Source organism: Octopus sinensis, linkage group LG1 (genome assembly GCF_006345805.1).
Source record: "Octopus sinensis linkage group LG1, ASM634580v1, whole genome shotgun sequence".
In the NCBI taxonomy this organism is placed as follows: Eukaryota; Metazoa; Mollusca; class Cephalopoda; order Octopoda; family Octopodidae; genus Octopus; species Octopus sinensis.
This window is the reverse complement of record NC_042997.1, coordinates 114,623,797-114,753,378: the sequence shown is the minus strand read 5'-3', so window position 1 is coordinate 114,753,378 and position 129,582 is coordinate 114,623,797. Positions and strand designations below refer to the sequence as shown.

Below are 129,582 nucleotides of genomic sequence, written 5' to 3'. Positions count from 1 at the left end.
TAATCAATCAATGTATTAAACCATCTATGGCTTATCAGCGAGATTTGCTATTGATATATAAATACAAAAACTCAAATACATACCGCATGTATTTATACATAGATATATATATATATATATATATATATAGATGTATAAATACATATAAGGGCTTCAGTATGTTCTCTCCTCTAGCTCCCATGCAGGTGGCATCTAAAAGGCACCGTCCAAACATGATCAATGCCAGTGCCTCCTGACTCAGCTCCCGTGCCAGTGGCAGTCACCCACTACACTCTCGGAGTGGTTGGTGTTAGGAAGGGCATCCAGCTGTAGAAACCGTGCCAGATCAGATTGGAGCCTGGTGTAGCCTCTTGGCTTGCTAGTCCTCAGTCAAACCGTCCAACCTATGCTAGCATGGAAAGTGGATGTTAAACGATGATAATGATATAGATACACATATATATACACACAGACACACACACACATGCATGTATGTATGTATGAATTTATATTCTTTAATCTTTTACTTGTTTCAGTTAAAGGCTGGGTCTCTGCCGGAGCACTGTCTTTCAGTGTTTTGGGGTCTCCTTTCGGTACTGTTTTTGGTTAAGAAATGGACGAAGCTGCTCTTGTGTGCTTCCTGCCGCAATGTGGACTCATCTGCGATTTCAGATAGAAATTTGTCATGATGCTTTTTGAACATTTCTACATCTACACTTTGCAGATCTCTTAGGGTCCTTGGCAGGATGTTAAACAGTTGTGCTCTCCTGAAATCCAAGCTGTTGCAATACTAGTTCCTTATCTGCTATTATGCAGTTTCATTCAGTTTGATGGTTGGTATAGCTTTTAATTCCAAAGTTGGGAGTTAGATTTTCCAGGATCTTCCTTATGTATATCACTGCATACCTTTCTCACCTTCTCTCCATGGTGTAGAGCTTCAGTTCTTGTAACCTCTCTGGTTTACCTCAAGTTCTGCAAACAATTTGACATTCTGCAGTGTTGGGAGCAGTAATCCAGACAACAGGGGACAAATGTTCTCTACAAGAGTAGCAAGGTATCCTTATTTCTGGTTCTGAATGATCTAAGGATCCATCCAGCTACTCACCTGCACAGTGTTGCCATCCTGGCATTATGCACTTGGAATGTTGCATCACTCACTACTCATGTGGATTCCCAGGTCATGCAATGATTCTAACTCTGGGTTTTCACTACTCACTGATCCTGTGTATTCTGATTGTAGTCTGTTTATGGGCTAATGGCAGAGTGCTTGAAATTTATCACCATTGAAGTGCATGTTATTTTCATCAGCCCATTTATATATTGCATGCAGGTCATTTTTCTGTTTTACTATATCATCAGGGTGCTTGACTGCCTGAGGTACTTTTGTATCATCAGCTTGGCTGGTGAGAATGACTGAATTTATTGTCGGTCTCTAAGAGTCTCTCTTCTAGGAAGGATTTCTCTCTCTCAATCTCTGTTTCATAAGGTTTCTCCTGCCATGAGGAATGATGTTTTTGTATGTAGCTGCTCTCTTCTCTGGAACAAATTTAATGCATATGGCTTGCATTATTGACATGAATTCTTTAAGTTTCATATCAACGTCTTGTATAGAGAGACTTTTAGGCCAATTTTGCTGGATAATCCGCTTTTCTATTAACTTCCTTGCATGTGTATATAAATATATATATATATAGAGAGAGAGAGAGAGAGACAGAAAGAGTCAAATGAAGTCATTGTTGTAGCCGGTGACAGTACCGCCTGATTGGCACCCGTGCTGGTGGCATGTAAAATGCACCATTTGAGTGTGGTCGATGCCAGTGCCACCTGACTGGTCCCGTGCCGGTGGCTCATAAAAGGCATGTAGAAAACCATGCCAAATCTGACTGGAGCCTGACGCACCCTTCCAGTGTGCCAGCCTAGTCAAACTGTCCAACGTTAGATGATAATGAGGAAGAGAGAGAGAGAGAAAAGATGGCAAAAATTGTTGGCAGCCACTGAGAAAGCGATTATATCTGGCTCGGAAGAGGGGCATTTGTGCTGCAGCAAGGATGAGATTTGATGATGATAGAAACATCTAGCCCAGAGTCACCGCATCTGACTCAAGAAAGGTTTTGCTGTTGTGTGAGAATTTTGTTGCCTCCATTAGTAGGTGGCACCTGGGCAACTTTGGTGTTGTGGTGGACGGGTCCAAAACACCTACAGAGTTGCTTCACCATCTGATGAGACATTGACTCATGCATTGTGTACAGCACAAAAGTGCATACTCTAAAAATGTCTATGAACGAGGTGCTATCAAAAGTTCCCGGGCTAGTTCTGTAGCACGCCAACAGATGTCAGCACATGGTTGTGTGCACAGTGAAAGTCAGCAGTGATCTTCATGAGGTAGTGTGCTGAGTGACGCTGCTGTGTTTACTTCACAAGTTGTGAAATTTGTGTTTTTGTGTTCACGTGTACAATGTAGTCTGCGATTTTTGTCATTGACATAAACAAAGAGCTAACATGCAATTTTGTGTTAAACTCAGGAAGTCTGCTACAGAGACATCGAAATTGCGTCGGCAAGCTTACGGTGATGAGGCAATGGGTTGTACACAATGTTTCAAGTGGCGTGGGCACTTGAAAAGTGAAAGAATGTTCCTGAAAGGCGATGAGCAATCATCATCATCATCGTTTAATGTCCGCTTTCCATGCTAGCATGGGTTGGGCGATTTTGACTGAGGGCTGGCGAACCAGACAACTGCATAGGCTCCAATCTTGATCTGGCAGAGTTTCTACAGCTTGATGCCCTTCCTAACGCCAACTACTCCAAGAGTGTAGTGAGTGCTTTTTATGTGCCACCAGCACGGGGGCCAGTCAGGCAGTACTGGCAACGACCTCGCTCGAATCTTTACACATGCCACCGGCACAGGTGCCAGTAAGGCAACGTTGGTAACGATCATGCTCGAGTGGTGCCCTTTTATGTGCCACTGGCATGGAAGCCAGTTGGCTGCTCTAGCAACGATCACACTCGGATGGTGCTCCTGGCACCCTACTAGCATGGGCACAAGTGCCAGCATCACTCCTGTAAATGTGGGGAAAATTCATCAGCTTGTGTATGAAGATCGTTGGAGGAAAACCAACTACATTTTGCAGCATTTGAGGGAGAACATTTGGCAAAAGTGACCGGATCTGTGGAGTGCAAAGAATTGGCTCCTCACGACGACAATGCACTCTGTCACCGAGCTCCCGCATTTGTGAGTTTCTTGCCAAAAACATTTTATCACTTTCACACTGCTCCATACACCAGATTTAGCACTTGTGGACTTCCATCTTTTTCCCAAGATGAAAATGCAGCTCAGAGGTTGCTGTTTGAAGACCATTGTCGAGATCCAGAGAGAATTGCAGAAGGTCCTTGACTTGCTTACGGAAAATGACTTCCGGGCTGGATTCTAAAAGTGGCAGGAACACTGGGACCAGTGTATATCTGCACAAGGTGACTATTTCAAAGGAGATGATGATGATGTTAAAGCTTAGGTAAATATGGTATTTTTTATTAAACATAACTAGTCCAGGAACTTTTTGATACCACTTCATATATACATAGATGTGTATGTATATGTAGCTTGACATGGCCTTGGGGCCTGCCAGACCCTGTCAAACTATCAAATGCATGCCAGCATGGAAAACAGTATTAATTGATGTTGATGATAGTATACATATTTTCCCATATATATTTGTGTGCATGTGTGTGTGTGTATATATATATATATATATATCTATATATATATATATATATATATATATACACATACACACACACATACACACACGCCTGTATATATGAATGCATGCATATTCATATATCTACATAATCTACATATATATAAGCATGTATATGGTAAGAAGCTTGCTTCTTAACCATATGATTCTGGGTTCAGTCCCACTGTGTGGCACCTTGGGCAAGTATCTTCTACCATAGCCTAGAGCTGGCCAAAGCCTTGAGTTGATTTGATTGACAGAAACTGAAAGAAGCCTGTTGTATGTGTATATATATATATATATATAAATTTATGTGTGCATGTCTGTTTGTTCCCCATCACTGCTTGACAATCAGTGTTGGTGTGTTTATGTCCCTGTAACTTAGTGGTTCGGCAAAAGAGACTGATAGAATAAGTACTAGACTTAAAAAATAAGTCTTTGGGTTGATTGGTTCGACTAAAACCCCTCTAGGCACTGCTCCAGCGTGGCCACTGTCAAATGATTGAAACAAGTAAAAGGATAAAAGAATACACACATGCATGAGGACTCAAAACTGTTGACAATACAGGGCAACCAGTCTGCAGGCTCTTCATGGCTGACGTAACAGTCATTACACATTGATCCAAGGGACATGATGAGCACTGAACTTGCTGGAAAAGCTGGTCACACAATCTTGCATGAAGTTCAGTCCAGCAAAATCTTGGTACTGTGTAATATCAAAGAAAGGCTGATAAATGACAGCTTCAGTATTTGTTATAACCTTACTTGAAAATATGTTTTCATCCAGCATGACCAAACTGCAGAGGCCATTTTTACTTTATGATTTTGCTATGATTTGGGTGGAGGCAGTGAAAAGGCCATACAGAGAATTTGTGTAAAGGTGGCTGGGCATCCCTCCAATATCCTGTACAGCAAGACATCTTTTAGCTCCACATACCAGTTTCATTAGTGGTTGAGTTATTCAAAGCCACCAAAGTAAGAAGAATCAAGGGTCAGGCATGCAATCAGGACCATGAAGTACAGCAGAAAACGGAAGCTGCAAATGAAGATGGCTAGGGCATCTACAGTGCTAACTACAATGTCAAGAGGTGGAAAAGCATTAATACCAGTATTAAGAGTGAGCTCAACAGGAAGAGGCTCCGTGATTCAACAGAGGAAGATTACCATGTAAGGCAGTAGGGCTTGCCCACCAGGAACAATAGATACAGCAGACACTCAGGACCCCACTGCAGTGGAAGGAACTCAGGAATACTGACTAGGAAAACTTGTCCTTCTTCTTACCTATTACCAACCCCAAATAACTTCAAAATATTGAGCTGAGGGGAAAACCCATCTTGCAAGCAGTGCAAAGCAACTCTTTGCACCCTGGACCACATTTTGATTGGATGCCCTAGGGAACTGGGAGAAGGCCACTGTAAATGGAAACACAAGGTTCTTGCAGAAATTGCCTTGTGGATACACATGTAAAGGGTTAAAGCTAGCAAACAGCAGCCCCTACCACCCAAGGATATCAGATTCTTTAGGGAAAGTGTTATGGCTCCTAATATGAATGCAACAATAGGGCATTCATTTTCTATTTTGCATCCATCCTCCGACTAGGAGATGCAAGCGGCCCTGAAGGACAGATTCATCTTCCCAGAGGCTGTAGTAATAATATCACTCTCCAGGAGTTCAAAAACTATCTTCATAGTTGAATTTCGAGTACCCTGTGAGGGCAGACTTGATAATTCTCACCAACTAAGTGTAAAGACCGCTTTTGGTCATGACTGACCATGGAATTGTACTAGAAAGTTTCCCTCCAAGGTACAAGTCTGAGCAAGGTTGTTTATGGAAGACCAGTAATCGCCCATGCATACCAGACTCCCCTCTCCATGCCACTAATGTTATCCAAGGGAAACGCAAAGGCTGATATAGCTTGGCACCAGTGATGTCACAATTTATTTCTACAGCTGAGTGAATTAGAGCAACATGAAATAAAGTGACTTCACTAGCTAAAGAAAACCAAATATCAGGACTTGATTGACAAGTAATTTGCTAAGGGACGGCATGTGGCCTTGTTCCTTATTGAAGTTGGCTGCTATGACTTTCCAGTTAGATCGGTGTGCTATTTCCTGCAGTAAATATGTCTGGAACCCAGACAACCGAAGAAAGAGATAGCTCAAGGTGTCTTTGGTTGACAAGAGACCACAGATAGAATCCTTCCACAGGAGAAGACTAATCCAGTCCTCACTGCCCAACTTTGGTGAAGCATACAAGTTAAGGGGCAAAATGCTTGTAACCCTCAGATACCTACTGATGATACAGAAGGATTTCTGACATCGTGGTCAATTCAGATCTTGTAATACCTCTGAGTAGTTACTGCAGTTATCACATCCAGACTCTACAGTATGCTTTCTCTATCCACCAATTGCAAATACATGCATGCATATATATATATGTGTGTGTGTGTGTTTGTGTGACTGTTTTCCCTTTGTCTTGCTTTTGTTGGTCTATGGTCAGTGGTTCTGAACCAATTTTTTTCACCTATGGACCCTTTTAATTCTTATTTTACTCGCGTGGACCCTCCTAGCCATTTGGTGTTTAGAAACCTCCTATTAGATGTTTATAATTAAATATTATTAGGAATTATATTTAAAAAAAATTTAAATATGTTGCTTATTGCCAAAGTATAACCAATTCGTCGCATGTAAATTTTATCGACAAAATCTTACATGGAAACCAGTTAAGAACCACTGGTTTATGGTTACGCTTTTAGCATAAGATATGAGGAATATTAATTTTTATATAAAATAGGAAAATTTGCAAGTTACTTGAAATGAATACATGAACATTAACAAACTGTTTGGGCACACTGCTTGTGGTTTTGTTGTTCAAATTTCACTTCATTGGCTGAATATAATTTTCTTTGGAAGAACTGTTCACGATACAAGTTGTTTATTTAGTGCACTGTTTGTATATGCTCTCTCAACACTCATACATGTGTATAGTCTACTCTTTGTTGTTCATATTTCATCTCACTAAGCAAATCAGCTCCCAGTCACTTAGACACATGTGTAGTCTGCTTGCGGTTCATTAATCAATTTTCAGCTCATTATGTAAGTTTAATTTTCTTCAGAAAACCCATTAGTTATTCGGTTTGTTTGTTTAGAAAACCATTCATATATGGGTATTCCACTGTATCCATATATGTATGTGTGTATGTATGCATGCATGTATGTCAGTCAGGTTTCTCTTAGTGCTATTGGTAACATATAGCCCAATATATCCTGTTGGCTGATTGTGCTGTCAATAACTAAACTGGCAGCCATACCAAGCCTCTTTAATAAGGAGAGTGGTTTTCATTGGATCTCTGCAGGATGAAAACCAAAACCTGTTAAAGGCCAGATGATCTCAGTAGAATCAATGGCCATCCAATTGCTGGGAGCAGAAGACCCTAATCTTTGTTTAGGCACATCTTTAGAAGAAAAACTCTGAAGTAACACCTGTGACTTTACATCCAATGATGTAGACTAGTTCTCTTTGGGCAAATGCATACATTAATCAGAGTGGGATTGGTCCTGAGCAAGGCCTTTCTTTGCTTTAAAAGGCTTCAAGTACAGGCATTCTTGATTTTCTTTTTTTTTAACATCTCTTTTGTGTGTTGTATTCTTTGGTTGACTGTAGCCAAAAAAAAAAAAATGTAAAATGTTCAATGAAAAATTGAAGGAATGTGTCAGTGTGGGTGGTTGGCTCTGTGAACACCTACTACAAAAGGTGCCCATTGTTGTCACACCTTTGCAAAAGAGTTGCAATCCTTAGCTGGACTGAAAAGCTACATCTGCTGTTCATGTTTAAGAGAAGAAACTCAATTGATGTTATTGCTTGAAATCAAGTCACAGCTATCATATGTATGTGGCTTAGTGATTAGGGTATTTGGCTCACTATCATAAGGTTGTGAGTTCAAATTCCAGTGATGTGTCATGTCCTTGAGCAAGATACTTTATTTCATGTTGCTCCAGTCCACTCAGCTTACAAAAATGAACTGTACCTGTTATTCAAAAGGCCGGCCTTGTCACAATCTATGTCATGCTGAATCTCTCTGAGGATTATGTTATGTGTATGCGTGTTTGTGGAGTGCTCAGTCACTTGCATATTAATTTTACAAGCAGGCTGTTCCATTGATCAGATAACTGGAACTCTCAATGTTGTAATCAACAGATTGCCAGTGTTATATGTATACATATAATGTATATCTGGGTTGTCAGCAGCCAGAGGCTTGAAATTCATTAACAGAGCATACTTCTAGTAGCAACAATAATGGACTATTTTATTGTTAATAGTCCATTCTTTCTGTTGATGGAACTGCAGGTTGGTGGAGTATGCATAGTCTCCCTTGGAGACAGAGTTGATAATGTGAGTTCCAGGTGAGTTAGGGGTCCTGTCATCAATACTCATTTGATGTGGAGAAAGTTGTTTTGATACTTACAGTGTCTTCGAACGAAGCAGGACAGAAAGGTGGAGTTTTCTTTGTCCCTGTATCTAAAAGAATGCATGTGCTGTTTATACCTTCCCTTAAGGTTGTTGGCTGTTATGCCTGCATAATGTTTTGTGATGTCATTTGCAATGCTCAGTACAGGAAACTGATTGTCGATGTATGTACTATGCTGTATCCTAGTGTATCCTGTCTGAGCACAGACACATAGAAATAAAGAAAATAACTTGTAATTTTAATTGCATTAATATCACATTACCTGAACTGACCATTAGATGCCTAAACACCTAGAAGCCGTTTCAAATTTCCCGCAAAATGCCCACTCTGCCTCCTAGCATCTGATAAGACAGATGTGTCCTACAAACTTATAAAATTAAAAGTTATGTGGAACTAAATCTAACATTTAAAAAACAAATATATGTATATATAACATTAGAGCGAGGTCGTTGCCAGTGCCGCTAGACTGGCTCTTGTGCAGGTGACACGTAAAAACACCATTTGAGCATGGCCACTGCCAGTACCACCTGACTGGTCCTCGTGCTAGTGGCACGTAAAAGCACCCACTACACTCTCAGTCAAACAGTCCAACCCATGCCAGCATGGAAACCGGACGTTAAATGATGATGATGATAATATATATGTATGCATGTAGGTGCAGGTTAAGCTCTGTGGTTAAGAAGTTTTCTCTTTTCAACCATTTAGTTTCAAGTCACTTAGGCTAGTGTCTTTTATTGTTGCTCCAGGCTGATCGGAGCCTTGTGTATGAATTTGATTGACATAAACTGAAAGGCAACTGTCAAGCATGCACGTGTGTATGTATCAATGTATGTCTACATGTGTGGTATGGATGTGTGTCACTCTTTATCTTCACAGCATGTAATATTTGTGAACAAGAATCACTGACATACAAGTGGTGACCTTCATTTTCAATCTTCCATGAAAACCTGTCTGGATATGGGGAAATGTGACCTTGTGTGGAAGTAGGTGATGATGGATGGTTTGCTATAGGGATGGTATCTAGCTGTAGACAATCTATTTCAGTGAATTCTCTTTTGCTCATGTGAGAATGGAGAAGTGGGGGTCAAAACTGATGATCCTAATCTATATTCTTGTATGTGTGTGCACATATAGATTCATGTATACGTGCATATTCGTGTATATACGCACACACATACAAATATATACCTACGCAAACACTTGTATCTTATACATATATAAACATCTGCATAATATATATATATATATATATATATATATAACACACACACACGTGTGTATACATACATTTATATATATATGTATATTTTTACTAGTTTTAGTCATTTGACTGCAGCCATGCGGGAGCACCGCCTTTTAGTTGAACAGATCAACCCCAGGACCCATTCTTTGTAAGCCTAGTACTTATTCTATTGGTCTCTATTTGCTGAACTGTGAAGTTGCGGAGACCTAAACACACCAACGTGGGTTGTTAAGCGATGGTGGGGGGACAGACACAGACACACAAATACATACATATATATGACGGGCTTCTTGCAGTTCCTGTCCACCAAATCCACTCACAGGGCTTTGGACAGCCGGGAGTTATAATAGAAGACACTTGCCCAAGGTGCCACGCAGTGGGACTGAACCCAGAACCATGTAGTTGGGAAGCAAGCTTCTTACCACACAGCTACTCCTGTGCCTATATATATATATATATATATATATATATATATATGTATATATATATATGTATATATATATATGTATATATATATATATATATATATCATTATTTTAACATCCACTTTCCTTGCTTGCGTGGGTCAGATGGAGTTTATTTGATGCAGATTTTCCGTATCTGGATACCCTCCCAGTCACCAAAACTCACCTGTCTCTGGGCAAGGTAATATTTCTCCATGTCCAGATTTGTCTTTGCAGAATATTGGAAAGGAATGACACTGCTTGTATGGCAGTGACATGCGTTTACAACTATCACTTGATGCCCAGACAAGGAGACAGAAAAACACGTGTAATATACATCGGCTATTTTGTTTCTACTTTCCAAATCAACTCAAGTTTTTGGCCAGCCAGGATCTATAATAGAAGACACTTGCCCAAAAGCCAGAATTTCTCACACCTTAAGTGAAAACCATTCCCCTAGAAAATATGTCTTAGTGTATTCCATCTCACTCATGGTAGCTGGGGAAAATTACGTTAAAATATATATATATACATACATACATATATATATATATATATATACATATATATACATATATATATATATAAGTTGTAAGGTACCGCACGTTGAAATATATATGAAAGAAGGTTTGAAAATGCAATTTTAAAGATGTTTATTCACTTGACTGGTTTCACTTTTTTAGAAAAAGATTGTCAAAAGTAAAATGTAAAGCTTTGTATGAGCTCATACAAGGTGCTATGCAGTGGGACAGAACCCAGAACCATGTGGCCACTCCTGCGCTTATATATATATGAATATAAAAAAATTTTTTAGGTTGTTAACTATTTAGAGAACAGAATGTCATAAACTTTAGGGGAAGAAATGTGTTTTGTGTGTAAGTGCTTTTTTCAAGTTTTCAAACATGTTTGGGATTAATGCATATAGAAATTGTTTTCAGTGTGTGAATGAAGTAAAATCAAAAATCAAATCACAATCAAATGGAAATTGTAGTTGTGGCTGATGTCACTGCCACCTGACTGGCTCCCATGCTGGTGGCACATAAAAAGCACCATCCGAACATAGTCAGTGCCAGCCCTGATTGGCTCCTGTGTTGGTAGTATGTAAAAAGCACCATCCAAACTTGGCCAATGCCAGTGCCGCCTGACTGGTTCCCGTGCCAGTGGCACATAAAAAGCACCCACTACACTCTCAGAGTAGTTGGCATTAGGAAGGGCTTTCAGCTGTAGAAACATTGCTAGATCAGATTGGAGCCTGGTGTGACCTCCTGGCTTGCCAGTCCACAGTCAAATCATCCAACCCATGTCAGTATGGAAAACAGACATTAAACGATGATGATATGTATATATGTATCTATCTATATGTATGTATGTATAAAGAATTAGTTAGGGAATAATGAATGTATGATTTCTTAGCTGATACATGCTAATAGAAAAAGTTTTCAAATTGTCCTATGGAAATGAAATGAAATACTGCTTAGATGCTTTGTTTTTTTGTGGTGTTGTCTATTGCTGAAAAAACGAAGACAAATGGATTTAAACAGTACTTTTCATTAGGAAAATTTCAAGACTTTTTATATATGTACATAAATACACAATAGAAGAAACGCCTGACTTTACACAAAGATATTTTATTCAACACGCTTCATACTACTTTATTTAATCCTAGCTTGACCAAGTTTTATACATGCTGTTCTACTAATTTGTTCTTATAAGATTTGGTATTTGAAGTTGATGCAGAATAGCTTGCATCCTATGATCCAGTGATGCTATTTGCTGCCTAATATATGTTTTCACACGTCTTCTTGAAGTATTTTCTCTTGAGACTATTTCTGCAGCAGCAGGTCTACTCGCATTCAATTAACATGTTAATTATGACTTTATGAACGTGTTAATTATGACTTTACACAAATATACTTTATTCAGTACATCTTTGTGCAACCGTATTAAATTTATCTATGATTTTTAAAAATAATTAATATCAGTATACTACTCAGTACATTACCAACAACATATATGTGTGTATATATATATATATGTATGTATATATACACACACACACACACAAACAAACGCATGTGTAGTTGTCTCTGTGCTTAAGAAATTGACTTCCCAATCATGTGCCACATGGTTTCAGGTTCAGTCACACTGGGTCACACCCTGGGTCGTCTTCTGCCTTAACCCCAAAGGCTTACAATTGGATTTGCTAGATAAAAATCAAAATCTCTCTTTGTGTGTAATTCATGTGTATGCATATATATATGTATATGGCAAACCAGATGGCTGCAGGACTGGAGCCTGGTGCAGCCATCTGGTTCACCAGCCCACAGTCAAACCATCAAACCCATGCTAGCATGGAGAGTGGACATTAAACGATGATGATGATGATATACACACACATATACGTTTAGTATATATATGTAGGTGTAGACATTGTGTGGTTTAGAAGACTCCTCCCTAGCCTCATAGTTCCACTTGCATGAGTTGGATGGAATTTGTTGAGGTAGATTTTTCTGTGCCTAGAAAAATATTGCCAATGCTCACCTATTTTCAAGTAAGATTATATTTCCCTGTGGACATGTTTCCACAGATTGGAAACAAGAACACACTCGCATGATAGCGACATGCATTTACCACAAACATGTGTTGAGAAGATGAAACCCAACTCACCTGCATACATATATATATATCTTTAATATACACACTATCACACACATGTATACATGCATACATGATGGGGTTTCTTTCAGTTTCCATTTACCAAATCCACTTAAAAGGTCACATGGTGGAATTGAACCTGGAACCAATTGTAAGCTTTTCAACCGCACAGCAATGCCTGCATCTTTTCTATAGTAAAACACTGCTTTCTGTCTCTGTTTCTCTGTCACTCTCTAACCTTTCATCATCTGACATAAGATCCACTCCTCCAATGCCCCTCCTCTCTCAAAATTCCTTGTTTTGCAAATCACTTTATGACCCTGCCCATGCTGGTGCCACATAAAAAGCATCCAGTCCACACTGTAAAGCAGTTGGCATTTGGACAGGCTTCCAGCTGTTAAAACCATGCCATATCAGACCTCACCTGTGCTGGTGCCAAGCAAAAAACACTCAGTCCATTCTGTGGGGTGGTTAGTGTTAGGAAGGGCATCCAACCATAAAAACCCTGCCAAAACAGACACAGTAGCCTGGGGTAGTCTCCTACCTGGCCAGCTCCTGTCAGCTGTCCTACCCATGCATGCATGGAAGACATACATTAGACGATGATGATATATTGTTTTTGTATCTGGTTTGCAAGATCCTTTATGTGAATCCATGTGTAGAGAGGGTCATTATGCCAATATTATTAACACATGCACTAGTTCAATTCCACTCCTTTATTATTAGTCAACTGGTTAAATATCCAACTACCTAATCGCTTGTTGTTTAATTTGGCCAAAGAGTAAGCCGTTTGTTTTTGTTTTTTGTTAAAGCTCATTCGTTTAAAAAGGTTGCATGTTGCAATGAAAGAACTTTTTTTTAAAAAAAAACCTGACTTACTCTTAAACTAAGTTAAACAAACAATTGATTAGTTAGTTGGATAGTTAACCAAATGACTAATAATTAAGGAGTGGAACTGAACCAGTGTGTGTGTTAATATTGACATAATGACTCTCCATAGACACAACAAAATAAATATTTTATTTGTTTCAGTCATTTGGTTGTGGCCATACTGGAGCACTACACTTATTTATATATATATATATATGAGAGCGATAGTACTTTTGAAAATATCATCGCTGGTGGCTGCATGCACACGTCGTACAGGCAAAATTAATAAGGTGTATACATATAAGAGATATTAGTATATTAAGTTATAGAATGAAGTTCTACAAATCTAATCATATTTGTCAAAAATGGAGGAGATAAGATGTTAAAAAGTTGTAATCCCCTCCATTTTTGACAAATATGATTAGATTTGTAGAACTTCATTCAATAACTTAATCATACACTTAATTTACTAATACAACTTTTTAAATCTACACCAATTTACACCAGTAAATTCTCAGCAAAGTATGAAGAATCAACGTGAGATATATATATATATATGTATTTAGATATCATCATCCTTTAACGTCCATTCTGGCATGGGTTGACTGTTTTCAGAACCTGGCATGCTCCACAGCTATATTGGGCTCCAATGTCTCTTCTGGCTTGGTTTCCGCAGCCGGATGCTCTTCCTAGTGCCAACCATTTTACAGTGTGTACTGGTTATGTGTGTGTTTGCGTGACATTACCAAATAAAACAATCTTGATAATTTTGTATTATATTGTATGTACCATTGTGACACATACTTCAGAAGTGGTCATTAAACACAGGCTCCAGCTATCCAACCCATGCCAGCATAGAAGACAAGCATTACATGACACCTTGAGCAAGTTTCATCAGCCCCAGGCTGATTATAGCCTTTTGAATGGATTTGGTTCACAGAAATTGAAAGAAGCCCATCATGTGGGCATGTATATATGCGTGAGTGTGTATGTCTATGTGCGTGTCTCCTGTTAAAATGAATGCCAATCATTTCCAATATTCTGCATAAGTATGTTTGTCCATGGGTAAATATTGCCTTGCTTGGAAACGAATGAGGGTTGGTGACAGGAAAGGTATTCAGCTGTAGAAAATTTGCCATGAACTTTGTCCAAACCTTGTAAGTATAGGAAAGTAGATGTTCAAACTATGATATATGTGCAAATGTTCTCATATATGCATATACATGTGTGTCATCAAACTAAACCATGTTTGTCATTCCCTCACATGACTGTTTCTTTTGTTTGTTTAAGTTTTTTTTTGTACAATTTTGAACAATATATACTCTCACGCACACAATATACCTTACCCTGAAATATTGAAATACATGATAAAAGTGCAAACCATCGACCTGTATTATTTCTTATAACTTGCATTGTCTTGTCTTGGCTTTGTAAAATATATATATATATATATCACCGTGATCGATCAGGCTATCAGATGTTGCTACACATCGCTGGTCACAATGCGCTTCACATTGTTTTAGCCTTCAAATGATGCCACCCCGCTGGCTAAGCGAGCAGGCCAACAGAAGAAAGAGTGAGAGAAAGGCGTGGTGAAAGAGTACAGCAGGGAGCGCCATCATCCCCTGCCGGAGCCTCGTGGGGCTTTAGGTGTTTTCGCTCAATAAACACAATGCCCGGTCTGGGAATCGAAACCGCGATCCAACAACCGTGAGACCACTGCCCTAACCATTGGGCCTATATATATATCATCATCATTTAGCGTCCGTTTTCCATGCTAGCATGGGTTGGACGGTTTAACTGGGGTCTGTGAAGCCGGGAGGCTTCATCAGGCCCAGTCAGATTTGGCAGTGTTTCTACGGCTGGATGCCCTTCCTAATGCCAAGTGGTTAGGAGTGGGTGTGTGGTAAGTAGCTTGCTTACCAACCACATGGTTCCAGGTTCAGTCCCACAGCATGGTGCCTTGGACAAGCACCTTCTAACATAGCATCAGGCTGACCAAAGTCTTGTGAGTAGATCTGGTAGACAGAAACTATAAGACTGCTTTATGCAAACTATACCATTCTATATATATATCATCATTTAACATCCACTTTCCATGCTGGTATGGGTTAGACAGTTTGACCAGAGCTGGTAAGCTGGAGAGCTGCATCAGGTGCCTGTCATCTGTTTTGGCCTGGTTTCTGTGGCTGGATGCCTTTCCTGATGCCAACCACTTAACAGAATATACTGGGGGAGGGTGACTTTAATGTATCATAGGTTCCTTTTACGGGTCACTGGGCACTGACACCAGCAGGGTTGCCATGTAACTTTCAAAACAAAGTCCTCTTGGTTGAGAGAGAGAGTGGAACCAAGGGGAGTGGCTCTGTGCCAGACAAGAGGCTGAGTGGCTGTGTGCCAATATAGATACAATAAAGTGTAGCTGTGAGGGAAATATAAAAGTGAGAACATTCCACTTCTACTTTTGATGTGCAGAAAAAATGAGCTGCTGACTGGCCATTTTGTAGTTAGTTGATTTCTTACTTCCACCATTCTCTAACACAGAATATTGATATTTATGCAAAGCAGTCATAAATTAAATTTATTCCACCACTATTGTGGATTGCTTAATTTTCCTATTGTTGCTTCTGAACGCCTCTTAATATATTTTTGGTTTAATACTAAACATTATTCAAGCTCATTCATTAGATTGGTCTTAGAGAAAGCATCAAAAAGTTCATCTGTTGATGTGAATGGTATTCTGAATATAATTGTATCTTTCTCATTTGGCACACCAGTAAGAACAGTGGGCTGAATATGATACAGCATGAGCTTTTTAACCAATTAGTCTTGTACCATTCACTGATGTAAATAACACAACAGCATTATTGGATTCTTTTATTTGTTTCAGTAATTTGACTGCAGCCATGCTGGAGCACCGCCTTTAGTTGAACAAATCGACCCCAGGACTTTTTCTTTGTAAGCCTAGTATTTATTCTATCGGCCTCTGTTGCCAAACTGTTAAGTTACGGGGGTGTAAACACACCAACATCGGTTGTCAAGTGATGGTTGGGGGGCAAACAGAATCACAAATATATATATATATATATATATATATATATATATACATGCACGACGGGCTTCTTTCAGTTTCTTTCTACCAGATCTACTCACAAGACTTTGGTCAGCCTGATACTATGTTAGAAGGTGCTTGCCCAAGGCACCATGCTGTGGGACTGAACCTGGAACCATGTGGTTGGTAAGCAAGCTACTTACCACACACCCACTCCTAACCACTTGTCTCTCCTTTTCTCTCTTTTTTTTTTTATTTGAAATTCATTCGGTTGTAGACTTGAATGTTCCAAGAAATTTTAAAATTCAGCAGGATAGTGAATGCTTTCTTCCTCATTGATGTATTACGTTTTGACTATTTCCTGGAAGTGCTTGTAACAGCTGCCCATTGATGTTGATCATTGATCATTACAGGGTACAGATGTAGCTCTTTTGCACAGCTATTTCCATGTCAGATGTTACTGGTTAGGAAAGATCTCTGATATCAATTCATCTACTGGATCATTGGTAGCCCCTTTACTGCCAGAAGGAGATCTTCCCTCACTGTCTTGAAACAAAGGTTTGGTACACCAACCAGAGAAATAATCTCTACGAAGACAGCCCCTCAGGTCTGTAGACAGGTTGAAGAATTTAACTCTGGTTCTAAAGCATTGAGGATTTGAAGCAGCTTCCAGATTTCTTCAGTTTCATTTCTTTTGGGATCAGAAGCAGAATATTTCGTATATTTTCATTTGTCTTGCTTATTTTTACACTTTTTTTGCTGAATTTTTTTCTTGAGAACACATTCTTCGTGGAAAATGGTGATTGTGATGTCTGTATCTAGCATATATATTTCTTGACTGCCCACAAGGTGCTAAACATAGAGGGGACAAACAAGGACAGACAAAGGCATTAAGTCGATTACATTGACCCCAGTGCGTAACTGGTACTTTATTTATCGACCCTGAAAGGATGAAAGGTAAAGTCGACCTCGGCGGAATTTGAACTCAGAACGTAACGGCAGATGAAATACGGCTACGCATTTCGCCCAGCGTGCTAACGTTTCTGCCAGCTCACCGCCTATATCTAGCATATAGGCTGTCTATTTTTTTAGTGGTCAGTCCTCTAAATTTTGTATGTAAAAAATTTTCTAATCTTCGGATTTTTTAAAAATATGCTAGGCCACTGGTTTTAATTGATTAATATCAATTTTTACCCTTATTTAATTATATATATATATATATATATATATATATATATATATATATATATATATATAATCATCATCATCATCATCATCATACGTCTGTTGTCCATGCTGGCATGGGTTGGACAGTTTGGCTGGGGCTGGCACACTGGAAGGCTGCACCAGACTCCAGTCTGATTTGGCATGGTTTTCTACAGCTTGATGCTATTCCTAAAGCCAACCACTCTGAGAGTGTAATAGGTGCTTTTATGTGCCATACCATTATCAATATTTAGCATCTGTAGTCCATCCTGGTATGGTTTAGATGGTTTGACAAGAGCTGGCTAGCCAGAGAACTGCATTGGTATGGTTTTTGTGGCCAGATGCCCTTCCTAACACCATCTGATTTACAGAGTGGACTGGGTGCTTTTCATGTGGCATCAGCAACTGCCAGGTCACCAAGTATTAGTCAAGACAAAGACTCTTCAACTGAAGGAGTAGGTGAGAGAGGTGGCTTTGTACCAGGTGAGGAGGGGTTAAACTATGATAGAAATACCTGGCTACCCCTGTCGAGGGAGAGAGAGGAAGATGGTGAAGATATGCAGGGCGTACCCTCAAGATACAGGGATATATGTATGCATGTTCATATGGGTATATGCATATAGTTTAAAAGAAAAACCAGAAAACAGACAGTATGTTAATTATTTCATAACAATTGTTTCTGTTGTCAGTGATCAATAATTAGTAAATATATTGATAGTCAACTACCTCATCAGATGGCATACATATGTGGTTGTTTGTATGTGTTTATTTATATGCCTAATTAATAATCAATTTTCTAATTTGCCATCCAACAGTACATACTTCAACAGTAATTATTATTAATTTGTCTCTTTCTAATCCTTGCTTTGTTATTTCAATCACAGTTGCTGTTTTTTTTGTTCATGTCCTTCAAGATCTTCTCTACAACCTAGACCCCACGTATCACCTTTTAATCTCTGGCAAACCACACATCCTATTTCTCTCTCAGACACAAATTTCTCACCTCTAATGTACAATCCAGTTTTGTTGTCTCTAATACACTTTCTACTCAAATTTCACACCAAACTTTACTATCTTCATATTCTCCTTGTCTCTTACCTCTCATAACTGGACTTCTGCAAGAACAACTTCCATTTCTGCTTCAAAGTCTCCCTCCTTCATTTTCCTCTATTGCTATCTAAATACCTCAGACCATCAGAAACTCTTTGAACATATCACCTCCACACATTGAAAACATCTATCTTATCTCTGCCAAGTCTTCATCTTCATAGCCCCCATGCTCATCCCACACTGATGCTACCTGTGCAAAAACTAACTCTCTTTGCTATTCTCATCTCTGCCGGTGGCACATGACCTGCTGTGCTTGAGGAGACCTATTGAGTGAAGTACATCAACATCAAAATAAATATCAAATGGAAATTGTAGTTGCGATACCTGTGCCGGTGGCACATAAAAAGCACCATCCGAACGTGGCCAATGCCAGTGCTGCCATGACTGGATTCTGTGCCGGTGGCACATAAAAAGTACCAACCAATCATGGCTGCTGCCAGCCTCCCCTGGCACATAAAAAGCACCCACTACACTCACAGAGTGGTTAGCTTTAGGAAAGGCATCCAGCTGTAGAAACACTGCCAGATCAGAATGGAGCCTGGTACAGCCTCCTGGTTTCCAAGACCCCGGTCGAACCGTCCAACCCGTGCTAGCACGGAAAATGGACGTTAATGATGATGATGATCTCTTTACACCAATGTATTCCATCCTTTACCTGCACTCTAGACCAACACACACAAACACTCTACTCTCTTTCCCACCTCAAAAACTTAACCCCTTCCATACTGTGACTAAAGCTGCACCCCAGTGCTGGCACCACATTGAAAGCATCTGTGCTGGTGCCACATAAAAAGCACTGGTTATGGTATAACATAAGAAGCACCCAGTACACTCTGTAAAGTGGTTGGCATTAGGAAGAGCATCAGCTGTAGAAACCAATCCGAAACTGGTGACTGGCGCCTGGTACAGCACTCCAGCTTGCCAATTCCTGTCAAACTATCCGATCTATGCCAGCATGGAAAGCAGATGTTAAAAGATCATAATGTACTCCAGGGTCCCGTTTTGTACCTTCCTCTTCTATATACAATGACCTACCAACCACTACATCCAGCAATACTCACTCTTATGCAGATGATACAACTTACCATTCTTCTCTAACCTGCCTCAACCATGCATCATCTACACACAAACTAGGCACCGTACACCAGGCTTGCATTGATTCCATAGGCAAAGACTTGAAACCTTCCTCCAGTAGAGTGATGTCAGTCTTTTAACAGCGAAATAACTCAAGCACTCTCCAAACCAAGAAACACCACTGCACTACTCCACCACCCCACTCCCACCCCCTCACCAGTGGCACTTAGCTAGAGCACTCTTATCACTGCAGATACTGGGCCTCTATCATCAAAAATCTCTCTTAACAAAAGCACATCCAGAAAATATTTCAATCCCTACCTGTTACTGACACCCACAATAGAGTATTGCTCCCACACCTAGGACAGTGCTGCTGCACAGAGATACCATGGACTGCATTCTGAGAAGGCCCATTCAACATAGACAAGCTCCAGCCTCTGTTCCATAGGCATGCTGTTCCCCTTTTATGTCTTTTCTAGAGCTACAATAATGGCCTTCTCTTAAAGTAAGCTGATCTTGTACCACTTCTGCAGAAGTACATCTGCCTTGCTCTTGTTGCATCCAACACCCTTCCCCATGCTAACCACAATACTTAAGCCTCTTCCTCAGAACATCATCCCTCTAGAATCTCCTCCTTGCTCATGACTCTCATGTAGATGTTGACGTGCAACACTTTAACCCTTTCAGCCCAGCTGGTACATATTTGTGCCAGTCAAAAATTTTACAACCCAAATCTTTAAAATTGCCATTCTATGTGATGCAATATAGTACCACTCTGGTTTTTCTTATAAATATGTAGCACCAGGCATATGATCAGAGTGTATGACACTGTAATGGCAGCTCAAAAGGCTCACATATGTATAACCCCCCCCCCCTTGCCGCCATTACTGACTTAAGACAAAATTCCATGTTGAAAGGGTTAAACAGAATATTAACAGCATCAACCTCACTAGTCTCAGTGGGCCCAGCTAGTGTCCTTTGGTTCTACTCTTTCCTCTAAACTAAGTAAGTTACGTATACAATAGTTGCAGGCATGGCTGTGTGGTAAGAAGCTTGCTTCCCAACCACATGGTTCCAGGTTCAGTCCCACTGTGTGGCACTTTGGACAAATATCTTCTACTATAGCCTCGGGCCAACCAAATCCTTGTGAGTAGATTTGGTAGACAGAAACTGAAAGAAGCCCATCGGATATATATATATGTATGTATGTATCTGTGTTTGTCCCCCACCACTGCTTGACAACCGATGTTGGTGTGTTTACATCCCTGTAGCTTAGCAGTTTGGCAAAAGTGACTGATAGAATAAGTACTAGGCTTACAAAGAATACGTCCTGGGGTCGATTTCTTTGACTAAAAGTGATGCTCCAGCATGGCCGCAGTCTAATGACAAACCAATAAAAGAATATCACAGTATTGACCAGACTATCAGATGTTGTTATACATTGCTGGTCACAATGCGCTTTTGCATCGTTTTTAGCTTTCGAATGATGCCACCCTGCTGGCGAGGCAAGCAGGCCAACAGTCCCTCTAATTGGACAACTCTTCAATCACAGACTTACTCATTTACAGTTGAGTGGACTGGGCCAACATGAAATGAAACGTTTTGCTCAGAAACACAATGCGCTGCCCGGTCTGGGGATAACCACTAGGCCATGTAGCCTTGTGGTTGGGGTGTTGCCCAACATATGTCTGTCATGGGGAAATTTTTTAGTGCAGCAGGCAAAAATTTGCAAAGAAAAGGTCCTTGGGCAGATCACAAGTTCTGACTCCTGTATCTGTGTAAATCTTGTATATATCTATGTATAATTCAGTATACATTAATAAAGATATGTTTAACAAATTAAATTAACGCATAACATCTCCATTAATGCCGCCACTGAATTTAGGATGTTTATATTACTTATGAAGTATTCTATTTCTTTCAGCTAATGTAGTTGGGTCTCAAGGGGGTGGTACAAACCTGGTAGTATGTGTTTTATAGTGAAAGCAAAATTTCCATTCAAATGGCAATTACCGGATGATTTTCCGTTCGAGTCTTTTATGTCGAAAATAGGCATAGGAATATTGTATAAATTTTATAATTGAAAAATTTATATATTTTGTAGGTACGAGTATACAAGCCTGCGAGTGCAATAAAATGGGGTCGCAGGCGGGGGTTTCCCCACCTCTGATATATGTAATTAATTAACCCTTCAATAATTGTCATCTTTAGTTAGTTCTCTAAAAATCTATATTTTTGTTCCCAAACCATGTTTCTGTTGTCACTAGATAAAATTTGTAACTCAATGAACAGTAAGTTTTCTATTATTTTTAAAGTTTTTTTTTCCACTTTTATCTCTCTCTCTCTCTCTCTCTCTCTCTAATCATGTTTTTATCTCCAGTTCTCTCCCTCTTTGACTCATTTCATTACTCCTCTGCTGTCTTTAGATTTTTTTAGTTTCAAGAGCAGACGTTGCTCTGTCCCTAAATGAAAACATTTTGATTTACTTTCTGCATGTGGGCAATCAAAAACTGAGCAGGTTACTCAGCTTGTCAGCAATATACTGCTCATTGTTAACACGTATACTGATCTAACTTATTGTGTTTAAAGCTACTACTGTAATAAGCTGGTACCCCTTTATGTTACAAATATATTTTATCTTCGTCTCGTTAGATTCAGCAAGACTTGATTATTGTATCAGAGTTGAGTAATTCACCTGAAACAGAATTCACCTTCAGGACAGTAACTACAATACTGGACAATGATATTTTTTGACAATTTCGTCTTGGATTTTCACTTGTCCCTTAATTTGTGCTGTACAATTAACTTTTCTTTAGTTCAAAAGACACTTTTCAGCTGGGTCTCCCCTGCAAGTTTTATGTTTTCATGTCTGGTCACGACTTCAATGTTTCATTGAGATCACTTTCATTCACAATAATGAAGTTGATAGAATTTTTAAGTTGGTCTCATGAATGAAAAGAAAAAAAAAACACAAAAGGTATAAAAGATGAAATTATCCAGAAAAAAAAAAACTTGTATCTCCCTAAGGAAACTAAGAAAAAGAAAAAAAATGGAGGTGGGAATTAAACAGCAGAAGGTAGTGGTGGAGAGGTTGTACACCCCAGACAAATGATGTGTTTAGCTGCACCTTTTGGACATGATTGCAAAAGCATTTCTGCAGAGAATGACCAGCAACGCTCGCTGTAACATCCACCCTCACCTCATGAAATATCAACAAAATAGATGTTCATGAAATGCCTCTTTTTTTTATATCTATATAGATATAGAGATACGAGGGTGAGTCAAAAAGTAATGCCATTTTGTTTAGGAGAGGTATAATTACCAACACAGGAACATGTATCATACATCAAAATGAAGCTGGTTCTCTGTGGGGTCACATCCCTACTTCTCAACATAGTCACCGTTTCTCTTAATATCAATGTTCCACCTTTGAATGAGAGCATGTATCCCTACCTCATAAAATTCTGTTGACTGTTCTTTGAGCCACTTCTTCATTACAGTTTTCACTTCCTTGTTACTGGACTATCATCTCTTTGGCCCCATGAAAGAGGGTTTGAGAGGCAAACATTATTCCAGTAACAAGGAAGTGAAAACTATAGTGAAGACGTGGCTCAAGGAACAGTCAACAGAATTTTACGGGGCAGGGATACATGCTCTCATTCAAAGGTGGAATATTGCTATTGAGAGAAACAGTGACTATGTTGAGAAGTAGGGATGTGATCCAGAGAGGACCAGCTTCATTTTGATGTATGATATATGTTCCTGTGTTGGTAAACGAAATGGCATTACGTTTTGACTCACTCTTGTATATATATATACATTTTACATTTTCATTTTTTTTGTTTGTTTGTTTGTTTAGAAAACCTGATGGATTTTTATAGAAGTAGCTTCAACAACTTGTTTGTTTTCTTTGGTACAGATGGATCTTGGTCTTCCATGTCTTTCTAAATCTTCAACTGAACCAGTCACTTCAAAGCCCTTGATAAGGTTGGCCATTGTGTCTTGTTTTATCGACTGGTATGTTGATAAGATGGCACATTTCTCTCTTATTTTATATTTCATTTTTATGTTTACATTATAAAAATACACTGTACATTCTAGTAATGTTGGCTCATGTTGATATTTGTGGCTCTGACTAGTGAGTAACTCTATAATTAAACAATTATAGGGTAATAGTTGCAAGCAAAAATCATTATTTGTAATTTCACTATATTATTGAGTAACAATAATCAATGAATGAATAATAATTCCTTCAAGTTTTGGTATAAGGCCAGCAATTTTAATGGGAAAGGAAGTTGATTCCATCAACCCCAGTGCTGACAGGTATTTATTTTATTGACATGGATGGATGAAAAGCAAAGTTGACCATGGCAAGATTTGAACTCGGAATATAAAAAGCCAGAAGAAATGCTGCTCTGCTTATTATTTGACACACTAATGATCCTGCCAGCTCACTGCCTTAATAGTGATAATAAAAATGGTGATGAGAATCCTTACTACTATAGGCACAAAGCCTGAAATTTCAGGGCAAAGGGCTTGTCGGATACATCAATCCCAGTGCTCAGCTGGGACTTAGTTTATCAACCTTCAAAGAATAAAAGGCACAGTCAACTTTTAGTGACATTTGAATTCTGAACATAAAGAAGCAGAAGAAATACCACTAAGCATGATGATGTTGATGACGATGAGAGTACTGGTGGCATCATCGTCGTCGTTTAACATCTGCTTTCTATGCTGGCATGGGTTGGACAGTTTTACTGAGGACTGGCAGGCTGCACCAGGCTCCAGTCTGATTTGGCATGGTTTCTACAGCTGGATGCCCTTCCTAACACCAACCACTCCGAGAGTGTAGTGGGTGCTTTTTATGTGCCACCAGCACGGGAGCCAGTCAGGTGGAACTGGTATCAACTCTGCTCAAATGGTGGTTTTTACATGCCACCAGCACAGGTGCCAGTCAGATGGCCCTGGTATTGGTTACGCTTGAATGGTGATTTTTACATGCCATCAGCACAGGTGCCAGTCAGGCGGCACTGGGATTGGTCATACTTGAATGGTACTTGCTTTTTATGTGCCACCAACATGGGTGTACCAATAATAATAATAAGACAAGCTGGCAGCATCATTGGCACACTGGGCAAAAACTTAGCTGCATTTTATCCACCTTTACATTCTGTGTTCAAATTACACCAAGGTCGACTTTGTCTTTCATCCTTTCAGGGTTAATGTAACTAACTTATCCCTTACCCTGAAATTGCTGGCCTTGTGCTGAAATTTGAAATTATTATTATTATTATTATTTTGAACTTGGTGCTGCATTCTCTTTGCAGTTTTAGCTGATTCTTGCACCTCAAACAACTATTTATAAACTGTCATGTATAAATGACAAATTTGAGAACCTGTCTGTTTTATCAGTCAATACATAGGTTCTCTGATCAGTGGTGACCTGCAGCCATGATACATTCTTAACACAAAGGACTTCAAATTCACATAGCAGCAGGTCTAGTGATCTCACACACACACATGTATGTGGTTAATGTGATAGTGTTTACTTCTTCAATACCAGTTGTCAAATCTCTGGCAATGTTGATCTTCAGTCTCACTGCTGTAGAAAACTATTTGGAACACAAGTTTTTTCTGCATGGCTTGTTTGCTCTTCAAGACTATAGAAGAGTCTTTGGTCACTTTAGGAGCTATGTTGCTATGATTAACCAATAGGTATCAAAGATTATTCCAAATAAAGATATATCCATCTTTTATAGCTGGATATTTACACCGTCCTGAAAAAATATTGTCTTTGGTTGTATTGCTTTGAAGGTACCCTTGAGTTCATCAAGCATGATCTTAATTCACTTTGATCTGTTATGAGCCCCAGGACTCGCGGCCAAGCATTAAAGTGATTGAGATTACAACACACCCCACTCAATAGCCCATTGCAGGATTACTAATACAGTGTTTTGCTCAGAAACACAACACCCTACCTGGTCAGGGAATTAAAACCATGATTTTAATGATCATGAGTGCAACATGCTAACCACTGGGCCATACCTGACCCAAATATACCCACCAGCTACATCTGGCCAAAATATTCTACCTGTTTTATGTTCAAAGTGGCCATATTCAGCCTCTCACACCTACCCTACAGTATAATTCCAAAAATAAACTATCACCTCATTAAAATCTCAAAACTACAAGGAAATGCATGGTTAATTAAAAACAATGTGAATACATAATTAATGCTAAAGGTTTAAACTGAAGACAACAATATTGTCAGTGTGGTCAATGCCTGACTGTTGTATCCTGGTCTAGAAGAACTCTGACTCTCAGCTGGAGCTACTAACATCCAGTTGATCACATGGTTGAATTGGGTTGCTTGGAGGGCACAGTTTTATCTCCAACCTCAAAATGCTAGCTATACTATATGCTTGTTAACTGTGGTACAAAATCTGTCCCATGATAGTCCAGTGATAGAAAATACAGTTGGAAGTGGTCAGAATCCACAAATATGATGACCTTGATCTGTTGTTGTTAAGCAACAAGACGGGTAAGGGTGATTAGGTGATGGTCTTGGGGAAAAAAAAATTTTGGTCGTCTTTTAGTCGAGGGCTCTTCGTTGACACGCGACCCCACTGGGTGGTGGCCCTCGAAGTCACTGGAAATGGAGATCTCCAGGTCCAAATTCTTGAACGGCACCTTGATCTGTTGCAGTGACTCTCAGGAATGGGTCCACCAAGTTTTTGGATTGAGATGTGTGCATATACTATGTGCTGCAGATATTTCACAACTGGTGTTCAAGAAAAATGCTTTGTTCGTTTCCACAGAGACACTGTTTATCATCAATAGAACCATTTGACTGGAGGTTCAAAGTTCAGCCCCCCCCCCTCTGTTGAAATGGTTATACATGTATATTGTGTGTATGTGTAGATCACCTTCAACTAGAGCCTGGACTAATTAATGCATTATGTAAAGCATATGTTGGGTGTGTGTGTGTGTATTAATTATAGACCAACGCCCATTTAACTCAAGACACCAGAATGAAACTGTGTGAAGCCTTTAAAGAGTAGATGTAATTTGAAAACTGCTTTCTTTAATTTTTACATCATTGTTTCGTGTCCTGTCCATTGTCCTTGTTGGCATGGGTTGGATGGTTTGACCAGGGCTGGTAAACTGAGGGGTTGCACCAGACTCCAGTCTGATTTGGCGTGGTTCCTACAACTGAATGCCTTTCCTAACACCAACCACTTCGAGTGTCTGTTTTCCATGCTGGCATGGATTTGACAGTTTGATATGGGAGCTGACATACCAAGGTCAGCACCAGGCTCCAATTGTCTATTTTGGCATGGTTTCTACAGCTGGATACCTTTCATGACACCAAACACTCTACAGAGTGTACTGGGTGCTTTATATGTGATACCAGCACAGGGGTTTTTTACGTGACACCAGCCTGCATTATATTATATCCAGTAGTTTGGTATTCACCAACACATACCTATTATAAGGAACATGTTCCCTCTTTATATTAATTCTAAAAGTAACAAAGTCATCTGCTATGGCTTGGTTAGTAGACCAACTGCTGCACCTTAACAAGCTCTGATGTAAATGGAGAGGCTGAGAAATCCACAAAAGTGATTTTCTGTTGGGGCTCTTTAAAAACATTTGCAAATGACACCCAATATTGACTGAGATTGATACAGCTGGGAGATGATAGATGACTAATGAGAAATGGCTAAATTACCAAGGATGAGATACCTAAAACAAAAGAAATGGGCAGGAAAAAATAGAAACCTGACAACTCACTTCAGTTTACACTTAGAGCCAGTTTGAAAAAGTCAGAGATACTAAAATAATGTATAACTTTTTAGCATTTAAACTGGCCATATCTGGCCCAAATATTCTACCTGTTTTATCTTCAGATGGGCCAGATCTGAACTCTTACACTTAACTTCCAGTGCCATTCTAGAAATAACCAATCACATCATTGAAGTCTCAAAGCTTTGAGATAATGCATGAATAATTCAAAACAATGTGAATAAAAAAAGCATTATGTTAGACAAAGTAATCTGAATGCTGAAGGATTAACATCACCATTGACTTCCAAACTGTGAGATGTCAGTGCAATATTTACATATGTGCATACCACATACGTCCACATATATAATGTAATATGTCTGCTGGTGTTCACATTGGTAGGCTTATGATTAAGATAGATTCCACTGTTTCTTCTACTGAAATTGTTAATGTAGTCACTCTTCACTGCCTTAATCAATGAGTTATTTTATTGTAAAACATCATCATTGTCTATTGATATTAGCTTTTTGCCAGCTCAGTTTCAAGTTGGTAGTTTTTTGTATTATGTGCAAGGATTTATGATTTGTTGTTAATAGAAGTTGTTGAAATGATGTTGATGTTTATACAGCTCTAATTCAAACGAATGTCATTTTGAGTATGTTTATTTATTTACTCAGCATGTGTGAGTGTGTGGTTGAAAAGCTTCCAGCCATGGGGCTGTCAAATTTAGTCCCACTGCATGGCACCTTAGGCAAGTGCTTGCTATAGCCCCAGGCTATGTAAATGGATTTGGTTGATGGAAACTGAAAAAATCCCATTGTGTATGTGAACACAAACACACGTATATAAATGTGTGTGTTGTGTCTACCCGTGTCTAGACATTATGCAATGGTTGTAAATGTTTTCAACTGTTTAATATTAGTTTCGTTTCAAGTCAATTCTGATGGGGCAAACCTTTGATTGAAAGTGTTCTAATTGCATTAGTACTGTCTTTTGTTGCTTGTTCTTTTTTGTTTTTCTTTCTTCTTTCAGCCATGGTGTATCTAGGACTACATTGTCTAATAGGCCCCCTTTTTTTTTAAGATTGTAGAAGTTTTGTTTGGGCCTAGCAAAAGGAGGAAGGACCACACCTATGAACCTAAGACTGGTCAAGTAAAAAGTAGAAGCCCCAGTTGATAGATTATCCTGAAACTGGAGACTTGGTCTGAATGCTTGCAACAGAGTGGACTTAAATAGTCAGTCAGTGGTAGGCCAGGTGTTAAATCAAGCAATGGATTTGCTACTTCTAGCAGTCGGGTGACTTTATAGAGGCTCCCTTTTTAGCTCAAACTGTCTGCTTGTTTTTTCTATTTTGGTAATGAGCATAATTTATCTCCTGTCAATTGTTTCTAGCAGTGTAGCATTCTTTGAATATTAACTGCTGCATAAACTAACTCCTGACTATATAGCAAATCTCCTGGGCATTTCTTTTTATTATTTTTTTTTTTTTTTGTGCAATACTCTAGTCTCTTAATTGTAGAATGTCAAACATGAACATTGTACGTTTGTCTCCTAGTATACATTGCTGTGTGTGTGTGATTGGCTTCTTTCAGTTTCCATCTACCTAATCCATTCGAGGCTTTGGTCAGCCCAGAGCTTTTGTAGAAGACGCTTGTCTCAAGGTGCCAGCACAACAGGACTGAACCTAAGACCACGATTAGGAAGCAAACTTCTTAACCATTCAGCAAGGTGCACGCACGCACACACACACACAAGTTATTGAGCTTTAGATAATCTGTGTAAATTAATTGGCATAAAAGAAATGCAAGTGAAGCTCAGAATTTCAATCCTTTTTTTCAACTTCTAGATACAGTTGTATAGTGTAATGACATCTTTTTCCATGTGTGTATTGCTTCTAGATGAGTTCCTGCAAGCCCTAATGTTACAGTCAGTTTTGATACACCCATTAAGTTTCTGTTTGGTTTCTGCGACTGTTAGCAGTCTGAGTTTTTTTTACTCTCCACACCATGCTGGAGTTAGTTTAATGTCTTTCTCTACCCTAACCTCTTCATCAGAGTATGCAATTAATAGTGAAAATAGTCATAGTATTTCAGTGCTAGACAGTTATGACCTTTGATCAAATACATTCCAGTAATGACCATTTCAAGTATTCTCTTCGGGTAGTGAATCCAAGATTATATCATCCAATATGACCTTCAACTTTTTATTATTTCTTTAGGAACAGTTGAGTGTGAATTGAGGGGAATTTGGCTGCTATTTCTTTCCGCTGCCCCATGTCTGTGTAAAGCGACCATGTAGCCTTACTGGATGGCTCAACAGTTAATAGATTTAGTAAAAACTAAGCTCAGTGTTTATCCTTAATTGTTTTAATATTGATTAAAAGAATACCAATTAGGTGTTTTGGCCAATGTGGTTGGTACTAAAATAGTTGCAGTTTGGCAGTTAATAAGTATTTGCTCAGCCTGCTAGAAACAGCAGCAAAATCCCTTTCAGAATATACCTATTGTCTTTAAAAAAGAAAACACTCAAAGGATACTACAGTGCTAGGACTAAAAGAATTTAAAAAAAAACAAAAAAAACTGGATGGCCATGGCTGAAACACCATCTGATCTATCAGGGTTGACTTGGAGCTAAACTACAGCTACTAACTTTTATTATTACTTCATAATATTATATATATATATATATCAATTTGTCTCTTTCTATATTTATGACCTAGTCACTGATCCTCTAAGCTGTTGTAGGATTGTCTTGAATCAACTTTTGCTCCCCCTACCTCTCTCTTCCTCTATTATTATGTTCTTTTTTTCTTTTCTTTACTGTCTCTTTGCCCCCATTCTCTCTTTCTCACTCTCTCTCTCTCTCTCACTTCCTTCCTTTCTTTCGTCTATTTTCAGATATTTTTTTTGTTTTTGTTTGTTTTCGATTTGTTAATTGGTACTATTCATAACTGTCAGTAATTTTTTTTTTTCCATTTATAAATCAAATTATTTTCTGGTTTCAAATTGTTATTGTCTTTCTGTGTTGTAGTAGTAGTAGTATGTTATAATCTTGATGTCCATGTCTGCGATCTAGATCAAATACTACTTATTGAAATTATGTATCTCCAAGCTAATCAACTTTTCAGTGTTCTCATTCTCACATCACTTCAGTGTTGCTATCTCACACTATTAGCCACTCCCCCCACCACTCTACACTCGAAACATTAATAACTCAGTTAATGATAAACATTTTCAAGTTCATAGTCAGAGACAGGTGTAATAATGCCTCAAACATAACGAGGCATTCGTTATATATTGAGGGTAGTTCCACTTCTCTGTAGCTATTAGATTTGAAGTGTATTCTTTTGTTTGTTTCAGTCATTTGACTGCAGCCATGCTGGAGCACTGCCTTTAATTGAACAAAGCAACTCCAGGACTTATTCTTTGTAAGCCTTGTACTTATTCTATCAGTCTCTTTTGCCGAACTTCTAAGTTATGGGGACGTAAATGCACCAATATTGGTTGTCAAGTGATGTTTGGGGGGACAGGCACACAAACACACACACACACATATATATATATATATACACACACACATGACAGGCTTCTTTCAGTTTGCGTCTACCAAATCCACTCTCAAGGTTTTGGTCGGCCCACGACTATAGTACAAGGCACTTGCTCAAGGTGCCATGCAGTGGGACTGAACCTGGAACCATGTGGTTGGTAAGCAAGCTACTCACCACACAACCACTTGTAAACAAATAGTTCTCAACCGTTTAAAAAAAATTTTTTTTTTTTATCTAAGGACCCCTTTCATCCCTATTAAATTCTGGTGGATCCTCATAGCCATTCAATGTGTAAAAGCTAGTTCATTGATACTTCTTTCAAAATTCCTATTTTATTTTTTACACGCTAACTTGTGTAGGTTAAACTAATACATGTATGTATTCATCTAATACATTGGAATAAATAGACATACTACAATGTTTACCGGCTGATGTCTGTCGATTTTGTATCCTCTCCACTTTCTTATTTGCCGTATATATATATGTGTGTGTGTTGGTGTGTCTGTGTTTGTCCCCCCACCATAGCTTGACAACCAATGCTGGTGCATTTACATCCCCGTAACTTAGCGGTTCGGCAAAACAGACTGATAGAATAAGTACTAGGCTTACAAAGGAGAAGTCCTGGGGTTGATTTATTCAACTAAAGGTGGTACTCCAGCATGACAAGTAAAACAATAAAATCATTTCCATTTGAAGTTAAACATTTGAGTATTTCATGCAGTTCTGTTGTTGAAAACTTAAAATTCTTTTATAGCCCATACATTTTTTAACGAGTATTTCTCTTTCTCCTTTCAGATGCAAAATATTTTTTTGATTATTTCTCATACTTTTGGAAATTCTCTGGATACTTGACAGAGATACCTGAAAGCTGTCTGCATGCCTTCTATAATAAATATTGTAGTGTTTTGGATGCAAGACATGTCCGAAAAGAAATCACCTTCTCAGAAGGTAATGTAATATTTTGGCTTCTATTTCCTGTTTTGTGGTGTTATAAAAACGTTTATTTCATGTTATTTTGCTTTATGAAGTTGTACATAATTGGAGTCCAGATTCCAACAGACACTTGGAGTTGGCCAGCTCCATGTCAAACTGTCCAACCCATGCCAGCATGGAAGGCAGACGTTAAACAATGATGATGATATATATATTGTTGTCATCGTCATTTAACGTTCGCTTTCCATGCTGGCATGGGTTGGACAGTTTGACTTAGGGCTGGCAAGCCAGAAGGCTGCACTAAGCTCCAATCCGATCTGGTAAAGTTTCTACAGCTGGATGCCCTTTCTATCGCCAACCACTCTGAGAGTGTAGTGGGTGCTTTATACATGCCACTGGCATGAGGGCCAGTCAGGCGGTACTGGCATCAACCAGGCTTGAATGGTGCTTTTTACGTGCCACCAGCATGGGAGCCAGTCAGCTGGCACTAACAACAATCACACTTGAATGGTGCATTTTATGTGCCACTGGCAGGCATGCCAAGTTTTCACCGCTTCAGCAAGATACCTGCTCCTCTCTCTTTCTCTATCAGAGATTCTTATTCCTCCAATCCGTACCCCTCTCAGTTGAGGGATTTTATCTTGCAGGTAATTGGTTGTCTCACAAGTGCTAGTGTCATATAAAAAGCACCCAGTATACTCTGTTAAATGGTTGGCATTAAGAAGATCTTGCAGCTGTAGAAACCTTACCAAAATTGATACAGAGCCTAGGAGAGCACTCTAACTCGTCTGTTCTTGTCAAACTGTCCAATCCATGCCAGCTGGAAAAACGGACATCAAATAATGATGCTTATGTATATACATGGCACTTTGAGCAAGTGTCTATTGTGTTAACCAAAACCTTGTGAATGGATTTCATAGATGGAGAAAGAAGCCATGTGTGTGCGGTCTCTTTGTCTTGACATTAGTGTGACCATCATACAAGTTATGTCATTGGTTTTCAGTCTGCGAAAATATTGTCCCGCCATGGGGGAAATTATTACCTTACTTGGAAACAGATGGAGGTTGATGGCAGGAAGGGCGTCTGGCTTAGAAAGTCTGCCTCAACAAATTCCATCTGATCTAAGTAAGCGTGGAAAAGTGAATATTAAAATGATGATGCAATAACATTGAAGGTGCTCATGCTGGTGGCACGTGAAAAACAACATTCGAGTGTGGTCGTTGCCCGTGCAGGTGGCACATAAAAGCACCCACTACACACTCGGGATAGCTGGTGTTAAGGAAGGACATCCAGCTGTAGAAACTCTGCCAGATCAGATTGGAGCCTGGTGCACCTTTCTGGTTCGCCAGTCCTCAGTCAAACTGTCCAACCCATGCCAGCATGGAAAATGGACAGTAAACGATGATGATGATGGTATGTGTGTGTGTGTGTGTATAAAATACAATGAGCAATAAAAAAACAGGCTTACAATGTTAACCAATACAGTTGACCTCAGTGCAGTTTTCTGCTACATGTAACCTGGGGTGGCAGAGGCAAAGATATTTCTAACTTGGATAGGTTTTAAAGATCAAGATCTCTATCATAAAAACTGAATAACTGTGTAGATATATAGATAATGTCAACAGTGAGTGTGAGTCATGTTATTGTAACACTGTGATTAATCTCCTGCAGATTAGAGATGGAATAGAGAGAGAGAGAGAGCAAAATGTCATTGAGCCTTTGTTAGCTCAACCTGAACGCATTGCTGGCATAGAAACCACCAGTTTCATCACCTCCAGATATGTAGATAACAGGTACCCAGCATATCAGTAGGGTTAGACTTCTATCTATGAGCTGTGTTATAATTATGTTCATCTCTCTCTCTCTCTATTCAAAACATGCTATTTTAAGGTTTGGATCTTGAAAGTTTTGCACGCGTTTTTAAAGACAGAATGGTTGTTGGATTTTTTATTTCTGAGGATGGTTTCTTGTTGACTAACAATGACTAATGATACGGTAGTTATTTCTTATGGTTGACAACAACTTAGAAATGTCAGAGGTGAATGCATGCAGATGTCAATTGTTACAATTTTCATCATCATCATCATTTAACATCCACTTTCCATGCTGGCTTGGGTTGAACGGTTTGACTGAGGTCTGGAAAGCCAGCAGCTGCACCAGGCTCCAATCTGATCTGGGAATACTCCGACAGCTGGATGCCCTTCCTAATGCCAACCACTCTGAGAGCGTAGTGCGTGCTTTTTAGAGGTATAGCTTTGTGAAAGATATTAGACTTGCAATCAATGGCTATCCCTGTCTTTCTGAACTAGTTTTCCACCACATTTCTTAAAAACCATGGTTGAGGTCTTGGTCTCAGGACTACTCATTTCTAGAAACTGCGGTTGGGGGTAAGCAAGGCATGCTCCCTATAGAAAATCTAGCTCCAAAAAAATCAAAGGAGAATGGGCACCAGCCAGCCCAAAGGTTGTGGTGGGCTGCACCTGCCTACCTCAGTTGCTATGGCATTAAAGTAGATCCAACCACCCCTGTTAACAGGGACAAAACCTGGATTTAAAACACTGGATAATGATGATGGCAAGCCAGTTACTGTCTGCTTTAGCATGGTTTTTACAGCTGGATGCTCTTTCTAATGTCTGTTACTGTATAGAGTAGACTGGGTGCTTTTACATGGTACCAACACCATCTGGTGTCTGCGTTGGTGTGGTTGTTATGGCTGGATGATCTTCCTAATGCTAATGACTTCATAGAGTGCACTGGGTGTTTTTCACATGGCACCAGCACATACATACATACATACCAACACAAGGAATATTAGTGGAGCAATCTCATTTAAACTTCTATCAAGTGCAAACTTAACAGATCTAATTGTAATTGTTTGGGACATAAAAGAGAAAAAAAAAAACTGTATAATCATAAAGTTTAACTAATCTACCGATGTGAATGTTACTCAAAAAAAAGAAGGCTATGTACAACTGCTTCAAACCTTGTTTCTATCCTTTGATTATAAATTCACATTTATACTAATGGTTATTGGTACACTTGACTATCTTAATAAATGTTTAAGTGACAATCTTGGAAAGTTAGGGTTTTCAGACCAGGAAAGTGGCCACTTAACACACACTTTATGAATACAGTCAGTAAGTGGAACAGTAATAAATACACAAGCCTTCATTAAAGTTTAAAATGTAATGTTTTTTGTTTTGTTATGCAAATTTCAGCAAATTGTCTTTGTTTCTTTGTTAGAAACCATCTTGTTCCTTATTGGAAGACTTCAAACTATTATAAAGACAGGCACACACACAAACACACTCACTCATCATCATCAATTTGATGTCCATTGTCCATGGGTTGGACAGTTCGGCTGGGCCTGGCAAGCTGGAAGGCTGCACCAGATTCCAGTCTGGTTTGGCATGGTTTTCTACAACTGGATGCCCTTCCTAATACCAACCACTCTGAGAGTAGTGTAATGAGTGCTTTTATGTGCCGCCAGCACAGGTGCCATTTGCATGGCATTGGTATCTGCCACAACTGTAATTTTGCTCGGCTTGATGGGTCTTCTCAAACACACAATAATGCCAAAGGTCTCAGTCATTACCTCCATGAGGCCCAACACTCAAAAGGATCTCAGCTACTTTGTCTCCGTGAAGCCCAACACTTGAAAGGTGCTTTTTACGTGCCACCAGCATGGGTACCACTTACGATTTCACTTGACTTGACTGGTTTTCTCAAGCACATGCCTATTTATACTTGTGTAGTTATGAGGCTTGCTTTGCAACCACATGGTTTCAGGTTCAGTCCCACCGTGTGGCACCTTGGGTAAGTGTCTTCTACTACTGTCCCAGGCTGACTAATACCTTGTGTGTGAATTGGTAGACAGAAGCTGTGTGTAAGCCCATTGTATACGCATGTGTGTCATCATCATCGTATAACATCCGTCTTCCATGCTGGCATGGGTTGGAAGGTTTGACTGAGGCCTGGAGAACTAGCGCCTGCACCAGGCGAGTGTCTTTGTTTGTTTCTCGCCATCACTTGACAACTGATGTTGGTTTCTTTATGACCAACTAAATTAGCAAGTTGGCAAAACTAAGTAAATAAAATAAGTAAAAAAAAAAAATAACAAAACAACTGGAGTTGATTTGTTTGACTAAGACCTTGTGGGTGGTACTCCAGCATGGCTGCAATCCAATCACTGAAACAAAAAAAAAATGATAAAAGCTACTGCCATCAGGGTATGGTGGAAGCAAAATCTATCCCTTACAGTGTTTATTAGTATTGGTTCCTCTATGTCCTGAATTCAGATCTGTCTGGAGTCTATAAAATATTTATTTCTTTATTGCCCCACAGGAGGCTAAACATAGAGGGAACAGACAAAGGGATTAAGTCGATTATATCGACCCCCAGTGTGTACTTATTTAATCGACCCCGAAAGGATGAAAGGCAAAGTCGACTTCAGCAGAATTCGAACTCAGAATGAAATACTGCTAAGCACTTCGCCTGGCATGCTAACAATTCTACCAGCTCTCTGCCCGTGTATAAAATATTATTAAAAAAAATGAGCTTTGGTCTGTTCAGTCAGCTATATGTTATCCCTGTTGATGGATGGCTTTGTACTAATGTAAGAAATTTATATTTCTATATCATCATTATCATAACATTCACTTTTCCATGCCTGATTGGGTCCGATGGAGTTTTTGTTAAGGCAGATATTCTATGGACAGATATTTTTCTTGTTGCCAACCCTCGCCTGTTTCCAAGCAGTGTATTATTTCCTCATGGCCAGACATATTTTTGCAGATTATTGAAAGTAAGTGACACTGCTTATATGACAGTGACACTCGTTTACAACTATCACATGATATCAAGACAAGGAAATGCAAATATACACACACGTACAGCAGGCTTCTTTCAATTTCCATCTTCCAAATCTACTCATAAGGCTTTAGTAGACCTGGGGTTATAGAAGATGCTTAACCAAGGTACTGTACATTGGGACTGAACCCAAGACCACCTGCTTGGGAAGTAAGCTTCTTAACCACACACCCTTATGATATATTTTCAGCAATGTTATTTTATAGTAATTATGTCAATAGAAATAGTTATTATATAATAAAGGCATGGATATCTGGTAAGAAGCTTGCTTCCCTATTACATGGTTCCAGGTTCGGTCCCACTGTGTGGCACCTTGGGCAAGTGTCTTCTACTATAATCTGGCTAACCAAAACCTTGTGAGTGGATTTGGTAGATGGAAACTGAAAGAAGCCTAACGTGTGTCTGTATGTGTGTGTCTTTGTGTCTGTGTTTGTCTCCCACCACTGCTTGACAGCCAGTGTTGGTGTGTTTACATCCTTGTATCTTAGCAGTTCAGCAAAAGAGAATGATAGAATAAGTATTTGGGTTGATTCGTTTGACTAAAAATTCTTTAAGGCCAGCATGGCCACAGTCTAACTACTGAAATAAGCAAAAGATAAAAGATAACTTAAATTTGTTGAAAATACAGGTTTTTATGAAAAAAACCTTCAAAATCTCATGAAATCAACATCTTCCATTGTTATATTTACCCATTTTTGTCTTTAACTGTGTGGAATGCTGTGTTACAACCAGAAGTTTTCATTGAACTTTTTGGACTTATTTCAGTTTGTTGTTGCAACTATTTGCTTGTCCCCTGAACAAGACATCAACTCTTCTTATACTTTGTTCTTTTTGTACTTTTTCTAGTTTCATATTTTAATCAGGAATTTGTTCTGTGATTTTAGGAGAAGACTATATTGAAAGCTGTTCAGTCAGATGGAAAAGGTATGAAAAGGAAAATAATTATGCCAAGCTCCCCACAAGAAGAAGAAGGTAAGAAACAGTTTTCACTTTTGTCTCTTCCCCGCTCCCATTCATCTTCATACTATGTAAGTCTGCCATTTTTGAGGATTATCTTTGCACAGTCATGGAACAAGTTAGTGACTGGCTGGTGACTTTTAATGCTGGCAAGACAAAATTTTGGTCAGTTAATAGTTAATGAAGTTTCGATTAGGGAGCAAATATTTAAGAAAAAGTGGAAATGGGTTGGTAACACAATTAGAAAAGACACACCAAATGTTGTGAAAAGTGCTTTACAGTGGAAACTAGCTGGATATAGAAAGAGAACTCGTGATGGAGATCAACACAAAAGGAACTAGAGAAAGGGGGACATTCATGGCAGAGTATTAGTACAGAAGCCAAAAATTATGCGACATGGAATTCAACTATAAGTGGCCTATACTCCACATAGGAGGGTTAAAGGCATAAAGAAGAAGAAGAATAGTTATAGGCAGTCATTCTTTTCTTCCATTGCTATGGGTGGACTCAATCAGTCAGAAAGCTACTGTATTTGGACTTCTTAGTTTGACTTTGACCAAAGATCTCCTATGGAAAAACATGTTCAGTCCAAGAAGGTTGGATCTTGTTTCTGTGTTTGCAAATTTCTTACACAAGTACCTTGTAAGGGCACAGTTTGACCTTGCATTAAATATTGTTGTTATCTTTAGATTGGTGGGTCTTCTTTTTTCTACGAGTTGTTGAAGTGTGTCTTCATTGTGTCTTTTCTGTAAATATAGCCATAGTCATCGCTCTGATGGACTTTCTTGAGATGTACCCTCTGTCCAGACCTTTTAGATGTGTCCCCTGTTTATCTTCCCAAGCACATCATTTCTTTGTTGAAATTCCTATCGCCCATGAATCCTTTTATTCCAATAGCTCCTTTTCTCAAACTGCTGCTCTCTTGAACTCACTGCCACCTGAGTGAAAACTTTCATGAGTCAATTATCATTCATCGTTTAACCTCTGCTTTCCATGCTGGCATGGGTGGGACAGTTTGATAGAAGCCAACTAAGCAGAAGCCTGACCCAGACTTCTCTGACTGTTTTAGCAGGATTTTTACAGCTGGACACCTTTTCTCACACCAACCACTCAGTAGAATGGACTTAGTGCTTTTTACGTGACACAAGCACACGTGAGGTCAGTTTAGGCAAGGTTTTTACTGCTGGATGCCCTTCCAAATGCCAACCACTTTACAGTGTGGGCTGGATGTTTTTTAAGTGGCACCTGCACTGACAGGGTCACCAAGTACCTTGCAAAATAAAAAAATCTTTTGAGAGGGGAGGGGGCATAAAATTGTGGAAATAATTCTAAAAATCAATATTGGAAGAGGATATTGTGAAAGTTTCTTTTGTTTTTTCACAGCATCAAAAGTCCTTTTTCTTAATCCATTGAAATCTCTTCATCAATCATATTAATATGCTTTTTGTTTTTGTACATACCTGTTGTGTGCATCACACTTACTTCAAAGAAGTGGCAAAGTGAGAGACAGGAGGACAGAGAAGAAGTGAGAGAAAGAGAATGAAAGAGACAGGGAGTGGTGATGGCATTTGCTTTGTTTTTAAATGTTTCAGAGAGGACGTGAGAGAGAAAGAGACAGGGAGTGGTGATGGCATTTGCTTTGTTTTTAAATGTTTCAGAGAGGACGTGAGAGAGAAAGAGACAGTGAGTGGTGACGACATTGGTTTTGTGTTTTTAAATTTTTATCACATGGCAAGAGTAGATACATATGCACAGTGTTAAAGCAAGAGAGAAAAGGGACACAAAGGAAGTTAAGAGAAAGAGAGAGAGACAAATCCGAAGAAAAGTTCTTACATAGATATGGCAAATACTGGCTGTCAGTTTCACTTTTTATTACCATTCAAGGATAAAATTAACTCACAAATGACTGAGTACTCCACAGACATGCATAACATTAACATAGTTCTCAGGGAAATTCAGCCTCATACAGAATATGACAAGGCTAGTCCCTTTGAATTACAGCTACAACTCAAGACATATATATATATATATAAATGAATTTGTGTGTGTGTGTGTGTGTGTGTATAGTTTAGGTGAGTTAAAATATGTTTGCAATAATAAGTGTCACATAGTGGAAATAAATGCAATTACCAAACTTTCATTCATAAATCCATTTACTATTTCATTCTTTTGCATTTCAATTTGTACATTTGTACCCAGAAATTTTCAACAACTGCACACCAGAAGAAGTGCAAAAACGAGTAATTTTATTTCCTAAAAGTTCTGACTGTCTTGTAATAAATGAAAAAGTTCTTAATATTATACCAGAGGCACATACTTAAGCACAGATTTAGTATCCTGCAATAAGGAAGAGGAGGTTCAGAACTATCCATTTGAATTCATAATCTCACTTACTCCATCTGGTATGCCTCCTCATCGCTATTGTAATGCTGCTAAATCTTTCGATTAGTCAAGGATTATGTAATGGAACTCAAATGAAAGTGCAAAGACTTCATGAATATTGTGTAGAGGCATCATTGGTAACAGGCTCCAACAGAGGTCATAGAGTTCTAATTCCCAGAATTAAACTTAGCCTAAGTGATGCAAATATTCCATTCACACTAAACAGACTTTAGTTTCCACTTCGACTTGCATATTCAATGACAATTAATAAGGCACAAGAGCAAACATTTGAAAAAAGTTGGCATGCATTTGCCTCAACCAGTATTTTCTCATGGCCAATTATATGTTGCATTTTCAAGAGCACAAGCTATGAACAATATCAAAGTAAGAGTTATGACACTTGGGATAACAAACAAGGTCAGTGTGATATACACACAAAGTATTATCTACCATGAAGTACTGTGAGGAAGACCACTGCACCAGCTAGCATCACCACCACACCAGCCACTCCATCATTAATCCTTTAAGATCAGGGAACCACTTAGGGGCCTGTTGGATCTCTCTTGGCATACCAGCAAACCACAAAATTGCACCAGCCAGGATCACTACTACCTCCAAGCCCATCATATATGTATGTATGTATAAATATGTGTCTGTTTGTCTCACCACCATCATTGCTTGACAACCGATATTGGTGCGTTTACGTCCCTGTAATGTAGCTGTTCAGCAGAAGAGACTGATAGAATAAGCACCAGGCTTACAGGTAATAAGTCCAGGGGGCAATTTCTTCAATTAAAGGGTGGTACTCTAGCATGGCCACTGTTAAATGACTGAAGCAAGTAAAAGAATACCAGAAAAACGTTCCATATCACTAAACCAAGAAGGTTCTTTGAATGTGTACGATGTATTTTAAGGTTAAATAGTAATTCCGTTAATGTAGTCATTGGTGTTACATTACTTCCTATATTCTGTAACTGTTGCATTATACTCTTCCTTGCCTGAAATTTTTGTGGGGAGGGGGCCAGTTGATTAGATCGACCCCAGTACACAACTGGTACTTAATTTACCAACTCTGAAAGGACAAAAGGTAATGTCGACCTCGGCAGAATTTAAACTCAGAACGTAAAGACAGACGGTCATAATATACAAACATTTCTCATGGCACCAGTACACTGTTCACAAATGCTTACATTTTTTATGTTTTCCAGCTAGTTATTATTTATTACTATAATATATAAGGTGGTGAGGTGACAGAACCGTTAACACGTTGGGTGAAATGCTTAATGGTATTTCATCTGCTGCTACATTCTGAGTTCAAATTCTGCCGGGGTCAACTTTACCTTTCAGGGTTGATAAATTAAGAACCAGTCAAGTACTGGGGTTGATGTGATCGACTATCCCTCTCCCCACAAATTCCAGGCCTTGTGCCTATAGCAGAAAGGATTATTATTATTATTATATATAACAAAACATTTTCTATAACCAGGTTTACTATATGTGACTGTCTCTTTTTGTATGCTGCTGAATACATTTTAGTTTGTTTACAATATGTTGGTCTTCTCAGGCATTTGTATTTTATTGTAGATTGTGTTTTTTTTTTTTATTAAAATGCTTTTTTCAAAGACAAGGAGCAGTATTTTAGTCTTGGTTCGTTATGTCATGGTTGGTCACCTCTCTGACTATGCATTAAATATAGAAACAAAGTACTTGTTATTAATGATTTCTTAATATTTCCTTATAAAGGGTTTTCTCCAATGGTTAATGATAAGGGGAGACATAAGTAATATATTTTTCAATATATAAAAAGCACTCATGCTGGTGAGATGTAAAAGCACCCTGGTGTCGTGCAAATGGCACCCGTGTTGGTGGCACATAAAAGCACCCCAGTGTCCTGCAAATGGCACCCATGCCGGTGGCACTTAGAAGCACCCCAGTGTCCTGCAAATGGCACCTGTACTGGTGGCACGTAAAAGCACCCATTACACTCTCGGAGTGGTTGGTGTTAGGAAGGGCTTCCAGCTGTAGAAAACCATACCAAATCAGACTGGAGTCTGGTGCAGCATGCCAGCCTGGTCAAACTGTTCAACCCATGCCAGTATGGACAACAGACATTAAATGATGATAATTGGACCCTCATAACCGTTTTATATTTTTTAAAATCCTATTACATTTTTATAATTCGATATCACTACGAATTGTATTAAAAAAAAATTATATTTTGTGTATTGTAAAAATATGAGCAATTCATTGCACATAAATCTTATCAACAATGGATCCCCAAGAGTCATATGGACTCCAATTGAAAACCACTGGTCTAAGGCAACTTTCTTTTATGTATTAAATGGTTATCTAAAAGATACTAATTGTGTCATTTTCTAAAATTGTAATCCCGAATGAATTCAAAATGTCATTTTTATTGTAATTTTTCCAGTTATAGATAAGAAAGGAACACCTCAGAAGAGAAAGCGTGGGAGTATTCAATTAGATAGTTCTCCTACTAGCGGGTCAAGTGTTACACCTCGAACACCTGTAAGTGGCCAAAGACTGATCCCTTTATCTGAACGTCAACAAATGGCATTATTGATGAAAATGACAGATGAATCTTCACAAGGGGGTAAGTCGATATAAACACCTTTTGCTTACGTTTTGTTTTTCATTGATCTTGAAATTTCTTGTTGTTTTGTATTGTTTTTTTTTAAGTTGTGAACAAAAGTAATATTAAGTAACTTAAGACTAACATAGTAGTGATTCATTATTAGATTTCGGTGATAAACAGTGGTGATGTTAGTTTTTTTTTTTTTACTTGAGGTAAATCAAGCTAGCTTAAATCAACATGATCTCTAATGGCTAAAAGAGTTATGTATGTATCCATCAGAAAATTTGGTTCCAAGTAAGAATGGGGAACAACCTGAAAACAAACTAAATGTTGAAACAATTATATCTTTAAAGCCCTGAAGATAAATGTTCGCAAGATGTGGGCTATAGTTTATTGCTTTCTATTTTCCTTAAAAAAAGACTTTTTGGGAGAGAGTGGGGTGTGATGAATTTTGTTCAATAAGAATACAGTTACTTTTAAACATGATTGTATGTATGTATGTGTGTGTGTGTATATATATATATATATATATTAGAGAAAAACCACTGTTATATAATTCAAACAATGATAGATGTAAATCATACCATGTAGAAAAAATAAAATATATGATAAAACATTTACCTAGATCACAATAAAGTTCATGATAATAAACAGTATGTAATTAGTAAATAGACTAATTCTAAAATTGTAATCCTGAAGGAATTCAAAATACCACTTTAATTGTAATTTAACCAGTTATAGATAAGAAATTATTATATATATAATATATTTGATACACACACACACACACACATTATATATATATATATATGGTTAATGTTTTTAATTTTACTCTTTAAAGCAACAGATTCTTCTCCCAAATCATTGTCACCTGTGATGTCCGCTAAGCGAACGCCTGGTGATAAAAGAGTGCATAAGCGAAATGAGCATGGAGAAACACCTTTACATTTGGCTGCTATCAAAGGAGATCCAAAACAGACTAAAAAACTGATTAAAGCTGGAGCTGATGTAAATGTTAAAGATTTTGCAGGTAAAATTTCCAATATTTCCTCAATATTTTCTCTGGTGTCATGATTTTCAGATTTGATAGTTCCAGATATGGTTAATTTTGTGAAATTTCGTGTGTTAATTTGGTTACAATTTCAAAGAACTTCATTGATATTTTTGATAGCAGTCTGTCCAAAAACCATACAAAAGTGTGTTATATCATTAATGAAAATTTTAGCAATTGTTTTAGAATATAAATAACAATATACGATTTCAGTAAATAAAAATTGAACTATAATTTTATTGAGGGACCTTTTGTATTATATTGAAGACCGTAGATATGCTCAATGGCTGTACAGATGTTTCTCACAATTCTTCTCAGTGTCACTCATATAGTCAGCATTTAATGTCTGTTTTCCCTGCTGGCATGGTTTGGCCAGATCAACAGGAGCTGGTAATTCAGAAGACTACAAAGCTTTCACATGGTTTCTATCCCTGGATGTCTTTCCTAACACCAGCCACTTTACAGAGAGCACTAAATGTTTTGGGCTTTTTTTTCCACATAGCACCAGCATGGCCACTAAGTAACTTGCAAGGCATGGGCCCTTAGATGAGTTGGGAAGTAGTATTAAGGGAAGGGGTTTAGTACTAGATGATAGGTTAAAGTATGATGACGGGTCGGAAACAGATATCTTACTGTAGAAGAGCTACATGGCTACTCCAGTTGGAAAGAGGGAAGAGACAAGGATTGACCAATAAAAAAAAAACATACATTGAAGAAACGTCCTGAATATCGAAAGGAGTGATCTAGAAATTTCAGACTTGCAGGACAAATTCATTGAAGATGGAAGGTTCTATTAGTTATTGTACAGATGCTTACGTAGTTATTATAAATACAGAAGCAAAGTAGATGAAATCATTTGTGTGAAAAATAAATAAAAATGTTATTGAATTCAGCTAATCAAGGGAAATAATTCAAACAGGTAAATTCGAAGAAGAGACAAAAGGTTAATGAGAAATGTAATGATGTATTTTCAAAAATGATTATGAACTTGGATTCCTATTACAGCCTTGGGAAGAAGAAAAAAAAAGCTATTAAAAAATTCAAATTTTAGACTCATTTACAATTAAGAGTTGATTAGATAGCATTGGAAATGATTTTCCAGACAAATTGACCAAATTAGAAAAATCATCATCATCATTTAGCGTCCGTTTTCCATGCTAGCATGGGTTGGACGGTTTAACTGGGGTCTGTGAAGCCGGAAGGCTTCATCAGGCCCAGTCAGATTTGGCAGTGTTTCTACGGCTGGATGCCCTTCCTAACGCCACATATATGTTTGAATTTACGAATAACACTTACACGCAACTAAATTACATGAAATATGAAAAATATTATAACAAGCAACACATTCTTGAGATCACTGGTTCTCAACCCTTTTTACATATGGACCCCTTTGATTCCTAATTAATTCAGATGTATTCTCCTAGCCATTCAACGTTTAAAAAAATCGTATTATATTTTTATAGTTAAATATTATAGGAAATTGTATAAGAAAAATTGTTAAAATATTTTGTAGAATTATAACCAATTTATTGCACATGAATTTTAATCACAAAATCTTTTATAACACCTCAAGGGTCATGTGGACCGTGCTTGAGAACCACTGCTTTAGATCAATGGGTTAAGTTTTTAAAAAAAGCCTTAATGAAATAATGTGTAAAAATACACATTGAGAAGTATCAATATCTGTAATAGTTATTGACATTCAAAAGTATATACAAACATACACACACAATGGAAAATATAATTAAATATATACCAACAAATATATCCATAATAGTGTGTGTGTGTGTGTGTGTATATATATAAATATATATATATATATATACACACATGCTCTCACACTCACATTTTCATATGTTAAATATTGACAAACTCATTATACACATTAATGGATAAATATAAATACTCAATATTGTCACATGTGCATGTATGTGTGTGTGTGTATATATATATATATATATATATATATATATATATATATATACACACACACGCACACACATATCACCATCATCATGGCATGTGTGCATATATGTATGGCTTAGTGTGCACTCTCAATTGCTAGATCATGAGTTCAGTTCCTAGACCAGGTTCTGCATTGTGTTCTCGAGCAAGACACTTCCTCTCATGTTACTCTGCAATCACTTTGACACCTGACACACCGTGCACCTGTTCAGACAATGCTGATTTGACGGAGACAATGTGAGCTAATGTGCAGCATAAACATTTGATCACTATAAATCATCATATGCAGATCATTTGGCAAAAGCTGAATGCCCTTACGTCATCTTTGACAGGAGAGTCCATCATTTATATCTACACACACACACATACACACAGTATACATGCAGTGGTGTAGTGAAAAACCTTGATAGGTCAAGAAATAATAAAAAGTAAAATGAAATTTTTGTTTTTTCTAAATAACTAAAATGGTCCTTCCACAACATAATCACTACACACATACACACACTCATGCACATTTGCATATATAGCTTGCTAATTATATTATAGATTAAATGCATTCTTTAAATATATTTATATTAATGAGGCCCTTTGGTGGAATGGTTTCCATTTGAAATAAATGAGTTTTTAATTTTCCATAAAGGTTGGACTCCTCTCCACGAAGCATGCACCCGTGGTTGGTTAATCATTGCTAAACACCTATTGAAAGCTGGTGCTAATGTAAATGTTCATGGCTTAGAAAATGATACTCCTCTTCATGATGCATCTGCCAGTGGACATCAAAAGGTAAATTTTCTTCTTGTTACAAACCAAGCTGACATTATTAATATTCTGTTATTTTTATCATATCATATTAATATCGCACCAATTTTCAGCTGCTAATATTGGCGGTGAAGTATATTATATTTCTATAAACATTGTTTTCGCAATACAAAATATAAGACAAGAGTCTACGCAAGCAAGTAACAGCTACTTTGAAACCTGAAAAGTCTTGCATTTAATTGATCAATGTGTCAGTCTTATTTAATGAATCCAGTGGATTCTAGGTGACTTCTTCACTGACTAAAAAAGGGGTTGTTTTTTCTTTTTTTACTAATAGTTTGAGCTTAGAATTGAGAAAACGACAGTTGTTGCTATTTTTTAACATATTTAAAAAAAAAAATAACTGGAAAGTTGAAGTAATCATTTCTGAGTGAAAGCTAATTAAAATGATATATACTCGTGGGTGTGATTATTTCCAAACCTTGGAGTTTGGACACAGCAATCTGCAGTGGACTTTAGTAGTAATAGTAGTAGTTGCTTCTTCAACGACTGTGAAAGTAACAACAGCTACTAAATATAACTATCTGAACAAATATGCAGGTATAACTGCATGGTTAGAGAAATATTAAAATAAAGCTGGTGTGTGAATGAATGAATAAATAAATGAAGCCCAAAGTTTTCTCTATTCACAAGTTGGTAGGTACCTACTGAAATATGCAAAAAGAACCTAATCTCAATTTGTAATATTCTTAAATGATCAAATCCGTTCAGCTGAATATTTTGTTTAGACAATTGCACAATATTTCATTTGTATTCATTCTCCCTTACCAAATCTGTGACATTACAATTCTTTTTTCTTTTTTCCTTAATTGTCTGTTGTTTCTGAAATGTCTGTTCTTTATTTATTTCCAGCTTGTTGAATTACTGTTGAAGCACGGGGCTAACCCTCTTCAATCTAACAGTAGAGGCCAAACACCTATGGATGTTGCTGCATGTTCCGATACAGAAGAGCTATTAAGAAAAGAGATGTCCTCATCAAGTAGTGATAGTTCAAGTGTTGATGATACTCGTTCTCCGACATCTCCTGAAAGTACTTCTTCGGCTAAAGAAGAAGACCGTACTGCAGATTCAGAAGGTACTTAGTAAACTTACCTAATTAATGTAGCTTTTAACCCTTTCATTACCAACCCGGCTGAAACCAGCTCTGGCTCTGAATGCAAATGTCTTGTTTTCATAAGTTTTGAATTAAAATCTTCCACCAAACCTTAGTCACAATTTATGTTGTAAACACTAGCTTAATGATAACTAAGTTATTTTACTAAATTCTTTGTTATATTTAAAGTAATTGAAAGAAATACAGAGCATCTCAAAATAAATACAGTAACGAAAGGGTTAAGAGGAAAATCAACAAAACTGCAATCAGGATACCTGATATTTGTGTCTAAGTCAGGGGTCAGCAAAGTGGTCAGTATTGACCACCCTCCTGGGGTAGGGTGTCCTTGTGGTTATCCAAGAGCTCAATGATTTTAAGCATTTAGGGTGCTGGATTATTAGGAAACTGAATCTGGAAGAGTTTGGGTAATTTAAACTCAATAATTTCCAGCCAAATATTGATGCAATATAAAGTAGGATTCACCAAACGTATATTTCACATTATATATTCCAACTGCATCGATGTATTATGACTGAATTTTTATAGTTCTTAATCAATTTAAGTATTTTCATTAATTTATTTCCTTATTTCTTACTAAAACGTAATAAAGGCACAAAAGAAATTTTTTTTTTTATTCATCATGCTTTCTTATTTATTTTAGAAATTTATAAGATGGGAGTCAACAAGTTATCAGGGTTTCCGTGAATGGGTCAATGATTTTTAGAAGTTTGCCAACCCCTGTACTATAATTACTCATGTCCTGCTTACAGTTACACTTTTGTCCTTTGACTATTGACTGCAAAATGTTTTGTCAGTGTTGAAAGGAGCTGACGATTTATTGATGGGTTATTTGAGTTATATGTAACTAGCTGGGGTATTTGTTGTGGAGACTCCATCATATATAATAATACTCTTGTGTCTTTCTCCATCGCAACATACAAATGAGAAAGGAAGGGGTGATAGATGAATAAGGAAGGAAGGGGTGATGGCAAACTTGGTAGTGGGATGATGGAAGTTCTACAATGAAAGAAAAAGTCAAACAGCATTTCAACTCTGTGTGTGTGTGTATGTAAAAGGGAGGTATGTGAACGTTTATGTGTGTATGTGTACAATGGAAGTGGGATCGTGAACATTCAATGCTGAAACAATGTTTCAACTATGTGTGAGTATATGTGTGTGTACAAGAGAAGTATGTGAATGTTTGTATCTTGTGATTATTTTGTCCCTTATTTATATATAACATACTACAATTAGCCGTCATTTTTGACGGCACAGGGCTAGCTAGTCATGTATAATACTTTTTGTCTTAGGTATTTTACATTTCAAAAGGTAAAGCTACACTATCTTGTTAATTGCTTACCTGCTCTTATTGTTACCCCCATCTTAGTGAAGGCATAGGTATTGTTTTCAGTCGTGTTTGTTTGTTTGTTTGTCCGTGGACAACATATCTCAAGAACCGCTGGATGGATTTGGATGAAACTTTCAGAGATGTTTGGCCATGTGACTGGTACAGACTGATTAGATTTTGGGATTGATCCGGTGCCAGACAAGTATTCTGGATTGATTTTCCTGATTTTTTATTTAATTTTTGAGAACAGTTGGGTTCATTTTTAGTATTCTTGTTCATGAGAGCAGTCGAGTTTATTTCAGTTATTCTCATTCTAAAAATCCTCTCTGATTAATCATTGCGAGGGCGTTGGTGTTGCCTTGGTGGTGGTGTGCGCTCTATGAGTGCTCTTGTTACTCTTGATTTTAATCTCCTTCCTTTTACATTATAACTCATTATGACACTGGACTTAAATGACTTTGCCTTTCACCTTTTCAGGGTGAGTAAAACAAGTACCAGTTGAGCACTGGGGCTGATGTAATTGACTTACTTCCTCTCCTGAACTTGCTGGCCTTGTACCAAAATTTGAAACCATTATTTACTTTATTCATTCATTTTTTTTTTTTTTTTTTTTGCAGAATTGTCTCCGAGAATTACTGGTTCATCTGCTTTGAAATGGGAGAGAAGTGTTGCATCATCAACTTCAGGCAGCAGAAGATCCCTGTTGCCCAAGTCTCCAGAGAAGACTGCTTCCCCTCGTCTCTTTCTTAAACTTGTCAAGGATGTGCCCTGTAGTGGAGAAACGTCTGAAAAATCTAAAGATACAACTGAAACACAATACAAAGCATACAGTGTGACTGTAGAACATAAAGACTGCATCTCCTTTGTAGAAAGTAACAGTAGTAATGACAGTGATTTGTATGAACCTCGCATTTTGGAGCGTGCTAGTGATTTAGGTAGTACATCGGTTAGCAATTTATCAGCTAGTATGGTTGCAGCAGGTATGAAAGAAAGTGGTCAGTCAGACAATCGTGTATCCGGCATGACTATAGCACCAGAAACTTTACAGCATCAAGGAAGCATTAATAATAAAGTTTGTGTTGGTGATAGTCAACTGAATGATGAAGCTAATAAAAGCTTTGGTGAGACAGTTTCATCTCATTCTGTGCAGACATTTACTCCACAGTTTGAGGACATTAGTGATCCTGAAGATGAAACTGGTATGTCTGAAATTCTTAAACAGCAAATGCCAGTACAAATAAGAACTGATTCTAATTGCATTCCACAAAGTAAAGAACTGGACACTAGTAATATTATTACTACATCTCAATCAAAGTTGAAATGTTTGACAACAACATCCTCATCCTCATCATCATCTGATTTTGCACCACATGAATTATCATCAATATCATCATCAATATCATCATCCAATTCTCATGGTAATGCTATTAGCTCAGGAACAACAAATAACAATAATAACATTCAAGGAGATATACACACAGTAGACACAAACATTATTTCAAATACTTCAATAAGAAGGCATTCTAGTAATAATATTACAAATTCTAGTACGTTGGTAACAAGCGGGCCAGCTAGTCAAATACCCACCAAATGGGAGCTCCATTCTTGTCCACCATCTACTGATGACCATCTTTGTGGGTTAACCTTAAAATCTGAGGGTTCTCGTACTTCTTCACCTACTAGATCTGAGAAAGATAGATTTGCTTTAAAATCAGACAAAGAACCTAGATCTTCATCCTCATCATCATCATCATCTTCATCTTCCTCATCATCATCATCGTCATTATTAAAAGTACCACCTTTGAGAATAATAATCCCACCAAAACAAACATCCTCTATGGATTCAGATAACTTGAAAATGCTCCTAACTAAACCAGCATTACCGTACGTTTTAAACCCAACACGAGAAAACAATTTAGAAGAGCAAAATAATGAATGTCATATAGCCTCCCAAGCATCATCAAGGGCCTCGAGTCCAACTTCTTCACGCCCTTCATCTGCTGCTAGTGATCATGCTGCCTCATCTACGGCTGGCAGCAGTGTAACAATGGCTGTCCCTCTGACAACAACGACTTTACATATGACAGCCAATCAGTCAGTTTCGTCTGGTGATAAAGCTGTTTCCATTACTAACACCAACACAGCTACTACTGTTACAGTTACCACAGTAACTAGTATTAACAGCAATAATTCATCCGATATAGATATTAAGTCAAATTTCCATGGAAGCAACAAACTACCTACTAACTCTGCCTCAGTGACAGTTACCACCACATCTAGTGCAACTTCATCCACCACCACCAGTAACTCTGAGAAAACTAGTCAAACACATGCTACACCACGAGATACTGATTCTCTTGTTGTGAAAGAGAAAGATGAATTAATAAAATTAAAAGACAAAGAAGATAATAAGGAAGAGAAAGAAGAAAAGACCACACAAAGAATTACACGATGTCTCCGTTCACATACAGCACAATTACAACAACAGAAAAGAGAGCAACATTCTGATAAACAAGGTATCATATCTCTCTCTCTTTCTCTCTCTCTCTCTCTTTCTCTCTCTCTCTCTCTCTTTCTCTCTTTTTCTCTCTCATACCAAAGTCAAATCATTTACAAGTTCTCAGCACTCATGAAAAAACACAGCTAAAAGCCTTTCTGTTTTTCTAATGTTTATTCTGACAAAATGTGATCTCTACTGAATTTACCCACAAAATCTGTTTTGAAAAATTGTTCTTTTTTTCTAGAGCCAATAAGTATTTCAAGATTGAACATTTCCTAACCTTTTGCAATGCCCCATACAGCCACCTGTTCCAATATTGGCAACACTTCTCTCGGTCTATTATTGAAGTATTACATAGTGTATCATATATAAGTCAGTTAAAGGTAGGGTGGCAGTGTCAATGACCTTTGTAGTCCCTCCCAAACTGGTGAGATTTATGCAGCTGATATACAGCTGGAGTAGTTGCAGGGTCTGATTTCTATAAGAAAAACGTGGGCAGTGAAGAAGAACCAGAAATCTGGTCTATCTGCTTCTAATTAAGTGAGTGAATTATGTAAAAGGCGTACAGGGGCAAAAATGCTTGTTATGTCTACTTGCAGACTCATTGTAAACCATCATCATCATTGTTCGACCGTGATCAAGACAATGGAATTTACTATGTTACGTCAGACTTCGCGGTCCATCATAGCATTACAGAGGTCCTGTTGCTGGATGCCTGTATCCCTGGAGATTACATCAGGGTAGGAGAGTGTGCGCCCTCTGGTATTGCGAGGAGATGGCTTCTAGAGGAGAGTAGAAATTACCTCGTTTTCAGTTCTACAACACTGTCCAGCAAACTGGACTCTTCTACTTTTCACAAGAGATGATACAGGTGGTAATTTCCCATATATTTGTACTTTGGTTGGATGACACTTCCACGAGAGATTTTGAGCTCTCATAAGGAGGCAAGTGTAAGTTCCATCCAACTGCCTCTCAAGCTTGAGAGGCAGTATACCATCATACCTAATCCTTAGTCCCCAAATCTGCATTCCTCTGCAACTCATTTTCTGCTTGCATCTATCTAAAAGATGTTAATCTACAATCAGATTAAACATTAGCTTTATTAATCTTGTATGGAGGCTTAGTGGTTATTAGTTAGGGTGTTGAACTTAAGATTGTAGTTTCAATTCTTGGACCAGGTAATGCATTGTGTTCTTGAGCAAAACTCTTCATTTCACTTTGCCCCAGTCCACTGAGCTGATAAAAATGAGTAATCCTGCAACAGACCGGCATCCTATCCAGTGGGGAATATATATGTCATAGAAACTGGGAAACTGGCCCTAAGTCTGTATGACTTAAGAAGGATCTTTATTAATTTTGTGACCTGAATCACAGTTGTTCAACCCAACTTATGAACTAACATATCTTATAATTGAAAAGATATGTTCATAAATAATCCTCTTTAAAACTGCTAAATAGTTCCTGTATTTTAGTATAAGCTAAAAATTTGTGGGAGAGTCCAACATGTTTATAATGTGGTAATGGAGGAAAGAAATTAACTAGAAATATGGTAGATGGCTCAACTTTCATTTCTGGATAATGTTTGAGGGAGGGGAAAAAAATGCCTATGTCAGTTGATTCATCATCAACATTTAACAACTGTTTTCCGTACCCACATGGGTTTGACAATTTGACAGGATCTGATGAGCTGCAGGACTATGCTGAGCCCAAGGGAGAGCTTTGGCATGGTTTCCATGAGTGAATGCCCTTTCTAACATTAACCATATTACAGAGTGTATTGGGTGCTTTTTTTTATGCTACCAGTATTAGTTGGGGTGTTGATTAACTTGCAAGGTACAAAAAGATGAAAGGAAAAGGCCCCACAACTAAGCTGGGAGAGTATTTGAGAGGGCTGGGTGGCTCTATGCCTGATGTTGAGGGGCTAAAGTATGACAGAGGGACAAGCACAGGTGTCTTGCTTGAGAGAAGCTACATGGCTACCCCGTATTACAGAAGGGTGGGAGTAGTTGGGAAGAAGACAGATATGACAGCATTGAGGTGCCAGAGCAAACCCTCAAGGTACATGAAGGTGAGCATAAGAGAGGATATGGACAGTAGATCAGGGTGGGAAAGTGGGTAGTTTCATAAGGGTGTGAGGGAAGAGTAACATGGTTAGAGATGAGGGTAGAGGTGAATGTAGTGAATAATGAACAAGGGTGGAGGTGTGGTTGATGGGAAATATCAGTGTGAAGATAAATCAGAAGGTAGGGGGATGATATGCAAGGCATAGGAGCAGTGAGGTGGGAGATGTTAGGGTACATAAGGGTGGCTGTAGTGAGTGGTATATGATGACAGGTATGATTAGTTTATGAAAACTCACAAAGCACAGTGGATCTGAAAAGTGAAGGAGTTCAACCTTTGAACATGTGGTTGAGTGTTCAAATTTTTACAGCTGATGTATCTGCCCAGGATGACCTGCAAATGATATGGGCACTTTATATAATATATAAAATTAATAGCAACATTGTGCTTTGCTCTTTGGAAAGGCATATAGTTTGTTTGTCTGAAAACTAATCCTACTGTTGCTTCATAGCTGTGTGGTTAATGATAGGAAGTGATTCTAGATATAACAGTGACACCCCCCCTCCAGTTTCACCTTTAAACATATTGAAAATGCATATGCCATTACAAGAAAATTGTTTTCCATTGATAACTTTCGTTTTTAAACAATGTTTTTCTTATTTCTTCTAATTTTTAACCTTTTAGCATTTAACCCTTTTGATACTAACCCGCCCGAAACTGGCTCTGTAGTCAAATGTCTTGTTTTCAAAAGTTATAAATTAAAATCTTCCACCAAACCTTAGTCACAATTAATATTCCTAACACTAGCTTAATGATAACTAAATTATTTTACTAAATTTTCTGTTATATTTAAAATTAATTGAAAGAAACACAGAGCATCTCAACAGAAATATGGTAACAAAAGGGTTAAAATATATAATGGAGAAACAATTCTTAACCCTTTCTTTACCAACCTGGCTGAAATCACTTCTGGCTCTGTAGTGCAAATGTCTTATTTTCATAAGTTTTGAATTAAAATCTTCCACCAAACCTTTGTCACAATCTATGTTCCTAACATTAGCCGAATGATAACTAAATTATTTTACTAAATTTTCTGTTATATTTAAAATAAATTGAAAGAAACACAGAGCATCTCAGCAGAAATATGGTAACAAAAGGGTTGAACCGACCATATCTAGCCCATGCACTCTACTTGTTTTGTGTTCCAATCAGCCACATCCAATTTTTCACACCTACCTTACAATGTCATTCTAAAACTGAATCAAATCAAAATCTTGAAACTATGAAATAATGCCTGATTAACTTAAAACAATCTAAATAAATATTACATTTGCTAATCTGAATGCTAAAGGGTTAATAGTTAACATTTGCCTCTTTTTAATGTGATTGGGATTAAAAGTAAATAAAGCTTACATACATCGTTGAATTATTACTGCCAACAGATAATGTATTTAGTAGGTTTTAATTTACTTCAGAAACAAGATCTGTACTACTTGTTAATTATAAGCTTTCCATTTGAGAATCGTATGCATTCAAATGTTTTCTGTTGCAGTAATTCTCATTTATTAGATATCTGTTAATTGACTCACTCCATCCCCTGAGCATGCTGGCCTTGAGCCAAAATTTGAAATCAATATTCAGTGTTCATTTTACACTGCAATATCTGAAAATATGTCCTTTGCAATAGCACTTTTATTTTATTTATTTCATTATTAAATTTAAGTTTAAATATTGTCCTATATATGTTACCCACTTATGAGAAGTGGTCTTTTATCTTTCTTGTTAAAGTTCAAGATCTTATCCTTAGACGATCTGGAACTCAGCTGAGGATAGGAAGCTCCAAATGACCTGTCCTTGTTTTTTCCTTTCCTTTCTTGTTGTGTCTGACTGTCTGGATGTTTTGTTGTCACCCATTACGTCCTTGTTCCATTTTTTGTTTTCTTTTTATATATATATATAGCAATATAACAATATTTTAACTCTAGATGGTTAGGTTGTATGCTAAATAAACAAGGTTATCTCTTCCTTCTTTGTTCATATCAATTTCTGAGCCATTTTAACATTTATGTTGAGGTGCTTCACATCACTAATATTGTCAGTTTAATGCTGCTTTGAGTCAACTTAAAGATTGGATATAGTATACTTTCATTCACTTTCTACCCTTTTCCATGTGCTCCAAACTTAACTACCTTCAACCGACCGCCTCTGCTATATTTATCATTACTACCTCTTAACTTTTAAAAAGCTTATATTCTCAGTGCTTACACTAGCACAGTACTTTTTTCACATATAAATGTTGTAGGAATGTTTAATTAATAATAAACCAAACTTATTGAAATTCCTGAACGGCCATCAGATTTGTCTATTCTAGGGTTTTCACAAAATGCAATTCAAACCCTTAAGATTATTCTTGTCCATAGCTACTTCCTTGGGGCAGCCAATTTGAGGAAGGATATTTCCTGAGCAGGTTTTGCATGTAAACATAGAACCTGTTTTCAATTTTCTTTCACACATGAATATTATAGCTCGTGTACCCAATGTTTGCAATCGGTTAGAGACTATGGAATTTCACCATCAAAGGTTCTGTATTGCTACTTGAATTTGTTCTTAGATTTATTGTTATACCTATGGCATAGAACTTTGATTTCATAGGATTGTAAAGAAGCCTCTGTAATCACCACACTCAGTGCAGCCACCCTTATGTCCCTCTGACTTCAATCTTCTTCTTCCTCCCTCTTATGCCCTCCTTTCTGATCTGTCTACAAGTTTATGATACTAATTCTCCTCTTCTTTCCTGTGCTATTGCTTGTTATCTCCTTCTCCCCCCCCCCGGACCACTTTTACCCCACCCCTTCTATCCATTCTGATATTTAGTATCAACCACATCTCTGCCCTTGCTCATCACTCACTATATTCACCTCTACCCCCACTTCTAACCGTCAGTTACTTTCCTTTCACACCCTTATGAAATGACCAACCCTCTTCCACTTGACCCTGATCTACTCCTCCTGTCCCTCTTATACTCACTTTCTTCTGCCTTGAGAGTTCGCTCTGGTAGCTCATCACCACTAGCCTTATCTTCTTTTTGGCTCCTCCCATACATCCTTATATAATTCAGGGTGATCGTGTATCTCCTCTGCAAAAGAGTTATGCTTGTCCCTCTATCATACAGTAACCTTTCAACATCAGGCATAAAGGGTATAAAGCCATTTACCCCTCTTTCAACCACCACCACCCCTCTATCAAGGAGGATTTTTTTCTTCTTGTAAATTATTTGGTGACTTCACTAGTGTGCTGGTGTCTAGAAATGTGCCCAGTACTTTAAAGTGGCATCCAGCCATAGAAAGTGCCGACATGGGTGCTTGACACTGTCCAAGGGCTCTGTCAAACTGTCCAACTCATGTCAGCATAAAAGACAGGCATTAAATGATGACGATTCAAATATGAGAAAGGAAAGTTTCAAAATCAGATTGCCACCTTTCAAACAAGGTTCACCCTTCCAGTTTATCTTTTTATACAACATATTTCTGTTGTATAAACAGCAGAATACTTTAACTGAACTCAAGGAAAATAGGAGAGAACTGGCGCATGGCTTTCAATTCTACATTGAAAACATTTTAGGTCTCCACAATTTTTTTAAGAATTTCAGTTTTATCAGTCCATTTTGTAAACACTGTTATTCCTAGAAACTCTTTCCTCATGAAAATTCCATGGCAGATATTTTGTTTTTAATAAGAAATAGTAGTTGTACTACTAACCAAATGGTAGCACTTCAGTCATTTAGCCATGAAACATGGCACTAATTACAGCCTGGTTGACAACAAATGATGCTAGTTTGTAGTCAAAAAGGGAAAAGTAACTATGAAAATATATTCTTTAACTATTCAATGTATCTGAATTTGCAAAATGCTCTAGTCATTAGTTCAGAAAAGTCAAGTGTCAATATATTTAATCAAACTCCTAATTATTAAAGTGCTAATTAGAGATGAATTGTGGAATGATGAAAATATTAGTCAATAGAGATGAAAGATTAACTTATTGGCAAATATGTAAATTAGGACAGTTTTGTTCTGGCTCAGTTTGTGCCTGCTATAAATAGCTATAAATGCCTAGCCCCTGTGTGGTGAGGAAAATGAGCAGCTGATACCTGTTAGAGTAGTAAATATGCTACAATTAACCCTTTAGCATTTAAACCGGCCATATCCAGCCAAAAGTATTCTGCCTGTTTTATGTTCAAACTGGCCAGATCTGGTCTCTCACACCAACCCTACAATATTGTTTTAAAAATTAAGCCACCTCATCAAAATCTCATAGCTACAAGATAATGCATGGTTAATTCAAGGCAATATGGATGAAAAAGCATTAATTTTGGCAGAATAATGCAAACACTAAAGGGTTAATCAGGTCAGTCTTTACTTATATGATCACAGAGAGAGAAAAAAATATGTGGTTTAAATATATGTTTTCCGCAGTTTTTCATGGGAGCATGTCACCTGGTTGTTTCAGCCCACATGGTTTTAGGAAAGGTACTCTTTGCTAAGAGTCTGAGGCAACCAGTACATTCACTGTGAAAACTTAATATGCTCAGAGTGCGCCCTGCTAGCTTGCATTGGAAAAGCATGGAATAATAATAAGATTAGTAATGTGTTTACTAAAGATATACATAAAGAGTTTATATCTGTAATTATCTAAAAGCACTAAGAGTCCTTCTATTAATTAATGTTGTCAACAGTTGCACTGATATCAAATTAGGGCAGGCCAGTTTAGTTTTATCTAAGCTTGTATATACTATAAATAGCTATAAGCTGTTGCTATTGTCCATGGTTAAGAAAATGAGTAAGCAGCCTCTGATGAGGTGGCAAAAACCACTGAAACTAGGCAGACTGATCACTAAGAGAAAAATGTGGTTTGATTTAACTGCTCCAGTATCTGCTTCTCACAGCAAGGTTGAAAAATGTGCTTACATTTCTAGTTATTCCAAAAATGCTGTGTACTGCTTCTATTAATTATTATTAGTCAATCACGAACAATGTTTTAATTAGTCTTGCTGCAAGTACAGGAGATAACTCTGGCTGTATCTCTCTTAGTTTGGATCTTATTAATCATGGGATAGAGTTCATTATATTTGCTGAAGCAGTGGTGTGAGAATCACATGGTAGTTGTACAATACCATTCATGAAGACTTAGGTGTGTCATAATCCTTGGGGCTCATAAAGCTGGGGCTTAACCAGATTTCCATAGTGTATAAACAACTGAGATGCTTGTTTGCCACAGGATTAATTTCCTTAGTTGGTAAACATTTACAGCTGAGTAGACTGGATCTATGTGAAATGAAATGTTTTGCTCTAGAACACAACCTACTGTCCAGTCCAGGAATTGAAACCATACTCTTGCTATTATGAGTATAATACTTCAACCACCAGGCCATGTGCCTTTTCATATATGAATTAGCTTGGAAATTGAGTGAATTTACTGAAGGTTGATAGCAAATGAAGTTACTGCTATATATATGACACACTGTCCATTCAAAACCTAATTAGAAATTAAATAGTGAAGGAAAGACAATTAAGGTACAAAACCTGTCCAGAATTGTCTCCCTTACTTGCCTGAATAATGATAAGTCATTGACAATAAGTACCATCTTTGCCTCACCTCATGATTATTTCTAAATACCTTTTTACTGCTCATTGTTGCAAATATGTTCACATTAAGTTAATTATAGTTTCTCCTGCAGTTAGTGTCTCTTCATAATATATTCAGTAAAAGAATAACGAAAAATGAACTTGAAAGATAATTGTCATCTTGGTTTTAAATCAGTGTTACTTGTAAAGTAAGAACTTGTAATTTGAACAGTTTTATTACATAAATACAGACATAGGTGTAGGTGTGGCTGTGTGGTAAGTGGCTGTTGGCTTCCCAACCACATAATTCCGAGTTCAGTCCCACTGCGTAACACCTTGGGCGAGTGTCTTCTACTACCTTGTAAGTGGATTTGGTAGACGGAAACTGAAAGGAGCCCGTCGTCTATATATATATATATATATATATACTCACACACACTCACGTGTGTGTTTGTCCCCCTGACATCATTTAACAACTGATGTTGGTGTGTTTACGTCTTCGTAACTTAGCAGTTCGGCAAAGCAGACTGATAGTATAAGTGCTAGACTTACAAAGAATAAGTCCTGGGGTTGACTTGTTCGGCTAAAGGCGGTGCTCCAGCATGGCCACAGTCAAGTGACTGAAACAAGTAAAAAGAAAATTATTACTGTGATCTGTAAATGCAGTGCACCATTACAAAGGATCTATGATGTCACTTTGAAATGGTAAATAGTTAGCACAATGCTTTTAAGATCTCTCTGTCTTTCAGTACCATGTCCAGAATGTAGGACATAGGTAATCATATCCTGCCACAATTCTGTTCTTTGTTTTGTATAACAGTTCCATTTCCTGATGTTTAATGCCTCTTTTTTCCAACCAGCTCATTAAACTTAACATCCACATCATCCTTCTCTTTCCTTCGCCTCTTTTCCTTTCAATCTTTCTGGTCATCACTAAATTCTCCAGGCCCCCTTTTCTCATCACATGACCAAGAAATCTCAGTTGCTTGGCCCTTACCTCACAATATAGTTTTTTTATTTACCACAGCCCAGGTCATCACTTCATTAGACACTTTGACTGTGCTATCCTCAATATTCTCTTTAAGAACCACATTTCACAGTTCTCCAAGCAGCTTCTCACTTCTGATGTTCTCGACCATTTCCTCACTTCTGTACTTTAACACAACAGTTCAATATATGGATCTTGGTATTGATGCCCAGTGTATTGTTTCTCAGGTGTTATACAGTTTTGCATATGTAAATTTTGCCAGCACTAGTCATCTTTTGATCTCCTTCACATATCTTGCGTCTCCTGTGATCAAAGTTCCAAGGTAGTTAAAGGATGATAGCTGCTTAATGATTTGATTGTTCACTTTCAGCATGTATTTTGGGATTTTCTTTGTCACTACCATCTGTTCTGTCTTCTCTTGCAATTTAAACTCTTGGAGTGGTTGGCGTTATGAAGGGCATCCAGCCATAGAAACCTTGCTGAATCAGTTTGGGACCTGGTACAGCTCCCCAGCTTACCAGTTTTCTGTCAAACCATCCAACCCATGCCACCAAGGAAAGCAGATGTTAAATGGTGATGATGGTGATTAAGAATTTTTTTTAAATAATTTCCATTTAATAACAGTATATTCAAAAGCTCTCAAGTGGCGTATATGCAAGTAAAAAGTAATTATTTTTATTATTAAGGCAGCGAGTTGGCAGAATCGTTAGCACGCCAAGCGAAATGCTTAGCAGATTTCATCTGCTGCTATGTTCTGAGTTCAAATTCCACCGAGGTTGACTTTGCCTTTCATCTTTTCGGGGTCAATTAAATAAGTACCAGTTACGCACTGAAGTCAATGAAATCGACCTCCCCCTTCCCCAAATTTCAGGCCTTGTGTCTATAGTAGAAAGAATTATTATTATTACTACTACTACTACTACTACTACTACTACTAAGGCTTGTAGCTGGCAGAATTGTTAGCACACTAACAAATACTCAGTGATATTTCTTCTGACCTTACTTTCTGAGTTCAAATTCCTCCTAGCTCAACTTTGTCTTTCATCCTTCTGGAGTGAATATAATAAGTCCCAGTTGATCACTGGACTCAATGTAATCGACAAAGCTCCTTCCCCACCAAACTTCAAACCTTGAGTCACTAGTAGGAAAGATTATCATCATTATAACTATTACATGCTCTGGTAGTTAGCAGAGCTGTTGTCTTGAGATTTGGTGACAAGTCTCCTCTGGTCTCAAGAATCTTTCTTAGGGTTGCTGCAGGTTGACAATATGGGTCTCAACTCCAATATCCTTCAACCTTTTATGTAGCAGTCTGGGTGTTGGGCCAAGTGTACCTATCACCATAGGAATAATTGTCTCAGTCTTACACAATTTCTTCACCTCTCTGACTAAGTCCTGATATTTCTCAGTTTTTTCACTATCCTCTCTATTATGCTATTGCAAAGTGTATGATCTTACACTTTGTTTCTTTTGTTCTCTATAATCATATCTGGTCTTCTTGGTAACTACTACTATTACTATTATTATTATTATTATAATTAAGGTGGTGAGCTGGTAGAATCATTAGCATGCCAGGCAAAATGCTGAGTGAGTTCAAGTTCCACTGGTGTTGACTTTACCTTTCATCCTTTCAGGGTCGATAAATTAAGTACCAGTTACGCACTGTGGTCAATGTAATCGACTAGTTTCCTCCCTTGAAATTACCGGTCTTGTATCCAAATTTGAAACCAATTATTATTTTAATTGTTAAGGCAGTGAGCTGGCAGAATCGTTAGCATGCTGGATGAAATGCTTAGCGGTATTTCGTCTGCCGCTACATTCTGAATTCAAATTCCGCCAAGGTCGACTTTGCCTTTCATCCTTTCTGGGTTGATTAAATAAGTACCAGTTACACACTGGGGTCGATGTAATCGACTTAATCCGTGTGTCTGTCTTTGTTTGTCCCCTCTGTGTGTAGCCCTTTGTGGATAGTAAAGAAATAGGTATTTCACCCGTCCCTATGTTCTGATTTCAAATTCCACTGATGTTGACTTTGCCTTTCATCTTTTCAGGTTTGATAAAATAAGTACCAGTTAAAAACTGGGGTTGATATAATTGGCTCTTCCCCACCATGCTGCCCTTGTGGCAAAGATTTGAAATAACTATCATAATTGTTGTTATTTATTATTATAATTCTTCTGATTATTATTATTATTAAAATATTTTCAGGTGGATTAGATACTCAACCACAAATAAATGACACACTTAGTTTAAAAGGGCAAAAATTTCCTCCAACACTTACATCTTCTACAACTAGTGCTGTATCATCAGCTGGAGAAGAATCTGAAGACCTTAATATCCATCCAAGGAAAAGAAAGTTACGGCCAAAAGGTGACCAAACCCAAATTTCAGAGGCAACTACTTCTCACCCGATCATTCTTGAAAAGCCTCCAAATCCATACAAAACCTATCTTTCTATAAGGAAACAGGTAAGAAAAAAGGTGATAACAATTTTCATTATTTTTTTTACTTTCTCTAACATATTTTCTATTCATCAAGTGCTACTACTACTACTATATTTGGTCCTTATATATTATCCAACTGCCTGCTGCTACATAAACACCATGCTACCAATACCAAACCATGTTTTTAACAGTTTTAATTAGATGACAGTAGTGATCAGAACTTAGGCCAGCGACATAAATAATATTGTTAGGGTTTTTTTCTCTTCTTTGCTATGTATTCAGTTGTGACTTTACAGGTGTCACCCCACCCCACCTCACCTTCCACATATTATGGGAGTGTGGCAGTTTCTGAAAATGTTGCAGTGTGGATTTCATCATCTTCATTATTTAATGTCCATTTTCCATGCTGTCATGGATTGGACAGCTTGACAGGAACTGGCATGACCAGGGCCCACTCTGGGTTCCTTAGTTTGTTTTTGGTATGATTTCTACAGCTGGTTTCTACTGCCTTTCCTAATGCCAACCACTTTACAGAGTGTACTGGGTGCTTTTTACATCGCACCATCACTAGTGCATTTTACATGGTACCATCACCAGTGCATTTTATGCGACACCAGCACCAGTGCTTTTTAAATGGCACCGTCATCAGTGCTTTTTACATGGCACCATCATCAGTGCTTTTTACATGGCACCATCATCAGTGCTTTTTACACGGCACCATCATCGGTGCTTTTTACATGGCACCATCACCATCATCAGTGCTTTTTACATGGCACCATTGCCATCATCATTGCTTTTTACATGGCACCATTACCATCATCATTGCTTTTTACATGGCACCATCACCATCATCAGTGCTTTTTACATGGCACCATCATCAGTGCTTTTTACATGGCGCCATCACCATCATCAGTGCTTTTTACATGGCACCATCACCATCATCATTGCTTTTTACATGGCACCATCATCAGTGCTTTTTACATGGCACCATCACCATCATCATTGCTTTTTACATGGCACCATCATCAGTGCTTTTTATGCAGCACCATCATCAGTGCTTTTTACATGGCACCATCATCAGTTCAGTGCTTTTCACATGGCACCATCATCATCATCATCATTGCTTTTTACACAGCACCATCATCAGTGCTTTTTACACGGCACCATCATCAGTGCTTTTTACACAGCACCATTACCATCATCAGTGCTTTTTACACAGCACCATTACCATCATCAGTGCTTTTTACATGGCACCATCATCAGTGCTTTTTACATGGCACCATCCCCAGTGCTTTGGTCTTAGGATATCAATTCTGTTGTTGTGGTGGGTTGGTCTTTTTGAGTACAGAAATATGCCACATATTTTGGTCCTTTGTCCAGAATTTGAGATGAGCCTTCAATACTTCACCCATGTCTTTCAGGGTCTCCATCTCCCACAACTTCCCCCTTGAGCAATAGGCACTTCGCTGTACATTCACTGATGTTATCTATATTTCCAATGATTTCTCTATTATATGGGATTCAATAAATGCGGAAAGGCAGTGAGAATGAGTGTGGAATTCTGTATCATGGTAGATTTTCTTAAATGCAATGCTTGCATAATGTTTGTGTCTGTGGTGAGGGTTACCTGTCGTCATTTAAAGAAAAATTAACAGAGAATAAGGTACAAAAACTATATGATAATGGAAATTTAGAGCACAACTTTCGTTGGTATTTATAATAATTTAAAACCAATTTTTGTATCTCAACTGTTTGTTTATAAATAGAAACAAGTTGAAAATAATTATATTAGACTTAATCAAAATTAATTTGAGTGCTAGACTTAATCAATCACCTACTTTAACACACCATTACTTGGTACATGTGCTTATCTTTGGTGCAGCCCACTCTTTTGCAAGGTCACTGGTTTGAGGTTGCCTTTCTCCCTCCCTTCTGATTTAGGCCCTGTTAAAAGTCATAAGGACTGCTTTCCCTCTTTGATTGAAGTAAGAAAAGAAATTAATAACTAACTGCAATCATCATCGTTTAACGTCCGCTTTCTATGCTAGCATGAGTTGGACGATTTTGACTGAGGGCTGGTGAACCAGATGGCAACACCATGCTCCAATCTTGATCTGGCAGAGTTTTTACAGCTGGATGCCCTTCCTAATGCCAACCACTCCGGGAGTGTAGTGGGTGCTTTTAACGTGCCACCGGCACGGGGCCAGTCAGGCGGTACTGGCAATGACCTCATTCGAATCTTTTTACACATGCCACCGGCACAGGTGCCAGTAAGGCGACGTTGGTAACGATCACGCTCAAATAGTGCCCTTTTACGTGCCACCGGCATGGAAGCCAGTTGGCTGCTCTGGAAACGATCATGCTCAGCTGGTGCTCTTGGCACCCTACTTAGCATGGGCACAAGTGCTAAGAAATAAGAACAACAAATTATTAAAAATATATAACTTATTAAAAAGCATGAATTTTATGCAAATAGGAGCAGTTTAATGATTGCATTCTTATAAAGGTTTAAACCTCCGCTAGCTTGGTTCAACCAAGTGTGAATAGATTTTGTAAGATGTACACATTTGAATGTTTGTTGTTCAAGTAACAATAAATGTCATCTTATCAAGAAAATAACGTCTCTACCAATTCTTGAAAACCTACATCCAGTCACAGCACTCCAACACACTATGATAGCTGTTATTAGTGGCAGTTTTTAGGACAGATTATTGTAAATACTATTTTGTTTGTTAGAAATTAAGCTGTATCTTCCTAGTTTTTACCTTTTTTTTTTCTAAATGTACAGAGAATAATGTATTCTACTAAGATCTAGTATTTTACTCTTTTCTGAACTAAAAATTAAATGGTTTGACGATTACTAAGTAAACATAATCAACTGGCACCTATGTATATATTATATAATAATGTATAATATTTCATCTAAATAATGATATAAGCAAGCACATTAAGTTTGCTCTATAATGTGATGTATTGTAATAATGTTTGATAATTCCCAATTGATCCCATTCAAATAAATTGTGTTCTGTTTCATTGATTTAGGAAATTTGATATGCTGTTGCTGAATTGCTGAAGGGTGATTAGTTTTTGTGCAAAAATATTCCATCCAGATTTCTTTAATCAACCATTTGAAAATGTCTTGTATTAGACATTTACATATGTTTTATTATATGCAGTCTGTCACTCATAGTATCATCTCTTGATATTTTTTTGTTTTTTGTTTTGATTTTTTTTTAATCTCTGTAATATATGCATTTAACACCAGGTGAATATACCATCTTTTTTTTTTTTTGTTGGATTTTTTTTCTTTGGTTTCATCGAATGGTATGGAAAGTGAGTGTTATGTGGTAATGTTGATCGTTTATTGAATTTCTGATTTCTGTACGATTTGTGGTTTTGACCCGATAATGTTACTATAAATATTATTTCCTGACAGGTCGAAGATCGACGGAAAAACTTAACAGTTGTTCATCCAAAAGCTCCCCAGGGATTCAAGGACTATTTAATGATGAGTTGTAGTTATGTGTTACAAGGAAATTCTGCCAGCACTTTATCTGTTCCTATGGTTAGTTTTATAGTTTAAACATGGAATTTCTTTGTTTTTACTCGCATCTTTAATTATGATTTCTATTTAATTACTGAATTAACTCTCTTATTCTGTAATTTTCTCTGTTGATATTGAAAGTTTTCTAAATCCATTTGGAATTTAACCTATCCATTAATTTAACCCTGTAGCATTTAAACTGGTCATAATCCAGCCAAAATATTCAACTTGTTTTATGTTCAAACTGACTGGATCCATCCTCTTGCGCCTAACATACAATGCCATTCTAAAACTAAACAATCACTTCATGGAAATTTTGAAGCTATGAGATAATACATGATTAATTCAAAACAATGAAAATAAATAAAATACATTTGACAGAAGAATCTGAATGCTACAGGGTTAAACTGGTTTTCTGGAGCCACCAGAACTGGTTTGTTAATTCATACACCAAAGTGGAAAACCACAAGAAGTTCATAAATCTGAGATATTTGTCTCGAAATTACTCTAATTACAGGTAAATTTAAGTAACACAGAAAATTGTTTAAATTTTATTTCAGTATCACTATATAAAATAAGTTGTTACTTAACATTCACCTGAAGAAATTCTAGTATAGAAGAATCATGTGCATTAGTGAATTGGAGTGTATATAAAACATAATTATTATTGCCATTTTACATCTGCTTTCTCTGTTAGCATGAGTTAGATGGGTTGTCATGGTTTGAGTCAGTTTATATTTGGAGTTCCTACCCTCTTATATGTCTCACTTGCATTCCATTTTGTGGTATGTTTTCTATGGCTGAATAATCTTCATGGCACCAGCTACTTTACAGCGTGTACTGTTTTGTTTGTTTGTTGGTGAAGAAGGGAGAGAGAATGAGTGTGGTGGATGGTAAGATTGTGCTGGATATCATGAAAAAATAACCAAAGGAAAGACGGTGGAGGCTAGAGTGACCTGAGGGATAGGGAGTTTGTTCACAGTACATAGAGGTAAGAGGAGGGATGACTCCTACCTTTATATACTGATAGCAAACACTCAGTTACTTTATCCATTCCTCTGTAAATGTTACATCAATACCACCCACACCATCATTAGCAATCATCCAGAATTTATACCTTTGTTTTCACCCATGAAGTATTGAACAGAGACATTCCTCTATCTTACCTCTTGTGTGCAACATTCATTCACTCGTCTTCACACTACATCTCCTGTCCTACTCCTCTTCGTGGCAATATTAATGGTAGTAGCCCTTAAAGTTTTGGATTTGACTGAAAGTGGAGGAGCTTCAGTGGTGGCCAGGTAGACTTTTTATTTTCTAAACCTGGAATGAAAGTGTATGTGATTGTTTCTCATACATAGAGACGTCCATCAATTTGAGTTGCTTCCTATTTTGTTAGTCTCCACTTCCTAGGAAATCTGTCTGTGTATACATGAAGGCAGTGAAGATCCTGAGTATGCAATTTCAGAACAAGATGGTTATTATTACATTGAGTAGCATTGAGCAAAAACCATGACATCTGTTGACATTCCCTATCAACAACTTGGATCTGCACTTTCTCTGATGCATGAAATAAAAAAAAAAACCTTACTTGAAAAATGGGTGTGGTTTTGTGACAGGAAGAGCATCCAGCTGTAAAACAATACCTCAACAATATGTATTCATCCAACCCATGCTAGCATGAACAAAACAATGTAAAACAGGTGATTGAACACACCCACATCAGCACGTTTTTAGTCCAAGGCATTCATGCAAAGACAGAATGTAAACATTAACATGTGCATATATGAATTTGATAGGATCCTATACAGTTTTCATCTACTATTGCGACTGACAAGGCTTTGGTTGACCCAAGGCCACATTAGAAGGCACTTAAGGTGCCGTATAGTGAGATAGAACTCAGGACCACATGCTTACAAGATAAACTCCATATACACAGTCTTGCATTTTGTGTGCATCTACATATATACAGGCATAAGTATAGCTATGTGGTTAAGAAGTTCACTCTGCAACCACATGGTTCTGGGTTGAGTCTCACTGTGTTGTACCTTGTAGAGGATAATAATTAATTAGATCTCCAAGTCAACCAAAATGTGAGTGGATTTGATAGATGGAAACTGAAAGAAAACAATTGCATGCATGTGTGTGTGTGTGTGAGGGGAGAGAGAGAGAGATGCAGAATGACTCTCTTTCCAGTGATCAGAACTTAGATATTTCCTGCACAGAGCCTGATTTACACATACAGGCTCTTAGCAATGAAGTTATGCTGTCCTGCATTTTCTACTGTTACTAGTAACTCGGTGAACAATGTGTTGTAATCGTCTCATTTCACAGCAAAGCCTTTCTTTGCTGCAACTCCGGTTTGGATGTTGGGACCAGTGTTTCATTTGATGACAGCCACTGTTACGTGCATCTGTCATTGACAATGACAATTCACTTTCTGTCTCTGGTTACAGTTCATTTTAAAAAAATAGTTTTTTTTTTCTTTGTTTGCTTTTCTTATCAAAGTGTTTTATATTATTTAACACAAAGCTTTATTCTTGAGCTATCATTCATGTCGTATCCAACTTTTTTCTCTATAGCCTCTTGCAATTTTTTAAGATCTTGAACAGTGGTCTACGGTTTAAGTTTCTAGATATTTTGGCATCAACCTTCATCAGTTGCTGCTTTCGCTATGTCAATTATCAAAGACAGTTGATTTTCTAGGTCAATGCTTATCAGAGAGATTAACATCACTATTTCTAACCTTGTTAAACCACCTCTGATATTTTAATACTCTTCACTCTATCTAGAACTACAGTGCATATGTTTTGTTCAATACACATGTGGCAATGTTGTATGTGAAATTCATAAAGCATTTAATGGTGAATCTAATATTCTTTGGAGTCCTGGTCATCCATGGATTATCTAAAAATTAAACAAATTAAAATAAGATATGGGTTAACAAATTCAAAAATTAAATTTCAGTTAAATAAGGTCAGTTTTCAAACTGACCTTTAAACTGATTAGTTTATTTGTAACTTCAGACTATTTGCTTGAAATATGATATTACATTTTGGTACCCTAATATATATATATATACTAGCTGGCCCCATGCCACCAAAAATGACGGCTAACTGTAGTAATTTTATACATAAATATGAATAGGAAATTGAATTCATACACTTGTCAATGTTATCTAGTGGTTGTCTTTTGAGATGTGACAGCGTTCATCGTTTGTTACTGAAAGAATGCTGGTGCAAACATTCACACACACACATATATACTCACACAGAGTTGAAATGCTCCCACTACCAGTTTGCCATCATCCCTTCCTTCCTTATTCATCTATCACCCCTTCCTTTCTCATTCGTATGTTGTGACTGAGAAAAACAGTATTATAGTATATATATATATATATATATGTGTGTGTGTGCACACTGATGTGTTTGTGTGCGGACATGGCTGTGTAGTTGTGAAGTTTACTTCCAAACCGTCTAGTGTCAGTTCCGCTTGATGGCACCTTGAGCAAGTGTCTTCTGTTATAGTATTTGAAAGATGGAAATTGAAAGAATCCTGTTGTGTGTGTGTATGGTGTGGGAGGGGGGGGCACTGTTTTTGTCTCTTCATCTTGACGTCATGTAATAACTGTAAACAACTGTCACTGTCATACAAATGGTGTCGTTTATTCCCAATCTCTCATGAAAGTTGCATGGAAACAGATGCGGTTTGGTGACTGGAAAGGACATCCAACCATTCAAAATCTACCTCAGTGCATTCCATCTGACCCATGTACCATGAAAGAGTGGATGTTAAAGCAATAATGATGATATACAGTTGAAACATTGTCACTTTGTGTGTGTCTGTGTGTATATATATATATATCATCATCATCGTTTAGCGTCTGCTTTCCATGCTAGCATGAGTTGGACGGTTCAACTGGGGTTTGGGAAGCCAGAAGGCTGCATCAGGCCCAGTCTGATCTGGCAATGTGCCACCGGCACTGGTATCAGAGCTATGATTTCCATTGATGTTGATCGATTTTGATTTTGATATATATATAATAATAATGTTTATTTTTCTAAATGGTATAATTTTTCATTATTGAATTGATAAAAGGTGGGTTTTTTTTCTAATTTATATATATATATATCGTCATTATCATCGTATATATATTGTTTATTTTCTTTTATTATTGTAGCTTTCCCCTCCAAATTCAGTAACTGGATCAATGAGAGATTTATTCTTAGACCAAGAACAAGCTCGGTATAAGCTAAGATTACAACACCTCATTGAAAAGGTAAAGAAAATTATTCTTTTAAAATTTAAGTTTGTACAATTATTTACTTTTTAATTAGGAATATTTAACCCTTTCGCTACCAACCCGGCTGAAACCGGCTCTGGCTCAGAGTACAAATGTCTTGTTTTCATAAGTTTTGAATTAAAATCTTCCTCCAAACCTTAGTCACAATTTATGTTCCTAACACTAGCTGAATGATAACTAAGTTATTTTACTAAATTCTTTGTTGTATTTAAAGTAATTGAAAGAAACAGAGAGCATCTCAAAATAAATACAGTAACAAAAGGGTTAATGTTATCTAATGAGATGAATGGTTATTAGTATTTTAAAGGAAACGAGTTGAGGTCTGCTGAAGGGCTTGTTTCACATGCTGTGTCCTGAACCAGTCTACTGTTATATTTTAGCATCTCGGAATATCTGGTTGTGAAATGTAATTCTCGATAAGTTATCTCAAAGAACCTAGAGATAACTAGACCGAGCATCAAAAGATAATAAAACATCTGACTCAACAAAGCTTGTGTTGTTGTGCAGGAGTTTTGTTGCATTTATCGGTGGGTACTTGGGGCAGCTCTGATGTCACTGTGGCAGGGGCATGGAACACATACGGAGCTGTTTCACTACCTGATAAGACATCAATCTCTGCATGAGAGATGAAATACAGTTTCACTCTAAACACGCAAGTGTTTACCTTAAACATTTAATAATAAAACCAAAACAGTTGGGTTTAAAATATGGAATTTTAAAATTTTGGACAAGAGGTTGTTGATGAGTAACTAAATAATTTTACCTAACAATTATATCTCTAATTATAATTTCCTTAAATAATTAATGGAAAATTATTACATTTATTGTTGAGAATTTCAATTATTTTGTACACTTTCTCTTTGTGAAAATGATACAAAAAAATAGTTGATATTTGAAGAGAATTTTAGGGTAAAGAAACTTGAGGTTTTGTTTTGAAACTGATTAGAAATGTTATGCTAAAGGTTTCAACAAAATACAAAGCATCTATTTTAGGTTTCATGATTGAGATTTATGACCTAAATAAACGGTAAACGAATACATTATTGGAAGTTGTGTAATTTCGGTTAAATTTCTCTCATTTGCTTCTGTTTTTGCTTTTTGTCATCTTTTACACTGTCTTTTTATTTATTTTATTTTCGTAGGAAAAGTTAATGCTTTCTATTGAGCAAGAGATGTTGCGGGAGCATGCACGTGCTGCCAGAGCACAAAATAATCAAGCAGTCCCTTTAAGTGTTTGCACAATACTTCGAGATGAAGAGATTTATAATCTTATTGAAGTGGAACAGGTTTGTTATTTAGATCTTTATCTCAGTTCAGTGATTTATTTTTTGTCATTTTGATAAAAATCAAATCTGTATTTGTGTTTGCATATGGTTTTATAAGTGTTTTCATCATCAATTCACATATGTGCTTTTAAACCTCCTCCAGCTCAGCATTTCACCACATATGGTCATTACATATAAAATCTTCAGAGATTGCATAACACACTTAAATAATCTCCAAGGTTTATAATGGACATGGGACATTGTTGTGGTATGAATGATCACAACTTCCACAATAGTGATAAATATAAATAGAAAGCAGTACAGGAAGAAAAAGCAAAATATAGTGATGGAGCGAGTGAGAGAGAAACATGTATACTGCAAGTGTAATATTACATTATTCACAGACACCTTCTAGGCCAGCGATGCCCAACGTTTTTGCCCTTGCAACCCCCTACTATTAGTTGATAGTTGAAATTAATATTATCTTAAGCTGCTTCTAGCAAGGCTATGTGACCCAACTGGTTGGACATCCTTGATCTTGGCAGAGTTTTTTTTTTTGTTTTTTAACAGGTTAATGCAGAGAGCATTGAAAAGCTAAATGGAAATAATTGCAAGGAAGAATAAAAAAAACAATTAGTGGACGAGTAGTTTAATTTTTGCAACAAATACGGGAGACAACTCTAAACAAGTCTACTTTTCTATCCACCATCCTGTATACCATTTTGTACATTTAGTTTGTGAGTCTTTCATCACTATTTTAGAAACTAACAATGAATTCTGTGTCCCCTGCACTGACTCAGCTCTCTTCTATCAACAAGTGTTATATACGGGGTGAGAATATTAGACATCCCCTCCAACAGCTTTAACACGATCAGTTGGTCTGTGAGTGCTTTGAGCATAGTTTGCTCTGATACAAGCATTTGCGCCAGACTCCTGGTACTGAGTTTCCGTTAGCCTTATGACATTGATACCCTTCGTAAGATGCTACAGACTAAAACTAAACTCGGAGAATTCTCTCTCCTCTTCTCTAACATCCCATGACTCTGATCCATCCTAGACCCCACACATTTAATTTCTCTCTGAGACATAGTTCTCTCAATCCCAGTCTATAGTCTATCTATGCAGTCCAGGCTAAGCTCTTTACACGAATATTAATCTGGAAAGTGATACCTGCACACTGATCTGCATATTAAATTTCTCTCTGAACTCCTTTCTAACTCTTGCTTAGCTAACAGCATCTCTGCACATGGCTCACCCAGCTCTCACAAGCCATTTACTCCTAGTTAACTCAGCCATTACATAACCTCAGAATATAGTACTCAGTCAGAGGTCAACAAGTATTCATACTGTAACTTGATTTGATATTTGCTAAGAAATTCTCCTCTAGCTGTCTCACTCGGGGAAAGGACATCAGTGGTACTTCATCCTAGTACACACCCAACCTTCATTTCATCTCAGCTAACTGTTTTTAACCAGTGATGTCATAATAACTTTCTTGTTATCTTTACAACTTGTTATATTAGTTTGAAGTATTTGTAGTTGCTCCTTTCTAAAGCACTTCCTTTGTCCTTTTACCAGATCATGATCCATACTCCGATTATTGTAGAAACCATCTCCCTCTGCTACCTGAGTAACCAGTGTTCCCTGATGGGGTCAGACATGTAATAAATATGTAACTTTTAAATTCTTTTTTTATTTCTTTTATAGGTAGAGGAAAGAGAGAAAAACGTTCGATCACGCTACAATGGCAGACAGTTTATTTCCTGGATTCAAGATGTTGGTGATAAATATGACAAGATAAAAGTGAGATCATCTTATTCTGTTTTTAAAAAGAAAAAAAACCCATTGTGTTTTGGGTGGTTTTGTGGGAGTTGTTGTGACATCAGATCAAGTGTTTATATATCTCAGCTCAGGTGTATAGAATCCTGTTTTACTGTTTTTACTTAGATTACTGCTAATGGGAGTGGGCTATCAAATTGGCAGAGTCGTTAGCACTCTGGACAAAGTGCTTAGTGGCATTTCTCCCGTTTTTTACGTCATTGGTTCAAACTCCACCAAGGTTGACCTTGCCTTTCATCCTTTCAGAGTTGATAAAATAAGTACCAGTCGAGCCTTGGGGGTCAATGTAATGAACTAGTCTCTCACCCAAAATTTCAGGCCTTGTACCTGTACTAGAAAGGACTATGTCAAAGGAAATTTGTTCTTTGGATTATGTGCAAGGTTGTGAACCCTGATATGGCTGGATCTTACATGAATCGTTGTAGAATCTCGTCCTTCTCATAGTCATGATCCTTACTCTGATTATTGTAGACAAGATCTCGCCATTCTGTTGTTGAATAGGACTTTCTCTTTTTTTTGTCTTTTAGTTGTTTTACTTGTGCTTTTTCTAGTTTCATTCTTGTAGGGATTTTCCACTCTACTGCTAATTTTTTCTAGTTCTTTTCCTTTTGTCTGACTGGCATCATCATCATCAACACTTAATGGCCATCTTCCATGCTGGCATGGGTAGGATGGTTTGACAGGAGTCGGAAGACTGCAGTAAGCTCTTCCTAAAACCAAATATATACATAGAAAGGCTTTTGTTCTGCTGTTCCTTTATGAAACTATCCTTGTTCAAATTACTCTCATTCTCTTATAACTATTTTTCTAGCCACGGCCACACCCACCCCTGTAGTCAGTGTATAAACTTCTGCCTTATTTTATTCTTTATAAAGAATAATAAAAGCTGGTGTATTCTATTGATATGAACTTGTGGACCTATTGTTAGTTTTACACTCATTAAAGGTCAATATATTCCAACCTTAAAAATTTAATCAACGTTTTAGAACAGAATTTTGTGTTGTTTGGACAATTCTAGAAAATGTTAGGCCCTGTACAATCTGCAGATGCTGTCAACAGCACAAGTGACAATTTCTAATTATCATTATTTACGAACATCATTTAGCTAAAATGCACAAGTCTAAAATGTTCATTATTAATCTGAGACTTCAGTCAGATGGACATTCATCTTGAAATTAATCTTTGCCAAAACAGAAAACTGGAGCCTGGCACAGCTCTCTAGCTTGCTATCTCCTGTCAAGCCATACAACCCATGCCAGCATGGAAAACAGTTGTTAAATGATGATAATATAATAGTTTGGGTACTCATCTTAGTAATATCAGGAGGTTCCCATCCTCTGGCCCCTTACTGCCACAATAAATATAGCCTGTCAATGTCAACAATGGTTACTACAGCTCAAACACTATTATTAGCCCTTTTTGTTGTTTAACTTTGTGTGTGTGTAGCCATTATTTTAGGAGGTTAATTTCTGAATATGGTAAGAGTCTGTTTTATCAAAAGGGGTTATCTTTAAGATGTCAGTTAATTTTGGTATTTCTTTCTCCCACTTCACAATGTCCTTTTAGTGAAGTATACTGCAAATGTTTCTCTCTTTGTTGGTGTTCTTTGTCTGGTTCAGTCTTATGACTATTTACTTTGTTTGTTGTGTTTATGAGCCTGACTTTGTTTCACTTCTCCACCACCCCCTTTTTTTTTCATTTTGGTTTCCGTTTATGTACATCTGTTTTTCTTTTGTTGTTGTTACTGTTTTTATTTGTTATGTTTGGTTGTACAGTGAGTGAGAGAGTGTGTGTGTATATATATATATATATATATATATATATATATATGCACATACATATATACACACACACTTCTCAAGAGTACAGACAGTTAACATTCAGTGCTAAGCATAATTTGAAAGTCAAAATAAATGTAGTGTGTGTGTGTGTGTGCATAAAGGGTTCTTTGTTGTCTGCAGATAACAACTTATCAGAACTTATCTCCATGCACTGAAGGGGAACGTTTTTTTTTAAATAGTAGCCTCCTGCAGGGGAACGTTTTTTTTTTAGATAGTAGCCTCCTTTTAAATGCAGTTATTTTATTTATAGACATAGGAAATTAATGAACAGGTGTGGATCTCTCTTGACTTACAATATATTGAGTGGATGTTCACTTTAAGGGATCCGGAAATGTAGCACAGGCATCGCTGTGTGGTATGAGGCTTGTTTCCCAATCACATGGTTTTAGTTTCAGTCCCATTGCATGGTATCTTGGCCAAATGTTTTCTATTATATCCCTGAGCCAACCAAAGCTTTGTGAGTTGATTTGGTAGACTGAAAGAAGCCCTTCCTACATATATATATATATATATTTGTGTGTCCGTGTTTGTCCCCCCACCACCATCGCTTGACAACTGATGTTGGTGTGTTTACATCCCTGTAACTTAGTGGTTTAGCAAAAGAGACCGATAGAATAAGTACTAGGCTTACAACGAATAAGTCCTGGGATCAATTTGTTTGATTAAAGGTGGTGCTCCAGCATGGCTGCAGTCAGATGACTGAAACAAGTAAAAGAATATACACGCACGTACGTATGTGTATGTGTCTCTTTGTCCTGACATATGATTGTTGTAAATGAATGTCTTCGTTTCCAATCTACTGTGAAAACATGTCTAGTCATGACCTTCCTTAGAAACAAGTAAAGGTTGGCAACAGGAAGGGCATCCAGCTGTAGAAAAATCTGCCTCAATAAACTTTGTTCAACCCATGCTGGCATGGGTTGGACAGTTTGACTGAGGACTGGCAAGCCAGGAGGCTGTACCAGGCTCCAATCTGAAACATCATCATCATCATCGATAAACGTCCACTTTCCATGCTAGCATGGGTTGGACGATTTTGACTAGGGCTGGTGAACCAGACAGCCACACCAGGCTCCAATCTTGATTTGGCAGAGTTTCTACAGCTGGATGCCCTTCCTAACGCCAACCACTCCAAGAGTGTAGTGGGTGCTTTTTACGTGCCACCGGCACGGGGGCCAGTCAGGCAGTACTGGCAATGACCTCGCTCGAATCTTTTTACACATGCCACCAGCTCAGGTGCCAGTAAGACGACGTTGGTAACGATCATGCTCGAATGGTGCCCTTTTACGTGCCACTGGCACGGAGCCAGTTGGCTGCTCTGGCAACGATCACGCTCGGATGGTGCTCTTGGCACCCTACTAGCACGGGCACAAGTGCCAGTAAGGTGAAGCTGTGCTCCTGGTACCCTACTAGCATGGGCACAAGTACCAGTAAGGCGACACTGGTAACGATCACACTCGAATGGTGCCCTTTTATGTGCCACTGGCACGGTAAAACAATGATGATGAATACTGCAGTATTTTGATTCCAAATTTAATTAAATTTAGTAGTAAAAATGTTGTTGAGATTAATTAATCTCAATTTTCTGAAGAGAAGCCTCAAACTGCAGTTTCTGAAATGGTTGAACCAGTAACAGGGAGAAGTAGTTTAGCTGAGATTTCATATCGAAACTAGCCCCACTTTACTCTCAAAAGCTGAAAAATATATTCATCCTAGTTCCATTGTCATTACTGATATCTTTTATCTTGTTTCAATCATTGGACTGTGGCCATGCTGGTGCACCACCTTGACGAGTTTAGTCAAACAAATCAACCACAGTATTCTTTTATTCTTTTACTTGTTTCAGTCATTTGACTGCATCCATGCTGGAGCAATGCCTTTAGTACTTATTCTATTGGTCTCTTTTGCTGATCTGCTAAGTTACAGAGACATAAACACACCAACATCTGTCGTCAAGCGATGGTGCGGTGACAAACACATATGACAGGCTTCTTTCAGTTTCTGTCTGCCAAATCCACTTACAAGGCTTTGGTCAGCCTGAGGCTATAGTAGAAGACACTTGCCCAAAGTACCACACAGTGGGACTGAACTCGGAACCATGTGTTTGGGAAGCAAGCTTCTTACCACACAGCCACTCCTGTGCCTATTTACTTTTTAAGTCTACTACTTTTACAGAATTGCTAAGAGGTCATAAACAAACCAACACTAGTGTTCAAGCAAGCTGGTTGGTGGGGTAACAAACACACGCATGACATACTTTCATACAGTTTCTGCTCTCCTGATTTCACTCACGTAACATTGAACTGAAGGTTATAGTAGAAGACACGTGTTTAAAGTGCCACAGTAAGGAATGGAAATTGATCTAAAAGCAAATTTCATTGGCTATTACAATTCAACTCAAGTATCTTAAAGTATTATCATATAACAGCTTATGTGACAGACCTTATTTATATAAATTGGTTTTCTTGTCAGTCAAGTAGGCCTGAGAGCCAGGTTATCTTTGTTTTAACTCAGAAAAGTGATTGACAGATAGTTACTATCCTAAATTCTTCTTAGTATTTAATTATTATTAATATTCTTTTAACTCAGGCTTTTGCTGGGACTCCTGGACTTTTGCATAAGTAGTGGGCTTGCTACCTGCAGCCTACAGCACCATGATATTTGTTCTCTTCAACTATCTAATACTTTCTTGGTGCTTCTGGCCATGCCAATGAGGCAAACCTGTGATGGTGGCACGTAAAAAGCACCATTCAAGCGTGGTCGATGCCAGTGCTGCCTGACTGGCCCTTGTGCCGGTGGCACATAAAAAGCACCCTCTACACTCTTGGAGTGGTTGGCATTAGTTAGGAAGGGCAGCCAGCTGTAGAAACTTTGCCAGATCAGATTGGAGCCTGGTGCAGCCTTCTGGCTTGCCAGCCCTCAGTCAAACTGTCCAATCTATGCCAGCATGGAAAGCGGATGTTAAACAATGATGATGATGAAGAAGGTGGCAAGCTAACTGAAGTATCAGAGCATCAGGGAAAGAAAATGCTTCGTGGTATTCTGACTGCTGAGGTTGACTTTGCCTTTCTTTCTTTCAGGGGCAATAAAATAAATACCAGTTGAGCACTGGGGTCGAAGTAGTCAACTAAATCCCTCCCACTAAAATTACTGGATTTGTGCCTAAGTCCGAAACCATTCTTATCATCCTGATTTTTTTGCCTTTTATTTTTCCAGGATTGTTAAGTACCAGTCGTGTATTGAGATTACTTTGACTGTACTCTTCCAACAAATTCTTTGGTTTTGTGCAAATATTAGAACTTACCATTATGTAAAATGCACCATTCGAGCGTGGCCAATGCCAGTGCTGACTGACTGGCATGTAAAAAGCACTATTCGAGCGTTGCCGATGCCAATAGCACATAAAGAGCATCATTTGAACGTAACCGACACCACTGCTGACTTACTGGCTCCTGTGCCGGTGGCACGTAAAAGGCACCCACTACACTCGCAGAGTGGTCGGCATTATGAAAGGCTTCCAGCTGTAGAAACCTTTTCAAATCAGATTGGAGTCTGGTGCAGCCTACCGCCTTGCCAGTTTTCAGTCAAACCGTTCACCCAATGCCAGCATGGACAGTGGATGTTAAACGACAACAATGATGACGATGATGATTAGCAAGCATTTCATTTGTTCATTCTGTGTCCATTTTGTCCAGAATAGTATGGGTTAGATCAATGGTTCTCAAGCAGGGTCCGTATGACCCTTAGGGGTCCTGCAGCATCTTGCCTGTCAAAAGTGTACATCTATTAATTATGATACATAGCGGATTATTTCAATTTAATGCTGCTTCAATTATGCACACCTTATATATATATATATATATGCACACATCAAAATAAGTGTAGTACAATCGTTTCATGCTACTTCATTTAATTAAACAATGTAAGTAAATATCTGCCCATGGGGAAGGACCTTCTACTACCATGTTCTTAATGATGAAATTAACCTCTCTGTCTATATATCTACCCTCTTTGTAATGTTGGCAAATGGAATAAGTATAAAAATGAACATTGTTTATTTAATTAAAAAATTCTGTATGTGGCTAAAGAGTGCTCTACATTTTAAAACTGATGTAATACTTACATTGTTTAATTAAATGAAGTAGCATGAAACAATTGTACTACAGTACCTTGGATATCCTTGTTGCTTATTTTGATTATAATCACCCCATTTGATTTATATGGATAATACCATACCAAATTCTGGTGCCTTTTAACTTAAGTACCATATTCATCTGAATCTAAATTTTGCTGAACTATACATATATATATATATATATATATATATATATTATATATATATATATATGGATATAGATATTGTCGTTCTAATTTGTAATTTTTGTTTCCTTTCTAGGAATTATTGTTGCTTAGGCATCACCACGAAGCTGAATCCTTATTTGCAGTTCAGAAGATGGACTGGGAATGGAAAATGAAAGAAGTTTCTGACTTGAACAATATGCCTGTTGTTGATGATCTCCATGTACCAATGGTACAAGTGAATGATGACTTTGATCTATTACCATCTTAGCAAAGGGAGCATTATTACACAGTTTTATAGAGCTTCAAATTGCCATTGAGATGGTTTCAACTGTAAAGCCAGTAAGATGAAAAACGGTGTTCTGCTTTCTTCGGCGACTACTTTACAGCATGAAGAAGATTGAGTATTTTTGTGAAATACTGCGATGCAAATCACCCAGTATAATTATCAGAAGGCTTTTATGACAGATAGCCTTTAGGTATGGGGCTATTGTAAAGATTATTGGGAATAATGTGATCAATATATCATTTATTTTAGATTGAGGAATGCTGCCAAAATCCTTCCTTCTGTTATCTATAACAACACATAACAATTTCTAAATGTCCATTTTTTTATGGCTCAGCTATATGGTAGCCATGCCTATGTATATGTTTTGGAATAATTTCTGCTGCTGCTGCTGGCCCAGCTAGCAGTCATCTAATCAAAGAAAAATCATATCAATCCATTTGTTTCAGTCTGCTAGCTTTAATTTTTTTTTTCTCTTCCCAAAATTAACATAAATACTCCAAAATCTTTTATCTTACTCTTTTCAAATGTGTGCTTGACTAGAAAATATTGGAGCAGGGGTTTCTGTTGAAAATATGTATAAATGAGTGATAACAATTTTACTATTGATAAGAAACTAGAATTAATAAAAATTGAGCCAAATGTCTCTGTATTTGTATGTGCTTGTTTGTTTTTTTGCTTTTGTGACAGGATTCTCTACACAAACCATATTTTGATAAAATTTTGTGATTAATAATAACTTTTTGCTGTTTTAATTTTTAAAAGATCTGTCTTTATTTATTTTTTATATTTATAATGGACTGTTTTCTTCGTAATATTATACATTACTTTTCTGTATTAATGCTAACTGGTTTGGTCTAGTTAACCTCTTATATCCCTCCAAGAAGAAAAAAAAAAGTACTCTACAATAGAATCTTTCAAAGAAAATGCAGTTAGAAGAGTGGATTCTAAAATGGTTCAAAATTCATTCATTATTCATCTCCTGTCTTTGATGTGTACGTGTTTTAGAATGTTTGAGTCTGGAAAAATTGGTGATGTTTTTATTGCAGGTGAATGTATATATTCAAACTCAAAAAAAAAAAAAAATTTTTTTTTTCTCCTTGAGGCAAAATGAGATGAATAAATATGTTGATATTCTCCATTTGGAAACTCTTTGACACTTTTTCTTTTTCTGTCTTCCTATATATTTTTTTTTTAATAAATGAAATTTTTAAAGTTTAACAATCTTTATTTCTAAATTAAAAATTATTTCATGCCCGTTAAAATTTTCTTCTAATAAAGTCATATAAACTACATGCCCAGTCCTCCAATTCATTCATATTTACTCTAAAAGAAAAAAGAAAACACTGTTGTGGATTTCATTTAATTAGAAAGTGATTTCTTAAAGAACATTTTTACTTTAATTCTTTAAATTAATTTCTCTTTGCCAGATATATGAAAAACATTTCTTTGTGAAACATTCTTAATTTTCCTAAATTCATTTATTAGTTGATAACTTACAACTTCTGTATTCAAATCCTGCTTTGATCTTTAGTAATAATTCTCTTATATATATATATAGTTAAACTACTTTTAAATTTCCTGAGTTAATTTAAAATAATTTCTTAACCATTTTATCCATGGCTGGCTGGCTGGCTGGCTGGCTGGTAATTATTGTTATCAGTATGTTATGTATAATATTATGAAAACCTAACTATTAGTGATTGTAGTTATGTGGAAAATACCAACTGTATTTAACATTTTTACTGTTTAGAGATTTTATTTATTATTTTAATTATTTCTTCAATTTCAATAATTCATTTATCTGTGATTCCATGAATAAGATTTCAATTAGAACTTTCAGAACAAAAAAATGTCATTTATGAATGTAGCATGACTGCAAAATGAAATTATTTTGATATCTTGGGAGGGTCATTACATCAATAATGAACACATGCATTGGCTGTATTTCACCTCTTTATTATTTATTTATTAATTGGTCAATTATTTAACCAATAAACTAATCGGTTGTTTGATTAATCAACCAGTTGGTTATTTGTCAAAGTTCACAACCTCATGAGTGACATGTCCTCATAGTCCAGGTCTGTCTCAAACAATCGGTTAGGTAATGGCTTAATCAATTGACAAATATTAAAGAAAGAAGTGAACTAGAACTAGTGTTTGAGTTTATTAATGGCATAATGACCCTCTTGAGATAACTAAATGTTTCAATACACAAGTTCACATCAAGAATCTTGCAATCCAAATACGAAAATGAAAACTAAAATTAATTTTTAAATCAAAAATTTATTTTAAAAATGTGAGTATAATAACAAAATTGGAAAGGAGTACTTTAAATGTTTTAGATTCCAGAGAAAATTAAGTATTGCTGAACCAATTTCTCTGTTACTGGTTTATTTTGATGGGGGTGGGCACCACCTTCTTATATTGTTCTCTCGTTTAAAACTATAAGTTGTTTGATGTTTTAGTTGTTTCTTAAATCTTACCCCCTTAATGTGTGTGTGTGTGTTTGGCAAGGAGGGCCATGTTAGTAAACATTTAGCATCATATTATACTGAATATAATAGATGTATATTTACTTAATGATTTAACATGTGTAGAATAAAACAAACATGTCTATTTAATTAGCAAGCATTTAATATTGATAAATTTTGTTTCATTTATTCCATATCAGCAGGACCCGTCATGTAAGATTAAGATGTATATGTGTATGTATATATATGTATATATATATATATATATGTGTGTGTGTATGTGTATATATGTATATGTGTATATATATATATATATATATATATATATATATATATAGGATGATATGATGAACAGCCGAAAGAGAAATTTATAAGTGTAGGGAACATTTGAAAGAATATGAATATTTTAATTTTTCTTCTCTCTCCTCTTTTTTTTTTTAATGTTATTTTTCTAATACTACCTCATTAAAACATCTTTTTTCAATATTGCAGCCAGTTTATCTGCCACAATTTCATTATGTATTTTCTTTTTCTGTAAAAAAAAAGGGAAAAAAATAAGAAAAAAAAGAATCTTCAATGAACAAACACAAAAAATATTGTTAGTTTAAAAAATATTTTTTCATTTCTTTAGTAATAAATGTTTTTTGTTGTTTTTTTTTTTTTACAGAATATCATGTATATATATATATGTATACATATATATATATATATATATATAAACAGCTTTTATTTTAAAATTTGTGATGATCACTTCCAGTGAAGTGTGGAGAATAATTTTCTAATTTGTTGTACTACAGCTAATATTAATTCTATATTTGTTATGTGAATCCTGTATGTTTCTGTCATATAACAAGAAAAAAAGATAAAAAATCTTTCATCTCTATTGCTGCATGTTTACTTCCTGGGAATAACAGTCTCCAATATATTTAAAATATCATTTCTTGCTTTCTTAATTTTTACTTATTTTAAATTCAATTTTTTTCTTTTCTTTTTTTTTTTTTACATATACTAGTTTAAAAAGAAACTAATTATTCTGTAGGAATTTTTTTAATTTTCTAAAGATGTTTCCTGTCATTACAGTATTTTATAGCTGATATATAGATCGCAGTCAGAACAGAATTTCTGATCTTGGAGTGCATGTGTTCAGTTGTTTGATCAACTAAACTGCAGGCTCATTGAATTAGCATGTAGGTGGCTGAGTATTCCAGACACGTGTACCAATAATGTAAATTTCTCAGGTGGAATCAACATGATTACAGTGTGTGTGTATGTGTGTGTGACTGACAAGACTTGGCCTTTGAATTAAAGGTACAAAAACTGACAGGCTTCGTCATAGTTTCTGTCTGCTCAATTTCACCCAAGTGGTGTGGGTTGACCCAAGGCTATTAAGGAACAACATTTGCCCAAGATGCCACCACATAGCAGAATTGAAACCAGGATCTCATGATTGTAACCATTCGGCCACACTGCGCACATATATGCGCTAATATCAAGCAACAATGAGAATGAGTGCTCAACACTGCATTGGTGGATAAATATTTTTTATTTGTGGGTTAACAAGGCTACCAATGGTTTCATGTGAAGAGATCTTCACAATTGTTCAAGCATGCCACATGGAAGTGTTGGTCTTCATTTCCATTTTGGATGGATATATCTATATAGGAGAAAGTAATTATCTGATAATATATTTCATTAAAGTTAAAATTATTATTGATAATAAATAATTTAAAAGTTAATTTTTGCTAATATAAGGCTCTACAAAATATAAGGTGGGAATTTTTTTTATATTGGCAGAAATGTATTAGTAGTTTTTAAAAAAAGTTTTTTCGTGCAACCTTTTGCACTGTTTTAACAACAACAAAAAATATAGCATTTTAAGCACACATCTTTTCAATTAACAGGCTAAACTATTGATACTGTCTAGAATTTTGTACAAGTATTATGTATATCAAATTTTGGTATATTTAGCTTCAGGCAAGGCTAAGAATAATGAAAAGAGGAAATGTTTACTTGTAAATAATACTATCTCAAATCTTCATCTCTTTGATTTGATGAACTATCTACAACCAAACACGATACAAGAAATATCCATGCCAGCGACAAAAAAAGCCAACAAGCAGAAAAAACGAAAAAAAAAAAGCAAAAACAATTTCAAAAACTTTATAATAAAACTTTCAAAATTAAAAATGAAAAAAAAAAATAAAATAAAATAAAATAAAATCAGATCCTCTTCCCCAAATATTATTTCCACATCCGATGGTGTACATTTCCAAATGTTAAGGTAAAGAACTTCTGCATCTTCCTCCCTTACTCCCATATTAGCTAGCTCTCAATGGAGCTGGTATCGAAATGTTTCTGGAGAGGTGAATAACACACCAATAAAAATATATGTAATATATATTTATATATATATATACACACACACACATATGCACACATATATCTATGTATGTATATAGGTGTGTGTGTATATATAATATATATACACATATACACCATATATATACCTACATATACCATATATATATACACACATATACCTACATACACTATATATATACACATATATATAGCCTTCTGTTGTCTTTTAATTTTATGCAGTATATTTATGTACAAATTGCTTAATTTGTTTATTTTCTTTGAATATTTAGTATTTTGTTAATTGTAACAAAAACATTGTGAATACATTTTTTTAAAATCATCATTATTGATCTAAACCACTTTTCTCTCTTGTTTGTTCTGGATTATCACATTAAGTTACTGCGTTTCATTTCGCTCTCACATCAGCTTTTTTTTTTTTTATTATTATGATGATGAATTTTAACATTTATACTAGTAAGCATGTAAATGGTTGCTGTTGGTGCATGGAAATGTTTGAATTTTGGGGCTATAAATTGGGTGAAGCAGGTTTCACCTAGCATAAGAATCACCAATGTTCTCTCACACTGCATTCTTAATAGACCACCATAGTCATCAATGACTTGCAATTGATTTTTTTTTTTTTGATGGGGGAGTGGAGTTTCATGTTCCTTTGATTCAAATTTGAGGAAATGAAAACATCGGTTGCATATACATAGTGTATTTTATTTATATGCCTGTTTGCTGCAGGATAGCATCCCGGGAAAGCTTCCTACATGACGTCAAGTGTTTACACCGAATGCCCCCAGACCAAGCAAGGTAACTCTCCTCAAGATGATCAAGAATGATAGATATCAATATTTCACCATTGTTGTGGCTCATCAGAACCAGATACTCAAAAACACCTCAAAACAAAATGAATTGTTGACCTGGGACTTGTATGCAAATAAAGTGAAATCTATTTGCCAGTGTGTTCAGGCATAGCACACGTTTAAGAAAATTAAGTTAAAAATTAAAAGCTACTCTAATAATGTAAACATTGGTCGCACATACACTATACAGATATCCGAAGGGTGAAAATTTCTACCATCTCCATTATTGGTTTGTTGCCCTCTGTAAAATAATTCTTGTGAAAAAGCCATAAAGACATATATGATATAATCTACAGGGAAAACAAATTCATAGATGTGAGTATAATGGACATTTGAATATTTTTTAACATGTATCGCCAGTGACACCCGTGTGATATAAATCAATGGCATTGTTTGTATGGTGAACTAGAACAACCATCTTGTTTCAGTCATTCTGGGGGATTGCCTTGAAAAATTTTAATCAGATTGACATCTAGTACTTATTTCTTTTGAATCTGGTACTTGGGGATGTAAACACACACACACACACACATATATATATATAGTGGGCTTCTTTCAGTTTCCGTCTAGCAAATCCACTCACAAGGCTTATAGTAAAAGACACTTGCCCAAGGTGCTAGCTACACAGTGAGACTGAACCCAGAATCATGTGGAAGCAAAGATGGTTAAAAAATGCATAATTTATAACAAAATGAGTAAGGTAGGTAAAGTGTTAGTGTTTCTGAAATCAAAAATAATTTCATGCAACAAGTGAAAAGTTACTTGTTGCTTTAAGAGAGCATAAAAAACCTTAAAACTGAGGTTGATTGAATAGGTGAGGCACACTAATGGACACTTGATGTGCTGGTTACTACTAATGAAATAGTTTACATTCAATGACATTTTTAAATTCCTACATCATCATCATTTAACTCCTTTTTTTTTTTCCCTGCTGACATGGGTTGAACAGTTTGACTGGATCCAGCAAACTGCAGGACACACAGATCCAGTATCAGCTTTGGCATGCTTTCTCTGGCTGGATGCCCCCCTCCTAACACCAACCACTTTACAACATATACTGGGTACTTTTTTTTTTTCTTACACATCCCGGCATTAATGAGGTTGGTAAGTAACTTACAAGACAAGAAAGGAAAAAAGCCTCTTCGACCAAGTGGAGGGTGGATTTGAAAGAGGAAGGGGTAGCTTTGTACCAAATGTTGAGATGCTAAAATATGAGCATGGAACAAGCACATGCTAAGCGGCAAAACACTTGTGACCTTGAGGTACCTGCTGACAATATGAAAAGGTTTCTTGTTTTGGAATGGATTTAGAAGAGATTGCAAAACCTCTGACAAGCTCCTGCAATATCTACACGAGACAAAGAATCTCATGTTTATTTCACCTGCCAGGTATGGAAGGAGGCTGTTGTATAATTACGTCTAATTTTTATAATGAGAATTGGCTTAATTTCATGATTAGTCTCAATCTACATTACTTCATTTTGCGTTGGATTTCATAAACTGGTGGTGACTAATAATGCATAATGACTGTTACTCTCTTTAACAACAGCTTTATTTATAGTGGTACCAACTGTAGTGAATTTCCATTTCAAAGTTCAAAGTGTTTCCAAGTTCTGTCACTTTACAATCATCATAATTAAAATGTGTGCCACTTGTTAACATTAAATGTTCAATGTTTCAAGCATGAGGTTTCTTGGTTCAAGCCCACAGTTTGACATGTCGGACAAACGCCTGAGGAATGAATTGTACCTAAAATTTAAAGGTCCAGCCATGTCACTCATGAGTCATACTAACTGAGAAGGTACCTGGTTTGGTTAAGATATTTAACTCGATTGTAAGGTTGTAAATTGATTCCAGGCTATGCATTGTGTCCTTGAGCAAGACTTTATTTCATGGTCCAGTTCTCTCAGCTACTAAAAATGAGTAGTACTTGTGTTTCAAAGGGGTGGTCTTGTCACATTCTGAGTCGTGCTGAATCTCCATGAGAACTACATTAAGGGTAAGCTTGTTTGTGTTGCACTCAGCCACTTGCACATTACATTCACAAACAGGCTGTTCCTTTGATCAGATCAACTGGAACCCTCATCAATGGGGCACCAGTATCATACTGACTGTTAGGGAATTAATTTTAAGCTTCTATATTTATGAGATGAGGAATTATTTACATTTGATGGATATTTGTCCTCATCTTGTTTGTTGTTAACACAACATTTCAGTGATCTGAATAATAATAATAACATCGAAAAATACCTTAGGAATGAGAACCCAGGTTCGAAATTTTCCCAAGATACCTGAAGAAGGCTGGAGGGTATATCAACCAAAACTGTGTTAACAACAAACAAGATGAGGACAAATATCTGTCAAATGTAAACAATGTATTAATTTTAAGGTTTATATGTGTCTGTGGAATACTCAGTCACTTTGCACAGTAATTCAATGTGTCAGTCATCCGGTAAATCAAACACCAGGACATGCCTATGTTGAAATCAGTGGTAGAATCCAGGAATCATGAAGAGAGACAACTTAGCCATGTTTCTGTCACTGATATTTGCTTATTAAGGTTTGTTATACAGACCCCTATGAACACTAACATTGGAAATATGATTTGGATGTACCTAATTAAACTCTATATAGGATTAAAGAAAGGGATAAAGATCCTTTCTGTGGTGCGTATATTTCCCACTGGATGGGACGCCAACCCTTCACAGGATTATGCATTTGCTGAGTGGACTGGAGCAACATGAAGTGTTTTGGTCAAGGACACATGTCAGTCAGTCCAGGAATCAAAAACTATAGTTCTACGATTATGAGTTCAACTCTACACAACCTTTTAAATATTGCATTTTCTGATCTTTATAGTAATTATATTCCATTGGTGAACCCTATTGGAGGCAAGTAGCATTCAGGGTATATTTTTATCCAGTATCCTAAGATGACTTGTTCTATTTATTTACAGAGATGACCACACAGGATTAATTTAATACCAGTTACAAGTCCAGATTTCTGATTGGTGAATCATATGTCAAAGTTGGTTTCTTGGACATTTCAGCAATTTTCAATGCATCCACTTGGTATCAGTTTGACCCTGTCTCTCAAAATCGCTTTTCACATCTAGCGCCATTTTACATATTTCTTTACCTGTCTCCAAATAACAGCTCCAAGATTATAAAAAGGCAGTCGGTGCTGCTTTGGGTTTCTTTGTTTTTTTTTGGGGGGGGGGTTGCAAATGGTGGTGCAGAGATATTTATATACAATTAAGTTTGTCGTTAATTAGATCTTGTGATGGGATATTTGCTGGTAAGAGAGAGAGAGAGAGAGAGAGAGCTGTGAGATACACATCCTACACTCAGGTAAGAGAGAGAGAGAGAGAGGCATTAGGGAGTTTAACAGTGAAAGATGGAGAAAAGGAGTATGACATGTGATCATCACCATCATCGTCATAGCTTTAATGCACACCCTTATCCATGCTTGCAAGGGTTGGACAGAATTTATTGAAGCAGATTTTCCTGTTTCCCAGTAAAATAATATTTTCCCTGGCTGTTTTCACAGAAGATTGGAGATGAATGACATGGCTTCCATTATAGTGACACTCATTTAAATCTCACGACAAGGAGACAGACATACACACACTTTCAGTTTCTATCTACCAAATAATTCTTTGATTGGCCAGGGTGCCATGCTTTCTCTTCAACCTGGCCTATAACACATTATACAATGTCTTTTTCCATATTCCCATGTCAACCAAAACCTTGAAAGTAAAATTGTGCTGATGTCTGTTAGGTGAACTATACCTGTAGTTCAAAGGACCAGACTTCTTGTACAAGTTCTGCCTGAAGATAAGGTCAAGGCTACAAGTATCTGTGGAATACTCAGCTGTTTGACTGAAACATCATCATTGTTGTTTAACATATGTTTCCCATGCTGGCATCAATAGGACAGTTTAACAGGAACAGGAAAGTCAGAAGACTACACCAAAACCTGCTGTCTGTTTTGGTAGGGTTTCTATGGCTAGATACCCTTCCTAGTACCAACCCCTTTACAGAGTGTACAGGATGCTTTTATGTATCACCACTAGAAGTGAGGTTACCAAGTAAGTTGCAGGACAAGACCCCTCAACTGGGGGGAGTGTGGAGTAGTTGCAAAATTAAGGATTAAGTGCTATATACATATATATTTCTTTACTACCCACAAGGGGACAAACAAGGACAGACAAAGGGATTAAGTCGATTACATCGACCCAGTGCGAAACTGGTACTTTATTTATCGACCCTGAGGGGATGAAAGGCAAAGTCAAACTTGGCGGAATTTGAACTCAGAACATAACGACAGACGAAATACCACTAAGCATTTCGTCTGGCGCGCTAACATTTCTGCCAGCTCGCCGCCTTATAGTGCTATATGCATATAGTTAAGGAGTTCAAATATGTTTTGAGCCTACAAGTTCATTAGGATAGAGCTTAGCTTATTTCTGAGACAAATAGGTTACAATGAGGTCAAGACATCTGTTTGCCTTAAGTTTAACCTGAATTACTGCTGGTACTCATTGCAACTGAGCAGATTAAAGCAATGGGAAATGGAGTGCCTTGCTCAAGGAAGCAATGCACCACCCAGTCTAGGAATTGAATCCATGACCTTAGGACCATGAGCACCTAAATTACAAAAGTAGTTGACAGCTTGCCCAGGTAATGTAATTAGTAGAGAGTGGTGATGTTCAGAAAGCATAGGAGCCAGAATGAAAACGTGATGGAGAAACAGTTGAGAGAGTTTTTACCTCTGCATGTAACAAAGGATTTCTCTTTCAGAACAAAAGGCAAATTGCATAAACTTGTTTATGAAGCGAGCATGATGTGTAATGTTAGATGCATGTATGACGAGTTGAGGGGAAAAAATAGACATAAAAGGAATTAGATGTAGCATGTAAGAAAGACAAACTTCTTAACTATTTGTCTATGCACCCTTATTATAAGTAATAGGCAGAGATGTGGCCTCGTGCTTAGGGTGTCTACCACTACTACAAAAGGGTATCAGAAAGTTCAAAGATTAGTTTAATTAAAAAAACCCAACTTATTTACCTAAGTTTTAACATCATCTTCAAAATACACCAGTCCCAGCATTCCTGCTACTTTTGGAATCTGGCCTGGAATTCGTTTTCCATAAGCAAGTCAAGGACCCTCTGTGATTCGCTTTGGATTTTGACAATGGTGATCTTTGGACTGCATTTTCACCTTGGGGAAGAGATGGAAGTCTGCAGGTGCTAAATCTGGTGAAAAGAGTGGGTGCAGAAGTGATACCATGTTGATTTTGGTGAAAAATCCAATTCTTCACACTCCACATATCAGATCACTTTCACCAAATGTCCTTCTTCAAATGCTTCAGAACATCACAGTAGGGTTTTCAATCGATGGTCTGGCCCTGGGGTGCAAATTTTTGATGCAAAATACTATATTTCTTGGGGTGATGCCTGTCACAGATCTTCCTGATTGCTTATCATCTTCTACTTTCAAAGTGCCTGTGCCACTTAAAACATTGCATGTGACCAATTGCCAAAGCATGCTCAATGCCTCTGTAGCAGACTTCCCAAGTTCAACACAAAATTTCACATTGGCTCTTTGTCCCTGACAAAACCGCAGACTACAGCATATATGTGATCACAAAAACACAAATTTCACAACTTCCGAAGTAAACAGTGATGTCACTCGGCACACTGCCTCATGAAGGTCACTGCTGACTCTCACTGTGCATACAACAATGTGCTGCCATCTGTTGGTATGCTACAGAACTAGTCCAGGAACCTTTCCATTCTACCTCATACGTATATATATGCTTTTTTCAATGGTAATGCTTTCTGTATATGTACATATGAATGTAAATGCCTTCCCAAATAAAGTTCTGCGTCATTTTTTTAATTTCTGATGAAGCTATACGGTGATACACAAGCACTTAAGTATGAATGCATTGCACCTTATAGCAGAAACAACTGTAAGCTATTGAAGTCCCTGACTTAATTTCTTATTCTCTTATCATTTACTTAATTTCTTATTACTGCTCTGGACTTGACTAACACTTCTAAAGAATATGTAAATTAAGTTCTAACACCAAGTTATTAGTACTGCTTTGTTCAACCAAAATAATAATAATAATAATGATAATAATTATCAGGAGGGTTCTAAGCACTTGAAAGACTGCTGAAAACTTGTGGATATCTAAGGTTACAAGTAGTAACCCACTACTCACATAATTCCTGCCAGATTTAAGACCAAACCTGACCCATACTAAAATAATAATGTTTTCTTTATTTGCCCACGAGGGCCTAACACAAAACAAAGATGGACAATATGGCACAGGAGTAGCTGTTTGGTAAGCGAGCTTGCAGAAATGTTAGCACTCTGGGCAAAATGCTTACCGATATCTCGTCTACCGTTACGTTCTGAGTTCAAATTCTGCCAAGGTCAACTTTGCCTTTCATCCTTTCGGGGTCGATTAAATAAGTACCAGTTACGCACTGGGGTTGATATAATCGACTTAATCCATTTATCTGTCCCCTCTGTGTGTAGCCCCTTGTGAGCAGTAAAGAAATAAGTAGCTTGCTTCCCAATCACATGGTTCTGGGTTCAATCCCACTGTATCGCATCTTGGTCAAGTGTCTTCTACTATAGCCTTGGGCCAAGCAAAGCCTTGTGAGTGGATTTGGTAGACAGAAACTGAAAGAAGTCTATTGGGTATATATATATATACCCGATGGACTTCTTCTATATATATATATGTTATTACAAATTTGGGATTTTGCCAATAGGACCACAACTTCAATTTCAGGACAACCTTATTTTTTGGATTACACATAGAAAGTTATATCCAAAATGCTAATCTAATAATATAATCATTTTAAATCCTACTATATCATCATCATCATCGTTTAACGTTCGCTTTCCATGCTAGCATGGGTGGGATGGTTCAACTGGGGTCTGGGAAGCCAGAAGGCTGCACCAGGCCCAGTCTGATCTGGCAGTATTTCTACAGTTGGATGCCCTTCCTAACGCCAACCACTCCATGAGTGTAGTGGGTGCTTTTTATGTGCCACCGGCACAGGTGCCAGACGAGGCTGGCAAACAGCCACAATCGGATGGTGCTTTTTACGTGCCACCAGCACGGAGGCCAGTTTGGGCGGTGCTGGCAACGGCCACGTTCGGATGGTTCTCTTACGTGTCACCGGCACTGGTATCACAGCTACGATTTCCATTGATGTTGATCGATTTCGATTTTCACTTGCCTCAACAGGTCTTCATGAGTAGAGTTTTGTGTCCCAAGAAGGAAAGGTATGCATAAGGTAGAGGCCACGGGTTATGGTCTCACTTGTCCTGCCAGGTCTTCTCACGCACAGCATACTTCCAAACGTCTTAGTCTCTAGTCATTTCCTCGGTGAGACCTAAATCTCGGAGGTCATGCTTCACCACCTTGTCCCAGGTTTTCCTGGGTCTACCTCTTCCACAGGTTCCCTCAACCACTAGGGTGTGGCACTTTTTCACACAACTATCTTCATCCATTCTCACCACATGACCATACCAGTGCAAACGTCTCTCTTGCACACCACAACTGATGCTTCTTAGGCCCAACTTTTCTCTCAAGGTACTTACACTCTGTTGAGTATGAACACTGACATTACACATCCATCGGAGCATACCGGCTTCATTCCTTGCAAGCTTACACATATCCTCAGCAGTCATGGCCCATGTTTCACTGCCATGCAGCATGGCTGTTTGTACACATGCATCATACAGTCTGCCTTTTACTCTGAGCGAGAGGCCTTTTGTCACCAGCAGAGGTAAGAGCTCTCTGAACTTTGCCCAGGCTATTCTTACTCTAGCAGTTACACTTTCAGCGCACCCTCCTTCGCTACTGACTTGGTCACCTAGATAACGGAAGCTATCAACTACTTCTAGTTTTTCTCCCTGGAATGTGGCGGAAGTTGGTCTCTGCGCATTTTCAGTGTTTATCGCTCCCGAGCATCTGCCACATACAAAAACTATCTTCCCAGTTAGCCTTCCTTTGATATTACTGCACCTCTTATGTATCCATAGCTTACACTGGGTACATCTTCTACCTACGCCTCTACTACAGATTGAGCAGGGCCATCTACCTGAAGGTATATATATATATATATAATATATATATATATATATATATTATATATATATATATATAAATATATAGATATATGTATATATATATATATATATATATATATATTTATTATATAGAAGGAGCTTCTACAGGACTAGTACTGTTTCATTCAAGAGAAATCTTCAGGAAGCTTCCTGAAGATTTCTCTTGAATGAAACAGTACTAGTCCTGTAGAAGCTCCTTCTATATAATAAATTAATTTTACTCTGCTATGTATTGAGTACCTTACTTACTGTGGTTAACCCCGGATCAACCCGGGACCTACATATATATATATATATATATATATATGTGTGTGTGTGTGTGTGAGGTATATTTGCCATCTCAATATGGCTAACCACTAAGGGTGGGTGTCACTGTAGCTTGTAGCCCCAGGAGAACATCTCCTTCAGCTGACTTTAGGCACACTTTCTGTGCCCTAAGGTATATACCTCGTTCAGAGATTTATTATTGCTTACGACCTTCGAAACGTGGAGTAGATGAAACAAAGGCGACTGAAGAAGGGGAATTTTCCTTGTTTTGTATGTCCTGTACTCTATTTTTTCGTTGTTTAAGAAAAGTGTCCATTTCCTTAGTTTTGTGTTTATGTTTTCGTTTCTCATTGTGTTCGATGCTTTTTTGGTGTCCTGTACCCATATATGCATGTATATATACATGTAGAGGTAGGTACGGTGCATATATGTATGTATATATGCATATGTTTTATTTATTTATGAATTTATATATATATATATATATATGTAGAGGTAGGTACGTACATATATGTATGTATATATGCATATGTTTTATTTATTTATTAATTTATATTAATTTGATTCAAATGGTTGAATCAAGTAAAAGAATAAAAGAATAGTAGATACAGTGGTTCTTATTCTATTACTTTTTTGCTGAACCACAATATTACAGGGATGTAAACAAACCAGCACTGGTTGTCAGGTGATTGTGGAGGAGAAACTCAGAGGTGCTGAAGTGGCTGTGTGATAAGTAGCTTGCTTACCAACCACATGGTTCCGGGTTCAGTCCTACTGCATGACACTTTGGGCAAATGTCTTCTACTATAGACTCAAGCTAATCAAAGCCTTGTGAGTGGATATGGTAGATGGAAACTGAAAGAAGCCTGTTGTATATCTATCTATCTATCTATCTATCTATCTATCTATCTATCTATCTATCTCTCTCTCTCTATATATATATATATATGTGTGTGTGTGTATATATATATGTTATATCTTATATATAAAAAATACAAAATGGGACAAGAACGCAAAACATCCAGACAGATGATACAAAGAAAACAAGGACGGGTCATTCAGAGTTTTATTTCCTCAGTCGAGTTCCAGATTATCTTTGCAACTTCAGCTGGTTATACTCGAGATTGCTCCAATCTGGCCAACCTCAAGGAAAAACTAAGCTAAGAGCATTAGATTCCTTGGAAGAAAGCAGTGAATGTTTTAGTTGAAGAAAAGGGTTTTAGTTGTAGAAATCGACCCCAGGACTTATTCTAAATAAGCCTAGTACTAATTCTATTGGTCTGTTTCAGCAAACTGCTAAGCTCCGGCGTTTGGCGACGGACTTGGTAAACACCCACAAAGTTATCAACCACCTCACCAACAACAACACTGAACATCTTTTTGATCTCCATGTGTCTAACACACGTGGACATGCCTACAAAGTCAGAAAACAATACAGCTCCCATGACTTTCGGAAACATTTTTTCACGCTCAGAGTTGCTGAAGCATGGAATAAACTGCCTGCGTCAGTTGTTGACTGCCATGACACTGCATCTTTTAAGGCCCTCATGCTTTCCGAAATCCGCCGAAACTACACCTGATTATATATACACTTTAGATGAGTTGTAGTGCACCTGAGCACTGTACACAATTATTATTATTATTATTATTATGGAGACATAAAAACACCAGCATTGATTGTCAAGCAATGGTGGGAGGGACAAACACAGGCACACACACACACACACACACATATGTATACAATGGGCTTCTTTCAATTTCCATCTACCAAATCCACTCTCAAGGATTTGGTTGGTTTGAAGCTATAGTAGAAGACATTTGCCCCGGTGGGACTGAACCTGGAACTATGTGGTTGGGAAGTAAGCTTCTTACCCCACAGCCACACTATACTTGAATTCCCTTATATTCAGTTTTTCTCACAACTTATTTGTACTTGATTGTTTATGTACACAAACATTGCATATCCAAAGGAGCATGCTCACTTCATTTCTTTCTAGTTTTCAAAAATCTTTAGATACAAGCATAGCTGTGTGGTAAGAAGCTTGTTTCCCAATCACTGGGGCAGGGGCATGTTTATGTGTATAAATATATGACTGTGGGTGTGAGCATGTGTGCAGTGAGAGACTGGCTAGGTTGCCAGCTTGCCCAATAGTAAGTGGCCCCCAATGCCATTAAAATCCTTATATGGGGGCCTATGTTAGTATCTAAGGTGCCCATCCACTCAAGTTTGAGTATTTTTTATCCACTCCTTGAAGGATGCATTAATTATTTCAGCCTGGGTGTGTTTGCAGACAGTTGAAAAGAATACTTTTAACAGAAGAAAAAATAAATGATAGCATTGTAGTTGCGGGTGGGCCCCCTTTGTCTCTTGGCAACCAGTATTTTTAGACCCAGTCTGCCACCGCATGTGTGTGTGTGTGTGTGTGTGATTATTTCCCCCATTTTAGTGCCTCTAACTCCCCCTGACTCTGACCCTCTCTCACACAAACAAGGCTGTTACTCAAAAGAAACCAGTTGCTATTGTGAAGTACCTGCGCCATTTAGCAGCATCACACCTACGGCTCCCAATAGACGCACTGACACACAAAACACTCTTGACATCTTTCTATCTCCCAAATATAAACGAACCCTTTAGTTAATCTGATCCCTATTAAATCATGGCAATACATCTCACATTTTTCTATTGTAGTAGACCCACCACCGCGGCCAAGTATTATGCTAAGAATCTACTCGAATAATCACTAAAACTGTCAACGGACTCCCACCTCACAGACCGAACAATCATTCATAACTTTGTCTCTAGAAATCTTATCATTCAACATTATAACTTTATCACAGATCAGTTTTCGTTTTATAGAAATTTAGGTCAGGCTCTATTTGCGCGCGTTTATCACTGAACCAGCTAGGGGAGAAAACTCCCTTATTTTAGCAGTTCTTTAAGTTTAGTCCAAGTTGTCTCCCCATAATTCAGCACAGTATTTTGTCCAGAGCGTATTTTGTTTTAAAAGTCATCGCCAAAACAGAAATACAAGAAAAATCTTCATTAAAGAAAATGGAGAAATTTGTATTTAGAGAAAAATCTCAAGTAATATAAAATTTTTTTTATATTTTCAAAATAAAGAAAAAGAAAAAAATTCTAAAGTATTTAAAACGAAGACCTTCCTAACATGTGCAGGCGACAACTAAAACTAAGTTATTAGGCCAAAGTGAACCAGTTCAAATCATAAATATCATTTAGTAAGCATATGAGATAGATAAGTTACCATTTAAAATGTTCAGCAACGGGAGTTGGACGCAATATACAGGCGGGCTGAGGACAACAACATGCAGTTTAATGCAGGAAAATTCCAGGCCCTTCGCTACCAGCACTCAAAGCTAAACGACATGCAGACAGGATACACTGGCCCAGGGGGAATTGAAATCCCTGAATCAAAATCAGTGCATGGCCTGGTCATTGACATGAGCAATGATGAATCTTTCCGAGAGCATATTACCAATTTGGTAATAAAATGTAGACGGCTGGATAGCTGGATCCTCCGAACTTTTAAAACAAGAGATAAGGAAACATTGATGATCCTTTGGAGGACATACGTTCTCATCTGCTTAGACTATTGCTCCCAACTATGGTCACCACACAATAAAAATTCCTCAGTGGAACTCGAAGCAATCCAATGAAGCTACACTAAGAAAATCGTCTCAATGCAACATGTCAGCTACTGGGAAAGACTTAAAGAATTAAAACTCTTCTCCCTGGAACGAAAGCGGGAGAGATATGCAGTGATATACATCTGGAAAATCCTAGAAGGCCTTGTACCAAACTTTGGCATTGAAAGTTACTCAAACTGCAGAACGGGGCTCCACTGCATAGTGCCAAAGATCTCAGCATTGCTATCAAAATACAGGACCAGATACTGCAACAGTTTGGGCTTCAAGGGCCCACAGCTCTTTAATATCTTTCCAAAATGCCTGAGAGATCTGCATGGTGTGGATGTAGGTGTCTTTAAAACAAAACTGGATCTGTTCCTGTTACAGGTTCCAGACGAGCCTACCTCACGGCAGGAAACACAGATGAGGGCAGCAGCATCAAACTCCCTCATTAACCAAATGCCACATACCAGATGAGGTTCCAAATAATGGTGTAGCTCAGTCAACAGTGGTGCTCCAGCATGACCGCAGCTTTGCAGCTGAAACATTTTAAAATAGTTAACTGTTTGAATAACCCTTTTACTTTTTATGTCATCAAAAGATAATTCACTTGATTGACTGGCGTGAAGTCACGCTCGTGCACACTTTAACCTTTTGTTCCACATACACACTGTCACCCCTCCACTGTTTTACTACTACTACTACTACTTGTTCTATTGCTGCTGCTGCTACTACTACTACTACTACTACTACCGCTGCTGTTGTTAAGCAACAAGACGGGTAAGGGTGAATAGGTGATTGTCTAGGGCTTTGGGGCAAGAGACCCCTGACCTTGGAAAAAAAAAACTTTGGTTGTCTTGTTGTAGTCGAGGGCTCTTCGTTGACACCCGACACCACTGGGGGGTGACCCTCGAAGACGCTGGGAATGGAGATCTCCAGGTCCAAATTCTTGGACGGCTGCTGCTGCTGCTATACGGGATTACATTCCATCCTTTATCACCACAGAATGCTGTGTCCTCTCTCTGTCTTTTCTACTGCTGTGGCCTCTGTTCTTCAGAGATCACTGGTCTCATGCCTTCTCCCCTCAAAGCACTCTGCAACCATTCTTTTCCTTTCCTTTGGAAGCAAAGTGTGCAAGTAAATGTGAAGGCCCCCGTCTGCAGGCTGACTTGCTTCCAGAATCATCAATGCTGAGAAATGGAAGGTAAACAAATGAATTCTGAGAATTGGTGAAGATATTTTTGGTAAAAGAACAAAAAGATTAGATTCAGTTCAAGAGGAAGGAGAGTTTGCAGATCAGGCAACACATGGAGACATCCTTTTTCAGTTCAGATGTTGCTGTTACTGAAGTTGCAGCACTGTGTAAGAGCTGTCCTTTTAATCCAGAACTGTGTTTCTCCTCCTATGACTTACACTTATGGATATGATTCGTCCTTTCTCTCAGAACGTCAACCTTTTGAAATACTGTAATTCTAACCCTGTGCATGTTTCCACTGCAGTCATTGGCTAGTGACTGTTTAAAAGAGATGTTAACTGCATTAGAACTCTGAAATCGTGCAAAGTCCTGGAGCACTTTTTTTTCAGACCAATCAAAATTAAATAAATAAATAAGTAATTAAATTCTTTTATTCTTTTACTTGTTTCAGTCATTTAACTGCAGCCATTCTGGAGCACTGCCTTTAGTTGAACTATCCAACTCCAGGACTTATTCTTTGTAAGCCTAGTACTCGTTCTATTGGTCTCTTTTGCTGAAACATTAATTTATGTGGACATAAACACACCAACATCAGTTGTCAAACGATGGTGGGGGAACACACACACACACAAACACACACATATATACAGTGGGCTTCTTTCAGTTTCCGTCTTCCAAATCTACTCACAAGACTTTGGTCAGCCCAAGGCTATAGAAGAAGACACTTGCCCAGACGATTTCGGAACCTCCTGCAAGTCTTCTGGATGGTCTCCTTGTTTAAATTGGTGAATGCTGCCATAATCTTTGCCTTCAGTTCATCTTTGGGGTTACAAGGAGTTTTGTTGGTCTCTCACTCAACTGTGTCCCACACATAATAATCAAGGAGTTACAGTCAGGGGAGTTAGGTGGCTAGATGTTAGGAGTGGTGTGGTTACAGAAATTGTCTGATAGCCATGACTGGGTTAGCCTGCTTGTGTGGCCTGGTGCAGAGTCCTGTTGCCAGACATGAGGCCTTCTAGTAGCCACCCTCTTGACCCAGGGCAGCACTACCTCCTCCAAGCACTAAATGTAGACCTCTGTGTTGAGTCTGAGCCCATGTGGGAAGATGAATGGAGGCATAACGTTGCCATCACTAGTGATCACTCCAAGCACCATGATGTTGACTGGATGTTTGATTTTTATCACTCTCAGTAGATGTTTTGGGGACACAGCAAGCCAATGGTTGTTCTTTGCATTCACCATCTGATCCTGGCAGAGATTTTTCTTGTCTGAGAAAAACCAAAGCATGTTCAGTTGGAGGGTATGCTTGAGTGTGTTCAAAAGCTTCATAGCTTGAGATAAAAATTGGCCCTTTCTCGCCTTGTATGAGGAATACCAAATGTCTTCATGCACTACCTGCCTGACAAGAGAATCAGACACTCTCGCGTCCCTGGTGATGGACCTGATTAACTTGAAGGAATCATTGTCAATCATGGCCTGGATCTCGCTAACAACAGGATTTCTTTTCTTATCAGAATGATCAGAGTGAGTTTTCCAAGCTGCTGTACCTTTGTAATCACCATTAGACTCATCCAGCTCTTTCCAAATCCCCTGCACTGTCCTCAGATTGACACCCAAACACTCTGGATTATGTGTATTGGAGCTTCTGGCATGAATGACAAGCAGTACAGCATGCTGTTTCCAAATTTCTGGCAGAGTGAATTGCATTATGGTGCAGCTTTTTCTCACAGATGGTGCCCAACTGACCCTACTATACTGTGTAGTTGAGAAAGCCAAAAACAAACCATGTGGGGGTGGGGGTGAGAACTGCAGTGACTGGTGAAAACTTAGGTATTTAGAGGAGGTTGGAGACTACAGGGTGGGGGAGGGTAGCAATGATTCAGTGTGCAGGATAGTGTGGACAGGAGTGAAGAGTGAGGGATAAGCATAGTGCATGAAGATGAAATGTGAGGAAGAAGAGAGATGTAGCTTGGTTTGGTGGAGGATGGTGCGTGAAAAGTTTTATAGTTATGTGTGAGTGGAACACACAGCACTTCTACAACTCAGATTCTTATCAAGATTGTGTTTTGCATTGTGTGTGTGTGTGTGTGTGTGTGCCTGTGCTTCAGTCTTTGTGTCCTGTATTTTCCCCCCACCATTGCTTGACAACCACTGCTGGTGTGTTTATATCCCTGTAACTTAGCTGTTTGACAAAAGAGACCAACAGAGTAAGTACTAGGTTTTAAAAAAATAAGTACCGGGCTCAATTCATTTGACTAAAAATTCTTCAGTGCCCCAGCATGGCCGCAGACTGAAACACATAAAAGGATAAAAATAACAGTCATTCCATGAACATTCCTATATAGAGTAGCAGGAACAGCAACTCTGATTATTCTCACAAGTTAAGGCTAAACACACATGTCCTGAGAACCACTGGGAAAATATCAAACAGGTTCCCGCATATCATTGACTAATTTTCTTCTCTTTATAATAATCCTTTTTTTCATGATGGGAAAAATGGTAGAAATACCCAAGCATTTCCTCTTTGATGTTATTTTTGTTAAATGTTAAAGTATTTTCATAATTTTTAAACACAACCTTGATAAGGAACTGAAGCTAATAGTAACTTCTTGGTGGGAATCTAAAAAACAATATGAATTCTTAATAACATTGTTTTCCACTTACTCACGTAACAGAACTTCTTAAAATAAGTTTAAAACTATGTAATCTGTTTCTTAGCAATATAGATGTATCCTTGGCTGTGTGGTTAAGCAACACACATAGCAATCATGTGGTTTCAATTAATTACAATAGATTAATTAATTCAAAACTATTGAAAAGGTTGCAAGATGCAATGAAAATTTTAGAACAATAAAAATAAGAAAAAAGTGGAAATTTTACCGGTGAGTGTTAAATAATAAGGCACAAAAAGAAAATGACTCTCCCCAGACACAACAGAATATGCCTCAACACATGAACTCAGATAAAGAATCTTGCAAACCAAATCCAAAAGCGAAATTAATTATCAATGAAATAATAAAAGCAGCTGATCAGCCCTATTACTTATGGACAAACAATACCATTGTGTAGGCTTGTAGAAGTTTGATTTTACTATTCTCGTGACATTCGTAGATGCCAACCCTGTTGCTACCAACTGTAGCTAAAATTATTGGTTCTCCTTCTTTATGATTTTAATTGACCTGTACACCAAAAATGGGTTGGCTTTGATCTTTTAAATAATTTACAAGCTGATACTGAAGTTTTGATTTTTGAAACTGATTCTTTCCTCGTCCATAGTGCCGAGTATTGTTCTGTAGTGGTGGTCTCACTTGGAATTGTATCATCTATTGTGGTACTGGTTGTATTGGACATGTCATCATTGTCATCGCCAGATCCATCCTGAGACAAAGAATGCCTGGGCCGTTTCGAACTGGACAACGTGCTGCTTCCTACACTGTCCGACATCTTGATTGTTGTTGTTGTTGTCAAGATGTCGGACTGTGAAAGAATAGAACTGTGATTATTCCAAAAGTAAGCTGTAAAAAAAAAATCTTGTCTTGATGGAGAAAAACTGACAGTAGCTTGAAATCAGAATACCAATCTTAGCCTAAGTCAAGTGAAAAAACAAAACCAAGAGAAATTATCTTCGAAATTGTTCCCTTGTGTTATTAAAATAATGAAGAATATAGTAAAGTGACTTTTCTTTATTAATTTGGTGTTTTGAAGGCAGTGAGCTGGCAGAATCATTAGCATGCTGGATGTACTGCTCAGCGATAATTTGCTTGTCGCTACATTCTGAGCTCAAATTACACCGAGGTCAACTTTGCCATTCATCCTTTCGGAGTCAATAAAATAAGTACCTGTTGAACACTGGGGTCAATGTAATCAATTCATCCCCAACTCCCACAAGCTACCCTTGTGGCAAAAATTTGAAATGATTATTAATTTCGTGTTTTGAAGGCAGTCAGCTGACAAATTTGTTAGCATGCTGGACATAATACTTAGCAGTATTTCACCCGTTGCTATATTCAGAGTTCAAATTCCACTGAGGTCGACTATGCCTTTCATCCTTTCAGGGTTGATAAAATAGGTACCTGTCAATGTAATCAATGCATCCCCTCTTCCCCCAAGCTGCCCTTATGGCAAAAATTTGAAATAATTATTAATTTGGTGTTTGGAATGTAAATTAACATGCAATTTCGGTGGAAGACTTTTGTATCAGCTTAAAACAAAAAGTTTGTATTATAGAACCAAGGGTGGTCTAAACAATCTTTGGCACCAATTTTAGGAGATTCCACAGATTACCAAGAAATCAATTCATCAGACAGCAGATTTTAAAACCTTTTCAAACCAACCAATCTCAGATCACCTCTGACTCTATGATCCAAACTTTCCGTTTTAAAGCAATCTAAGTTTAAAATCTTTCATAAAAATTACAGATTAATTTTTGTTAAAAAAAACTAGCTTCATATTGGTGTGTTTAAGAGGCTCACTTCACATCTGCATGATTTCAGGTTCAATTTCAATGTACAGCACCTTGGGCAAGTGATTTCTATGATAGCTTCAAGTCAATCAATGTCTTTTGTGGATGAAATTTGACAGATGGAAACAATAATAGGAATTGCTTCTATAATGGAAGGCAAGGTTTACGATATTGGGAAAATATCGCCTTCTCCCATTATATCTTGTTCTTTGTGTAGTTGAGGCTCCGGCAGGCGAGGAAAGAAGTCTTTAAGTACAAATGCAATTTACAACCGGTTTATTTACAAGTTTCACAGAACAGGTTAAGTGCATTGCTCTCAGCAACCATCTCAAGCTGTGTGAGTAGTGTTGTATTTCCATTAGTGTAGGCACATTGCTTCTGGAGGTACAACATGCAGACAGGCCCAGCCAGTGAAGTGTGCTCAGCAAGCGCTGCTGCATAGAAGAGGAGAGAAAAGGAATGAATTTGTTTCTGTTTTGCCCTTATATACAGTTTGCCAATCGTGAGCCTTATTGTGATCTCATGCATGGCAAATGGATGCAGGTGAGGTCTTGCTCCAGTCTCGGAGATGGCAATGGCTGCTGCAAGTTCTCATCCAATATGGTGCTGACTGCTTGTGCCATTACACTTCTGTTCTTGGATATTGGAATGTATCTACTATTTAGTTTAACACCTCCATTTGGCTATTGTGCAGCTTCAGAAGAATCTAACTTCAGTAGACTTTCAGACTAGATCTCCAACATGAAGACAGCCTTGATCTTTCTACCCCTCAAGTCTTAGACTCCATGAAAAAAGGTCATGGCATTTACCTTGCTCCTTTGACTTAGCTCCTTCTCTGAAATTGCTAACTTTGTGCTAAAATTAAAATCAGTAATTAACCCAATTAGTTATCAATTCTCTGATTATATAATTTGTCAAAACTAAAGTGCTTGTTTGATATCACAACATATTTCATTGTTATGAAGGCAGCAAGCTGGCAGAATTATTAGCATGCCAGTTGAAATGCTTGGCATTATTTTGTCAGCTGCTATGTTCTGAGTTCAAATTCCGCCAAGGTCGACTTTGACTTTCATCCTTTCGGGGTTGATGAAATAAGTACCAGTTCTATATTTAAGAGATGAGGAATTATGTACATTATTTACATTTGACAGATATTTGTCCCCATCTTGTTTGTTGTAAACACGTTTTGGCTGATATACCCTCCAGCCTTCATCAGGTGTCTTGGGAATTCCAGGCAGTGACCTGAATGATAATAATAATAATAATAATAATAATGATAACAACAACATCGAAAAATACCTTAGGAATGAGAACGAAGGTTTGAAATTTCCCCAAGACACCTGGTGAAGGCTGGAGGGTATATCAACCGAAACGTATTAACAAGAAACAAGATGAAGACAAATATCCGTTAAATGTAAATAATGTAAATAATGGAAATAAGTACCAGTTATGCACTGTGGTCGATGTAATTGACTAGCCCCCTTCCCCACAAAATTTTCAAGGCCTTGTGCCTAGAGTAGAAATAGTATTTCATTGGTAGGACCATTAGTGAAATGCTCCATATGCAGTTTGCTGAGTTCATTACAATTTCATGCCTTGTGCTTTTCTTCTTTACTCTATTTGACATTAAGAAACACCTGATTACCTACAAACAAAATATACAGGAACAAAGGTGGTATGCTCTGTTGGAAATGCAGCATTGGCGTGCATGACCGACAGAGCACAACTGTGTGGAGAGAAAAGTTGGCCATAAGAGGGATTAAATGTGGTATGGTTGTAGACAGAAGTGTCTGTCACTGAAAGTGGATGGTACCTGTGGAAGAGGAAGACCCAGGAAGACATGGGATGAAGAGATGAGGACTGATCTTAGGATGTTGGGGCTAATGGAGGAAATGACAGTGGACCGAGACATTTGGAGATACAAAATTCTAGAGAAAACCCGTCCACGAAACTGAGCGCTAGAAGTGTTGTGTCCCACCCACTAAGAAATCAAACTACAACTCCTCTTCTAACTGCATCTTTCTCTTTTTCATATTTCCTCTTCATACATTATGATTGTTTTCCAATCCCCTTTTTTGCCCTCACTGCCCTGTTCACTGTATCACTGCTCCCCACACTCCCACCCTATTTTTCTAACCTTGTTCAACACTCAGATCCTTGTTACTTGTGAGTATACTCAAGCACTACACCATCTCTCTTCTGCTCTCTCTTACACTTTTGCTGTTTCCTACTCTCTCTCTACTTCTCATTTTCCTCTGATTAGGTAACCAAGTATCACCTTTACATCAGCATACTTGTTTCTGGTCTCTTTCTTGTACCTCTCTCTCATTGGGTAACCATGTACCTCCTCTATAGCAAGACACCTATTTCTGCCTCTTTATTTCTCTGTTACACTCTAATCTTTCATCATTTGATATTGGAGCAACTCCTCTGTTGTGACAAGACACCCACTTCTGTCTCTTTGTCACACTCTAACCTTTCACTTTCTGACACAAGTTCCCCTCCTCAAATGCCCCTGCCCCTCTCATGACTCCTTGTCTTGTGGGTTACTTGGTTACCCTGCCAGTGCTGGTGCCACATTAAGAGCATCCAGTCCACACTGTAGCATGGCTGGCGTTTGGAAGGGCATCCAGCTGTAAAAATCATGCCTAAACTAACCTCAAGTGTGCTCGTGTTGTGTAAAAAGCACTGAGTCCACTCTGCAGAGTGGTTGGTGTTAGGAAGGGCATCCAGCCGTAAAATCCCTGTCAAAACAGACACAGTAGCCTAGGGTAATTTTCTACCTCGCTGGTTCCTGTCATCTGTCCTACTCATGTATGCATGGATGATGCACCTTAAACAATGATGATGATGATGATGAATAGTACTATATTGAATATCAAATTTCCATGCTTGTGTACAGCTTCATCAGAGTATGTTTGAAGCTCTGGTGAATGTTATACTGAACATGCAGATTCTCTTGAAAAATGTTGAATGTTTTTCGTATAAGTTATTGACCCGAAGAGATCCCCTGATCTCCAGCTATACCTCCTGCTAAGTAATGTTAGTCTAGAAATCTTCCATAGGAACCCCATTTTAGCCACAACATATATATATAGATTACTGTTCAAGTACTCCATCCAGTGAGAGATAAATATCATTTAATGTACACAGTATTTAAAATAAAAGCTACTAATAGTTTCTCGCCATAGAGACTCTGAGATTAGGCAGATTCATGTAACATGCCTTGTGTCTCTAAGTAATCTTTATGCTCAGGCCATATGATTAGTACTGCTTGAAAACAAGAAGCTGGTACATGAGAAATCACAAGAAAAAACATACAGGAACATTAAATATGATATGAAGTGGTCCACTATTAGTTTTGTACCATCAGACAATACTGGTAATTTTAAATGTAATTATTGCCTTGAGGAAATGTATTATATAATTACATCTAAATTAGAATTATTAAATTGTAGAAATAATTTTACATTGAAGTGTTCTCATAAATATAGAAAAATATTTAAATATTTCAACAGTAAATAATCCATTAATTATAATTACTGTTTCTCTAATCTAAGATGTATAATTTCTCTAAAAAAGTTTTCAGCATATTTAATAGAAAGATAATTAATTGTCATGATATAGAATTTCTGTTTAGTTTTTATTCTCTCATTATCTTTTGATGTCCTCAACATTCTTTTTGAATGTGTTCATCTATTGGAGACATTTTCTTAGTTCACTTTGAATTCAGCCCGTTTTGGATTGCCTTGATAACATTGTAATAGCATACATTTTTGAATATATATATTAATTTGACCGATAGTTTATACCATCTTTCTGTGCCTAAATATGCTGGCACAATGGAAATGATTGTTGATAATGTGTGATGTAATCATCAATTAAAGATGTAATTTTCTCTGTTCTTGTTCTAACCGAATTTCTTGAAATTCTTCTAAGCAATATTTGGATTTATTTGTCATACATGATAAATTACCACTGGAATTTATTGGAATCTGAGTGTCTGATACAGTTAACCAAATGTTTGTATGTTTGTACATAGGTATATCATCATCATCATCATTGCTTTCCATGCAGTTCTCACTTGGAGTTATTGTCCTAGTTCATATGGTCAGGGGACAAAACTTCACTTGTCCATTTTCATTTGGCTTGGTTACTATGGCTGGAGGCTCCATGTGAATGCATATATTTGTGTGTGTGTGTGTGTGTGTGCAAAGCTGTCTTCTTGCCTAGATATCATGAAACAGTTGTAAACGAGTGTCACTTTCATGCAAACGAAGCCCTTCATTTCTAATCTTTTGAAATATGTCTGGTCATGGGAAAATATTACCTCTCTTGGAAACAAGTAAAGGTTGGTGACAGGAAGAGCATCTGGGTGTTGAAAATCTGTCATGAGCCATGCAAGTATGGAAAGGTGGATGTTAAATTGGTGATAATTCCATCTAGCATTCTAACATTTTACCAATTTGTCAAGTTTACCAGCCATATTCAATATTCTAACCAATTCCAATCATATTTGATAACTTATTCACAAGAATTCTTGAACTGCATTTCAGCTTTTCTACGACAAAGTTAATCTTCTCTTTTACTACCTTTTAGTAGGAATTCCATGTTCATTGTTTATATCTCCCTCTGAGGCAATGGCATGCATGCACTTCCCAATCTTTCTGATTAATTTTTTTCCCTGTTCGATTCAGAGTACATGTTAAATGTAAAAGCAATTGAATAAAAAAAAAAGTCTTTTAGAACCCAAGACGTTTATTGGATTAAAAAAAAAGAAGAGAATTTTATAAAAAATACACAAATATATTTCCTACAGGAAATATATTTATATATATTTTTAAAAAAATTTAAATTCCTTTTCTGGGTAGCAATCAGTTAAACGCTGGTGTTGTTAATGGTGAACGTGTCGCCAGTTTGTGCCACGACACCCAAATCTGAAATAAATAAATGTATAATTATTGGTAAACAAATAAATTAGTAGTTCTTAAGTGGTGCACCACAAGGAGTAACAAAGAGTACCAAGTTGCTCTGTGGATTTATAAAGAAACATAATTTAACCCTTTAGTGGTGAAGTACCTGCGTGCTCCATTGACCTAGAGATCTATGCTGGAGGGAGAGAAATCTTCAGGAAGGTCAAAGGGTAAGAGACAGACAAACCTTAATGACAATAAATCGAAGCATCAACAGCAGGGCATGGATTTAGTTATTGGCAGGACCTAAAAGATCAGATTCCTGGCTTTGAACTAGCAGGATGTCATGCTGAGGATCTTGAATACAAGGCAATGGATGAGACCCTAATATTCTTAGTTAGATGGAAACTGCAGGACCATACGGACCACTGCCCTGTGACTGCTATAGTATGCGCAACCGAAACCCCTAGATGAGAGCATTCAGTTTATTCTGTCACAAATGTAAGGCCTATTTATTCACATTGTTTTGAATTAATGATGTATTATCTCAAAGCTTTGACATTTCAATGGTATGATAGTTTAGGTTTTGAATGCCATTGTAGGGTATGAGTGAAAAACCAGATCTGGCCAGTTTGAACATAAAACAGGTAGAATGGTTGGGCCAGTTTCAATGCTAAAGAGTTAAAGCTTTAGAAAATTTACCTTAATACTTGGAACATCTTGTAAGACATTAATCATAATTTTGTTATATAAAAGCTGGCACTACATCACTTACTCTGACCAGGATTCTAATTGATTTGATCAATGGAACAGCCTGCTTGTGAAATGAATGTGCAAGTGGCTGAGCACACCACTGACACTCTTACCCATAACACAGATTCGATGTGACACAGGATATGACATGGCTGGTCCTTTGAAATACAGGCAAGATTCATTTTTACCAGCTGAGTGGACTGGAGCATTGTAAAATAAGTGTCTTGCTCAAGGGCATAATGCACCACCAGGTATTAAGCTCATGGCCTTACAATCCTGAACTGACTACCCTAACTACTTGGCCACGTGCCTTCAGTCAATTTTGTCATATATGACTGTGATTAATAACATACAGTAAACAACAGTTCTTCATATTCATTTGTTTGTTTTACAACTGTTTTTTCATGCTAGCATGGGTTAGATGAATATGTTATTGAGACAGCTGTGTAAAGAAGTGCTGATCTGTGGAGGAAACCTGTGGTAGAGGCAGACCTAGGAAGACTTGGGACGAGGTGGTGAAGAATGATCTTTGAACTTAGGGCCTCACAGAGGCAATGACTAGTGACTGAGACCTTTGGCAATATGCCGTGCTTGAGAAGACCCATCAAGCCAAGTGAAATTGTAGACATGGCTGATGCTGGTGTCACATAACTGGTGGCATGTAAAAAGCCCCTTTCAAATGTTGGGCCTCACACAGGCAAAGTGGTTGAGCTCCTTTTGAGTATTGGGCTTCACGGAGGCAATGATCAAGATCTTTGGCATTATGTCATGCTTGAGAAGAAGACCCATGAAGCCAAGTAAAATTGCAGTCGTGACAGATACTGGGGTCACACAAATGGCACCCATGCTGGTGGCATGTAAAAGCACCTATTATAAAAAAAAAGAGAGAGAGGGGGAGAGGAAGAGAGAGAGAGAGTGTGTGTGTGTGTGTGGGGGTGTGTGGGTGTGTGTGTGTGTGTGAGAGAGAGAGAGAGAGAGAGTGTGTATGTATATGTGTGTGTGTGTGTGTATGAGAGAGAGAAAGAGAGAGAGAGAAAGAGAGAGAGAGAGAGAGAGAGAGAGAGAGAGAAAGAGAGAGAGAGAGAGAGAGAGAGTTGCTAACTTCCAACCTGTTACCTTACCGAAGAAAGATAGAAAGAAAGAAAAAATTAAAAGAAAGACAAGTGGAAAAGAAGAGCAAGAAAAAGAAACAAACAAATAAACAAAAAGAAGAAACAAACAAAAAAAAAGAAAAGAAGGGAAAGAAAGATTAGAAAGACTAGTACTTAAATCAATGGGTCCATTCTCTTTAGAAATTTCCCAGGTTGTTGTGGCAGTCACATTTATACCATTGATACTATTTAGATATTTGCCTTGTCTTAGAGGATTGTTGATGTAGAAAACAGTTGTAAATCTGAAATGTAAGAAAAATTGAATAATTTGTATTCAAAATAAATAATTTTTAATTGTAATTGCTTGGTAATTAATTTGATATGAGTTGTTGAGTAGTTACTATATTTGGGTCTTCTTTTTGAGTGTTGGGCCTCACGGAGGCAATGACCAAGACTTTTGGCATTATGTCATGCTTAAGAAGAAGACCCATCAAGCCGAGCAAAATTGCAGTTGTGGCAGATACCGGTGTCATGCAAATTGGCACTGATGCTAGTGACATGTAAAAGCATCCCGGTGTCACATCGCTGGCACATAAAAGCACCCATTACACTCTCAGAGTGGTTGGTGTTAGGAAGGGCATCCAGCCATAGAGAACCATGCTAAATCAGACTGGAGTCTGGTGCAGCCCCTCAGCTTACCTGCTCTGGTCAAACTGTTCAGCCCATGCCAGCATGGACAACAAACGTTAAATGATGATGATGATGATGATGAACTGTTTACGTACAGTTTTATATCTTTTATTTTTTAATCGTTTTGGTCGTTAGACTGGCCATGCTAGGGTACTGCTTCAAGGAATTTTAGTCTAATGAATCAATCCCAACACTAATTTTTTTCAAGCCTGGCACATATTCTGCTAAGTCACAGGGACATAAACACAGCAACATTCATTCATTCATTCATACATACATACATACATACATACATACATACATACATACATACATATATAAAAACATGCATAAACATGCATACATACATATATGTGTGCTTGTATATATTATACATGATAATATAACATACACTCTGAGTGGTTGGCGTTAGGAAGGGCATCCAGCTGTAGAAACTCTGCCAAATTAAGATTGGAGCCTGTTGTAGTCATCTGGTTCGCCAGCCCTCAGTCAAAATCGTCCAACCCATGCTAGCATGGAAAGTGGACGTTAAATGATGATGATGATGATGATGGTGATGATGACAGTTTGATTCACCTCCTTATGACTTAAAGCTTTATGAGCATGTGGCTGCAGTCCAATGACCAAAACAATTAGAAGATAATAATGATTTTTTTAAAAAATTGCAATAATTCAGTGAAGAAAATAACAAAAATGTAAAGCATAAGAGAATGTGTTTTGTCCATTTTCTTATTGTTTGCTTTGGAAAATTTTGTTAAGTTTTTCACCAAGTAAAGACAGAAAAATAATTTCATAAAAGATTTTAATGACTTAACGAGACTCACTCAAAGCAGCTGTTCGTTTGAGATGCTTTTGTTAGGAAATCTTCAAGAGGTGCAGGACTCTGCTTTGTTACATTGATTGTGCATTTTAAAACATTAAATTCTTTTAGATTGAATGTTACTAAGACTTCTAAAATATAAAAATGGGAACAGATTAACGGAAAAAAAAAACTTTCATAAAAATAAACAACATAATACAGGGTGGCCCAAAAGTAGGTTTACAGTAATTCAACTATCTCTTTCGCATTCATATATTAACAGTTTAGATCTTAATTATAAAAATATTTGAAACCATTATTCTATGTTAATTTAGTTAATTTTAAGATAGAAATTTAAATGTAATAAAATGCTTTAAAAGAAATTTTTAAATGCCTACAGGATAACTGTAAACCTATTTTTGAGCCATCCTGTCTAATAGGCTAATTAAATAATTGAACAAATGAAATAATTATATGCCTAAATATGTCTATATTGAATAAGATTTGTAATTTTTCTCTCTAAGTGAAGGTGTGTGGCCAAGTGAGTAGGTTATTGCAATAACAATTGAAATATCATGGTTTCAATTCCCAGGCTGGGGAGTACATTGTTTTCTTGAGCGAAATGTTTCATTTCTCCTCTGCTTTCGTCCACTCAGCTCTGGCTGAGGGGAGAAAGTTGTGATCTTGGTTACTTATACATTATGGAAACTGGGTAACTGGACCTATGAATCATCAGGACTCGCAACAGTAATGCCCAAAGGACTTACTATCAACCATATCTTTAGAGATTATGGAACCAAACCACAGCTACACACAGAGTTTCTGATGGGGAACATGTTTAATAAGCCCTAAAATTCACTCCATAATTGCCCACGGGCATATGGTGTAGTGGTTAAGAGCATGGACTACTAACACCAAGATTCTGAGTTTGATTCCTGGTAGTGACGACGACGACAACGACAACAAAAACAACAACATCAAAAAATACCTTAAGAATGAGAACCCAGGTTTGAAATTTCCCCAAGACACCTGATGGAGGCTGGAGGGTATATCAGCCGAAACGTTGTGTTAACATCAAACAAGATGAGGACAAATATCCATCAAATGTAAATAATGTATATAATTCCTCATCTCTTAAATATAGAACTGTATTATGTTTAATGTCAATGAAAATAGAACCTGGAAAATTGTCGTGTATTAACTGAAGATAAGTATGTGGAGGTTGGATGAGTGTAATGTCTGGTTGCTGTGGTGACAACTAACATGTTAGAGTCTTATTAAGCCTCTTCAAAGAAGCAAGTTTGACACACAACTACCAGAAAATTGAAGGACTTGGAGAGTATAGAGTTTGGTGTGAAAATAATTCACTGATTTGGCAATTTAAAATAACGGCATTGGGAAATTCAGTTTTAGCATTATTGAATGTTATGATTATTTATTCACGTGTTTTAAATTAATTATGCATTATCGTTTAGCTTTGAGACTCCCATGATGCAGTTGTTTATTTTCAGAATGTCATTGTAGGTTAGGCATAAGAAGTCAGGTCTGGCCAGTTTGATCATAAAACAGAATATTTCAGCTGGAATGGCAGGTTTTACGAGGGGTGTATGAAAAGTTTTGAGCCTAACCTAGAAACGAGGCTACTAGGTAGCTGAAACAATTTTTTCTGGTAAGTACAATCTTTTCGGAGTATTCTTGCTAATTTTCATGACTCTGATATTTTAATTTTTTTGTTACGGATTTTTGAATAAAGAAGTGTCGACGTTACAAGGAAAATGGAGAAAACTGAGTGTCGTGCTGTCATAAAATACCTTCATTTGAAAGGCATGACTCCATCAGAAATCTATGAAGATATGGTGAGAACCTTTAACAGACAATGCTCCTTCATATGCAACAGTCAAACGCTGGGTAAATGAATTCCAGAATGGCAGGGAGAGTGTGGAAGATGATCCCACACCAGGGAGGCCTCCAACTGCAACCACCAAGGACAACATTGTCCTTGCTCTTAGTATGATAATGCAAGATCATTGAATATCATGTCGCCAGATAGCTGAGAGACTTGAGCATTTCAAATGAAAAAGCAGACAACATTGTGACAAAAGAACTTGGGTTCTCAAAGGTTTTTGCAAGGTGGGTCCCTCACCTTTTGACTTCTGAACAGAAACACACCAGGTGCACTTTGTTCACAAGCAAACTGGAACTGTTTGAAGCAGATGAAGAGAATTTTCTTGCTTGTTTTATTACTATGGACGAAAGTTGGGTTCATCACTACCAGCCTGAAACCAAGAACAAAGCAATGGAAGCACACATCTTCTCCTACCCCAAAGAAAGCCAGGTCATTCCTTCAGCTGGCAAGGTCATGGCGTCAGTTTTTTTTTATTCTCAAGGTGTCTTGCTGATCGATTACCTTTGAAAGGGTCACACTGTGACAAGGCTGTATTATTTTCAGCTACTGTAATGCCTCCAGGAAGCAATCAAAGCAAAAAGGTCAGGAATGCTCACCTGAGGAGTCCTTTTTCATCCCGACAATACTCCAGCCCACACCTCAGTGGTTGCCATGGCAACAATTCGTGATTGTGGATACGAACTTGTTCCCCATCTGCCTTATTCACCAGACTTAGCCCCCTCTGACTTTCATCTATTCCCAAAAATAAAAAAAGTCCTGGCTGGTCACCATTTTGCCACTGCCAATGACGTCATAGACACTGTAGGAAGTTTCTTAGAGTCTCAGACAAAAGAGTTCCTCTACGCCGGGATGATGGCACTTCAGCACCACCGGAGAAAGTGTTCAGCCATCAAAGGGGACTATGTTTAAAAATAATCAGAAGTCTTGTACTATGTTTTGTTTTTTGAGGCTCAAGACTTTTCAGACACCCCTCATATATGTTAAAGGGTTACTATATAGAAAAAACATATAGTCACATATGGGCTACCATAATTAATGTAAAGTATAAAAAAACATATAGTTACATATGGGCTTCCATATTTAATGTGATAAATTGAGAATAATTTTTTAATGTTAATCATATCGAGAAGAAAAGTAATTATTGTCAATCTAATATGCTTATACTAGCCAGAAAGTCCTACTGTTGATTAACAAAAAAAGTACATTTTATTTTCAGCTAGACAAAGTAGAATGGTAGTTTTTAACTTACGCGGAGGATTAGGAGTATTGGGTGTTGTAGAATTCTGTTGGACGAGAGGAATTGGTTTTTTATCATCTTGGGAAGCAGCATCGAAATTCTTGCTTGGAACAGGCCACTGGTCTTGATGTTGATTAGAATATGGTCGATCGATGTTGGGATAAATGGTACCAGGCACTGAAATGAAAAAAAAAAATGTTGGATTACAATTATATTATAACTGAACATGATAAAAACACAAGATTCGTACATCTGTCCTCATTTATCACAAGTATTTGCTTCCGAAAAGACCTCAAGTTCTACCCCTAACATACCCAAATAACATGTCCAAAAAGACTCGAAGTACACACAATGATATTGTTTTATGGTTGGTATAATGTTTAGAGTAAAATTTAATAACATGATACTCTTTTACTCTCTTACTTGTTTAAGTCATGTGACTGTGGCCATGCTGGAGCACCACCTTTAGTCGAGCAAATCGACCCCAGGACTTATTCTTTGTAAGCCTAGTACTTATTCTATCAGTCTTTTTTGCTGAACCGCTAAGTTACGGGGACGTAAACACATCAGCATTGGTTGTCAAGCGATGTTGGAGGGACAAACACAGACACACAAACATATACACACACATACATATATATATATACATATATACAACGGGCTTTTTTCAGTTTCTGTCTACCAAATCCACTCACAAGGCTTTTGTCGGCCCGAGGCTATAGTAGAAGACACTTGCCCAAGGTGCCACGTAGTGGGACTGAACCCGGAACCATGTGGTTGGTAAGCAAGCTACTTACCACACAGCCACTCCTGCACCTATGATCAATAAATAATAAAAATATAACAGTGAAAAATATTCTGTATTTAACCAACAAACTTTCCTCTGAAACTGGGATGGATTCTGTTAAAGGATGCATCCCAGTTACTGATTCAGGAGCTTAGCTCAGATTACTTGGTTGTGTTGCTTGATTTTCTAATTTAGACCTTGCTCATCATATTCGCTTTACTGAGAATCTAGCTGGGTTGACAGCCCATGTTGGTTGACCACATGACACACGGTCATGCAGGATGAGGTTTTTCAGAGAGGTGAGGACTAAATATGACTCTGCTTGACGGGTCACCTGGGAGGACCTGGGAATATACTCATCATCATCATTGTTTGACCGTGGTTGAGACAATGGAATTTACTGTTATGCCAGACTATATGGTCCATCGTAGCATTACGGAGGTCCTGTTGCTGGATACCTGTATCGCTGGAGATTACATCAGGGTAGGAGAATGTGCGCCCTCTGGTATTGCGAGCAGATGGCTTCCAGAGGAGAAGAGTAGAAATTACCTCGTTTTCAGCTCTCAACAATGTCCAGCAAACTGGACTTTTCTACCTTTCACAAGAGATGATACAGGTGGTAGTTTCCCATATATTTGTACTTTAGTTGGATGACGCTTCCACGAGAGATTTTGAGCTCTCATAAGGAGGCAAGTGTAAGGGAATATACTAATGAATAGTGAATGCAGCAACACACTGCAAGGGTGCATGCCCCCACCATCTGACCGAACTATGTGTACATAGACCTGTACAAAAAATATGCAGCCTTGCATTGCAGTGATGTAAACACAAGTGATAATCAGTGCGTTCCAGGTAGCTGAGTATTGGTCACGACAGAGTGTAAGTGCCCTGAGAGAAATGTTGGACATAAGAAACATTGGATGTGGCATGCAAGAGAGACGTTTGCGCTAGTATGGTCATATACTACGGATGGAAGAGGAGAGCTGTGTGAAGATGTGCCACTCCCAAACAGTTGAAGGAATCTGGGATAGAGGGAGACCCAGGAAGACATAGGATGAGGTGGTGAAGCATGACCTTCAGACATTGGACCTCACAGAGGCAATGATAAATGACAGGGACCTCTGGAGATATGCTGTGGCTGAGAAGACTTGGCAAATAAAGTGAGTCCACAGCTGTAACCTACACCAGTGTCACATAACCAGCCCACTCAAATGTACCTTGGATCGTAGGGCGACATACTGTGCTTGAGGAGACCTATTGAGTCAAGTACATCAAAATCAAATGGAAATTGTAGTTGTGATCCCCATGCCGGTGGCAGGTAGAAAGCACCATCCGAATGTGTTGATGCCAGTGCTGCCTTGACTGGCTCCTGTGCTGGTGGCACCTAAAAAGTACCATCTGATTGTAGTCGATGCCAGCCCCCTCTGGCCCCTGTGCTGGTGGCATGTAAAAAAGCACCCACTACACTCTCGGAGTAGTTGGCATTAGGAAGGGCATCCAGCTGTAGAAACACTGCCAGATCAGACTGGAGGCTGGTGCAGCCCCCTGGCTTCCCAGCCCCCAGACGAACCGTCCAACCCATGTCAGCACGGAAAACAGACGTTAAACGATGATGATGATGATGTATGTCTGTATGCATGTGTAGTGGGAATATATAGTCAGTACAAGGTGTTGATGTGGCTGCGTGTATGTTATTACAATAGTTCGTAAAGAGATGAAGAATAATTTCACGATCTATATATTTACTACATGAAAATATATTTTATTTACTGGTCGATGATGATACATAGAATCAAAATGTAGAATCTAGTTGAATGAAGTAATCTATGCAAGAAGGTTCAGAGATAGCAAATGTAAAACAACAGCTAAGTGGTGGCTTTCAGACATGTGGCATAGAGAAATAGATGGACATAGCAATGACGAGAATGGCTCTAAGTCTAATTGACTAAGAAGTGAAGAGCTGGGTTAGCAAGCTGTTTTTATTAATGGAATGTTAGACATTCTAGAAACTTCCAAGAGAAATTCTAAGCTTCTTGAATAATTAAGAATCACATATCATGATACAGATGTTTTGAGAAACTTAGAAAAGGAAGGTTACATTATGTGTATATATATATATATATATATATAGAGAGAGAGAGAGAGAGAAATAGAGATAGAGAGATAGATAGAGAGATAAATAGACAGACAGACAGATATTTTCGTCTATCAAATTAACTTGCAATGCTTTGGTGAGCCCAACAACCAGTGTTGATGTGAGGGCTTGGTAGACAGAAACTAAAAGAAGCCCATCATGTATACACACACACACACACACACACACAAACACACACATGCACACACACACATATATATATACAATGGGTTACTTCCAGTTTCTATCTACCAAATCCATTCCCAAGGCTTTGGTTGGCTTGAGGCTATAGTAGAAGACACTTGCCCAAGGTGCCATGCAGTGAGACTGAACACAGAACCATGTGGTCAGGAAGCAAACTTCTTACCACACAGCCATGTTCAGTCTTACTAAACTTTCTCCCTCCATTTGCTGAGACAGTGATGAAAGAAATTTATTCTACTTACCAAAAGTTAAAGGATAAGACATCCCAGATGACCAACTGTCATACATGTTGTTCACACTTGGTGCATAGGGGTCACTGTTGAAATAGTGTGGGTTGTACATCAGATAAGGATCTCCATAGAATCCATAAGGGTTGTAGTTGGATTGTTGTTGTTGTTGCTGTTGAGAGTACCTGATATTATTCGAGTTATCTGAAATATGTATAAATATATATGTATATGTAAATAAAGAAAAACATGTTATTTACAGAATAACAAAGAATAAATATCAGTTTTCATCATTTTTATAAGTTGCACAACAAATTTCAATGTTTAGTGCATACACACACACACACACAAACACACACGCGCATGCACGTATGCACACACGCACACACACACACACACACACACAAATGACATCACCTCCAGTACTTATTTTCTTTTCTACTCTAGGCACAAGGCCTAAAAGTTTTGAGGAGGGAGCCAGTTGATTAGATCAACCCCAGTATGCAACTGGTACTTAATTTATTGACCCCGAAAGGATGAAAGGCAAAATCAACCTCGATGGAATTTGAACTCAGAACATAAAGACAGATGAAATACCTATTTCTTTACTACTCACAAGGGGTTAAACACAGAGAGGGCAAACAAGTACAGAGAAATGGATTAAGTTGATTACATTGACCCCAGTGCATCACTGGTACTTAATTTATCGACCCTGAAAGGATGAAAGGTAAAGTTGACCTCGGCGGAATTTGAATTCAGAACATAAAGACAGATGAAATACCACTAAGCATTTCGCCCGGCACACTAACAATTCTGCCAGCTTACTGTCCTTATTTTCTTGACACTAAAAGAATGAAAGGCAATGTTGATCCATTCATGGAATTTGAGCTCAGAATGTACAGAGTCAAAAGAATTGCTGCCACACAAATGATGCTCCTAGATCACTACCTTCTTAATAATAATAATAATAATAATAATAATAATAATAATAATAATAATAATAATAATGATAATAATAATAGGCTTCCGTGCCAGTGGCACTTAAAAGGCACCATTCGAGCGTGATCATTACCAGCGTTGCCTTACTGGCACTTGTGCCCCGTGCTAGTAGAGTATTAAGAGCACCATCCGAGTGTGATTGTTGCCAGAGCGGCTATCTGGCCTCCGTGCTGGTGGCACGTAAGACACCATTCAAGCGCAATTGTTACCAGCATCTCCTTACTGGCACCTGTGCCAGTGGTATGTGTAAAAGATTTGAGTGAGGTTGTTGCCAGTACTGCCTGACTGGCTCCATGCCGGTGGCATGTAAAAGCACCCACTACACTCTCGGAGTGGTTGGCATTAGGAAGGGCATCCAGCTGTAGAAACTCTGCCAGATCAAGATTGAAGCCTGGTGCAGCCATCTGGTTCGCCAGCCCTCAGTCATTCATCCAACCCATGCTAGCATGGAAAGCGGACGTTAAATGAATAATATAATAATAATAATATATAATAATAATAATATAATAATAATAATAATAATAATAATAATAATAATAATAATGATAATAATAATAGGCTTCCGTGCCAGTGGCACTTAAAAGGCACCATTCGAGCGTGATCATTACCAGCGTTGCCTTACTGGCACTTGTGCCCCGTGCTAGTAGAGTATTAAGAGCACCATCCGAGTGTGATTGTTGCCAGAGCGGCTATCTGGCCTCCGTGCTGGTGGCACGTAAGACACCATTCAAGCGCAATTGTTACCAGCATCTCCTTACTGGCACCTGTGCCAGTGGTATGTGTAAAAGATTTGAGTGAGGTTGTTGCCAGTACTGCCTGACTGGCTCCATGCCGGTGGCATGTAAAAGCACCCACTACACTCTCGGAGTGGTTGGCATTAGGAAGGGCATCCAGCTGTAGAAACTCTGCCAGATCAAGATTGAAGCCTGGTGCAGCCATCTGGTTCGCCAGCCCTCAGTCATTCATCCAACCCATGCTAGCATGGAAAGCGGACGTTAAATGAATAATAATAATAATAATAATAATAATAATAATAATAATAATAATAATAATAATAATGGTAGTAATAGTAATAATAATAATCCTTTCTACAAGGCCTGAAATTTTTGTAGAGGAGGGAGCTAGTTGATTACACTGACCCCAGTGCTCAACTGGTTTTGATTTTATCAACTCCAAAAGGATGAAAGGCAAAGTCTACCACAGTGAGATTTGAGCTCAGAATGTACAGTAATCCCTTGCCATATCATGGTTCACCTATTGCATTTCACCTATCATGGTTTACCTGCCACAGTTCACCTATCATGGTTCACCTATTGTGGTTCACCTATCACAGTTCACCTATCGCGGTTCACCTATCGTGGTTGACCTATCACTGTTCACCTATCATGGTTCACCTGTTGCAGTTCACCTATTGTGGTTCATCTATCGTGGTTCACCTGTCACTGTTCACCTATCACGGTTTATTATTTAAGCTTATGCTGATTCCTCCATTGTGTTGTTTTGCATTTATAATAAAATAAATATATACAAACTATATAAAAAGTTATACAGTACAGTACTATTTCTACTTTATAGATTTTCCCCTATCACCGGGGGGGGGGAGGGTGGTTGGCATGTAACACCTGCGATAATTGAGGGATTCCTGTAAAGGGTCAGAAGAAATGATACTGAGCATTTGGTCCAATGATCTTACAGTTCTGGTAACTCACTGCCTTTGACATAAATAAAAATAACAGAATATAGTAATTAATGTTTAACTCATTTGAGTGTCTACACTATAGTATATAATGTGGTAACAGTATTTGACTATGAAAGAGCTTATAAATAAAATAATGCAAGCACAAGACCACCTTAATTGGCATGGTTGCAGCCACAGAGGGGCCACCTGCTACGAAGAGATTGCAGGGGCACAAAGAAAATGTGAACTAATCAAGACCAGAGCCAACTCCTTGCCTTCAGTCCTGACAGACCACCAGTATCTGATCTGTGGCAGAGCCTTCCAAGCATGCATTGGACTGATTGGTCACAACCGGACACACCAAGCCCCATCTTCATCTCCCATGTGATGTCCGTGGTCGTCATCAACAATGACAGACAAACTAACTGTAATTGACTGACTAAATGAACATTATTTATTTACATTTGACGGACATTTGTCCTCATCTTGTTTGTTGTTAACACAATGCTTCGGCTAATATACCCCCCAGCCTTCATCAGGTGTCTTGGGGAAACTTTGAACCTGGGTTCTCATCCCTAAGGTGTTTTTCGAAGTTATTATTATTATTATTATTATTCAGGTCACTGCCTGGAATCAAACTCGGAATCTTGGGGTTAGTAGGCCATGCTCTTAACCACTACGCCATATGCCCATGGGCATGCGGCGGCGGCGACGACGACAGAAAATACCTTAGGAATGAGAACCCAGGTTCGAAATTTACCCAAACATCTGATGAAGGCTGGAGGGTATATCAGCCGAAAAGTTGTGTTAACAACAAACAAGATGAGGACAAATATCTGTCAAATGTAAATAAAGAAAATAATTCCTCATCTCTTAAATATAGAACTGTATTGACTAAATGAAATAATACAGAACATATATCTTGGATTTGGTTTGGTTTCATCATCATGAGTAAAAGTCTGTTTTCCATGCTGGCATGGGTTTTATGGTTTGACAGGAGCTGGCAAGTTGGAGAGTTGTACCAGGCTCCAGTTGTCTGTTTTGGTCTGGTTCCAAAAGAAACTCAGTGATAAATGAATTAGTGGGAAATGAATCTTCTCCATGTGCTTTGTCATCACTAGCATCATCATCATCATTTAACGTCCGCTTGCCATGCTAGCATGGGTTGGATGATTTTGACTGAGAGCTGGCGAACCAGATGGCCGCACCAGTCTCCAATCTTGATCTGGTAGAGTTTCTACAGCTGGATGCCCTTCCTAACGCCAACCACTCCGAGAGTGTAGTGGGTGCTTTTTACATACCACCGGCACGGGGGCCAGTCAAGCAGTACTGGCAACAACTTCGCTCAAATCTTTTTACACATGCCACCGGCACAGGTGCCATTAAGGCAACGTTGGTAACGATCACGCTCGAATGGTGCCCTTTTACATGCCACTGGCACGGAAGCCAGTTGGCTGCTCTGGCAATGATCACGCTTGGATGGTGCTCTTGGCACCCTACTAGCACAGGCACAAGTGCCAGTAAGGCGACGCTGGTAACGATCACACTCGAATGGTTCCTTTTAAGTGCCACTGGCACGGCAGCTTTGTAAATGGAACAAATGCTAGATTCATTAATACTAAGCTTGCAGCCCACAACAGCAAAGCAGCTTCTGCTGTCACTTATTTTCTTCATAAGTTCTACCTTTTCCTGCAGAAAAAAGACACTTGTCTGCATCGTGTTAGGATCAGGTGAATTCGTATTTTTTTCTGTTCACTGGTCCCATGTTAACCCTTTCATTACTGTATTTATTTTGAGATGCTCTGTGTTTCTTTTAATTACTTTAAATATCACAAAGAATTTAGTAAAATAACTTAGTTATCATTCAGCTAGTATTAGGAACATAAATTGCGACTAAGGTTTAGTGGAAGATTTTAATTCAAAACATAAAAACAAGACATTGTATTACAGTGCCAGAGCTGGTTTCAGCTGGGTTGCTAATGAAAGGGTTAAGAATTGTTTCTCTATTATATATTTTAACCCTTTTGTTACCGTATTTATCTTGAGATGTTCTGTGATTCTTTCAATTGATTTTAAATATAACAATGAATTCAGTAAAATAACTTAGTTATCATTAAGCTAGTGTTAGGAACATAAATTGTGACTAAGGTTTGGAGGAAGATTTTAATTCAAAACTTATGAAAACAAGACATTTGTACTCAGAGCCAGAGGTGGCTTCAGCTAGGTTGGTAACGAAAGGGTTAACAAAAGGGTTAATTATGTAAATCTGTGGTTCTCAGTCATTTTTTGCTTATCGGCCCCTTTCGTTCCTATTTTACTCTACTGGACCCTCATACCCACTGAATTTTTTTTAAAGAAATCCTATTACATTTTTATGATTAAATATTATTAGAAATCATATAAAAAATTGTTCAAATATTTTGTGTGTTGTAGAAGCATAACCATCTTATTGCACATGGATTTTAAAGACAAAATCTTATATGGACCCCACCAAAAGCCATGTGGACCCCAGTTAAGAACCACTGATGTAAATCCATAAAATATAGTCAAGTAGTTGCTGGGGCACACTTTTGTTGTACAAGCAGAATCTTTGATTACCAACTTGTGCTATCATAGTTCAATCCCTGATAAGCACAACAGGGTTCACAATTATGTGTACCATGTTATTCTGGATCAGTGATGAATGAATCAGAGACAAACAAGGTTCTATATCATTTAGTGTTTATCTTTTACTTTTTACTTGTTCCAGTCATTAGACTGGGGCCATGCTGGAGCACAGCCTTGAGAAATTCTTAGATAAATGAATCAATGCCTATACTTATTTTTTTTCTTTTTAAGCATTCTACTTATTCTATTTTTTGTTGAATCGCTAAATTATGAGGATGTAAACACACCAACAGCAGTTGTGAAGTGGTGGTGGAGGACAAACATAGAAGCACACACACACACACACACACATATGGCAGGCTTTCTTTTAGTGTACATCTAACAAATCCACTCACAAGGCTTTGGTCAGCCTGATGCTATAGTAAAAGACACTTGCCCCACCAAGGTGCCACATAGTGAGACTGAACCTAGAACCATGCGGTTGGGAAGCAAGCTTCTTACCACACACCCACGTCTCCACCTGTACATGTGTAGAAAACTTACCTCCTTTATCTGGTTTTACAATGTCGTTGAGCCAGTTCTTAAAGTAAGTTCCATCATTGGCAGACAAACCAATAGCTTCCAACCATTTGGACAAAGCTACTATACAATTGCACTTGTTGAAGTCAGCGTTTAACTATAAAAAAAAAAGGACTGTATTTAGAATAAATCAAAGTCATTATTGTAATTAAGATATCCATGAACATGCTAATGATTTTAATTTGTATTATTTGCATATTTGATATATGTATATTTATAGTGCATAATTTATTTTGCATATGCAAACATACACATACACACACACAAACATATCTATATAAATATATATTTGTATGAGTGTGTGTATGTGTGCGTGTGTATCCATAGGTGCTTATCATTCCTGGATGGGATTGGAAGTGATTTATCTTGCCTCTCCATGACTTTCAGGTGTTTTAACACCCAGAGCTTTGAGAGAGTATTCTCCACCACGTCAAATGGCAGCCAACCAACAAATACACACACATGCACACACACACACACGCACATTCATGCATGCATAAATTCATACATGTGTCTGTTCACACATGCATACATACATAATATAATGAAATCTGTAGAAAGGATAATCTCGAAGAGATAAATGAAAGGAGTTACAGTAATGATGAGGGCATTTTCTGTCTCTACGGATGACCAGAAGCAACAAAATCGCCATGGTGGAATCCATAGTGGAGTGCGATAAGACTGGTCGCTGCTCCAAAATAGAACACTGCCCAGAAAATCACACCTGCCACATCTGTACGGAACCCGAAAATACGTTCCATAATTGCTGGGTCGAATGTGGGACATGTCTCATCTCTGTCTGACTCCAATGTGCCACGGATTTTCAGAAGATCCCAGGCCAAAAAAAGAGCCATCATAATGCTATGATGGATAGACTCTGGAAGATGGTTCAGCTTAAATCTTGGACTTTTCAGTGTCAGGCCTGCATGCCTCCACAACCGACGATTGTGTCTCCCCCTGCCACTCCCGTGGAGGAGGCGGAACAGCAACAGCAGCAACAACAAAATCAACCACAACTAGAGCAGTAGCAGCAACAACAACAGCAGCAACAACAAAATCAACCACAACCAGAGCAGCAGCAACAACAACAGCAGCAACAACAACAACAACAACAGCAGCAGCAACAACAGCAGCAGCAACAACAAAATCAACCACAACTAGAGCAGCAGCAGCAACAACAACAACAACAACACCAATTGACCAGTGCGGTTCTTGCAGAACTGCAACAATCGATCTGTGCTTTAAGAGGGGAAGTAGCAGGAATAAAAGCTAGCATTCAGGTTGGACTCCACAATGAGGGGTCTTATCGGAATGCTCTGCTAAAGAACCTCCCTGTACCTGTACCTCTTGCCGAATCTAAGACCACGGATTCTGCTACCCATGAAGTTATTGCCATTGGGGTGCCAGAAGACATGGCTGATCTTCAGGCATTTGCTGCCAACTCAGCCAAAGACCTAGGCTGCGTTCCCCCAACGGGTGCTCTCCGCCTTGGACGACCTGGCCCAAAACCCAGGCTCATCAAGCTGTCTTTTTCAGACCACGCTAAGGCAACCTCATACCATCTGGCCTCAGTTAAAGCTGGGCGTGAAAATCGGACTACCTTCCGAACACGCCCAGGCTTACCATCCGATGTACGTCCGAAGCTACGTGTAGCGGCTTCCCTGAACCGGAACTCAGCTCTACAAGAAAGTTTCAGTCTTCGTGAAGATAGACAAATCTGGAGATTTGTTAAGACTGCTGAAACATGGAAGAGAGATACCAGCTGGTCTGAGTGCTCTCTACCCACAATAACTGACACTGAAAAAAATCTAAAAAGACTACAGCAACTCAGGGAAACTAAACCAGAACAACCTGCCATCCTCTACACACCATCATAAACTGCAAGCAGGGTACAAATTGTTGTCCTTAAATGCTCGCAGTTTATGCAACAAAATACATTTGTTCAACGCCTACGTCAGAAGTATTGACCCTGACTTCACCACTGTCACAGAAACATGGGCGCATTCCTTACTCTGTGATGGGGTTTTCAACATTACGGGGTACAACCTCTTCCGTAAGGACCGCATTAACCGCCGTGGTGGTGGTGTGATGGTCTACGTTTGTTCAAATTTTTTGGTAATTCCTTGTGCCGATTTGAACGAATCACAAGAAGAAGTTTTTTTTCTGTGATGTACGTATGATCATGTCAACACTCCTGCTTGGCGTTGTTTATCGTCCCCCAAATTACCATCAGGACACACAGCTTTGCGATATCCTCCGAGCTGCTGCCAGGAAAACAGTCACTTATGTTTTTATTGCAGGTGATTTCAATCATCCTGAGATCAATTGGGAAACCTTCCATTAGCCACAGAGTGCAAACGATTTTGTTGAGCTTGTACTGGACTCAAACTGGTCACAAGTAGTCACCTCTCCAACAAGAGGTGACAACACCTTGGACCTGCTCTTCACCACAACTCCTGAAGCGGTTATCAATTGCACTACGGAGGAACCTCTAGGTGACTCTGATCATGCTATGATCATCGCCAATCTGGCTCTTGTGGGCAACAAAAACCTGAACCATCTCCAATCTGCTTCCTTTGATTGGAAGAGAGCAGATTGGAACCTGTACCACACTGAACTACAGCACCCAAACTGGCGTGAATTCTACAACTCTGGAGATGTGAATACTATACTCCAGAGTATCCTGGACTCAATATGGGCAGCATGTGCAGCATCAGTGCCACATAAACAGAAAAAGAAGAACCGCCCCAAAAGGGCAATTTGGGAAACTTCAGCGGTCCGACTTGCCAGGAAGGAACGTCGGATTGCTGAACGGGAATACAAGTTGCATAAATCAGACACCAACAGGAAGAAGCAGAATAAATCTTCCAACCATCTCAAGCAAGTGACAAAAAACAGTGCTTGAATTTGAACAGTGCATAGCAGCCAATCCTGACAGCAAGGTTTTCTGGAAATATGTGCATTCAAAGCAGAGACCTCACTCTCCAGTGGGCCCTCTTCGCAACCCTCACACAAACCAGATCACTGACGACCCCAAGGAATGCGCAGAACTCATTGCCGAGTGCTATGCAAACATATTCACTGTTGAAAGTCAAAATGTACCATCTTCACCATCACTAACAGCAAATTCCATAACAACTATGGAATTTACACCTGCAATGCTGCGACGTCACCTTCAAAATAAGCGCAACTATGCCTCCCCTGGTCTCGATGGAGTTACATACCTGCTCCTCAAACGTGGCAGGTACTTCCTTTTACATCAGCTTTCTATTTTCTTCCAGTACTGTCTCAACAATGGTGCCACTCCGGAGCAGTGGAAAACTGCCAGTGTCATTCCTCTGTTCAAAAAGGGTGACCGCACATCACCTGTCAACTATCGCCCAGTCAATCTCACTAGCTGTATTGCAAAACTGATGGAATCGTGTGTCAGAGAAACACTCTGGAACTTCTGGAGCTCTCACTGTCTCATCCGACCCTCACAATATGGATTTGTCCCTAACTCCAGCTGCAGTGATCAGCTTGTCGAGTTCCTTGAGGACATTACTCAGATCACTGACAGTGGTTCATGGGTGGATGTTGTCTACCTTGACTTTGCTAAGGCTTTCAACTCTGTGCCACACAAAAGGTTTATGGTGAAACTCTCTGCAATGGGTGTGAGGGATGACCTTTTTAACTTGTTGAAATCCTTCATTCTCAGCCAAAAGGAGGTAGTCACAGTTCTAGGACAGCATTCTACACCATATGAGATGTCATCGGGTGTACCACAGGGATCTGTCCTTGGTCCCCTCTTGTTTGTGGCATACATTAATGACATAGATGCCAATTTAAAGAATGCCACAGTATTGAAATATGCAGACGACATCAAGCTGTACCTTGAAATCAAGAGGACAGATGCTGATGTCTACAACTCTTTCCTGCAATCAGACCTAGACACAATGCAGCAATGGATCACAGACTGGCAACAGAAACTGGCTGTGGACAAGTGTACCACCATGCATTTTGGGAGAAAAAACCCTGCGTCCACATACTCCCTCCACAACACTGATATCAAGAAATCCTCTTGCGAGCGTGACCTAGGCATCACTGTCATTAGTGATTTGCGTTGGACAAAGCATATCTCTAAAATTGTCAAGAAGGCCGAGGGTGTCTTGGCATCACTTAGCAAGACTTTTGTTAGCCGCTCTCCAGCCATCTATTTAAAACTGTATACAGCTATGGTACGACCACACTTGGAATTCGCATCATCAGTTTGGAACCCCTATCTTGCTCAGAACATTGACCTCCTGGAATCTGTCCAGAGACGTGCAACCAAACGCATACCCTCCATCAGACACCTACCATATTCTGAGCGCCTTGTTTCTCTGGGCATGGATTCACTGAAGCTCCGGCGTCTGGCGACGGACTTGGTAAACACCCACAAAGTTATCAACCACCTCACCAACAACAACACTGAACACCTTTTGATCTCCATGTGTCTAACACACGTGGACATGCCTACAAAGTCAGAAAACAACACAGCTCCCATGACTTTCGGAAACATTTTTTCACGCTCAGAGTTGCTGAAGCATGGAATAAACTGCCTGCGTCAGTTGTTGACTGCCATGACACTGCATCCTTTAAGGCCCTCATGCTTTCCGAAATCCGCCGAAACTACACCTGATTATATATACACTTTAGATGAGTTGTAGTGCACCTGAGCACTGTACACAATTATTATTATATCATTATATCATTATCATAACCACAGACAGTATGAAAGAATGCTGGTGGAAAACTTCTGTCAAGGCTTCAATAAAATGCTTGCACAACAGACCAGACAAAATGATTTGGGATAGAGAAAAGAAATTATGAGAATAGATGAAATACATGCATACATACATACAAGCATACATGCATTATTATTATGGCTGCTCCCTCATTATCGAGTATGGCCATTGCATGAAGCTTAACTGTTACTGGTGCTGTGATCAAATGTGACTTTTTAGCCCAGCTAAAGATCTACAATGTCTTGTACAGAATTGGCAACTAATACCTTTACCGGTAATAGCTGGCTGTAGTTGTAACTGGGCTTCATGTACCTTTGCATGTCGTTTAAGTCCTCCTGCCGAATTACACTCTCTTCCACATGCTCGACAGATATGATTAGTATGGTGTGTTACACCACCATCAGTGGCCAGGTTGTCACTAATCTGTCTCGCTTTATGACTACGAAGATGACTTTTGAGTCCAGCTTTACTGAGGCAGATATTGCACAGACATTGCATGTCAGCATCAAAGGAAGACCCTTCCCATCTGGAAGTGCAACAGCGATGCCCTTCCTGACATTTCTCCTTACTTTCTCATGTGCAACTCGAGATTTCTCAAAAGTGGCTG

General features: G+C 37.9%; 2 protein-coding genes across 18 annotated transcripts in view; one reads left to right on the top strand and one right to left on the bottom strand.

Moving 5' to 3' along the window:
- The first annotated feature begins 23,734 nt into the window (after positions 1 to 23,734).
- LOC115210547 (ankyrin repeat domain-containing protein 12) lies at positions 23,735 to 81,320 on the top strand. Of its 4 annotated transcripts, none has more exons than XM_029779172.2 (14): positions 23,735 to 23,822; positions 31,963 to 32,115; positions 37,854 to 37,941; positions 42,740 to 42,922; positions 43,746 to 43,934; positions 46,561 to 46,703; positions 47,592 to 47,814; positions 49,798 to 51,696; positions 62,559 to 62,818; positions 66,231 to 66,359; positions 70,519 to 70,617; positions 71,784 to 71,927; positions 73,614 to 73,709; positions 79,983 to 81,320. In XM_029779172.2, exons 2-14 carry the CDS (start codon positions 32,044 to 32,046, stop codon positions 80,154 to 80,156), a joined length of 3,699 nt encoding a protein of 1,232 aa, XP_029635032.1. In that variant the 5' UTR covers positions 23,735 to 23,822; positions 31,963 to 32,043; the 3' UTR covers positions 80,157 to 81,320. The 4 variants fall into 4 exon arrangements, with proteins under 4 accessions (XP_029635032.1, XP_029635012.1, XP_036360054.1 ...); XM_029779152.2 differs by having other exon boundaries at positions 62,559 to 62,830; XM_029779160.2 differs by having other exon boundaries at positions 23,763 to 23,852; positions 62,559 to 62,830.
- A 27,025-nt stretch (positions 81,321 to 108,345) lies between these two features.
- LOC115218319 (basic proline-rich protein-like) overlaps positions 108,346 to 129,582 on the bottom strand; it is a 52,365-nt gene continuing 31,128 nt past the window's right edge. For 13 of the 14 annotated variants that reach the window (XM_036504036.1, XM_036504061.1, XM_036504064.1 and 10 more), the window contains 6 exons: positions 124,174 to 124,306; positions 118,362 to 118,550; positions 115,007 to 115,171; positions 111,877 to 112,003; positions 110,537 to 110,664; positions 108,346 to 108,542 (listed from right to left, as the gene is read on the bottom strand). In XM_036504036.1, the coding sequence (XP_036359929.1) occupies positions 108,484 to 108,542; positions 110,537 to 110,664; positions 111,877 to 112,003; positions 115,007 to 115,171; positions 118,362 to 118,550; positions 124,174 to 124,306 (801 nt within the window). In that variant the 3' untranslated portion in view covers positions 108,346 to 108,483. The remainder of the gene's footprint in view (positions 108,543 to 110,536; positions 110,665 to 111,876; positions 112,004 to 115,006; positions 115,172 to 118,361; positions 118,551 to 124,173; positions 124,307 to 129,582) is intronic. The other variant, XR_004999748.1, reaches the window with a different exon arrangement.

Excerpts from the sequence above, each read along its gene's own strand:
- LOC115210547 (XM_029779152.2), top strand. The coding sequence starts at position 32,044 with ATGCCTTCTATAATAAATATTGTAGTGTTTTGGATGCAAGACATGTCC. Across the intron at positions 51,697-62,558 it reads GCAACATTCTGATAAACAAG|GTGGATTAGATACTCAACCA; the intron begins GTATCATATCTC and ends AAATATTTTCAG. Across the intron at positions 73,710-79,982 it reads ATAAATATGACAAGATAAAA|GAATTATTGTTGCTTAGGCA; the intron begins GTGAGATCATCT and ends TTTCCTTTCTAG.